This window comes from Myxocyprinus asiaticus, chromosome 24 (genome assembly GCF_019703515.2).
Source record: "Myxocyprinus asiaticus isolate MX2 ecotype Aquarium Trade chromosome 24, UBuf_Myxa_2, whole genome shotgun sequence".
Lineage (NCBI taxonomy): Eukaryota > Metazoa > Chordata > Actinopteri > Cypriniformes > Catostomidae > Myxocyprinus > Myxocyprinus asiaticus.
Window position 1 is genome coordinate 39,219,286 of NC_059367.1, and position 144,179 is coordinate 39,363,464.

At 38.1% G+C, this 144,179-nt stretch overlaps 3 protein-coding genes and 2 pseudogenes across 5 annotated transcripts; 3 read left to right on the top strand and 2 right to left on the bottom strand.

Annotated features, from left to right (window-relative positions):
• Window positions 1–2,946: 2,946 nt before the first annotated feature.
• LOC127415113 (prickle planar cell polarity protein 3-B-like) lies at window positions 2,947–93,143 on the top strand. Of its 2 annotated transcripts, none has more exons than XM_051653674.1 (11): window positions 2,947–3,182; window positions 15,210–15,292; window positions 56,157–56,340; window positions 59,447–59,560; window positions 62,186–62,323; window positions 63,077–63,280; window positions 71,253–71,439; window positions 74,099–74,470; window positions 75,782–76,084; window positions 77,810–78,175; window positions 89,720–93,143. In XM_051653674.1, the coding sequence occupies exons 1-11, from the start codon at window positions 2,967–2,969 to the stop codon at window positions 90,142–90,144; spliced, it is 2,592 nt and encodes an 863-aa protein (XP_051509634.1). In that variant the 5' UTR covers window positions 2,947–2,966; the 3' UTR covers window positions 90,145–93,143. The 2 variants fall into 2 exon arrangements, with proteins under 2 accessions (XP_051509634.1, XP_051509635.1); XM_051653675.1 differs by lacking the exon at window positions 2,947–3,182 and adding an exon at window positions 13,126–13,264.
• A 3,423-nt stretch (window positions 93,144–96,566) lies between these two features.
• LOC127415125 (protein FAM110A-like) lies at window positions 96,567–100,940 on the top strand. 2 transcript variants are annotated; one of them, XM_051653695.1, is made up of 3 exons: window positions 96,567–96,852; window positions 97,028–97,075; window positions 98,245–100,940. In XM_051653695.1, the coding sequence occupies exon 3, from the start codon at window positions 98,394–98,396 to the stop codon at window positions 99,687–99,689; it is 1,296 nt and encodes a 431-aa protein (XP_051509655.1). In that variant the 5' UTR covers window positions 96,567–96,852; window positions 97,028–97,075; window positions 98,245–98,393; the 3' UTR covers window positions 99,690–100,940. The 2 variants fall into 2 exon arrangements, with proteins under 2 accessions (XP_051509655.1, XP_051509656.1); XM_051653696.1 differs by lacking the exon at window positions 96,567–96,852 and adding an exon at window positions 96,929–96,949.
• A 2,330-nt stretch (window positions 100,941–103,270) lies between these two features.
• LOC127414679 (sodium-dependent lysophosphatidylcholine symporter 1-like) lies at window positions 103,271–130,338 on the top strand (annotated as a pseudogene).
• A 303-nt stretch (window positions 130,339–130,641) lies between these two features.
• Window positions 130,642–140,320, bottom strand: LOC127415123 (syntaphilin-like). Its single transcript, XM_051653691.1, has 5 exons — window positions 140,175–140,320; window positions 138,421–138,548; window positions 137,408–137,536; window positions 134,847–134,996; window positions 130,642–133,887 (listed from the first exon to the last, which is right to left on the bottom strand). Exons 2-5 carry the CDS (start codon window positions 138,462–138,464, stop codon window positions 132,579–132,581), a joined length of 1,632 nt encoding a protein of 543 aa, XP_051509651.1. The 5' UTR covers window positions 138,465–138,548; window positions 140,175–140,320; the 3' UTR covers window positions 130,642–132,578.
• Window positions 140,321–142,260: 1,940 nt separating this feature from the next.
• The window catches only part of LOC127414681 (double-strand-break repair protein rad21 homolog), a 12,760-nt pseudogene continuing 10,841 nt past the window's right edge, over window positions 142,261–144,179 (bottom strand).

A 144,179-nucleotide genomic window follows, 5' to 3' on the forward strand; every position in this document is an offset into this window, starting at 1 on the left:
TAAAGTTTGTTTCACAAGAGATATTCAACAAAGTATGAAAAGTGTGCCAACCACTAAAAGTGTGCAGCATGTCACTGTCTATTTTTTAATATGTGTTGTTGGTATTTTGTTGAGCTGGCTGTTATAGCTTGTACAACTTTTACAAATGTGTCTAGGCACTTACACACCTACTATATATAAAGATAGGCAACAATATTAGTGCAGACAGGAAAGAATACTGAGTTTACAGTGCCACCCATTGGAATGTCGCAGAATGAATGCTAATAATCTGTTATTTTACATGAACGCAAAAGTACTACACATTAACAAATATTTTCATAATGACTTTCATAAAAGCCAAAGCAAAAAACTCTTACCCTAAAATTGAACTGACAGTTCTGATTTACAGGCGGTGGAGACAGGAAATGTTCTCTTTAATACTTCAGTGACATGAATATTTGTCACTAGATGGCGGCATCAACATTCATTCAAAATGACAATTCTGAAAACTAGAAATGTCCTTAAACTTATTACAGTCCTGTGTTTTGATTGGTCTTACCTAAAAGAATCCTATGTCCCTTAAAATATGTTACAACATAATGACAAGTTTATAAATAAAACATAGAATAAACAACGTGTGTGTGTGTGTGTGTGTGTGTGTGTGTGTGTGTGTGTGTGTGTGTGTGTGTGCGTGTGTGTGTGTGTATACACCTTTAATTTTTCAATGAATCTTGTTTATTGACACAAGCACCTACTGTGATATATTTCCTCTTACACTTCTGTAAACAAGAAAAAAATATTGTTAAAAATGGTTTCTGTGTAAGATGTATTCAAATATTCTGCTGTTTGTTTTAACTGATGCTCTCTCATTGTATTATCTTTAAATATGTAAACAAAAACAAAAAAATGTGTGAACAAAAACAGACAGACAGATAGATAGATAGATAGATAGATAGATAGATAGATAGATAGATAGATAACAGTGACAGACAGATAGATAGATAGACAGACAGACAATTAGATAGATACAGTTGTGCTCAAAAGTTTGCATACCCTTGGAGAATTGGTAATATATGTACCATTTTTAAAGAAAACATGAGTGAGCAGGCAAAACACATTTATTTTATTTCTTATGGGATTCATATTCAACTGTAGGTTATAACAGAATGGCACAATCATAAAACAAAACATGGCAACAAAGAAAAAGATTAAATGACCCCTGTTCAAAAGTCTGCATACCCTTAGTTCTTAATACTGTGTATTGCCCCCTTTACCATCAATGACAGCGTGCAGTCTTTTGTAATAGTTGTCTATGAGGCCCCAAATTCTTGCAGGTGGTATAGCTGCCCATTCGTCTTGGCAAATTGCCTCCAGGTCATGCAAAGTCTTTGGTCGTCTTGCATGAACCGCACATCTGAGATCTCCCCAGAGTGGCTCGATGATATTAAGGTCAGGAGACTGTGATGGCCACTCCAGAACCTTCACCTTTTTCTGCTGTAACCACTGGAGGGTCAACTTGACCTTGTGCTTAGGGTCATTGTCATGCTGGAAAGTCCAAGAGCGTCCCATGCGCAGCTTTCGTGCAGAAGAATGCAAATTGTCTGCCAGTATTTTCTGATAACATGCTGCATTCATCTTGCCATCAATTATCACAAGATTCCCCGTGCCTTTAGAGCTCACACACCCCCAAAACATCAGTGAGCCACCAACATGCTTCACAGTGGGGATGGTATTCTTTTCACTATAGGCTTTGTTGACCCCTCTCCATACATAGTGCTTATGGTTGTGACCATAAAGCTCTATTTTGGTCTCGTCACTCCAAATTACAGTGTGCCAGAAGCTGCGAGGCATGTCAAGGTGTTGTCGGGCATATTGTAACCGGGCTGTTTTGTGGCATTGGCGCAGTAACGGCTTCTTTCTGGCAACTCAACCATGCAGCTCATTTTTGTTCAAGTATCGTCGTATTGTGCTCCTTGAAACAACCACACCATCTTTTTCCAGAGCAGTCTGTATTTCTCCTGAGGTTACCTGTGGGTTTTCCTTTGTATCCTGAACAATTCTTCTGGCAGTTGTGGCTGAAATCTTTCTTGGTCTAACTGACCTTGGTTTGGTATCAAGAGATCCCCGAATGTTCCACTTCTTAATAAGTGATTGAACAGTGCTGACTGGCATTTTCAAGGCTTTGGATATCTTTTTATATCCTTTTCCATCTTTATATAGTTCCATTACCTTGTTACGCAGGTCTTTTGACAGTTATTTTCTGCTCCCCATGGCTCAGTATCTAGCCTGCTCAGTGCATCCACATGAGAGCTAACAAACTCATCGACTATTTATACACAGACACTAATTGCAATTTAAAAAGCCACAGGTGTGGGAAATTAACCTTTGATTGCCATTTAAACCTGTGTGTGTCACCTTGTGTGTCTGTAACAAGGCCAAACATTCAAGGGTATGTAAACTTTTGATCAGGGCCATCTGGGTGATTTCTGTTATCATTATGATTTAAAAAGGAGCCAAACAACTATGTGATAATAAATGGATTCATATGATCACTATCCTTAAATAAAAGACAGTTTTTTATTTGCACGATCAGTCATATTTTCAAAATCAGTGCCAAAATTTCACAATTTCTGCCAGGGTATGCAAACTTTTGAGCACAACTGTAGACAGACAGTTAGATAGACAGACAGACAGACAGACAGATAGATAGATAGATAGATAGATAGATAACAGTGACAGAGAGACAGACAAAAAAAGTTGTCAACAAACAGAAAACAAAGTTCACTGCCTTTGACAAAATGACCAGGGGAAATGTAGAAAGCTTCAAGAACATTTGGGATTTTTTATTTCACAAACACACGGAAGCTGATTTTAAGTATGGAATAGTAAAGAGCATCCAGGAGAGAATATAAGAGAGATCAGGGGGGTGGTCCTGATATCGGCTTCAGTTCAGAGACTCGTCCTGTAGGTGCAGCCTGTCCCTGCTTATGCTTTCTGACTCTGGCAACTTCTTGTGGAGTTGTTGCCAGCCCCGGAGATACACAGGCCAAAAACAAAACGTGCAGAAGTTACGTTGGATTTATCTTATGTTAAGAAACACCCCAACGGACACAAGAAAGAATTCGCGTGAATCAACGCACGAGGCATTTAAAGCGTCCAACATGTTCACGCGCGGGTCAAAGAAGCGACGCTCCAATCGCTCGGTAAGTCGATCTCAAGTTATGGCATCCCGCTTTTAACATCATTTACAGCTGTTTTAACCTATTCTATACACTCATTTGAATGAACGCATTGCGGTTTGAGGTCTTAAATATCATTTGAACCATATCGCGTGATGTTGGCGCTCACTTTTGTTTCTCAAACTTATTTTACCTGAGGTTTCACGACGTAGGTTTAATGTATGAAGTATTGATTTTATAACTTTCACTCTATCATTCCTTTTTTTCTTATGTAAAAAGTTGTTTTCGGTGCAGAAATGTACGCTTATCTATCATTATTTCGACCCTAACAACAAATGGGGCTTTTTTTTTTTTTTTTTTTTTTTGACAATATGAACGATTGTATTGAGGAGGCGTGGCTTATTCGTCGTCACACTTACCTGTGCAGGTGACGCCATCATTAAAGGACATTATGGCATATTTCGTGTGAAGTAAATAACATAGGTGACAATATAAGCGCAGAATACTAAAGTTTTTATATTTTCAGTTATCAAAAGTTAAAATATTATTATTAGCTATTTAAAATGTTAAATGTTAACTGTGTAGCCTATATAATATTATTAGTTAATATAAGTTACAGCCTATATAATATAAAACACTATTATCAGTTGATTTTTTTAAAAAAATGTGTTTATGCACAGTTTATTTCTGAGTGGTGTCTACTCAAATATATTGTTATAGGTATATAAACGCCTTTCTGTAAATATAACGCAGAATCTAATACAGGCTTGGAAATTTTCCAGTGACCCAATAATGTGTGTTGCACTGGAATTATTTTGGGTTTCGTCTTTGAGTCTTATAAAATCACTCCCTTCCATTGCAATATTCTGCAGTTCTCACTCATTGTTTTTAAATTATTATTGAAATGCTCTACGTGTACCTCATTAAGTTAGCATCCCAATTTAATGCTTCATATTAAAGGGATAGTTCAACCAAATTCTCTAATTCATTGACTTTCTTTCTTCTGCTGAGCACAAACAAAGATTTTTAGAAGAATATTTCAGCTCTGTATGTCCATACAGTGCAAGTGAATGGTGGCCAGAACTTTGAAGGTCCAAAAAGCCCATAAAGGCAGCATGAAAGTAATCCATATGACTCCAGTGGTTTAATCCATTTCTTTAAAAGCGATATGATAGGTGTGGGTGAGAAACGGATCAAAATTGAAGTCCTTTTTTAACTATAAATTCTCCTCCCTGCCCAGTAGGTGGGGATATACACATATAATGCAAATGGCCAAAAACAAAAGAAGAAGAATGTGAATGTGGTCTTTTATAGGGGAAAGTGGAGATTTATAGTGAAAAATATTTATCACATATGTGCCACACCTATCATGTCACTTATGAACAGTGTTGGGCAAGCTACTCAAAAAAATGTAACTAGCTAAACTACCAACTACTCAACAGAAAAATTAGTTAAGCTAAGCTAAAAGCTACACTTCAGAAAAAGTAGCAAGTTACACTACAAGCTACATGCCAAAAGTAGCTTGCTACAATTAAGCTACTTCAGATGCACAGACCATACTGTCATAGACAAAGAACCTAAAAGACGTATTTACATGATGTTTATCAAAGCTATGGTACAGTATATTACAGTTTAGTGCAATACAGTATACAAGTATACAGTAGGTGCAATACGTATGTGCATGTAAACAAACATGTAAATTCATATTTAGACATGCTACCTATACAATATGAAAAATCACTATTTTTGCAATTTATTATTCATATTTATACTACTACCTCTACAAACCCATACACATTTGAACATAATTTCATTTGCACATTTCTGTATAACAACTCAAACATACATACAGTATACTATTCATCTTATCCTGTAATTCTGTGTCTAGCTGTTGTATTTCTGTATGTACTGGAAGCTTTTGATAAGAGGCCAAATTCTGTGTGTGTGTGTGTGTGTGTGTGTGTGTGTGTGTGTGTGTAAGCACATCTGGGCAATAACAATGTGATTTCTGATGGTATCAGATGGTAATACCATGGCACTGTGATATACAACTATTTATGCACCATACTGTAGTTGCATGGTGCTTCAAAGTATTTCAAAGAATACCATGTTACTACCATGGTAATTTGATATATGACTACCATATTCATATACCATTGTATTAGCATGGTGCTCCCAGGTAATGGTACATGTCCAAAAAACATGGCAATGTCATGGTACTTTTTTAAGTGTTTTCATGTATTGCTAATAAGTGTTTTGTTACTCTTTTGGTTGGAAAATGTATTTACCGGCAGAAGTCATTCACAAGCTGCACACGTATTGAATGTAATAAAGACTTTCTTCATCACTGGCAAACGATAGGATGTATTTGCAGGTTTGGTTTCCATTGATTGACTGTACATCCACTGCAACCAGCGTTATCTTTATTTGCCGTGTTATAAAATATTCCATGAGCTTGTTGACAAGTGAGAGCGAGTGCCAAATGATTCAGCAGCGTGAGCGCAAGCTCACTGAGTCAATCAGATTGAATCGCAAACCGATTCAGACCGCTTTCCTGTCACGTGTGACCAATTCATTATAAAGAACCGACTCAAATGAGCGATTCATTTGTGATTCATTCATTCATTCGATTGATTTAGTTCTGATTCAAAATAGGGATGGGCACAAGTACTCGAGTACTCGGGTACTCGGACGTGGCAGCAATGAACGATCATGAAAACGATGATTGATAGTGATTACGCTTGATGTGACTTTTCACTTAATTCGAAATCCAGTGGCAATTACCTGACAACTAAACACAAACGTGTCAAAGAGGAAGATTATTTTTAATTTTGAGATTGATTACGTTGTGGTTTTGTGGGGTACATTGATTGTCAGAAACATCTCATAACAACCAAACTGATACAACACTGCAATGCTATCGTTACGATAATCAAAAGAGAGTGTAATTAACTGTGTTTTGAACACCTGTCTCTGCAAAATGTTTGCTAAACACGTTTTATTATCATTTCATGTAAGAACTTTGACTCGTTGATGGATATTATTTAATAAAAAGTAAATGTTTGTCACTGACCGTAAACCTCCCTGCCCTGGGTGGCGTCATGTTTGCGTGATGTAACACACACCTGCATCTCGACGAAATGAATGAAGATTTCCGCACAAGTTTCTAAGTTAGATGTCCGGTATAAAGTGCCATTCCATTGCACTTTCCCCAGTTGAAAGGTGGAAATTCCGACTCTCCGAGTAGAATGGAATGCTTCATGAATCACAGCAACAACAATATGGAGCATCGAGGTTTTACCCACAAGAGCGAACACCTGGAGGCACGTACACACACACACACACACACACCAGGCAGTATGGCAGTGGACTCAACGCACTGAAGCAATGCATATACAGCAGGCAAGTGTTTCAAACACTTTGACAGAGCGCAGCTAAATGGAACACAATGCAGCGTCTTCAAAACTGAACTTCAACTTAACACGCATATTAAAAACGCAATGGTTATGGCGTCTCCTGTTAAGCCAAATGCGATTTGAAAATAGACGGTTCAGACAGTCACTAAAAAAACTGGTGCGCACTTACTAAGATTACTACGGTAACCTGAAGGAAGAACAGACAGACGCACATTCTTTCTGAGCTGGGCAGTGAATCTTCACATAATGACAAAATATGATGCATTATATTTTGATTATGCAATCTTTTGTACATTTTGTAACATTTTATTTTATAACAGCCTATAATGATGAATAGACAATACACTGGAACAACAAGATGCAATGCAGCAGCTATAGACGTTTGTCAGACATGTTATTATATATAAAGTTATGAACATGTCATTGCCCCTCAAGTACTCGACGAGTACTCGAGTAATTAGTCCAAGTACTCGAGTAGACAAAATGACCAAAATGGCCATCTCTAATTCAAAACTGGCATTAGTAAACACCGGATACAAGGCATGATGTAGCAGTGTAGCTTTTGTCAACGCTATGCCGCTACCTTGTCAAAAATATAGCCTTGCTACTGAAAAGCTACTTGATTTAAAAACTAGCAAAGCTACTGTCTCACTACTCAGAAATGTAGTTAAGATGCCCATCACTGCTTATGAAGATATGGATTAAACCTCTGAAGACATATGGATTACTTTTAGGCTGTCTTTATGTAATTTTTGGAGCTTCAAAGGTCCTATCACCATTCACTTGCATTGTATGGACCAACAATTCTAAAAATCTTTGTTTGTGTTCTGCAGAAGAAAGAAAGTCATACACATCTGGGATGGCAAAAGGGTGATTAAATGATGAGAGAAGTTTTATTTTTGGGTGAAGTATCCCTTTAAGTCCTGTGAACGATTAACATTGCTTTTGTCTTTTATTTGTTTACTTTCATGGAGGAAGTGCTTTCCAGTGAGGAAATGTTCCTCAAATGCCTGGAAAGTGAAGCTAGGGAAGCAAGTGGACAAAAAGTAACACAACATCAAAAACATCAGGACATGCTCATGTCCATTGAATATTTTTATTGGATTAGATAGTTTTAAATGGATTAGAATACAACAGGAAACTCTTTGTTTCCTGAAGCTGCTCTCTCCATGTTGAGTAATTCAGATGTGCACCACATACTGAACTCCAGATGATAGCTGGTCTTCTTAACTGTGACATAAGTCTCTTTCCACAGTTATGTTATGTATACTAAAATAAAATGAACTGAGATAATTTGATATTGGCCTTTGATCAAATATCTTCAAAGCAAGATCAAAAACAGACCTGCCATGACCATTTTGACTTTTAGCCAGTAATACTGTAGCTATCTTCTCAATGAACCATATTAATTATTTGGGCAAGTCCTTTTTACGCAATACTCTGCTGTATCAGTGGTGGTCAGAGTATGAGGAAACGGTGATTGTGAGTCTCATTGAACTATTTTAAAAAGTGTTTTTTTAGCTTTTGATTTCTTGTAACTGTTGTCATGGTCACAATCAAGAGGAAATTTCCCTCAAGGGTGTGGACAGGAAGACACCCTGAGGGCATCCTGTCTCACCGCGAGACAGGAGACAAAAGTTATTTAGAGACCAACGTTTCAGCATTAAACCTTCAGGAGACTGTTTATCAACGTACACTGTAGATGTCTCAGGTCCTTTACGTGCTAACCTTTCTCTGCAAAAAAAATGATCATCTCAAAGCACAATTACCTTTGAGAGAGAACTCTGCAAATATGATATCTTGCCATTTATTAAATAATTTTCTTGCAGAAAGTTAAGTTCTAAATTTTTATATAAACGTTTTTGTTACTTTTTTTGCTTTCCTTGCGTTACTTACATTTTTCCGTACTTTCTGTACTTGTCTTACTTTCCATAATTGCGCTACTTTCGTTGCTTTCTTTACTTACATTTCTTTTTGTTTCTAACTTGAATTACTTGCATTACTCTCCTTTCTTACATTTCTTTCAGTTCTTTTGTTACTTTCCTTAATTGCGCAACTTTCATTACTTTCCTTACGTTTCTTTATTTTGTTACTTTCCTTACACTGCTTTCATTACTTTTCTTACATTTTATTTCTATTGTTACTTTCCTTACTTATGCTACTTACATTTCTCTCTTACTTTTTTTTGCTATTTTTGTTACTTTCTTTGCTTTCACTACTTTCAGTACTTTCCTTACTAATGTTTCTTTCTTTTGTTACTTTCCTTGCTTACATTACTTAAATTACTCTCCTTTCTTACATTTCTTTGGTACTTTTGTTACGTACTGTAATTGCTCACTTTCCCTACTTTTCTTACTTATGTTACTTACATTACTTTCATACATTTCTTTTGGTACTTTTGGTACGTTCTGTAATTGTGCTTTTGATACTTACATTTCTTTTGTTACTTTCCTTAATTACGTTACTTATATTACTCTCCTTTCTTACTTTTCTTTCTTTTGTTACTCTCTTTCGCAACTTACATTTCTCTCTTTTCTTTTGTTTATTTAGCTACTTTTGTTAATTTCCTTGCTTTCGCTACTTTACTTACGTTTCATTATTTTGTTACTTTCCTTATTTATGTTACTTACTTTACTCTCCTTTCTTACATTTCTTTCGGTACTTTTGTTACTTTCCTTGCTTTCACTACTTTCATTACTTTCCTTATGTTTCTTTCTTTTATCATTGTCCTTACTTATGTTACTTACATTACTCTCCTTTCTTACTTTTCTTTTGGTACTTATGTTACTTAACATAATTATGCTACTTTTGTTACTTTCCTTACCTTTCTTTTTTTATCCCCTTTTCCCCAATTTGGCATGCCCAATTCCCAATGCACTCCTCATGGTGGCGCAGTGACTCGCCTCGATCCGGGTGGCGGTGGACAAAGTTGCCTCCACTTCTGAGACAGTCAGCCCACGCATCTTATCACATGGCTTGCTGAGCACGTTACCGTGGAGACCTAACGCGTGTGGAGGCTCACGCTATTCACTGCGTCATCTATCAGATAATGTTGACTAATCGTTTCAGCCCTAATTTCCTTACTTTTCTTTTTTGTTTCTCTTCTTATTTACAATATTGTCATTAATCTCCTTTCTTACGTTGCTTTCGGTACTTCTGTTACTTTCCTTACGCCACTTTGGTAACTTGCGCTACGATCTTTACCTTTGTTACTTTCCTTATGTTATTAATGTTACTGTCAGTACTTTGGTTACTTTTTGCTAATTTCCCTACTTTTGCCACTTACTTTACAACTTCCAAACTTTAAATTTTGTCTGAAGGAATTTGTGTAAGGTGTTATTCCATGTAGCACAGATTCCTGCTTTGATAAAACAGAAAATATTTGGTACTGCATGAACAACTCTAAAAAACAAATATATACACTGGCGACCAAATTTTTGGAATAATGTACAGATTTTGCTCTTATGGAAAGAAATTGGTACTTTTATTCACCAAAGTGGCATTCAACTGATCACAATGTATAGTCAGGACATTAATAACGTGAAGAATTACTATTACAATTTGAAAAAAAATTCCTTCTTAAACTACTTCAAAGATTTCTCATCAAAAAATCCTCCACGTGCAGCAATGACAGCTTTGCAGATTCTTGGCATTCTAGCTGTCAGTTTGTCCAGATACTCAGGTGACATTTCACCCCACACTTCCTGTAGCACTTGCCATAGATGTGGCTGTCTTGTCGGGCACTTCTCACGCACCTTACAGTCTAGCTGATCCCACAAAAGCTCAGTGGGGTTAAGATCCATAACGCTCTTTTCCAAGTATCCGTTGTCCAATGTCTGTGTTTCTTTGCCCACTCTAACCTTTTCTTTTTGTTTTTCTGTTTCAAAAGTGGCTTTTTCTTTGCAATTCTTCCCATGAGGCCTGCACCCCTGAGTCTTCTCTTTACTGTTGTACATGAAACTGGTGTTGAGCAGGTAGAATTCAATGAAGCTGTCATCTGAGGACATGTGAGGTGTCTATTTCTCAAACTAGAGTCTCTGATGTACTTATCCTCTTGTTTAGTTGTACATCTGGCCTTCCACATCTCTTTCTGTCCTTGTTAGAGCCAGTTGTCCTTTGTCTTTGAAGACTGTAGTGTACACTTTTGTATGAAATCTTCAGTTTTTTAGTAATTTCAAGCATTGTATAGCCTTCATTCCTCAAAACAATGATTGACTGATGAGTTTCTAGAGAAAACTGTTTCTTTTTGCCATTTTAAACCTAATATTGACCTTAAGACATGCCAGTCTATTACATACTGTGGCAACAAAAAACAAAGACAATGTTAAGCTTAATTTAATGAACCAAATAGCTTTCAACTGTGTTTGATATAATGGCAAGTGATTTTCTAGTACCAAATGATCAATTTAGCATGATTACTCAAGGATAAGGTGTTGGAGTGATGGCTGCTGGAAATGGGGCCTGTCTAGGTTTGATCAAAAATTACTTTGTGATGGTGCTGTTTTTTTACATCAGTACTCTCTTGACTATTCTTTGTGATCAGTTGAATGCCACTTTGGTGAATTAAAGTACCAATTTCTTTCCGAAACAGCAAAATCTGAACATTATTCCAAACTTTTGGCCGCCAGTGTGATTTAATAAACAAATCCACAAAACCCCAAAATGGCAAATATAATGTGGTTTTCTCATTCAAACTCTCTTGTTATCCTATGTACCACTATATGACAGACTTGAGCCTTCATTTCTTTACTAGTACTGGTAGTATATTAAATCAAATCTATGAACATGTAAAGCTTTGAACCTGTTTGTCAGGATTTCCTGTGTGTAACCACATAAATTTGATGCCAGATTTTAATTTGTGAATGTGACAGCCAATTAAGTTTCTAATTTTGCTTCTTCCTCCGTGCCTTCCCCTTTTCCTTCTCTCCTATTCATTATTCAAAACAGGCTAATGCGATTAACCATTTAGCAAAGAAAAAACCCCTCAAAGATCTCACTCTCCGTCTGCCTCTCTCTTTCTCTCTGTCTCTCCCTTTCTCTCTTTAGCTGTCTCCCTCACACACACACACACACTAGTGAATAGAAGTGCTCTGGTCTCGGTTCAGTGAAGTGTTAAGAGTTCAATGATCTTACAGGTTCTGTTTGTTTTAGCACGTATGTTTCCATAGATCTCTCGTTCCTGGCGACAAGAGACTGCCATCCGGCTGCAGTCTTTCTCTCAGTTTCTCTCATCATGACTGGGTCTTTTACACACATGCCATCACAGTACCTACAAGAGCACACTGAACTTATTTGTGTTTCCTGTTTGCATTAATCTTGACTAATTTTTATATTTATTGATAACAAAAGCCTGTCCTTGCACTTCATTGTCATCAAGTACATGGTCCCACTTTATATTATGTCTTTAACTACTATGTACTTGTATCTGAGTTGTGTACATGGATGTTGATCTGCGAAACTCTCACAAGATTCACATTTGCTGCTACTGAGGTTAAGGTTTGGGTAGGGTTGGTGTAGCGTTTAAGGTTAGAGTTAGGGCCAACAATGTAATTACAGATTCCATCAGAAATATGAGAACATGAAAAACATGATAAAATGTATATTTTTGAGTTCTTGGCATATTGAATTATAAGCCATTTAGGAGCATACGTTCCAAAAACACTGTGGAAGTATCATGGTACAGTCGTGGTATCAGATGCCAAGGTGTTTTGTTATATGTGCCATTGTACTAAAAGATAACCATATTTATGTACCATGGTATTTGCCGTGGTACTTTAAAGAATACCATGGTAAACATGGTACATGTCAAAAGACATGAGAATACTATGGTATGTTTTGTTTATATAGCATGAAGTTATGTGTGAAAACACAGCCTACTTCAAATGAACATAAAATCCACCATGCAAAATATATTATATCAAGATTTTCTTGCAAGATCTTAACATATAAAATACTAATTCCCATTATCATGTTACCTAGCTGAAGGACAAGAGGCAGCTAATATACTAAGACTCTTGATCAATGTTTTTCCTCTGCCTTGTTTTCAAAATGAATTCTCACACTTTGTGTTTGCGAGAGGAAATCAGGTTTTTTAGTTGTATGGCCATTGTCTTACTGTTTACAGGCATATCAAAGATTTCAAGAACCCTCAACATGTCACATGTAAGTGTAGGAGAACAAGATCTCAGATTTATAGCTATATTTGTTCCCACAGACAAGCAGAAGACCTTAAGGCAAAACTAGGCCTGAGATTTGGGTAACAGACTACATTTGTAATTAGCTTATTGAAAAACACATGGATGTGCAATATAAATATGTCCATCTATTTTCATATGAAACTGTTTGGTGGCAAACGGTGACAGGAGGTGGAATTTTTATCTGCTAAAATTGATTTGTTTTCTGAATTCCCGAACAGCACCCCAGAAATTAATCGCACTGGGTCACGTCGTGACCTGCTTTTCCAGAGTGGGAAGCTACAGTCATAACGTCAGAGCTTCTTGGCCATAACACAGAAATAGTTCAAAACAAAAGATGATGCTGTGACACACCGCCCCAGACCATGACGGACCCTCCACCTCCAAAACGATCCCACTCCAGAGAACAGGCCTCGGTGTAACGCTCATTCCTTCGACGATAAACACGAGTCCGACCATCACCAAGCACTTTTTGCCAGTCCTGTCTGGTCCGAAGGTGGGTTTGTGCTCATAGGCGACATTGTTGCCGGTGATATCTGGTAAGACCTGCCTTACAACAGATCTACAAGCCCTCAGTCCAGCCGCTTGCGGACAGTCTGAGCACTGATGGAGGGATTGTGCATTCCTGGTGTAACTCGGGCAGTTGTTGTTGCCATCCTGTACCTGTCCTGTAGGTGTGATATTCAGATGTACCAATCCTGTGCAGGTGTTGTTACACGTGGTCTGCCACTGCGAGGACAATCAGCTGTCCTTCCTGTCTCCCTGTAGTGCTGTCTTAGGCGTCTCACAGTACGGACATTGAAATTTATTGCCCTGGCCACATCTGCAGTCCTCATGCCTCCATGCAGCATGCCTAAGGCACGTTCACACAGATGAGCAGGGACCCTGGGCATCTTTCTTTTGGTGTTTCTGGAGTCAGTAGAAAGGTCTCTTTAGTGTCCTATGTTTTTATAACTGTGACCTTAATTGCCTACCGTCTGTAAGCTGTTAGTGTCTTAACGACCGTTCCACAGGTGCATGTTTATTGATTGTTTATGGTTCATTGAACAAGCATGGAAAACATTGTTTAAACACTTTACAGTAAAGATCTGTTTTTTTTACAAAATTATCTATAAAATACAGTGTCCTGAAAAAGGGATTTCTTTTTTTTTGCTGCGTTTACTACTACTACTACTACTAATAATTATAAATATTACTTTTATTATATTTAAGTAATATCTCACATCTGTGATGCTCTGTTATGCTGCATTTTATTTGACAAAAATATCTCCAATGTTGTATTTAGGATCGTGCTGTGAGGTTCTGTATAAAATCACTTCATTTGATAAAAATAATACAATTTCATATTGAAAATTAATTTCATTTGATTAAAGTTTAAAGGAATTAATTTATATAAACACCATTTTGCTGATAAATTTGAAATTAATTGTTGATATGGAATTTATAAAAAAAAAAAAATGGTATCAGGACATCTCTAGTACAGATCATGCCCTACGTGATATTACCATCAAATTACCTCTCTGTTGTTTCTTTAATTAAACTCTCTGTTAAATTTTAACCGATAGTATTAATCAAAGAAATTGTTAATGCCAGTCAATCGGTTAACCGGTTAACCGTCTACATCTCTACATGAAATAGATCTAGCGCACACAAGTGAAATTTACAACTCATATCCGTCCGAGTGACAGATAACGTTTATTTCTAATACAATGTCTAAGTGAAATGTGTGTTCAGGACCATGCGGTGACATTTTGCATAACTGCTATATAACAACTTGAACTGGTTGGCACATTTCTAACAATAAATTGTTTTAACTGGTATATTGGTATATGAGCTAAATGCACAAACATTTTGACCAGTAAGTGGACAGTTTGCTCACATTTAGTCCAGAGAAAGTGCAACATTGAAACAATTTTATCCCGTTTCGGAACAAATCAAAAAAGCTATAAACTTTCACCAATAATATTTGCAGATGTAGAAGCTCGCTAGGCATATCAGGGCTGATTTTCGGGACACGAACATTTGCCAAATGGTGGCAATTGTGAGAAATTCTGCACAGCAGGGCTGAATTTGGAAGCATAGAAATTCGTAACAAACACGCCAATTTCATCATGAGATCATGATGTCTGAAAAAAAAAAAGATTTCATTTTTGGGTCATTTGTATTGTGTAGCATTTGAGCCAAGGGATGGCAACCTCTTTGACTTGGAGTGCCATGTTTCATTTTTCTTTGTTAATAGCCTACTCTCGTTGTTGCTTGCGTGCCAGTGATTGCCCCTCCACGTGCCGTAGGTTGCCGAGCCCTGCACTAAATGCTCAGCCATACTCTGACAATAGGACATTATGTCAATGCTATATACACATGCTATCATTTATTTTACCATTCATTTTGTCTTGAAATGATGTTTAAAATGTTACTAACTTTCTTTCTCTCTTACTCAGACTGAGGCAGAGGATCCAGACAGAGGGCAGCCATGTATGCGCTGTGGAGAACAGTGTCCTGGCTTTCACATGCACGGATGGAGGTATGAACTGGGACAATAAAACGCTGTTCATCCTTGATTTCACAGTTCGGAAAAAAGGCTAGGCCTCAAAAACCCATTTTAACTCCTGCGTGAGCCAGATTCAATCTCATGTCTCCTGTATGAGCATGAACACTAACTACTAGGCCACAGCTACAACAGTTTGACTAACTTTTGAAGGACATTTGTCCCACGGAAACATGACATCATTAGACACTGTAGGGTTTTACTGGTTGTTTAGATCAGTATTAATATCAGAAATAATTAATAATTATTTATTTAGTTATTAATTAATATTTAAATTAAATAATAGGATCTAACTCGTTAAAACCTCATATGGGGCTCCAGTAAAATGTAGTGCGCTACGTTTAGGAGCGGGTTTGGTTATTAGCAATAATTAATAATTATCAAAGGTAATTATTAAAATCAATAGAACATTGATTTGAATCAATGTTATCTTTTTCCTAATCCTTTAAATCCTTTAAATCAACAATTATCAAAGATAATCGTTAATTGTTAACATCGATGAAACATTGATTAAAATTAACACTAGCTTATTGTTCCTTCAAATTCAGCAATCATCAAAGATAATTATCAATTATCAAAAATCAATAGAATATTAATAAGGATTAATATTGCCGGGGCACCACCCTGGAATCAGGGACTAATAACCAGATAGTATAACAGTCTCAATATTAGATTGTTCTCTTAGGAAAATTGACATCCGAATATCGATTTTCAAAAAGGAACAATGAAGGCTTGAATCCGAGCACTGACATCCCCTGTCAGCATCTGACACAGGTATATGCAAAACAAACCAAAACACTTCTCTTTGAAATATAACAAAGTTTATGCAGTAATATCAATTAATAATTAATACAGTGCAGTCAATAAAGTTCTGACTTACAACTACAAACTAAACAGTGATATGATTATATGTGGAAACCAAAGTAATCCTATAACACATGAGGGTGTGTGTGTGCGAGAGAGAGTGTGTGTGTGTGTGTAAGGAGGTGTGCGCACAAAATGGCGGACGTGACTCTCGTGGAGAGTATGTCACGTGAGACTTCCGGCCAGAGAATATGGCTGCGAATGTAGGCGGAGAGAAACCAGTCAATGGCGTCTGCCAGTTTACCACGTGTATCCGCTTTTACGATAGCTGAGGGACAAAGCTGAGCTTTATCACGAAGCTATCTACTAGCCAAAAATGTGTGCGAGAATGTTTGTGAGGGGTCGTGTGTGTGTGTGTGGTTAGTATGAGAGAGAGAGAGAATAAAGTGACGACCCCAAAGCCGATTTCGCGATCGTGGGAGAGAAAGCAGCTGTTAGTTTATCACTCAGAGACGCGGTGGACGGCTCGTAAACCGTCCCGCGGTCTTTGATTCTTTAATGGATAAACTCAGTGTGCTGGTCTCACCCGCGATGGAATAATCTTGATACACAAGAATAACACACTATAATATTCTATCTCTGCCCAGACGTAAACCTCTTACTTGAATCGCATGAGGATGCAGAATGTGTGTTCATCCGTCCTTTAACTCCGACTCGGTTCCTCGAGGCTCGGGTGATGACGGGAGGCCGTTTCCTTGCTCTGTCGGCGGGCGGTACGGCTGCTGATTCTCGGCAGGCTGGCGGAGAAATCAGCGACGTTGACTTGATTGAAGATGGAAGAGAAATCTTTTCTCTCTTCACTTCTGCAGGCAAACAAATGAAGATGCGCATTGCTCGGCGGTCTCCTTCGGATCCGTTAGAGTGTTCGGTGGAACACTGAGTCTCCAACGAGATGGAGATTGTATGGCCACAGTTTCAAGTCGGATGTTACTTCCTTGTGCTACGAGGCTACACCTGAGAGCAGCGATGAACTGCGTCTACACACGGCGAGCAAAGTTGCTGGAAGCAAATCCCGGAAGCATTTCAGAGGTATTTCTACTCCTGATGACCTCGTGGTTGAGGGGCATTCTGTCGTGTGCCTCATCCAATAGGAGTTGAGAGTTCGATCCTTTAGTGAGCATGGCTTCATGGGATTTGTAGTCTGTTTTGGACTCCCTTTGTTTGATTTTGGTGTGGTTTTTAAGATTTATGACTGTGGGCCTGAGTCAGGCTTTTCCGACTGTGTTAGGCCTGCCTTTGTCTTCTATCTGAATTCATGAGGCCCAACAACATAATAATCTGGTACTATTGTTTTGGTTATACTGTGGTTTTGAAATCACGTTGTTTGAGACTGAGGATAAAGGAAAGATGGAAGACGGTGCTGATAAACTAGAGAGTGGCAGCTATGTGTGTTACGCATGTGCGTTGAGTGAGACCTGGAATTGCTGTGTGTAACCTGAGATGTTTAATCATATTTCCAGAGCAGGTAATGAAAGCCAGTGTTTACAATGTCCATACTAGACTGAAACACTTGCAGATGCCATTAGAAAAGCCATCAGTGGATTTCCTTTATCTGTCTTAAGGTCTTAAATGTCGTAAGAATAAACCAAATAACACGGGTAGATTTTTGCCCATTACACCGATTTCGTGTTGCATCTAAACACCTTAACCAGCGTTCTTACTGGCTTATCCAATGTACTCGCACAGTATTGTGCACATGCCTCATCACGGGTTGAGTCAAAAGCGGATATTAACACTATTATTACAAATGTCATGTAAAAGCGGATTTCCTACTTTGTCTCATTTTTAAAAGAGCAGATTTTTGGGAGTTATCAGCGTATTCAGGAGATGCAATGCAGAGTCTGTGGGAAAACATGTACCAGTTAATGCTGAGATGGAATCAATAGCTTTCACCAAAAACGTGGACCCCTCTGAGATTATGCACCTTTTTTGTTTCCAAATATTTTTTGTGAATTTTGATTCACCTTTTAGTGAATTGTGATTATAAAATGGTTACTCCAACATTAACCAAACCCATTAAGTGCTATCCTTCTACTACAAGATATAGTCCCTGACAAGTAAACTAAGGTTATTGACCACATTTACATGCACTGAAGAAAACGGTTTATTCCAAGGTTTTTGCAGAAAGCGGCATTCTGAAATGTAATGTTAATGAGAATGCTGATTTCTTTACGCCAGTTAAGGGAATAAGAGAAAGTGGTTAAACACACCTAGGTTTCTCCTTGAAAACACGGCTTAATGTAGCCATGTAAACACACGAAGAGTGCGCATGTGCGTGAACAGACTGGATAACTAACATCATAGGATGGATCCCAACAACAAGTCAACAAAGCGGAAAGAATTCAGCATTTCTGAAAGTACAATGGGAAAAGCACATACACTATAAACTATACCCATTTATGCACACCAATGTAAAATATCGACTGTCCCTCACATTCGCTTATATGCACTGTACATTGGGGAAATCCCAGAGTTTTAAGTAAAAGGAAATCCCTCTATTGAAGCGCAATTCCACTGCAGGTCGGGATGCAAAGTTAAGGAAAAAAACCAGCACCAACTCTGGAATATCTGCAAATAAAGCAAAGCAACAGATAATAAAATAGCAAAGTGTTCCTTGGATGCATTTGTTGTTTACACAAACATCGGGGGTATATTACGTTGCTGTGGAGAAAACTATTTACTGACCGAGCCGCATGTATACGGGAGTAAAGAGTACGACGTTTATATGCTGCGTGTTAATGGGAACGCCACTTCCTCGCAATAAGCTGCTTTGTGGTGTCCATGTAAATGTAGTCAATGCTTCTATCGTGGGTGCTGTGCAGTGATGTACAAAGTAGATTGGTGAACAGGTGTTGTGCTTCATACTGTAGCTGTTACTATGTTTAGTGTTTTAGCATGGCTTAAACATTGTATTGGCCAATCAGCATCCAGGACCGAACCAATCCATTTTTATAAATCTGTATTATATTGGCCATCAGCCACCCTTCTTTTTAGATATTAGCATCAGCCTTTGAAAAACCCATCAGCCACTAACTACAGTATTTCAACTGATGACAATAGCACACCAAAATAAAGATATTTAGATATAGAGGTATAGCTCTTTAGATTATATTCCCATTAGATTAAGTTTATATGTCAGAAATCTGAATCCAAAAAGCGGTTTGTGATGTTAATACATGCCAGCTGTTGATGTGTCTTTCAATGTGCATTTTTCTAAATCATCATAAATGGACCACGTGACTGCTGTAGCTCAGCTTTCTTGGAGCTGTCTCTCTCTTTTAGAAAGTGACAGAATGTATAGATTGAATGGATTGTTCGATTGTTGATCAGTCACATGGTAATTTGTTCATCTGCTCTTGCTGTTGTTTAAAGGTGCTTAAAGTAACTTTTTCACAATAAAATTTAACTTTTGCATAAATGATGTACACACATGATATGAAGACTACAGTCAAATCAGTGGCCTGGAAAAGCTGTTTAATTTTACATAAAGTTCCCCCTCATGGTGGCTGCCATGTTGAGATCACATAACCCACGATTTAGGGCCAGTACTAGGATTCAATCTTTGAACCTGTTAACACCTGGTATTATGATGTGTCTCGGGTGATCCAGTAATATGTGGTCAGGTGAGACACATGGCTGTTTACACCTGGTTGCTTAAAAGCATCTCCTGTGACCACTTGTGTTTGGATTTGGAGGGTCTCTGTTTCATGACGACATACATCAGTCACTATGTCAATGTGTTACTGCTTGATATTAAAGCGCAACAAAGTCAGAAAAGACAAAGAATGTGCGGAAAAAACGATGCACTGTTTCTCCCAGATGCGGTTGAAATTTAATCTAAGCACAAATGCAACATATCAAGCAGAATGATCTGTTATTTTAGTGTATTACCTGTAATAAAGGAGCTTCATGTATACGTGCTTGTCATTTGTGGTGATTTTAGACACACTAAAGAAGATCCGTGAAGCTTTCGTGATTGTGTATGTATTCGCTTTTTTACGTTTTCCGATCGGACGGTTATTTCCTTTCAAAGCCGCTCGTAAACGGCAAAGTTGAAACTCTTGTTTTAGCGGAGTGGTTGATTGACAGATGAGAAGTGTTGCTTCATTGCTGCCAGGACGCACACAGGACGGATTAGCATTTGCACCTCAAATGTGATGTGGTCACTTGCAGAGGTGGGTAGTAATGCGCTACATTTACACTGTTACATTTACTTGAGTAACGTTTTGAAAAAATTTTACTTTTATGAGTTTTATGGTGGATACTTTTCACTCTTGCTCAAGTAAATGTCTGATGAAAACAAGTAACTTTTACTTCCTTACAATGGGTAGCGTTCCTGTTGTTACATTACTGGTTTTAATTTAATAAGTGTTAATAAATGCGTAATTTGAGATTTTTGAACGGGACTCTATGACAGTGGAACTTCACAGCTGCACGCTGTCACTCGAGTTGCATTCAACACTACAACAAACATTTCTTCACTCCACACAATGCCTTCATATTACACCAATCCAAGAATATATTTCAAGATTAAAATTGCAGCTCCAACTAAAGAAAACAGGGTGAGGTAAGCTTTAGGGATTGTGACAATGTGGGCTTGTCTGTGTCATGGTGATACTCATTCATTTTCAGCATGAATCTGTAACTATGGGCTTTTATGGCCTCAGATTAAATTTTTATATCAGCGCTGCAATATATCAGTGCCAACTGTATAAATCTTTGAAAACATCCACATTAAGTGCAAATATTTTGCCCTGCCTATCACGAGTGTGAGCATTTTTGCACGTGCAAGGTTGGCGCGTGCACAGCGTTTAACAGATGCGGGCGGCTTTGTCTTATGGAAAACAAGCTTCAAACACAGAGATAAGGTGCCATGTACCCTTAGTGTACAGATTAATTATCTAAATTCTTTCAACACTAAAAATGCTGGAATTATACTGAACTAAATTTATGCAGGATGTAAAATCTGTGAAAAAAATGACAGAAGGCATGAATAAAGCATGATCTTGCTTCAGTGTATAATTAAACATTATATATAATTTGGGACTGTGTGACATTGTTCACGTTTTACACCGTAATAATTGCTAGAAAAAAGTTTCCAAACTTCTCTTCTAACTGACAGATTTGTCCAAATCTGAGAAGCATCCTTGAAGTGACTGTTCAGCCTTTAATTCATATTATATCATAATTTCCCCACCCTCATGTTCTTCCAACCCCGTGAAACATTCTGTATACTGTGGAACCCAAAAGATGTTAGACAGAATGTTAGAGACTGACAGACTCAGTCACCATTTCCTTTCAAAACATGCAGTGAAAGTAAATGATGATTAATGTTAGCATTCTGTCTAACATATCCATAAAGGTATGATTTCCCCAAAATTGAAAATTCTCGCAGTTAATCACACTAATGCCATCCCAGATATGTATGTTTCTTCTTCTGCTGAACACAAAGATTTTTAGAAGAATATCTCAGCTCTGTTGGTTCATAGAATGTAAGTGAATGGTAAATGAAGCTTTGACGCTCAGAAAGCACATAAAGGCAGCATTAAAGGAATTCAAATGACACTGGTTCAATCTATGTCTTCAGGGATCTGATAAGTGTGGGTGAGAAACAGATCAATATTTAAATCCTTTTTTACTAATAAATCTCCACTTTCACATTCTTCTTGTGTTTGGTGATTCAATTCTTTGTGCATATCGCCACCTACTGGGCAGGGAGGAGAATTAATAGTAAAAAAGGACTTTATATATTATAAAGTTATAGATATTTATCTGTATCTCTCCCACAGCTATCATATTGCTTCTGAAAATCGCTGGAGTCGTATGAATTACTTTTATGCTGCCTTTCTGTGCTTTTTGGAGCTTCAAAGTTCTGGTCACCATTCACTTGCATTGAATGGACCAACAGATCTGAAATATTCTTCTAAAAATCTTCATTTGTGTTCTGCAGAAGAAACAAAGTCACACATCTGGGATGGCATGAGGGTGAGAAAATAAGAGTATTTTAATTTTTTGGTGAAATTTCCCTTTAATTTGATGCATGGAAGAAAGTCATGGGTTTGGAACAACATGTTGGTGAATGATGACAATTTCCATTATTAACAATAATATTAATAATAGTTTTATTATTTATTATTATTATTATTATTATTAATAATAATAATAATTCTGTAATACATGTTAAATGTGTATCATTTACTGAAATATAGGAGAGCAAACATCCATTACGTTATGTGATATTAACTAGTTACTCACTACTTGAGTATTCTTTTTATTGGATACTTTTACCAGGTGTTATTGGATTACTCTTACTCAAGTAATTTTTAGCATTATTACTTCTACTTGAGAAAGTAATTGTACTTTTACTTCAATAAAGTTTTTGGCTACTCTACCCACCTCTGGTCACGTGTTTTTGACCACATTTGAATGTGTTTTTTGTGATCTGATCATAAAATATTTTAGACCCCATTTAGACATGCATTTAGGGCTGACCACATGTGATCGGATCACCCGAAACACATCTTAATATAGTTCCACTGTCAGTCAGAGCGGAGTCCACCCCAAGCAAACGGGTGAGCAAAAATTAAATTTGCTCACTATTTCAAAAGTATAACCACAAGACATAAACAATATGTGTGTTAACATGATTTTAGTGTGATAAAATCACTTACTAACCTTTTCTGTGTAAAGTTATAGCCAATTTTACAACTTTGTTGCCATGACGATGTAATGTCAACAAATCCTAAAAAGACTGTAAAAATTACGATTTAAACAACTTTGCAGCTCAAATACCTCACTGCAACTTAAATGTTTTGCTTTTTTGAAGAAAAGGGACAAGTCGTAATAATTTTTTGTGGTAATCAACATTATGCCACAAATGCTGTCGAGTGAGCTTAACTTGAATTGAACAAAGAATATTCATTTAATGATGGGTAAATAAAATTTTGTTGCTTAACAAATTAACCATTATAGTTTTTTTAAACACACACACACACACACACACACACACACACACACACACACACACACACACACACAGTCTCAGAAACCACTGCCAGTGGTTGTGAAGTGTGTGAAGAAGCCAGGCTATGACCTGGAACAAATGCCAAAAGACACAAGGCATTCCAATGAGATCAGAGGCATGTGTGCATTTGTGTGTGTGTGTGTGTGTGTGAGAGAGAGAGAGTGTGGGCAGGTTTGAGTGGTTTACGAGTGGTTTATTTTTTTTTTAGGTTACAAACTTGTAATTACAAGTGTATTATGCTATAAATGTGGTTTATGAGGACATTTCTAGTGTCCCCATAATTCAAATCGCTTAAAAAAATAGTAAATTATGTTTTATTGAAATTGTAAAAATGCAGAAAGTTTTTTGTGAGGGTTAGTGTAACACTTCTCAATGGAAGGAGGAGGCAAGAAGCAAGGTTTCTTGGTTCAGGTAGGCATTTAATTGTGCACCCTGTCGCTTACAGTTCCACACACACTCATCAGTTTCACAAGCAAATAGTTACTTAAAGAGTCCCACTTCATTACATCATCAGCATAACAATATATAACACAGTGGCCTTCCTTGCGCCAATCTCTCTCCCCCGACTGCTGGCGGTGTGGCTCTTTTAAGCCGCTCTCCCCGTGCTCACTGAAATTAGAGACAGGTGTTAGACATAATTTAGCTCAGGTGTAAGTGCCCTTACTGCTTTCTCTCTCTCCGGAGAGATGCTTGACCACGCCCCCGCTGCCACAGTTAGGTTTAGGGTTAGGGTTAGGGGATAGAATCTATAGTTCGTACAGTATAAAAATCATTATGTCTATGGAGAGTCCTCATAATGATAGCTGCACCAACGTGTGTGTGTGTGTGTGTGTGTGAGAATTAACAGACCAGAAATTTACCATAAATCTGCACTCTTCACTCCCACACCTTTATTTGGATAGTTGACATATAACATTGATTTTAGAGTAAAATGTGTATGAATGTGTGAGGGAATGTATATTTAAAGTGAGGTGACTGGTATCTTCATTGTTTCTTTTCATTTCAGTCAACATTTTTTATTCACCATTTCGCCTTCATTTATATAGAAGTGGTATGACACATTAATTTTTAAAAGTATGTAAACTGGGGTCCAAATATCTGATACACATTGATTTTATTATTTTAATCTGGAATAAAGAGAAATTTTTAGGAACATTTAAACAGAAAAGTTATGATGTAAAATGTAAAGAAATATTGAGTCTCTGCAACCATCTAATAAAATAAGCAAAAGTGTGACATTGACCATGTTAACTTCTTTGTAAAAGGTCAGATTTCTTTGTTTCCTTTGAAGCACACAAGATCTCTTTGGAACATTCTCAGATTATTTTGGATGACATGATCATCAGATTTTGAACTATCTTGTGGAGTCCATATCAACTCGAGTGCATGCTGTCATTAAAGCAAAAGGAGGACATACCAAATACTTAAACATTCTGAAATTGATATACATTTTTATGCTGGTATGCTGACAATAAATTAAATTAGGAAATGCAAAACAAAACAAAATTTCAGCAGATGTTTCACACTTTTGGACCCTTCATTAGTCTCTCAATTAATCTAGAAAACAAAACATGAAAAACAATTAAAAAACGACATGCATAATAATTATAAAAGGTTTTAAAAAATATTATTTAAAGAACTTTTAATGGAGTATAACATGTCACACTGCAAGACACCGCTGTCATCCAATGACATTTCATGTCAACTAGCAATTTCAGTCCAAAGTCATTCATCAGTGTCTGTCTAAATCTAATCTGCCAAGCACTTTAAGTGAGTACTACACTTCAGTCACTATTCACATACAACATACTAATCCAGTGTGCATAAATACGCACATCTATATCTGCACCATCAGTTTAATCTGAGAATCTGTAATGCTTTAACCCTGCTTTGTGATTCTACACAACCCTCAAATGTAAAAGTTCAGCAAGCTCTTAAGTGCTGGGCAAAAAAGTTTTCTTTTTTTAGATTAAGCCCATTCTGCTTCATTTCTTTTCTTCACAGACTCTCACTCTTATGTCCAACCGTCTGGCCCCTTATTTTGTGTCCTAATCTGGCCTGCCAGACTAATAAAATTAGTCTTTTCAAGTCCTTCTGCTGCAGCTGCTGCCAAGACTGTGGAAATGGAGCCATCAAACTCCCACGCTTACAATCTTTTCACATCGCAAGCATGAGCATTGCTTGAGCAGAGCGCATTTTTTTACATCCATTATAACATGTTAGAACATTCACATCACACCTTATTTTAAAGCTCGTTTTATTTGCATTTTAAAGAAATGCTGTAACAGAATGTACTGTTAGGTCTGAATAATTTTAGCAAATTGCTTGATTTGGACATTATTTTTCAATAAAGTGATTGAAATAAATTATTTTTTTTAAGTTTGAGTCAAAAAGCTTTTATATGCTTTATATATAACTCAAAAGTTTGTGTTCTTTGTAGTTAAATTCATATTTAGTTAAACCTTTAAGCTCGGATCGGCCCGCCAGACTCACCAAGAAAAATATAGCTATCAAAATATAAATAACCACAGTCTTGACCAACACAAAATAAGTATGGTTTTAAAGCTTAGAAGTTGTACTTTACAATGCAAGAAAGCATTATGACCCAAACTGAACAAGTACATTGAAATTTGCTGACAAATCAGAAGTGTTCCGTTTTGATAATTTATTAATAATGTTGCACTGCACATATTTTTGTAATCGTAAAAACATCAAACTGATCAAATAGCCATGTGTCAAATGTCATTGGAAAGTTCACAAGAGTAGATTACAACCAGCCTATTTGTTTTACTCACAGACAAAATAAAGTGATTAATAGCTAAGTATGTGTCTTTGACATACATGTTACTTGTAAACAGGTGTTGCTTATAAGCTGTGTTTTCACTTATAACTTAATGAGAATATAAACATAAAATATCACATACCATTACTTAGAGTAGGGGATTCCTGCTAAAACGAGCTACCACACAATTTAATCGGATGCATAGATCATTAGATAATCCACACGAAGCACATTGTGCACACAACACATAATGTGCTATCTGGCTTAAAACGTATTAGGATTCAGATCGGTGCAACCAGAGGTGGAAGTCATCCAAATATGGGCATAGAGGATCATTCACTCTAATTACATATGGCCACAAGAAGATGACGCCAAGTTCTTGACAGACTCAATGATGGCTCAAATGACACAGAATGAAACTGAATGAGATCTTGTTACTCATGCTTACATGCTTTGGAATGAGAGCATACCCTTAGTAATTGTTGTATTTGCATGTGTAATTAGAGCTTATGTACAATTATTATGTTTTATTTGTTTAGAGAGGCTTTTGGACACTAGGAGACGTTTTTGGACACTAGATCAATTATTTTTGCTATAACTATAATGCTATAAGTTTTGATTGCTTTGTCATATCAACACAAAGTTACAGGTGACATGATTGGGAACAAAAGTTCCCTGAGTTGTTTTGTGATTTTTCAGAAGTTTCTTAGGCTGAGAGTCCCATAATCTATATCATTAAAGTAATTGAAAAGTTTTCTTTAAAATGATACCAAACAATTGACACTCTTTGTTTTTTGTGGAGTTATAAGCCTTTAATTTTGTGCATGCCTCTGAAACAGGAAATCTTTAAAAACACCTTCAGAGATTAAAGGGTTAAATACAGCATTTTATGATGATATTGTCCACTGCAGTTGTCATGGAGGTTGTGAAGCTCTTGTGGGTATTTGATTAAATTACCAGCGATCTGCTGGAGCTGATAAAAGAGTCTAGTGGAATGGTAGACCCTGGAGACCCTGAGAGTCATTACTCAACCACTAATTGCTGCCACCAAAGTTCATCTGTTCTCGAGACTGTACCCCTCCATGACTGTTACTTGCATTGCAACTCTGTAGCACAGCAAGGTTTTTGCTGCCACAAACAACATGTTGTTGTTTCTGGTGGACGGACACTTTTTGATTGATTGATAAGCTTATTAAAACATACTTGCAACTCAGTACCTTAAGGTTTTTGAACATCAGAGGTGACGTGATAATGCAAAACAAATCGCAGATGAATTACACTTTCACAATAAAAGCGAGACTAATGATCGCTGCTAGCACATTCAAGACTTTACAATAGGTGGCGCTAATCGACATGCAATTTTACCCTGTTACGGTAGGTGGCGCAAAGCACCTTTTAGCTGGTCTGCCTTCTGCCCATCACGGATGAGAATAAGAACTAACATGGAATCACAATATGAAAGACAAGCAAGCGAGTTCTCTAACGAGATGATCGATAAAATAAAACATATCTCTCTACAAGCTGCAGCAGCGATGATGAGTTTGTTGTTGATTTGCTCAACGAGAAAGAAAACATTCAAAACTCTTTCACAATCTATTGCAATTCACCTTCAGGACAAGCTGACTGATAGTATTATCATGTATACACAGTCTGAGGGTTTAAAATCACTGCATAATGCACACAGATAATAACTGTTAAAACAAATGTTGTCAATTGGAAAAATACTGATTTTATCTTATTTCCATGTATTATTACCTACTTGTTATACATTTGCTCAAAACCTTGCATGTTACTAATTAAACGTGACATCTAAACACAAAACCCATCTTCAGTCTGACCCATATACTTTACTGCTAACGACAGTAGAGCTGTTTACGACATTTTAAAACACAGCAATAACGATTATGTAGTTTTGTGGAGAAACCACCACGTTTTTTTCAAAGGTACACAGAGTGCACTGCAAGTCATATTTACTGAAGAAAAACACTTAAGATCCTTAAAAATGTTTATTAAAAAGAGTCATTTCAAAGGCAAAGATGCCGCAATATTTATTATATTAGAGATATAACAGAGCTTGCATAATATTAAATGCAAATGAAACAATATTTGCAATATGGAATACATAATGAAGACAATACAGGTAAGATCAGATCATTTTTAAAGGTGATGCAATGCAGTGATGCAGCAATATCATTTACATGTTAAGTCAAGTCAAGTCATTTTTATTTGTATAGCGCCTTTCATAGCACACATCGTTTCAAAGCAGCTTTACAGAGAATCATGCATTAACAGAAAATGAAACCGTAATATATATAAAAGTCTTAGAGTCATCATTGTGCAGTTTGATTAAATACAATTATGAAATGTGTATAAAAATAAGTAATTAAATAATAATTGTATTTAGAAACCCAGTGAGCAAGCCGAAGGCGACTGTGGCATGGAACACAAAACTCCATAAGATGTTGGTTAATGGAGAAAAATAACCTTGGGAGAAACCAGACTCACTGTGGGGGCCAGTTCCCCTCTGGCTAAAAGCATGAATATAATGCCAATATTACTTATGTATAGTGCAAGTCATGGTTTAAAATTATTAAACTGTGTTTAAACAAAGATTTTGTAAGAACTGTAAGATTAATGACTAATGTCTTTGAAGTTCATCCTGGATTAACTGCAGAAGTTCACATAGATGCATTGTCCTTTGTTAGTTGGCTGATGAAGGCTTTTGTTGGCAATTTATTGATAGTCTATGTATTCCATTTTAAGAGTGTAGTCCATCATTAGACCAAGGTGATGCAGGCCGAGATCAGTGAGGTGCTTCGCAGTTCAACTGGCCGGTCATTTCGGTGAGGTCTGTCCAAGGTTCAGGCAATAGCATATGAAGTATCCCATGTCTTATGGTTGGAGTTGGCATCAGTTCATCTCCTGAAGTCCATCGTAATAGACTGAAGTGATGTCTGACTGGCACTGGCTGCATTTAAGACATGTAGCATTGGAGTCTGATACCAAGCAGGAATGGAGCTGGATCCAGCCGGTTCTGGTGACCTCGGGATAGGAGTACCGAGGTTGAGACATGGAAACAAACAGAATAATATTAGTGTAGATGCCATTACATTTTTTGCAGAGTTATAGATCATGATCAAAGTTTCAGGTTCCGGCTGACCTAACTAAAGCAGCCTAATTGTGTGGTGAAGATTAAATGAGGTGTATGCCTGGCTAAATAGATGAGTCTTTAGTCTAGACTTAAACTCAGTGAGTGTGTCTGCATCTCGAACAGTGTTAGGGAGACTATTCCATAGTTTAGGAGCCAAATAGGAAAAGGATCTACCTCCTTTTGTGGATTTTGATATCCTAGGAACTATTAACATGCCAGAGTTTTACGATCATAATGAACGTGATGGAATATAGCGTGAAGGTCACTTGAGTACTGTGGAGCTAGACCATTCAAAGCTTTGTATGTAGTTAACAGAATTTTAAAATTGATACGAAATTTAGCTAATATGATCATATTTCTTGGTTCTAGTCAGCACTCTGGCTGCTGCATTTTGAACCAATTGAAGTTTATTTATTGAAATTGCTGGACATCCTCCCAGTAATGCATTACAATAATCTAGTCTTGAGGTCATGAACGCATGAATTAGTTTTTCGGCATCAGCAACAGAGAGCATGTGTCGTAAATTTGCAATACTTCAAATGATATATTGGTATCAAATATAACAACTAAGTTCTTCGCTGTTGAAGACGATGTAACAGTACATCCATCGAGAGTCAAATTATATTTTAGCGGCTTATTTTTTTAGAGGTTTTTGGTCCAATATCCTGGTACCTCTGTTTTGTCGGAATTGAGTAGAAGGACATTTCTGGCCATCCAATCTTTGATTTCATTGATACACTCTGCTAATTTGGAGAAATGTGAAATTTTGTTGGGTTTCGAAGAAACATAAAGTTGGGTATCGTCGGCATAACAGCGGAAACTTATTACATGATTCGTGATAATATCTCCCAGGGGATGCATATATAAGGAGAAAAGCAGAGGCCCTAAAACTGATCCCTGTGGCACTCCATACTTTACTTTTGTTTGATTTGACAATTGCTCATTTACACAGGCAAAGTGGTAGCGGTCTGCTAAATAGGACCTAAATCATGATAATGCAAGTCCACAAATGCCAACATAATTCTCTAGCCTATTCAAGAGAATATCGTGATCTATCATGTTGAAGGCAGCACTAAGATCTAAAAGCAATAGTGTAGAAATGCAGCCGCAATCAGATGATAAGAGAAAGTCATTAGTAACTCTGATTAGTGAAGTCTCTGTACTGTGGTGTGGCCTAAATCCTCACTGAAATTGTTCATATATACTATTTCTCTGTAGAAATTAACATAATTGGGAAGACACTACCTTTTCTAGTATTTTCAGCATAAACAGGAAATTTGAAATCAGTCTATAAGTAGCCAGTTCTCCTGGATCAAGCTGTGGCTTCTTAATAAGCAGTTTGATAACTGACATTTTAGAGTTTCTTTGGGCATGTCCTAAGGATAGTGAGGAGTTAATAATATTAAGAAGAGGTTCCGAGATTACAGGGAATACCTCTTTTAAGAACCCATATGAGAAAAAAAGTTTCAGTTTTTAAGGCATTTGATGCAAATGAAAAACACATCCTCACTGCTGGTTCAGGATTTCTTCCTTGAGCTGCTTCAGAGTTTAATGGTGCACTCAGTAATTTTATCCTCATTAAAAAGTTTAAATCTTAAAGACATGAATTGTTATTTTGCGATATGTGTAGGAAATCATGACCACTCACATTAAACTGAAGACTCCAGTCATATCAGTAACCTTATAAATGCTGTTTTATTCTACATGGAGAGGGTCCGCACATGGAGGCTGCCATGTTACAATCACATGACCAGCAAGTAGTTGTGAGATTAAGCAACTACTTGCTTAATCTCACTAACCATCCTATTATTTGACACTTTCACTCACTGATTAAAGTAATCATGGCTGACTGTGAATACTACATTTCTACAATGGCATCTGAAACTGAAAACTATTGATTTTAAATGATGCTGCATCCAAGCCGCTAGGTGTCATCATAAGTCCAAGATGGAACAAAGACAAAAGTAACTGAGTGCACCGTTAATGACGGTGGACAAAACAGCTTTCTGTGCTTTAGCGCCACCAGATGCGCTGGTTCTGGTAACTGCAGTTGCTCTGATCATGTGATCCAAAAGCTCATATTTTATTGGTCAGGGCCTTTCATTGACGATGAAATGCACCTCGCTTTTTGGTGCACAAATGTTCGATCTAGGTGTGAATTGGCTTCATAAAAATCCATGGTTTCTATTCAAAATGTTAATCATGGTGAGAAAGTTTGGCGAAATTTTGCATTTGGTGTGCAGATACCTTTTTGACTGGTACTCGCAATTGTAAATCAGACTGGGTTTTGAAATTTTCTGAAGAAATTTAAGTGGTGCTTTCCCATGCAAAACTCACCCTCATGATGCTATGTTGTTGGTTGTTGCCAGTGTGTTGCTAGGTGGTTGCTGTGTTGTTCTGAGTGGGTTTTAGCTTGTCACTATATGGTTGTTAGTGTGTTGTTTGTGGTTGATTACTGGCCCAAGTCAAATTACACCAACCCCGAAGACTCTGTGATATTCTTGTTCCAAGTTAGAGCTCTGCTTCTTCCATCAATGTAAGTCTATTGGGTTTTTTCTAGTGGTCAACTGATATATCGACAAATTTTTAGATTATCAGCATCAGCCGATAAATTTCCCCTTTGGCCAATTTGTTTCTTGAGGGTGCTGAGAATCGCCTGCTTGCATGAAAAGTGACTGAGACATGTAAACGACCATGTTGTTAAGTGCCATCGTGTTACTACAACACAGTGTTCTTTAAAACGGTCCGAATATCAGAGCCGCTGCAGACACGTTTGAGCTCATAATTTTCAACTGCTCGCCTGTTTCATTCTCCTTCTCTCTCCTCAACAGTTCCCTGTAACTTTTAACTGTCTTGTCTAATGATAAAAAGGCAAATATCAATCAAACTAATATCATATACCATCTGCAAATATGCTCATATCTTGTTTAAACAGATGTAACAAACCAACCTCAAACAACTTCAGCAGATCCAGCATCCTGTGGAACGCTCATATATCTTCATCTGAAGCACATATTCTAACAGTCTCTTCTCAACAGTTCCCTGTAACTTTTCTAATGATAAAAGGCAAATATCAATAAAACTTCTATTATATACCATGTGCAAATATGCAGATATCTCGTTAAAAAAATATGTAATTCACGAACCTCACGAAAATCCAGTGTTTTCTTCCTGTCAAGCGCTCTGAAGTGCGTATTCCATCAGCCAGAATCAAAAACTTCAGGATCGAAAGTTCCTCTGGTTCACAAATAACGACAGTCAGTCCATGACGATCCAAGCATGCGATCCAGGCCATATAAACTGTCAGGAGATTGCTACTTGCGCTGGATCCGCACGAGCGTGTGAGTGCAACTTCAAAATAAAAGTGCTTCACGTGTGCTATAAGTAAATATCTTATTCACTAAGCACTGTATGTGCAGTTGGTTTGATTTGGTATTTTTTGAGAAAATGCAATTGCTAACATGGACCAGAATGCTGATTTCTTTATGGCATTTAAGGGATTAAGAGAAAGCTGTTTAACACACCTGGGTTTCTCCTTGAGAATGCGGTTTTAATTTGACCATGTAAACACATTAGCGGCGTTCTTACAGGTTTTTGAAGAGTCTGCATGTGCGTGAACAGACCGGATAACAAACATCAAAGGATGGAGCCTAACAACAAGTCAACACAGTGGAAAGAATTCAACATTTCTGTGACTACAGTGGGAAAAACACATACACTATAAACTATACATATTTATACACACCGGTGTAAAATATCGACGGTCCCTCACGTTCACGTATACGCGCTCAAGTACATTGAGTTTTACGGAAGAGGAAAACCCCACTATTGCAGCGCAATTCGGCTGCAGGTCGAGATAGAAAGTTAAGGAAACAAACACAGCAACAACTCGGATGCCATGTTTGTTATTTACACAAGCGTTGCTGCGAAATTACGTTGCTGTGGAGAAAGCTGCTTACTCACTGAGCTGCATGCATATGGGAGGATGACGCTTATACAGTGCATGTAAACGGGAATGCTACTTTCTCGCAATAAGCCACTTTCTGGTGTCCATGTAAACATATTCATTGTTTAACACCTAAGTTTACTTCTTAGGGTTACTTAGCACTTTGTTTAAATAACTTTAAGTATGAGCTTTAGTAATACCTTAGCAAGCACCACTAATAATCTTTTTCTTTACAGGTCAAAATTTGAAATTGCATCCAAACATAATGAATCAAATATGACAAGATAAAAGCAGCAAAAGAAAAGCTGCTCCATACTGTAAATAATCACAGAACCTGTTACGTATGAATTCAAGTAAAAAAGGAAATATGAAACATGGTCTTAGTGAGGGAGAGGCAGAGGGGAGGGTTTGCGAAGGAAGCCACCTATTGTTTGGCCACTGTGCTTGTTACAGTGGCCTGAGGGGGTAGAATCAAGCGAACGAGGCAGAACGAGAGAGAGAGAAGGACTGTCATTTGATTCAGCACAGGCAGGTATGATGTTTTGTTCACTACAAGGTCAATGCTTGGGTAAAGAATTCAACATTAAAACTCTTAAAAATCATGTTTGGAAAATGGACTTAGACATTGGTAGCATCATGACGACTGTGTGATATACGGTAATACACTCTTATTACTGGGTACTCAGGGTCCAGTTACTTAGAATATGAAATAAGAAATACAATAATTTCAGATTTTGGACTAAACAGATATAACAGTTCAGAAATAAATATAATACACATCACTGTTTACACCTGACCACTTGTGTTCAGATTTGGAGGGGAGGGTCTCAGTTTCACGACGACACATCAGTCACTATGTCAGTGTGTTACTGCATGATATTAAAGTGCAACAAAGTCAGAAAAGACAAAGTGCAGAAAAAATGGTGCGCTGTTTAATCTAAACACAAACTCAACATTCAGAGCAGAATTATACTTTATTTTAGTGGATTTCCTGTATTAACCTGTTTGTGCTTCTCATCTGTCTCGCTGCATGTGATATCAGACAAACTGAAGAAGATCTGTAAAATTTCATTTTAAAGCTGCACGTAACCAGCAAAGTTTAAACTTTTGTTTTAGCGCAGCAATTGATTGATTGGAGAGGGGTGGCATTTTGCTTCTGTCCGTGACATATACAAGATGGATAGTTTTTACACCTCAAATGTGATCTGATCACATGCATTTTTAACCACATTTGTATGTGGTTTTTGTGATCCGACCACAAAACGTTGACCCCGTTTAGACCTGTATTTTGGGCTGACCACATGTGATCAGATCACCCAAAACTAATTTTAATACCAGGTGTAAACAGGGTAAAAATAGATCCAACTCATGAGAGTCAATTGTTCAGTAATTGGATTATAGTGGGTGTGCTGTATGTTTTGTTTGGTCATCGGGAGAAGAATCTGCATTCGAGAGCTGTTAAAGGGATCCAAAAGTGATGAAAATCATTGGGTTCTGTTATTTAAAAAAAGGTTGAAAGCCAGTGAATCATGGGATTGGCAGCTGTTTGTGACATGACCGTATGCAGCTATACCATCTGCACATGTACGATACCTTAAGGATGCAGCTGGTAGCAGATTATGTGTGTTGATCTTGGGTCAGGAGTACTAGTGCCAGCAAAGCTTAACCAACACAGCCGAACCTGTTGACCGGTGCTTATACTCAAGCCTGAACATTTCCAAACCATTTCAGTGCATTTTAATAATCTTTGTTTGTCCTGTTCAGGGAAAAATAAGACAAAAAGACCCATTTATATAAGCTCTCTTTTCACTCTGAACAGATTATAAGAGGAAGTGTGTGAATGTCCATTATTATACTGGAAGATTTCTGTGTACAGAAATAGTTTTAAAACTGATATGTGTAATGTTAAAATGCTTTCTTGCATTCCAGCTTAAGATACAAAGACAACTGTAGTAAACCATTAGTAGGTTGATAGCGTTGCCCTATAGCCTTGCCCTAAAATCTGCCCTTAATACGATGCCCTGGTGCCAACGTCACACACCCCGCCCATTTCACAAGTAAGAGGGAAGCTCATGCTGAGGTATCAGACTCTGGAGAGACCCGGAAGTGACAGTGGGAACGCAACTGGCCCTAGCACACCGTCATTTGGCCCGACAGTGGAAATGCAGCTAATGGCTTGAGTTTGGGGCAGGGCTATTTGTTTGTTTCACCAATGGAAAAAGGAGGGTGTATTTGAAAGTCTGTTTGAAAGCAATGTTTACTTTATACAATTTAATTTGGTGAACATTCAGATTTAAGTATATGGCAATTTATCACTGAGAAACCAACATACTTTTTATTTAGATCCAGCAGCCTGACTTTCTTTCGAATTTTGCTTGATATTAAAGGGGTATAAAACAGTTGTAATTTAGTTTTCCATGACCATTTTCCACCCTCTCTCTGACCCTTAGAAATCAATAGGCTGTTTTCGCTACTGTAACTTCTATATATTAGGAATGTCCCGATACTATTTTTTTTGAGAATGAGTACGAGTACCTATACTTTCTTTCTGATACTCGCTGATACCGAGTCTGATACTTTTTTCTGAACTCCATATCAACAGATTATTTAATCAGATGGTGTTTAATAAATTAATGAATTAAAACTTTAATCAAATTAAAATATAATAAATTTTCAACATAATATTGTATTATTTTTTTATCAAATGAAGTGCTTATATACAGAACCTCACAGCACAATCCAAAATACAGCATTGGAGTTATATTAGAAGGTATTTGTGCTCTGTTTGCTGTAATCTGCAACAAACATAGCGCTCGATGCTCATGATGGTGTTTTCCCTGTATGAGCCAAGGAGGAGCTTTAAAAGGTATGTGCAGCCGGCTTTGGCACAATTCTCCACACATTCATTAGTGCTCTGCTCACATTAGAAGCACACTGCACATGCAATGTAAACTATATATTTATCTCATTAAATTGCAGTTTTTGCAGTTAAATAATCTGACTAGGACATGACACAATTAGAATTTGTGCGCTGATTGTTTACGTAATGACATTCGTACATCAGGTTGTATCGGTTTTTGGTATCTGAGCATTTTTACGAGCACGAGTATGAGTAAATGAGTCTGGTATCGGACTCGAGTCCGATAACAGTATCGGTATTGGGACATCCCTACTATATGTAAATGAAGTCTATTATAATTGGTTCATGTCATGTGAAAATGAGTAACCGCACATACTTCAGCGTTACAGCGGTACGTCTGGTGGATGACATGACATGTTCTAAAATTCAAAACAATTGTTTTCTATAAATGGATGCAGACTTGCTACGATTCCGGAGGCTGCTTAAAATTCTGCTGCGCCACGGAATGCCACTCGCATAGTTTTCCATTTAATTTGACCCAAATCGCCATTAAATGACATATATTATTTACTTTAGCAATGGCTAAAAGGTACATTGTGTATATGCAGGGGTGTAGATTCCGGGGGGATAAGGGGGGAGTAATCAAAACAAGCAAGTACAACCCCCCCCCCCCCCCCCACCAATTATTTATACAATGATCAATGGAAACATGTAAATGCTAAACGCTCAGACCCCCGCAATGTTCAAGCCAAATCTACACCCTTGTGTATATATATCTTTCAAATTACCTACAATATATTTTCAGTTACAAGTATGTGTTTTTGTGGTTCGAGTGCTTGGGGATAGGAGAAAGTATTGTAACATCAAAAATGCACACATCGAAAGGAGGGCTGTGAAAATCATTTTGTATGCATGTTGGTTTTATGATAGAGAGTTTAGCTTAGGACAGGTATTGGACTGGCAGCAGAGAAGAAGGGATTGATGGAATGGAGGATAGGTGGAAGAAGAGAGTAAAATCAGGGGGAAAGCAGCTTTTGTTTTTCATCTGTGCCTGTGAATGCCCATGCTGCCTTTGTACCACTCGAGCCTAGTCTGAGGCGTTTGCTATAGAAAAACACATACAAACTCACACATATAGAGATGTTTTTCTTTCTAAATGCACTTGTCTCTTTTTCACTGCTGTCTCTTGTGCTATTAAACAATCTTAATAGCTCATACTGTCAGAATTTAAGAGAACAGTAGAGCTCATGCCATAACTGCACTGACAGGGATTATACCCCCACCCCTACCACACACACACACACACACACACACACACACACACAGAATGCCATAATATTCCGGTTTCACACCATGTGGACGTGAAGACCTCATTTTCAGAATAATAAAGATTCAGAGCTGATCACTGGTGTCATGTCATCTCTGCCCCACCCAATGTCCAGCTCTTCAAATAATGACACGACTCTCTCTCTCATCGGTTTATGACTGGGCTCATTTAGAGTAGGATGTTTATTTTGTTGCGGGTCAAAGACAGAGGATTAGTTCTTTGGAAAAGTCTGTCGCACCTGGCTGTTTTCTGGCTCATTGTGGAACCTTATTTAGTATGTATTTGGTTATTCTTTTTTACTTTGATCTTTGGAGGATACAATTAAATTAATATTGATTATTCAAGCAATAAATAGGCCACAACATTTACATTTATCTATGATTGGGAAGGTTAATGTTATTAAAATTAATTGTATTCCAAAATTTAACTACCTGCTACAGTCTCTCCCTGTAGATGTCCCCCTCTCTTATTTCATGGCATAGCGAAGTCCTTCATTTGGAATGGTAAGCATCCTAGATTACATTTTAATAAGTTACATAGGCCGATTGACAAAGGTGGGCTAGGCCTACCCAAGATTTTGTTTTATTATTATGCATTCGGTCTAAGACATTTGGCTCATTGGTTGCTTCCACCTGAGAGAGCCCCTCCCTGGTTTTGTATTGAACAGGAAGTTCTTGCCCCTATTTTGCCATTGCAAAGCCTTTCTAACAAACTAACCGGAGAAGTTAAATTACACCCCGTTATCTTGCATATGCACTCGGTATGGACAAAAGTGTCCAGAGTGTTTAATTCTGACATTTATTTAAATGTTGCCTCAAGCATATGGCTGAACCCAAAATTATGTATTAATAAGTCCCTTTTTTGCTGGTCAGAGTGGATTGTAAGGGGGGTTACTACACATGGGACCTATATGAGAGTGGAGTGCTGAGATCTTTTGAAAATTTGGTTCAGCATTTTGGGACTCCCAGATCTCAGTTCTATAGGTATTTACAGCTGTGCCACCTGCTCTGTATAGTTTGGGAGTAGCGCACCCCCCCCCCCCACCCCAAAGCGGCAGATACTCAGGGAGAGGTGATTACTGCTTTTGGAAAAGGTCATGAGGCATCAGTGTATTACTCTCTGCTAATTCAGAGTCTGGGGGATGGAGCTTTAACTTCTATCAAGAGACTATGGGAGAAAGATTTAAACTTGGTGTTGGAGGAGGGAGTGTGGGCTAGGATTCAAAGAAATTTCAAGTCTGGATCTAGAGATGCAAGGGTGCATCTTACGCAATTCAAGATTTTACATCAATTCTATTGGACCCCCTCTAGATTGTATAGGCTTGGTCTTAAAGACACACCCACCTGCTGGCGATGCCAATCAGAGGATGGAGACACAACACATGTCTTTTGGTGGCGTGTTAAGATCCAAGAATTTTGGTTGAAGGTTCAGAGTTTTGTGTGTGACGTATTGTGCACTCAGGTTTCATTTTGCCCCAGACTCTATATTTTGGGTGATGGGTCATCGATATAGAGAATAGAGTTGGGTCCTAACCAGTTTCATGATCTCCACACAGATAGTTTTAAGGGGTTGGAGGTCGGCTGGAGCGCCCTCATTCCAGGAGTGGTGCTCGGAGATGGGGAGTGTGGCGACCTTTGAAGAAGGGTCATTTAGAAGACTGGGGAAATTGGACCTGTTTGTGGGAAAATTGGGTGGATATCTGGTGTTTCTGGAGGGCTCTCGGTGTGGGGCAGTGTAGAGAGAGGTGTGGTTGTCAATATGTGTTATTATTATGTATTTTTTTGTTGTTTTGTGTTTGTTGTTTTGTTTTTTGTTTTTTTATAGTTTTTTTTTTCTTGTGTGTGTGTGTGTGTGTGTGTGTGTCTATAATTATGTATGACCACTGGGATGTTGTTGGGGGCCAGGGTGGGGTTGGGATTGTGAGGGGTAATAGTGGGGGTTAATTGTTGATTTTGTGTATATATGTTTTGTTTTTCTGTGTTTAACATGTGAATCAATAAAAAAATTGTTAATCAGAAATAAGTAAAATGTAAGTTTACTTAATCCATTTCAGTTGGGACTACATGTATACTTTTTGTGGTGTTAATGAAGCATTGATGAAACTGGACAGGGGATTTCCATTTCTCAGCTTGCTTTGCATAGGACTCGATAGGGAGAGTAACTGTTAAAATTGAGTGTTATTTTATGTTTTTATGCAAGATGAATTTAAAGGGGGATACTTGTTAGTGTTTAATGTTTTGTTATGTTCAGATTTAGAAGAGTTTCTGTTATGTTGGGGTATTGGGGGTTACCATTAAGGTGAAAAGTGGAGCGTGAGCTAACGATGACGACAGGTAGATGTCGCACATGAAATTGATTGCTCGCTTCTTTGAGCAACTGCTGTTTTTACCATAGCATAGCCTGTATTTTGCATGCTAACATTCACTTTCATTAGTTGGTACATAAGAAATAAAATAAATAAAAGACAATACAAGAAATTAAAGAGATTTATTTGAGTTACATTGACATGTCTAATTTTGTTGGGTTTACCCAATTCAGCTATGTTCTGTCAACACAAAGTGTCTGTGTTGAGATTACATAGTAATTTTAAGAAAAATTAAGCTAAGAAAAGTTAAGAACTCATTTCAAACATGAGGAACCATTGTACATGACTGAATCAATTTCTGCCAAATAGCTTTTTTTGAATGTAGTCACAGCTAAAGAGTGTTGTGAGGTACAGCCGCGGTCTGGTTAATTTGGGCCCGCACCTGCCCATGACCCAAGTGAAATCCTAGTTACCGAACTTCCACCCGCCCAGTTGCGCACTTCTTCGGGTTGGCAGTGAGCCCCGCCCGTTGCAACGACCTCAGGATGGCCCTCAGATGTTGCATGTGCCACCGCCAGTCATTACTATAGATAATGATCGTCCAAATAGGTGGCATGTGGCCTGAGAAAGTTGTCCATGAGATGCTGGAACATAGCGGGGGCCCTGAACAAACCGAATAGAGTGACGAATTGGTGTAATCCAAACGGTGTGGAGAACAGCGTTTTTTTGTTGGGAGATTGATGTTAAGGGGATCTGCCAATAACCCTTTGTCAAATCCAGTGTCGAATAAAATTGAGCCATTCCTAACCAATCGAGCAATTCGTCAATCTGGGACTTTGGGTACGCATCAAATTTGGAAACCACATTGACTTTCCGATAGTCCACACAGAATCGAACCGTCCCGTCGCACTTAGGTACCAGAACCACTGGGCTGGCCCAATCATTGTGCAACTCTTCTATTATTCCCATCTTGAGCATTGCTTCCAATTCTTCCTGAACAACCTTTTTTTGTGCTCAGGAAGACAGTACAGGCTACGAACCACCACCACCGGGGTGGTCTCGATATGGTGCTCTATGAGGTTCGTATGACTGGGGAGAGGTGAGAACATGTCTGCAAATTCTGCTTGCATTTTGGCAACCTCTGTGAGCTGCGACGGTGAGAGGTGTTCTCCACAGGGGACCAGAGTGAACTGATTAGATTTGCGATTTCACCTCCGGGACAAGCTCCACCCTTTCCGGAACCACCATCGCCAAGGACACGGGGACTGCCTTCCTCCAAGGTTTTAGGAGGTTGAGGTGGTAAATGTTACATTCTCCACCACTATCTGTTTGTTTAACCTCATAATTGAGATCTCTGCCTTACCGTATGACCTCAAAGGGCCCTTGCCACTTCACGAGTAATTTAGAGCTCAAGGTGGACAGTAATACAAAGACTTTATCTCCCTGTGCAAACGAGCGCAATTGTGTACCCCTGTTATAGAGCTGGCTCTGTCTTTCTTGAGCTTGGAGCAAATTCTTTTGTGTTAACTGCCCCAATGTATATAGTTTTGCTCTAAAGTCAAGAACATATTGAATTTCATTTTTGCTCTGTGAAGGTCCCTCCTCCCAAGCCTCCCGTATGATGTCAAGCACGCCACGCGGCTTACGCCCATACAGGAGCTCGAAGAGGAAAACCCTATGGAGGCTTGCAGGACTTCCCGGACCGCAAATAACAGGGGTTCCAACCACTTATCCCAATCCCTAGCACCCTCGTGCAAGAACTTAAGAATCATATTCTTTAGGGTTTGATTAAATCGTTCAAGCAACCCATTGGTTTGAGGGTGATAAGCACTGATGCGGATCGATTTAATCCCTAATAATTCATATAGTTTGCATAGTGTACGTGACATGAAGTTGTGCCTTGATCGGTGAGGATTTCCCTCGGAATCCCCACACAGGAGATCATTTTGAAGAGTGCCTATGCAACACTACATGCTGAGATGTTGCGCAGAGGCACGGCTTCCGGATATCACGTTGCATAATCCGCCAGGACTAATACAAAGTGATATCCGCGTGCTGACCGCTCTAATGGCCCGACGAGGTCCATGCAAATTCTTTCGAAGGGAACCTTGATTAATGGCAGGGGGTGCAAGGGCACTTTTGGGGTGGCCGGTGGATTCACCAGCTGACATTCACGGCACGCTGCACACCATCTGTGAACATCCCCGTGAATGCCCGGCCAATAGAAATGAGCCATTATTCGGTTCAGTGTTTCTCCTGCCCTAAGTGACCCGCCATAGGATTATGATGAGTCACCTGGAAAAGCATTTCCCGATGGCTCTTTGGGATTAATAACTGGGTTGTATTCTCTTTTGTTTGAGCGTCCCATGCCACTCAGTACAATCATTCTTTAATAATTGAAAAATAGGGATATGCGAGCATGAGGTTAGGCTGGAGCTGTTGACCAATGATTATTCTCACTTAGTCAAAGTCATGCTTAAGCGATTTGTCACGTGACTGCTCCAGAATGAAATCCCCCTCAGGGACTCGCCTCTCTTGCGTCATTCTGACGCAGAGCGGCCATAGACGGCCCTGCTACCGCCTCTCCAGCCAACGCATCACACGTCACACAACGAGATATTTATTTGCAGGACCCATCCACACATATTCCCTTTAACAAACTCTGAAACTCAGGGCAATTCGTTCCCAAAATTTGTATATAGGTGAGGCAGGAGCTAACCGCAGCCTCCACTCAATGCTTTTCCCCTGAATTGAATCTCAGTGGTCACCAAAGGATACATGTGAATATCCCCATGCACACACCGCACCCTCACCTGTCTGTTTGTGCCCAATGCCCCGTCTTGCACCAATCGTTGGTGTATAGAGATTTGAGAACAACCCGAATCCACCAAAGCTTGTTATGTATCCCCCTTTACACTCACCAGTATCTGATACGCCCCCGCCCAATGGGGGGGGGGTTCTGCGGAGCTTCAGGGATCTGGACCAGAGTCCCCACCTCCATCGCTGGAACTGGAAGTGCCCGGCTTCCCTGCAGCTCCAACAGACCAGCCCAGGCTTTCCTACCACACCTGTGGGAACAGTCTCATCAACTTTGGGTGGGTGGGGGGGAGTGCGGAGGAAGACAGGGGAAGCAGGAGGTACGGACGAGGGAATGACCCCCTGAGCCAGGGAAGTGGTTTGAGTGGGGTTCCTCCCCATTTCCGTGGAGCCGGGATGGGATGAAAATGAGATTGGCGAGAGGGGAGGGGTTGAGACATGGGAGAGAGAGAGAGAGAGAGAGAGAGAGAGAGAGAGACTCTGGATCGCTGCTTCTCAGAAATGCTGTCATGTTATCCTCTGCCAGCTAGACTGCATCCTCCAGCGATGCCGGATGGTGGCACTGGACCCACTCGGCCATGCCCTGAGGGAGCTGGGAGATGAACTGTTTCAGTACAACCAGGTCTATGATGTCCTAAGCGCCGCGGGTCCCCTCAGTTAGCAACCATTTCCGGCAGGCGTCCCAGAGCTGTTGCGCAAAGGCAAACGGGCGGCCGTGCCTTCCCAATCTCGGAACAGAAATGTTGGCGACTCTGTTCCAGGCTACGACTGACCCATTGCACGATTGCTCTCTTCAGGTCATTGTACATGAGGAGGTTAGCGGCGGGGAGTTGCTGGGCCACAAGTTGTGGTTCCCTGGAGAGCAGTGGCAGCAACCGGGCCGCCCACTAGTCAGGTGGCCATATCCACAGGTCGAGGTGAGCTCCGGGGTCACAGCAGCAGCCCCCTCGTGGGTGATCAGGCTCCAGAACGCCTGCCGGTCTTCCACTTGGGCCTGGAGCAGGAGTTGAAAATGCTGTTCCTGCTCCAGCCACAGCTCGACGAGGGCTTGATGCTGGTTCTGTTGGATGCCGGTGAGGTTCTTTTTGTAATTAACATTTTTTATTGATTCAAAGAAAATAACACAACAGAGAAAAACACAACACATACACACCGAATCAACATTTAACTTTTAATCCTCACTAATATCCCTCCCCAAACACCAGCCCCACCCAACCCCAAAGAACACCCCTGTGGTCACATAAAATAATACACACACACACACACACACACACACACACCAAAAAAATATATATATATAATAAACATGCATAATTAAACTAAACTACTCTCTCTTCATCCCTTCCCCGAGAGTCCCCCAAAACTGCCAAATACCTACCCCACTTCCTGAAGAACAAGTCCCCCAACCCCAGCCTTCTACCTGTCATCTCCTCAAAAGCCTCCACCCTCCCCATCTCCGCACACCACTCCGGAAATGGTGGCGCTCCATCCGACTTCCAACCACTTAAAATAATTTGTCTGCCAATCATCATGCTAGTCAGAACCCAATTTTTTATATATTTGTCCCTCATATTTATAACTGCCCCATCGCCCAAAATGCAAAGTCTGGGGCAAAGTGAAATTTGAGTGCCCAAAACGTCACACAAATAATTCTGAACCTTTAACCAAAAATCTTGGATCTTAACACATCCCCAAAAGATATGGGTTGTGTCTCGCAGCTGTAAATACCTATAAAACTGTGATCTGGGAATCCCAAAATGATGACCCAAATTCTCAAAAGATCTCAACAATCCACTTTCATACAGGTCGCCGAGTGTAGTAACCCCCCTCACAATCCACTCTGATCAACAGAAAGGTGACTTGTTGATACATAATTTGGGGTTCAGCCATTTGCTTGAGGCAACATTTAAAAAAATATCCGAATTAAATCCTCTGGACATTCTTGTCCAAATCATGTGCAAATGTGAGATAACTGGGTGTGACTTAACTTCTCCGGTTAGTTTGATAGAAAGTCTTTGCAATGGCAAAGTAGGGGCAAGGACTTCCTGTTTCCAATAGAAAACCAGGTAGGGGCTCTTTCAGGTGGAAGCGACCAATGAGCCAAATGCCTGAGACCGAACGCATAATAATAAAACAAAGTCTTGGGTAGGCCTAGCCCACCTTTGTCAATCGGCCTATGAAATTTGTTGAAATATAGTCTGGGACGTTTACCATTCCAAATGAAGGACTTCGATATGCTATCAAATTGCTTGAAATAAGAGAGGGGGACATCTATAGGGAGTGACTGTAGCAGGTAGTTGAATTTTGGAATACAGTTCATTTTAATAACATTAACCTTCCCAATCATCGATAAATGTAATGATGCCCACCTGTCCACATCGCTCGAAAACCTTTAATAAAAAGGGTCAAAATTAAATCAGGCAAATTTGCTGGGAATAAAATACCCAAATAATTAATGCCCTGTTTTGGCCACTGGAAGGCTTCCGGCTGGAAGGCCGTTACTGGACAGTAAGCTGTCAGAGACAAAGCTTCGGATTTAGACCAATTGACTTTGTATCCTGAGAACTTGGAAAATGAATTAATTATTCTGTGGAGGCAAGGCATAGATCTAGTGGGTTCAAAGACAAATAATAAAATACCATCTGTGTAAAGCAGAAGCTTATGCGCCACACCTCCCGCCATCACCCCTGGAAAATCATCCTCCTTTCTTATCGTGGCTGCTAGTGGTTCCAGGGCAAGACAGAACAATAATGGTGAAAGAGGGCAACCCTGCCGAGTGCCCCTGTTCAGAGTAAAATAATCTGAAATGAATCCATTTGTTTGTACCACTGCTACAGGGTGTCTATATAGTAACTTAATCCAGCCAATAAATGTACTCGCAAACCCACACATTTCCAAAATCTTAAAAAGATAATCCCATTCTACCATATCAAACTTTTTCGGCTTTTTCAGCGTCAAGTGAGATGGCAGCGACCGGAGACTGATCATTCACTACTGACCACACGATATCGATGAAACGCCTAATGTTATCAGAAGAGCTATGGCCCCGAATAAACCCCACCTGATCTATATGTATAAGAGATGTCTTAACTTTACTTAATCAGTTAGCCAAAATATTTGACAAATGTTTACATCTAGCTGGATCAAGGAAATTGGACGGTAACTTTTACACTCGCTTGGATCTTTGTCCTTTTTAAGAATCAGACTGATCCGGGCTTGTGTCATGGTTGGGGGAAGCTTTCCATTCTTTAATGATTCCGTATAAACTTCTAACAAAAGTGGAGCCAATTCTGTAGCATAATATCTAAAAAATTAAGCTGCAAAACCATCTGGCCCCGGAGCCTTTCCTGCAGGTAAGGCCTTAATTGCCTCATCAAGCTCCTCCAAGATTATCTCAGAATCAAGATTTAGGTAGTTCTAATGGTTCCACAAATTTTCTAATATCTTCATCAGTAGACGAAGATGTGGAACTATAAAGATCAAGATAGAATTCTTTAAAGGCATTATTAATATCAATGGCTGAGGTAAAAATTTCACCACCAGCAGATTTCACTGAGGGAATGGTAGAAAAAGACTCTCTCTGTTTTATATATCTAGCCAAAAGCTTCCCTGCTTTGTCCCCCGACTCAAAATATGACTGTCTTGCCCTGAATAACCAAAACTCCACTTTCCGTGACAAAATAGTATTATATCTGTATTCAATCGGGTCAATTCTCTGAGGCCATCAGTTGACATTCGGCGCTTCAGCTCAGCCTCTGCACTTTTAATATTCCCTTCCAACTCCACGAGTTCTCTTGCTTTGGATTTTTTGGTAAATGAGGCATACTGTATGATCCGACCCCTAAGAACCACCTTAAGTGCCTCCCAAGCCACGCCCACAGAAGATACTGAGGACCAGTTGGTCTCCATATAAACATTGATTTCAGTCTTTAATATTTGTTGAAAATCAGGATTTTGCAAAAGGGATACATTAGAGCGGCAACTATATGATTTCTTTTTCTCCGTATGTGGCAACATCTCTAAACTCACCAGGGCGTGATCTGAGACTAAGATGTTTCCAATTGATCAATCCACAACAGATGGAAATGAGGGACTTAGATATAAAAAAAAACAAAATAATCTATTCTAGAATAAATCTTATGGACTGATTTAAAAAAATTTATAGTCCCTACCAGATGGGTTCAGAAGTCGCCAAATATCTGCAAGACCAAGATATTTACACATCCTGTGCAGCGTCAATGTTGCTCTAGGGGGCTTACACACTTTGCTTCACTATGATCAAGGACTGAGTCCATCAAAAGATTAAAGTCTCCTCCCAATATTGTATCATGAGGGGTGCCAGCAGCTTGCAACATCCCTTCAAGATCAATAAAAAAGCCATTCATTCCAAAATCATTCCAGTGTCCTGCAAAAATGCTCCACAAAACAAACTCCAGCTGCTTGGCGGAACCAGCACAAAAAGAAACAAAACAGGCATCCCAGTACCTTGGATGGTCGAGCGTATTGAGCGAGTCAAATTCACTCGGAGGCCGTGTAAAAAAATACACCATGACTTAGTCCGTCAACTTTATAAAAGACATCCTTTGTGTGGGCATGTAGATATTTTGCGGCTATCCTTAGTATCCATTCTCGATCTGGCCGGGAACTTCAGTGTAAAAGCGATCTTCCGTCCATGCAAAAGTTTCTTGGAGTGTTACTACGCAAAACAAACTCCAGCCGCTAAGCGAAACCAACACAAACGGAAACAATAATGGCGCCCAGCTTCCTCAGACAGCCAAGAGTAAGTACAGCGAGTTAATCCACTCTGGAGCTACATGAGAAACACCAAATGGCTTACTCGCCCATTGTTTCTATGAAGGACAGTGCTTGCTTGGGACATGTAAATACTTTGCGGCCATCCTTAGTATCTGTTCTCAGTTTGGCCGGAAAAATCAGTGCAAAAGTGATCTTCCATTGATGTAAGAGTTTCTTACATTCCTTGAATCAATCGCATTTCACTCTTGTCAAATTCGCAAATTTCGTTGGCTCCTATTTTCCAAATCTTCCAGTTTTTCCAAAATGCTTTCCACGTCTATTTTGGTCGCTAGCGGATTAGCGGATAATTCCCTTTCCGATGTCTCCAGATAATCTATTAGTTTCCACTTGTAACCAACTCAGAGAATTTTGTTTCCATCACCGTAATCGATTGACGTATTACAGCGAGATTTTCCAAGTCAGCAACAACCTTCGTCAGCATCACAGACATGTTGGACAGTTGATGCTGGATTTCTCCTGCCACACCGTTCAAATCGCATCCCTGGTCCACAGGCCCATCAGAGGTTTCAGCTTGAGCACGTAAGTGTCTTTTAATGTCTCCAGAGCCTGAGGATTTTGAATTCTTTGCCATGTTTACCTCAAAGAACAAATATGTAGCTGGGTGTATCGAATCTCACCGGATTATAACAAGAAAATAATAAAAAAAACTAGCAAAGTGTGTAGAGCTCGCCGTTTACATGTCTGCTCCTCGCATGGCATCACGTGACCTCCGCCGGTGAGGGTCTTGATCACTTCGCCCGGTGGTGAAGACTCCATGATGACGTATCTCCTTCCAAGATGTTCCTGGGTTTCAGCACCAATGTGATACGGTAAGAGTTCCTTCAAAGAATGGAGGAGGCGGGAGGCAGTGCAACAGTCTCTGTCTGGGTTTTATTTTCCCTTTTTCTCACAAAAATAACAGAAAATGGCCTCTTCTGGGCCACTACCACAAACACACAGTTCTTTTAACATAAAGACAAAACGGCGCTTCTCAATTCGCTCTATTCTCTCCCCTATGGCGTTTTTTTTGGGTGTTTTAAAGTCTCCCATAATTTTAGTCATTATGCCAGCCAGATGACGATCCCTCACCACTCTCTCTCTCCCACAGACAGACACATGACCACGCCCCCATCCCCACAGTCCTTTATTCATGTCATATTCATTAATTATAGTCAATTTTACTCTGACTAAAATGGCATACACATAATTGTAGTTGACAGAAATAAAATATTAGTTTGACAATAATGTGCAAAATGACAAAAACATGTATCAAACTAACAGCCCAAATATTAATCATATATTAAAATATTTTGAAGATATAAACTACTTATAATTACTTAATTATGTAAACACAACTTTTGTAAGAATCTGTTCTATTAAAATTTGAAATGATCTCAGCATTTGGTAACATACTGCTGAGGGTGGCAATACAATAAGAATTCTTATTTTTTTATAACAGTATTTTTTAAGAAAACAGCCAAATGTTCAAGAGTGTAGATTTTTGTTCTATTGTTTGTGATCTTAATGAAATAGAGGAAAAAGTGTTGACCTGGCTAGATGCAGTTTGCATGGTCTTGGTTTCTTATTTTAATAATGCGAGGATTACTTTGTTTGTGATTTTAGCTGTGTTTGAGGTCTAATTTTGTTTAGAGCATTTTCATGTGCTTGTGTTTTGCTATGTGATGCAGAGAACATGTTGACATTGTTACTTTGTACCCCTGCTGGGGTTGTCTTCGTAGAAACCGTAGAAATAGGAGATGATGTTTTAATGGCATTAATCGATTGTGGTAATGAGAGCTGGTTAATTACATCAGGGTGAGCTGTCAAACCAAAGCAGCAAGACCAGCCGGTCTGCATGCACAAAGAACGAGACGCCTCATTCCTATTATTAGCAGATATTATTAAAGGAATAGTTCACCCAGATATAGATATTCTGTCATCATTTACTCACCCTCATGTTGTTCCCACCCTGTATTATATTCTTTCTTCCGTGAAACACAAAAGATATAAGGTGGAATGTCCAAGTATCTGCTTTCCATACAATGAAAATGGATGTGGACAGGCGCTGTCAAGCTTCTAAAAGCACCACATAAGTGGTCCAAACAACTCATGTACTATATTAAAAGTCTTTTGAAGCCATATAGAAGAGCTTTGTGTGAGAAACAGACTGAAATTTCATTGCAACCCTCTACGGACACATTGGAAAAAATATTGCCATTGTCTAGTAAATTTTGTATTTTTCTTGTCAGACTTTTGACGACATGTAAGCATAATGCAACTGAAAAAGATATTCAGCAAACCGAGAAGGGGGCATCTTTACATATAGTATTCATATACTTACTGCATGACTTCACGTGCTATAATATGTGGAAAAAGTATATTTTATTTCATATTTCGATTTTCATCATTTTAATCGCATTTAAAAAAAAATTTAAATGATAAATTTCACATTTTATCCATTTATATTAGGGCTGCATGATTTGGACAAAAAGTAATATTGCGATTATTTAGAAAAATATTGCAATTGCGATTTGAACTGCGATTATTATAGACCAAAAACATGTTCAACTGCCAAAAGGCTACTGGGGTTTTCAAACTTGAGTCCTCTTAAAAAGAACCAAACTGAAAAAAAAATTTCAATTCACCCACAAACAAACAAATATATAAACAGTGAAACAAAGAAAATAACACTTTCTTCATCGTTTCAAATTATACCATCCACCGTGTACCTGTTTATGTCCATTTTGTGATAGGGTCTCAGCCCACTAATCATCATCATTAATTTTTGAAACACATTCAACTTGAATATTAGCGATGCTCCAATCAAGATTTTAACATCGATAAAATCTCCAATTTTCTTTTCATCGAATCGTCCGATGCTGATCATTTAACTTTTTATCAGCAGCTCTGTCAAAACTGGTTATATGTAAACTTTCTGCTCAATGTCAGTTTTTGCTGTCAAAAATACTGTTGGTACAGTTGAAGTCAGAAGTTAACATACACTTAAGTTGAAGTCATTAAAACTAATTTTTTTACCACTCCACAGATTTAATATTAGCAAACTATAGTTTTGGCAAGTCGTTTATAACATCTGCTTTGTGCATGACATGAGTAATTTTTCCAACAATTGTTTACAGACAGATTGTTTCACTTTTAATTGACTATATCACAATTCCAGTGGGTCAGAAGTTTACATACACTAAGTTAACTGTGCATTTAAGCAGCTTGGAAAATTCCAGAAAATGATGTCAAGCCTTTAGACAATTAGCCAGTTAGCTTTTGATAGGAGGTGTGCTGAATTGGAGGTGTACCTGTGGATGCATTTTAAGGCCTACCTTCAAACTCAGTGCCTTTTTGCTTGAAATCATGGGAAAATCTAAAGAAATCAGCCAAGACCTCAGAAAAAAAAAATGTGGACTTCCACATGTCTGGTTCATTCATGGTCCGAAGGCAACATTTTTAATTGAAATCAGTTGCAAATAAAATTAGTTTTGCTCCAGATGAAGGGACGATATTTAGTGAATAGCAACGTTTTTGTCTGTTCCTCACATAAAGCTATCATATGGCTTCCAAAGACTTGACATATAGTTCACGAGTCATGTGAAGTAGCGCTGGGTGATATGACGATATCTATCTTGTAGATGATATAAAGTGTCAATCAATAGAAATTTTGCTATATCGCGTATATTGCGATATGCAAATATCTATGTGCACGTGTGTGCGTATCTATCAGTGGGCAGGGTTGGAAGCTCTTTCCACCACAGTGGAACAGAGAAAGTGAACAGTCGTGAAATAGACTTGAGTCTTTTTGTGATGGGACCACTAGGTGCCACTCATTCATAGATCGCAGAGAGCAAGTTGGTGCATAGACCTGGAGAAGTGAACTGAGGTAAGAGGGTGCGGTTCCATTGGCTGTCCTGAAGGCCAGAGTCAAAGCCTTGAATTTGATGCAGGTAGCTACAGGTAGCCAGTGAAGTGAAATCAAGAGTGGGGTGACATGAGCCCTTTTTGGCTGATTGAAGACCAGACGCGCTGCTGCATTCTGGATCATCTGCAGTGGCTTGATTTTGTTAGCTGGGAGGCCAGCCAACAAAACATTACAGTAGTCAAGTCTTGAAATAAACAGAGCTTGGACCAGGAGCTGTGCAGCATATTAATAATGAAAAGGTCTGATTTTCCTGATGTTGTAGAAGGCGAATCTGCAAGACCGGGTGGTTGATGAGATGTGGGAGGTAAAATAAGCTGGTCATCTACCACCACTCCCAGATTCTGAGCTGTTTTGGTTGGTGTTAGTGTAGTTGAACCAAGATGAATAGTGAGGTTGTGGTCAACAGATGGGTTGGCTGGGATCACGAGGTCTTGTCTTGGCAAGGTTGAGCTGAAGGTGGCATTACTTCATCCAGTCCAAAATGACAGAGAGGCAGGCAAAGATACGAGTTGAGAAAGTAGGGTCATCAGGCTGGGACGACAGGTAGAGCTGCGTGTCATCTACGTAGCAGTGGTAGGAAAAGCCATGTGCCTCATTGATCGGTCTGAGTGATGTGTATATCAAGACAAGATGTTGTGTCTCCAGGAGACCATGAAAGATCTTCCCATGAGGAATGACTCAACCCATCCAAGCACAGTTCCTGTGATGCCCAGGTCAGAGAGGGTGGACAGGAGAATCTTGTTGTTCACTGTGTCGAAAGCAGCAGACAAGTCAAGGAAGATGAGGATGGATGATTTGAGTTAGCTCTCGCCAGTTGAAGGGTTTCAGCTACTGATAAGAGGGCAGTCTCTGTTGAGTGTGCTTTTTTGAAGCCAGTCGAATAGGTTGTTTTGTGAGAGAAAAGCAGACAACTGGTTGAATATGATCCTCTCAACAGTTTTAGACAGGAGAGAGACTGGTCTGTACAGTAGTTGTCAATTACTGTAGGGTTATGTGTTGTTTTTGAGTAGTGGGGTAACTCGAGCCAGCTTTAATGTATTGGGAAAGTTTCCAGTTGTGAGAGATGTGTTAATGTGTGTGAGTGTGGGTAAGATCGATGGAGAGGCTGCTTGCATAAGGTGGGAGGGGATAGGGCCAAGTGGACAGGTGGTAGGATGGTTAGAAAGAAGCACTTTGGAGACTTCAGTCTCGGTGAGAGGGGAGAATGAGGAGAACAGAGGATGGGATGTTGGATGAGAGTGGCTGAGGGTGTTAGGTGTAGAGACCTGGCTGCTGATGCTCGCTACTTTGTCAGTAAAAACTTGGCAAAGTCATCAGCAGTCAGAGAAGTATTAGGATGTGGTGGAGGAGGATAGAGAAGAGATGAGAAAGTTGAAAATAGTTTATGTGAATCTGAAGTGTTACTGATCTTATTCTGGTAATAATCAATTTTAGCACTAGAAACACTGGTGGAAAAAGAGGAGAGAAGTGATTGATACTTGCTCAGGTCAGCAGGGTCTATTGCCACTTTCTCTCCACAGCCAAAACTGATCCTGCATCACCACAAGCATGTGTGCTTCCGCTGCACCACAGCTTCAACTCAACTTTGTTAGAGGAGCAGAGGGATGTCAATGTAATAAGTTGATGTTGATGATAAGAAACCTGGTGTGAGAGATTGTAGTTTTAGTTATGAATCACCTGCCTGAAATCAGTGAATGTATGTGCGTGTGTTTGGGCAGTAATAATAGGTTGTCAGCAAGTGTTTAGGAATGTCGTGATATCATGGCTCGACTGTAAAGTCAACATTGAATTATGACAATAATAATAATAATCACAGATATAATTATAATAATGATGATGTCTTTGCATAAGTGATAAATGTTATTTCTTTATGCCTTTGGTTTTCTTTCTTCTTCACCTTCCTGATATCTTTTCTGTTTTCTTACTGTACCTTTTTTGCACACTGAATTATGATTAGTGAGATCTCGTCAGTGAGCAAAAGATGTGCACCAAACACAATAGCGAAATATAGCTGCAAGCAGCAATTATGGGGTCAAGCACTCCAACAACATGTAAGGAAGTATGATTGGACATCACTGATTATGTTTTTTATACCACTTTTCTTGAAATCATAAGTATAATTGAGTATTACAAAACAATTCATTATAACTTTTGACCAACAGGTGGAGCTGTCACCTTATTTGTATAGTACAGTCAGGGTGTGGTGACAATGGAACATGCAAAGTTTTATGTCAGTATGGCAAAGCATTGCCGAGATACAGCCTCAGATGCTTTTTGGTGTCTTGCTATCGTCTTGCTGGTCTATCGAAAGCTTTTGATACATTTTTGTCATGAGTGTCCCTAGATGATGCATGACAAATTTCGTAAATAAAGTAGGCTTTATTGGAAATTCAAAATAGCGGACTGAAAGTATGGGGGACCATGGAAAATTGGGATTCAGCGTATTCGGCATGACCCAAGGAATCTAAACAGAACAGTGACAGGACAATAGACCAAACAAGTCAAACGTTATAAGCATTGTTATTCATTTTGTTATATCTTTTGACCACAAGGTGGCCCTGGCCCCAAACTGTATAGGAAACCCTGAAGGCATGGTGTTGACTATGACATATACCAAGTTTCGTGTCAATATGTTAAAGCGTTGCGAAGATACAGCCTCTTGTAAATTTTGGCATGCTCGCCATCAAATTGGTCTTATGGTTTAGGAGCACTTTGAAAAACTAGATTTTTCAGAAAATTCAAGATGGTGGAAAATCTAGTCGAGCGGAAATTTAAACCATGGTATGCTTTCGACTCTGCATGAGCCAAGGAATCAGAGAATTTTTTTTTTTTTTTTTTTGCACAGCCCTACTTAGAAGGCTAATCCGTTAGCTTTCTAACTGAAAACACAAAGATGTGACTATTTGTAGCATCAAATTATGTTATAATTTTAAAAGAAATTAAATGGCATGTATGGTTAGTTTACATAGATCAGAAATCTATATTCTATCATGTCAGAATAATATAATTTTTAATCAGGCATGAATAGAATTTATTAACTACATATTAGGCTAATTCAAGTATATGTAACTTTTGGCAGTCCAATCAAATAATAAGTCAAGAAAGTGTTAATATTACAGTTGATATTGCTTCCAATTTTTTCATCACACTGGAAATGAAAGGTCAAGTTGTTTTTTATTTGTTTTGTTTTTTATTGTGGGAAACAGTATTCGACGCAGTGTACTGGTTTTATACTGTACATTTTGGAAAATGTAAATCTGGGTATTCCATACATACAGAAAACATGCATTCAATTATGTATTTTCTTGGTTAAGACTACATAGCTATGTAGTAGGATTCTAATCAGGCACTGAATAGAATAAGCCCATCCAAAAAACATGTATATATATTTTGGCGAATGGAATCATTTAGGGATTCAAGGGGGGATAGGATTTGACAGGGGAATAGAATTTGCTGTAATACCTGCCGGCTTTCTTTTCTAGCTGTAACCTCTGCACTTTTGTCTTTCTATTTACATTAGGAATCTCTGTCTGTAATGAGCCCTGTATCTAAAGCAGTGGAGATTTAATCATTCAGTATTAACTGGCAGGATAAACTGAGCCCAGTCGGTAATGAAACCAGTAATGGAGGCTGGTCACCATAATTATTATTAACGATAGTTTCACATTTGCTAGTGACTTGTTTGCAACTTAAAGCTTAAATTTGTAATTTCTGCAGCACTAGCGCCACTAAACGGAATTGCAAAAATAAACATTGTTTTCAAAACAGCTTTCCGAATCAATCCTCGTCTGCCACTGATCAAATAAACAGATGGTCTCGCCTCTACTCACGCCATTGGTCGAGTCAGTGATTTTGTATAGAGCTAGACAGGTCACTCAAAACAAACAGGGGAATTTTTATAGGGCCACAGAGACTCAGTGTTCACAGTTTTTGAGAAAATTAAATTAAATGACTTACAGTTGTCATTGCATATTAAGCTGGGATAAGAGAAAGTATTTTAAAACTAAAAAAATTACACTCCACACCCTCCTCTCCAGATGGTAAAAAAATAAAAATTCTTTCATATCTTACTCTAAAATATACTTGGGTTTTGACACGAACACTTAGCATCTACGTACAGTTGAACGCGAGCCTGTCAAAGTATACTTAATTTTTCTGTGCGCGCATACACAGGCATGTGTTGGGCCTCATGTATTCAGATAGAAGATAAAGTCATAAAAAACATTCCTCAAGCCCCCTCCTTCTAAGTCGTAAATTTTACTGATAAAAATCGCGCCAAAATCAAACAAAGGGAGTCCAAAACAGACTACAAATCCATGAAGCCTTGCCCTCTAAAGGATCGAGCTCTCAACTCCTATTGGATGAGGCACACCACAGAACGTCCCCCGAGTGGAATAATTATTAATTATTTCTGATAGTAACACTGATCTAAACAACCAGTAAAGCCCTACACATGCGCGGTACGACTGCTCTGAGATACCGGACTATTTCTCTTCAGGAGTTTAGACTCATAAAGATGTCTTTATATTCTTTGGACTCGAGTTATAAAAATGCAGGTATCTCCTGGCCTCCTCACACATGCACTCTTGACGTGCACATCATTGTTGTTGTTGTTTACACATTCGTCTGTTTAGTGGCGATTACATCTTGTAACGCTTCTTCGTGACCGCAACAGCTCAAATGTGAATGTTGCCACCTTGTGGACCCACTAATTAGTGCAAATAATTCCAGGCGTATGTGCATCCTGCGTTTTCAAAGACGCGTGGTTAGAGTAATCGTGCTGCGCATGTTCAGTGCTCGAGCTCTCTGCTGATGATAAAATTTGCATCACGTGGTGCCGTCCTGTTCACGTCTGACCGAAGTATACTTTGGGCTTATTGTCTCTTGAAACATTGTTTTTTCCCCTGAGTGGAACAGTTTTTGTTTGTTTCACTTTTTATTTTTCATTTCACATTTTTTCATCCAAATCACTTTAGTTACGGTGTGAGTTGTGATTAGTCACTATGTCCAGTCAAAACCTTTGTGCTGACCTGTTTCCACAGGAAGATCTGTGTGCACTGTAAGTGTGTGCGCGAAGAGCATGTGGTGCGCTCGGTGCCCGGCCAGCTGGAGAGAATGATGATGAAGCTGGTGTCTGACTTTCAAAGGCACTCCATATCCGACGATGACTCGGGCTGTGCCTCGGAAGAATACGCATGGGTACCGCCCGGACTCAAGCCTGAACAGGTGAGGGAGGCAGTTTTCAGGAGATTTTACCTTCCACAGTGTGAGACTGACAAAAATGTACTCTGACCTTTTGTGTAAATATGTTTGTGGGATCAGTGATTGGCGCATGTGATCTGAATAAACCAATCACAGCCACTCTCTCACACTCGCTCAGACAGAGCGGCTTGTGTGTATGAATGCATTCATAAATCAAGCCCTGACAAGTGAAGCAGGTTTTTGTATAATTAGGCACTACTTTCACATTTGTTGTTAGTAAGCAGACTAATTCATCCAAAAATGAAAAATAATTTATTTTGTGGAAAACTGCTTCTAATAGTATCTTAAAAGTAGTCCATATGATACATGCACTATATTCCAAGTCTTCTGAAGACATATGATGGCTTTGTGTGAGGAACAAACTGACATTGAAGTTGTTATTTGTTATCAGCATAAAGTCTGGTCCATATTTCAGCTTATTTTGGCCAATAACTCCCTACTAAGACCAGAAGAAACCACCTGACAGACATGTAAAATGATGTTTAGTACTGATATATTGTATATACATTATATATTAATATATATTGTAGTATACTGATATATATATATACACTGGCAGCCAAAAGTTTGGAATAATGTATAGGTTTTGCTGTTTCGGAAGGAAATTGGTACTTTAATTCACCAAATTGGCATTCAATTGATCACAAAGTATAGTCAGGACATTACTGATGTAAAAAATAGCACCATCACTATTTGAAAAAAGTCATTTTTGATCAAATCTAGACAGGCCCCATTTCCAGCAGCCATAACTCCAACACCTTATCCTTGAGTAATCATGCCAAATTGCTAATTTGGTTCTATAAAATCACCTGCCTTTATATCAAACACTCCTGAAAGCTATTTGGTTCGTTAAATGAAGTTTAAGATTGTCTTTGTGTTTGTTTTTAAGTCACATGTCCTCAGCTGACAGCTTCATTGAATTCTACCCGCTCAACACCAGTTTCATGTACAACAGTAAAGAGAAGACTCAGGGGTGCAGGCCTTATGGGAAGAATTGCAAAGCAAAAGCCACTTTTGAAAAAGAAAAACAAAAAGAAAAGGTTAGAGTGGGCAAAGAAACACAGACATTGGACAACAGATAATTGAAAAAGAGTTTTATGGATCTTAACCCCATTGAGCTTTTGTGGGATCAGCTAGACTGTAAGGTGTGTGAGAAGTGCCTGACAAGTCAGCCATATGGCAAGTGCTACAGGAAGCGTGGGGTGAAATGTCACCTGAGTATCTGACAAACCTACAGCTAGAATGCCAAGAATCTGCAAAGCTGTCATTGCTGCATGTGAAGGATTTTTTTGATGAGAACACTCTCATAATTGAAGAAGTTCTAAACATTTTTTTTTCAAATTGTAATAGTAATTTTTCATGTTAATAATGTCCTGTCTATACATTGTGATCAGTTGAATGCCACTTTGGTGAATAAAAGTACCAATTTCTTTCCATAAGAGCAAAATCTGTACATTATTCCAAACTTTTGGCCGCTAGTGTATATTCACCAGATGAAGCATTTTTATATACTTTTTATATACTTTTTTACTTTTTTGATTATTATTCACCAGAGATGAAGTTGGAGATGCAATTTGTGTGCCGATGGGGCACGTTTTTGTATACTCAAATGTTTCCGTGAATGCATGTCATTATCAGCATTAATTTCTGCCGATAACCAAGAGTTCCAAAAGTAGCTATCGGCAACGATTAATCGACAAAACCTTTAAATTCGTCAACCTCTAATTTTTACTGGAAAAAAAAGAGATAAATATACTGAGTACGACAATTATTTTTTGCAAAGTTTGTCGTCAAGAGAATATTCGCTCCTGATGTGAAAGACTCCATAGGAATCCGTTGTTTCTTCGCAGTTAGCATTCATGCTGAAGTTTGAGTTTGATGTGAAAGGGCATTAAGGCTAAGACTGTGTATTTGGCAACAAGACAAAATCCGTAGTGTTCATTGTTTACTGGGTAGGTAGTTGACATTTTTGCTCCAAGATCTGCTCACTGTGAAGTATCATCCTCATACATACACAAGAGCTCACACAGTCTCCACTTAACTGCTCTTTAATAATGCATTTCTATTATAAACCGATCAGTCACAACATTAAAACCACTGACAGGTGAAGTGAATAACATTTATTATCTCATTACAATGGCACCTGTCAAGGGTTGGGATATATTAGGTGCAAGTGAACAGTCAGTTCTTGAATTTGATGTGTTGGAAGCAGGAAAAATGGGCAAGCATAAGGATCTGAGCGGCTTTGACAAGGGCTAAATTGTGTGGCTAGACAACTGGGTCAGAGCGTCTCCAAAACAGCAGGTCTTGTGGGGTGTTCTCGGTATGCAGTGGTTAGTACCTACCAAAAGTGGTCCAAGGAAGGACAACCGGTGAACCGGCTACAGGGTCATGGGCAAGGCTCATTGATGCGTGTGGGAAGCGAAGGCTATCCCGTCTGGTCCGATCCCACAGAAGAGCTACTGTAGCACAAATTGCTGAAAACTTAATGCTGGCTATGATAGAAAGGCCGGCAGAGGCAGTGTGATGCTCTGGGCAAAGTTCTGCTGGGAAACTTTGGGTTCTGGCATTCATGTTACTTTGACTCACACCACCTACCTAAAGATTGTTGCAGACCACGTACACCCCTTCATGGCAACGATATTCCCTGATGGCAGTGGCCTCATTCAGAAAGATAATGTGCCCTGCCACACTGCAAAAATTGTTCAGGAATGGTTTGAGGAACATGACAAAGAGTTCAAGGTGTTGACTTGGCCTCCAGATTCCCCAGAACTCAATCCAATTGAGCATCTATGGGATGTGCTGGACCAACAAGTCCGATTCATGGAGTCCCCACCTGGCAACTTACAGGACTTAAAGGGTCTGCTGCTAACATCTTTGTGCCAGATACCACAGGACGCCTTCAGACGCCTGTGGAGTCCATGGCTCGATGGGTTAGAGCTGTTTTGGTGGCACGAGGGGGACCTATATGATTTTAGGCAGGTGGTTTTAATGTTGTGGCTCATCAGTGTATATGTGTATTTCTTAAGTGTGTCTATGTTGAATGATTTCTGTGTGTATATATCTGCAGGTTTATCAATACTTCAGCTGTATTCCAGATGATAAGGTTCCATACGTGAACAGTCCAGGAGAACGATATCGCATTAAACAGCTCTTACACCAACTCCCAGCCCATGACAGCGAGGTAAGACTCCTTGAACCTGTACACTAGTCTCTGGAACTTCAATAATCCAAAACCCTTTTTCAAATTTTCTAGCCCTAAATCCTTAAACTGTACACTATGAACCATACAGTCTGCTCTTAAACAGTGATTCAAGAGGCATATTCGGAATGGGACACTAACATAATACTTGCAGCATATTGTGTAGTATGTACTGCATATTATTTTTTTAAAACAGTATGTAACAGTAAACTGTGGGCAACAATGGACATTTTAAACAGTGCTATGCTACATTATTTTTGCATGCCCTGTGACCATGTTGCTTGTTTAATCCAGTGGGTGACATCCTGTTATCATCTTGAAAAAACATGACTTGAATTTCAGTCATGAAACTCTACATGGCGCAAACTGATTGGTTCTTTGAACTTGTTGTCTGTAAGCCAATTACATAGAATCATGTTTTAACAAGGTAAACCGTATCTGGCACTGGCTCACATACTGTAGCTATCTTAGTTTGCAATTTCAAATAAATCCACAAATAGCTAGACTATGTCTCTAGTTAAATACACTCTGGGCTTTCCTGGTCCAGATACACATTATGAGTCAGGTCACTATTCATTTAAGCCATTCGGCCAAGCAGGCCAAGACACACTTATACAGCTAGTATACACTCAATGCACATGTCTCTTTAGAGCAGCAGCAGTACACAAGTCTTGGCGGTAGATCTGTATTGTTGGGGGGTTTATGTTTTATGTTATGCATTTGTGCAGCTTATTTGCTTTGTTTGGGGATTGAATGTACTGAATGTCTAATTGTGCAGAAACATGTTCACATGCTTAACTCAGTATGTTTTTGTACATTCTAGCAGTAGCAAGTCTTTGTACGTGCTCTGCAGCAGCAGCAGCGTAGCAGATCTAGTCCGCCAAGACGAAACCACATCAATATGTCATACCCAAATCATCATGCTTAATCATTCCGAGAGTTGTTATGACTGAAATTACTTGAAGATCAGTCATGAACTCTAAATGGCGCAAGCTGCTAGGTTCTTTGAACTTTTATCTGTTAGCCATTTGGCTCATTCACATGTGATGAGGTAAGCCAATCGGCCCGCATGGTGTAAGCAGATAGGTCCTTTGACATGTAATCATTTAGCCAATCAACTTGCATACTCTTTCTAACATTTAAATTGCTCAGCTTTGCAGATAAACCGGTTTCATTGCAGAGCGCTGCAAGTTTTTTTTTTTTCTGAAACCCTCCTCCTCAACAGCTCCACAGGGCTAGATCTGCTACAAAGGGATTATATATATGTCTTATTGTGCAGTAGTATGTTCTACATGATCGATACACCATGTCTTGTATTTCTCTAATTGTACAGCAGAAGCAGATTGTCCATGTGCTAACACAGAATATCTGTGTATGTTCTAGCAGTAGCAAGTCTTTGTACTTGCTCTGCAGCAGCAGCTTAGCAGTTCTAGCCCCCAAGACCAAATCCTATCAATATGTCATACATTAAAATGCTGAATCATTCTGAGAGTTGTCATGACTGAAATATGGTTATTTGGCATTTTTGGCAGTCTGATCACATTATAAGTTAAGAAAGATGTTGTCAGAGCCATAGCCTTTTGGTCAGTGCTCTGACAAATGGTGCGGTAACATCCCCTGACACCCTGCTTGAGATCCTTTCCCAATCCTGATACCCCTTTTTCTCTCCAGTCATTTCCTGTCTCTCTCTCCACTTTGCTATCTAAAAAATAAAAAGAACTTGCAAAGAAAATGAAAGAAAGAAAGAGATTGCAGTTGATATCGCTTCTGGTTTTTCACACTGGAAATGGAAGGTCAAGACGAGCGCATTGCATTTTCACATTCTAACAAATGTAAAAATAATTTCTAAAAACATTCTCCATACATTTTTTTGTATTGTCGTGGCAACAGTAATGTTTGAAAAAACACGAAAATGTTCAATTTTATTTATGTGAGAAGATTATTTAAAGGTTAGCATCACATTCCTGAAAATGTCTTAATTTCATTTGTAGACTTCACTATCAGCTTAAAAAATTTAATGTTTAAGGGCGCCTGTCCTACACACTGAGCTCTGACAGAGCCTTTGACGGATAGCATGAATATATCAAATTTAATTTCAAAAAAGCAACTGAACCTGCATACCTAAAATTCTCATTGGTCAATAGATGTCTGTGTCAGAGTGCGTTGCGGCAAAAGTTTAAATGTTCTCAACTTTTGGTTGCATGATGGAGCGTTACTTTCACAAACCCTTGCATTTTCCCTCTCTGTCCTTCCGACGCACCAACCCTAGTGATATCAATGCATTCACACATTTCTGTATGCTGTGTAAACTCTTGTGTGTAGGCACACAAAAGGACATTCAAGCAATGTTGTGCTAACAAAGTTTTCTCCTAACATTATGAGAACTTGCATAATGTTGTACATAAAGTTGTTGGAACATTCCCTGTAAGATGGGAATGCTTCTTTAAGGTATTCCATTAGTACAGAAAATTTGCATAGCATGACTAGTATACAAATGTACCCAGAGTCATAATTGTGTAAATACAATAGTGACATCCTAACAATCACCAGCGCTGAAGTTTTGTGAGTAGTAATATTGTGTGTGCATGTGTGTTTGTGTGTGTGCAGCCTCAGTACTGTAACTCTCTGGATGAAGAAGAGAAGAAGGAACTGAGGTTATTCAGCCAGCAGAGGAAGAGAGAGAATCTGGGTCGTGGCATCGTACGACTTTTCCCGGTTACCATGACCGGAGCCATCTGCCAACAGGTAGAGAACTGTCTACTTGTAGAGTGTGGCGTCAGCAATGCTGAGGTCATGGGTTCGATTCCCAGGCAACAAACAAATCTGCAAGTTGCTTTGGAAAAAAGTGTAAAAATTATGCCAAATGTAAAATGCTTGTTTTTATTGTAACATCACTTTGAAATGACGAATGACTGCTGCCTTGCCCCAGAAATTGAGCATAATTTTGTGAGTGTAAGCAAAGGAACTTAAGCTGAAGTATGCAGTGTAGATAGAACTGCTTGAGCCGAAGAAGCACTCATCTGGCTTGTGGCTTCAGATAACATTTTGATATGCAGTGATCAATTCAAACTCCAGCCTGACCAGTGTTAAGGCAGATATCGTATGTAATAGTTACAACCGCATACTTTCCATACACCCCTCTCCATATTTCAAGTGTTTTGCCATGTTTCAACACCAATAATTCACTCCAGCTGATGAGTATCTGCCAAGAGGGTGTGACTTCGTTGAGGAGAGGCAGTTTGTGTTAAATACAGCTTAGACCTTGCATCAAAAGTGGCGTAAAATAGGATGTTTCTTTCTCATTCCTACTTAAAGGAATAGTTCACCCCAAAATAAAAATTCTGTCAAGATTTACTCACCGTCATGTCGTTCCAAACCCTTTTGACTTTCTTTCTCAAGACTAATTTATGCAATGGAAAAAGCCAAACCTTTTACTCATAAACAAACTAAAGCACTCTCTTTCTCTCTCTCACTCTCTCATTCTCTATCTGGTGTCAGTGTGGCAGGCAGATCTATGGTGGTGATATGGCGGTGTTTGCGTCTCGGGCGGGTCACGGCTCCTGCTGGCATCCTCAGTGTTTCCAGTGTGCTTTCTGTAGTGAGCTTCTGGTGGATCTCATTTACTTCTATCAGGACGGACACATCTACTGCGGCCGACACCACGCTGAACGCATCAAACCCCGCTGCCAGGCTTGCGATGAGGTGACTGCTCAAGTCTCTCTCATATCTCTGTTGTTTCATTTGTTTACTGTTACCTAAAATTCTAAATTGGTGTTGGACCTGTGGGCCTAGTGGTTTGAGCAAATGCTCAAGGCACATTGAGCCTTGGAGCTGAAATGGAGACACAGGGTTGAAGTCAGCCTGCAACACGTCCTGATCCCACAAAGAGTTTCCTGTTCACTTTGTCTCAATCAGTAAAAATGCCAAAAAGCCCCTGGACCTGTGGACTAGTGGTTTGAGCACATCTGTGTGTCTGTATTTCTGTCCAACCTTCCATAATTAATTATTAATTGATTAAAAAAAATCATATTATATATACAGCTCTGGAAAAAATTAAGAGACCACTGCAAAATTATCAGTTTCTCTGTCTTTACTATCTATAGGTATGTGTTTGAGTAAAATTTACATTTTTGTTTCTTGCGTCCTTCACAAAGACAAATCTGCCCGATTCCAGCCTTGCTGAAGCACCTCCAGATTATCACAGATCCTCCACCTGGTCATCTAATGGTTAGATGGAGACCTGGAGAGGCCTTCAAACCACAGCGTCTCGCACCCACTGTGAGATTTGGTGGAGGATCGGTGATGATCTGGGGGTGCTTCAGCAAGGCTGGAATCAGGCAGATTCGTCTTGGTGAAGGACGCATGAATCAAGCCACATACATGGTAATCCTGGAAGAAAACATGCTTTATTCTGCTCTGACAATGTTCCCCAACTCTGAGGATTGGTTTTTCCAGCAGGACAATGCTCCATGCCACACAGCCAGGTCAATCAAGGTGTGGATGGAGGACCATCGGATCAAGACCCTGTCATGGCCAGCCCAATCCCCAGACCTGAACCCTATTGAAAACCTCTGGAATACGATCAAGAGGATGATGGATCAAACAAAAGCCAAGCTGCTTGAATTTTTGCACCAGGAGTGGCATAAAGTCACCCAGCAGCAATGTGAAAGACTGGTAGAAAGCTTGCCAAGACGCATGAAAGCTGCGAAAATCAGGGTTATTCCACCTACTAATCAGCCACAACATTAAAACCACTGACAGGTGAAGTGAATAACATTTATTATCTCGTTACAATGGCACCTGTCAAGGGGTGGGCTATATTAGGCAGCAAGTGAACAGTCAGTTCTTGAATTTCATGTGTTGGAAGCAGGAAAAATGGGCAAGCGTAAGGATCTGAGTGACTGGACCGTGGAGCAATGGAAGAAGGTGGCCAGGTATTATGAATCACATTTTCTTTTAGATCATGTGGATGGCTGGGTGCATGTGCTTCGTTTACCTGGGGAAGAGATGGCTGCAGGATGCACCATGGGAAGAAGACAGGCCGGCGGAGGCAGCGTGATGCTCTGGGCAATGTTCTGCTGGGAAAACTTCGGTCCTGGCATTCATGTGGATGTTACTTTGACACGTACCACCTACCTAAAGATTCTTGCAGACCACGTACACCTCTTCATGGCAATGGTATTCCCTGATGGCAGTGACCTCATTCAGCAGAATAATGCGCCCTGCCACACTGCAAAAGAATTTCAGGAATGGTTTGAGGAACATGACAAAGAGTTCCAGGTGTTGACTTGGCCTCCAAATTCCCCAGATTGCAATCCGATTGAGCATCTATGGGATCTGGACCAACAAGTCCGATCCATGGATGCCCCACCTGGCAACTTAGACTTAAAGGATCTGCTGCTAACGTCTTGGTGCCAGATACCACAGGACACCTTCAGTGTTGTTTTGGCAGCATGAGGGGGACCTACATGATATTAGGCAGGTGGTTTTTGGTTGTTGTGGCTGATCGGTGTATATATATATATATATATATATATACTGTATGGGCTGTTGATTTAATGCGTTAATTCAGTGCGATTAATTCTACAAAAAATAATGCATTATAAAAATTTACGCAATTAATCATGTCCCCGGACCGTAATAAGGAAGATTGCTGAGCAATTCAAGCTTGAAATACCACCTGTTTTCTCTAGGGTGCAGTTAGCAAAACTTCAGCAGTATAGGCAACGAGCAGCTTATACAGAGAACAAACCACACTTACTGACAGCAGACAGCACAACATGAGGACACATTCTTGCGTTCAAAACACAGCTTGATGCAGCGCAAATCCGAACTTAGGGATAAGACGTGTCTTTCTTACTATTACACAACATTTAACTTTACACTGCAACCTAAAAATTGTATGTTTATGATGCAACGCAACAAAGTGAGATGCTCAAAAAGCATCCATCTGATGCAGGTGTACATTGACGCATCCTTAGACAAGCCCTCATAATAAATCTCAAACTGACTGACAAATTCAATTGCAAAATGGATTGCTGTGAACTGTAGGCCAATTATAGGCTTATGTTCAATAATAAACAATACTTTGGATTCTAAAGCCACTTTTTGTATTGTCTTATCAATGCTTAACTCCTCTGCCACAATAATGTAATGCATTTAAATTATCTGAATACAATTTTTTAAAATTATATATATATATATATATATATATATATATATATATATATATATATATATATATATATATATATATACATACACTGGCAGCCAAAAGTTTGGAATAATGTACAGATTTTGCTCTTATGGAAGGAAATTGGTACTTTAATTCACCAAAGTGGCCTTCAACTGATCACAAAGTATAGTCAGGACATTACTGATGTAAAAAAACAGCACCATCACTATTTGAAAAAAGTCATTTTTGATCAAATAGTAAAAAGTATATATATAAAATAGCAAATAGTATATAAAATAGTATTCAGATATATACTGTATATATATTAGTGCTGTCAGTCAATTAAAAATTGTAATCATGATAAATCACAATTTTTGTAGTTAATCATGATTAATCGCAGATTTTGAAAGTGCTGAAATTTGACACTATATATACTTATTTTCTTGTCAAAATATATTTATTTCCATCCTAGGAACAAAACAAAACAATATATATATATATTTGTATTTATTTAAATATAACTATTTATAATCAGTTCATCATTATATATTGAATTATTGTCATTTGAGGGGCTTACTCAGTGAATAAATATTAAATGCAGTTATTTGCAATTAATTTGTTAAAGTAATCGGCATACAATGTAATTAATTCTATAAAATAAAATTATTGATTGACAGCCCTAATATATATATATATATAGTTGAAGTCAGAAGTTTACATACACTTAGGTTGAAGTCATTAAAACTCATTTTTTTTTAACCACTCCACAGATTTCATATTAGCGAACTAGTTTTGACAAGTCATTTAGGACATCTACTTTGTGCATGACACGAGTAATTTTTCCAACAACTGTTTACAGACAGATTGTTTCACTTTTAATTGACTATATCACAATTCCAGTGGGTCAGAAGTTTACATACACTAAGGGTGCTTTCACACTGGCAGTTTAGTTCGAAACAGAGCACGGTTCGCATGGAAATTTGGTAATGTGAAAGCTGTCGTGCGGACCGGGGAGCGCACCGCGGTACCGAACCCGAGACTACCTGTAGGAGGTGGTCTGAGTTCGGTTGCAATGGAACTGTAACGCGATTTCACGTGAATGTGAAAGCAACTCGGACTCAGGTGCGCACTCGTTCATGAAGTAAAGTAATCTGCGCATGCGTTTTAGCCGATGATGACATCATTAGTTTCGACAACACACAAGGATCCACACATTCCTGAAAGTCCCAAAAAAAGAATGACACCACAATGACATACAAGTACAATCAACACTATAAATACTGTCTTTCTATCTATACACCTTATAAATACTATATATAAATACTATTATAGGTTATAAATATAGGGTATAATAGGAGATGACAGTGGCTTTACCTTCACCTTGGACACGAGCGTTAGTAAGCATGCAGTGTAAACAAAGATGCAAATGAATTCCTTGCAATCAGCTGTCTCCTCAAAAAACGCTGTTTGCGAGCAGCAGCAAGCCACCTTCCCCTGGACATCTGATGAGTTACGCCATGAAGCGCACATATACGCAGTTGTCGTTCACTCTGCTGTGCATAATGGCACCAAAATAACAAAAAAACAAAAAGTACGATGAGTCGCGTTGTGTTCTCCATGCGTGTTTGTGATGACGTAAAATGAACGCAAATGGACCGGGGTTCGATAGAATCAAGTGAGTGTGAAACCAGACTAATGCTGTGGGGGGCACCGGGAACACTCGCACTCGGAATCGGACCGCAGCAAACGTGCCCAGTGTGAAAGACCCCTAAGTTAACTGTGCCTTTAAGTAGCTTGGAAAATTCCAGAAAATGATGTCAAGCCTTTAGGCAATTGGCCAATTAGCTTCTAATTGGCTAATTGGAGTCAATTGTAGGTGTACCTGTGGATCAATTTTAAGGCCTACCTTCAAACTCGGTGCCTCTTAGCTTGACATCATGGGAAAATCAAAATAAATCAGCCAAGACCTCAGAAAAAAAATTGTGGACCTCCACAAATCTGGTTCATCCTTGGGATCAATTTCCAAATGCCTGAAGGCACCAAGTTCATCTGTACAAACAATAAAACACCAATTGGAAGTATAAACACCAAGTGACCACGCAGCCATCATACCACTCAGGAAGGAGTGTAGTTTGATGTGAAAAGTGCAAATCAATCCCAGAATAACAGCAAAGGACCTTGTGAAGATGCTGGAGGAAACAGGTAGACAAGTATCTATATCCACAGTAAAACGAGTCCTATATCGACATAACTTGAAAGGCTGCTCAGCAAGGAAGAAACCACTGCTTCAAAACTGCCATAAAAAGCCAGACTACAGTTTGCAAGTGCAAATGAGGACAAAGATCTTACTTTTTAGAGAAATATCCTCTGGTCTGATGAAACAAAAATTGAACTGTTTGGCCATAATGACCATTATTATGTTTAGAGGAAAAAGGGTGAGGATTGCAAGCCGAAGAACACCATCCCAACTGTGAAGCATGGGGGTGGCAGCATCATCTTGTGGAGGTGCTTTGATGCAGGAGGGACTGGTGCACTTCACAAAATAGATGGCATCATGAGGAAGATTATGTGGATATATTGAAGCAACATCTCAAGACATCATCCAGGAAGTTAAAACTCGGTTGCAAATGGGTCTTCCAAATGGACAATGACTCCAAGCATACCTCCAAAGTTGTGGCAAAATGGTCAAGGTATTGGAGTGGCCATCACAAAGCCCTGACCTCAATCCAATAGAAAATTTGTGGGCAGAACTGAAAAAGCATGTGTGAGCAAGGAGGCCTACAAACCTGACTCAGTTACACCAGTTCTGTCTGGAGGAATGGGCCAAAATTCCAGCAACTTATTTTGAGAAGCTTGTGGAAGGCTACCGAAATGTGAATGTGATGAAAGAGATAAAAGCTGAAATAAATAACTCTCTCTACTATTATTCTGACATTTCACATTCTTAATATAGTGATCCTAACTGACCTAAGACAGGGAATGTTTTCTATGATTAAACGTCAGGAATTGTGAAAAACTGAGTTTAAATGTATTTGGCTAAGATGTATGTAAACTTCTGACTTCAACTGTATGTATATGTGTATATACAGCAGGAAAAAATTTAGAGACCACTGCAAAATTATCAGTTTCTCTGGATTTACCATTTATAGGTATGTGTTTGAGTAAAATGAAAATTTTAGTTTTATTCTATAAAGTACTGACAAAATTTCTCACAAATTCCAAATAAAAATATTGTCATTTAGAGCATTTATTTGCAGAAAATGTCAACTGGTCAAAATAACAAAAAAGATGCTGTGTTTTCAGACCTCGAATAATGCAAAGAAAACAAGTTCATATTAATTTTTAAACAACACATGCATCTTGGCATGCTCTCTACCAGTCTTTCACATTGCTGTTTGGTGACTTTATGCCACTCCTGGCGCAAACATTCAAGCAACTTGGCTTTGTTTGATGGCTTGTGGCCACCCATCTTCCTCTTGATCACATTCCAGAGGTTTTCAATGGGGTTCAGGGCTGGAGATTGGGCTGGCCACGACAGGGTCTTGATCCGGTTGTCCTCCATCCACACCTTGATTGACCTGGCTGTGTGGCATTGTCCGCTGGTAAAACCAATCCTTAGAGTTGGGGAACATTGTCAGAGCAGAAGGAAGCAAGTTTTCTTCCAGGATACTCTTGAACGTGGCTTGATTCATGCGTCCTTCTCCAAGACGAATCTGCCCGATTTCAGCCTTGCTGAAGCACTCCCAGATCATTAGCGATCCTCCACCAATTTTCACAGTGGGTGCGAGACACTGTGGCTTGAAGGCCTCTCCAGGTCTCTGTCTAACCATTAACGACCAGGTGGAGGATCGGAGATGATGTACAGGTGATTCAGCAAGGCTGAAATTGGGCAGATTATATATATATATATATATATATATATATATATATATATATATATATATATATACACGTATATATATCAGGACCACTTCTGTCAAATGAATACTTGAATACTTTATTCACTTATAGACAAGTGAAGCATCTCTTGGTGTTAGGGGGTATGGTTCTGTTCTGGGCAATTTCTCCACCCATCCATGCAGTCATGCATGGACAGAGCAGAGTGCAGCATATAAAACCCCACCAGGGGTAACAGAACAGACCCAGCATAATTATTACAACATTGTTCCATATTTTTAACATTCTGACAGCGCTACATGATACAATTGTTCACTTGCATAACACTTTAGATACTGTATATCAAGTTGGCAATCCAAAACAATGCAGAATAACACATTGAAGATAGGAATTCCAAACTGGTGTTCAACTGTATTCTTAGAGCACAAAACGATAAGACAGATGTAGAGAAACTAAAGGCAAGGTGCCATACAGAGGTGAAGCTGGGGATGGAGGAGGGTGTCAAGTGCAGCCAGCATCCATGCAGTGGAAAGACAGCTAAACAATGAATGAACGATGGAATGAAGGACTTAAATAGAACCGCTCTGATAAACCTTTGAATTGTATTGGTAGACGTCATGATCAGCTGAGCGTCAGCTGATTGCGAGATTGACTCGCATGACCTGACAGAACTGACGCTATGCTTGATATATATAACACAATTATATATGTATATATATTATAATATATATAATAATTAATATTATAAATAATATTTGCATTAATAAAATATTATAATTATGTTTTTAATCAATGAATAAATAATTATTGAATTATTATATAAATATTAATTATTAATGTTATAACAATAATAATGAACAAAATGTGTATGTGTGTGTGTATGTATATATATATATATATATATATATATATATATATATATATATATATATATATATATATATATACTATATATTAACATAAAATTTAAAATATATAAATGATATATTATATCATTTTAAATTACAATATTTTATTAATGATATATTATAATATTATATATGTATATAGGGCTTGGTGGTATGGCGATATACCGTATATTATGCTGCTGGTATAAAGTGTCAACCATTAGAGATAATTAACCATTATAAATCAATTAACACTTATAGAATTATAATAATAACATTTTAGTAATTAACTATTTATTATTAATTTTATAATAATAATAAACAAAATAGTGTATAAATGAACAAATTTAGTATATAAGTACTAAAATATTTCATATTATTGTAATTATTACTTTTATATGAATAATTAAAAATATTAAGTATAATATAAAATTAATCAATAACTAATCAAGAAAACAGGTATGATTCATTCTAGAAAATATGTATCAATGTAAATTGATTTGCGGTTAACTAAAATAGAATTTGAGCCCAACCTGATTTACATTAGCATCTTATTATAGTTTAGTTTTCTCATATTCATCTTTTTACATAATTAATCTCCCACCGCACACGTTGCATCAGATACTTTGAGAGTTTGCAGGAATTAATCTTATGAATAACATTTTTCACACCACTACACATTGAGCACTGTCTTCCTCCTCTTTTTGCTCATCAGATCATCTTTGCGGATGAATGTACGGAGGCAGAGGGCCGTCACTGGCACATGAAACATTTCTGTTGTTTTGAGTGCGAGACAGCGCTCGGAGGTCAGCGCTACATCATGAGAGAGAGTCGGCCCTACTGCTGCTGCTGTTATGAGTCACTGTACGCTGAGTACTGTGACACCTGCGGAGAACATATTGGTGAGTTTGCTAAAAAAAAAAAAAAAATGGCTGTATACCACAGTTTTTCTTAAAGGGGTCATATATAAATATATATATTTTTTGTGTGTGTGTCTAGGTGTGTGGCTGTGTGTGTGTCTGTGTGTGAGCGTGTGTGTTTCATATTTAAGTTTCCATGACCCTTTTCGACACTCTCTTTAACACAGGGGTGCTCAAATTTGGAAAACCAGGGGGCTGGAAATCAGATTCCCTTTAAGCCTCAAAGGCGCGCACTTTTTTCTTTTCTTTTTTTTTTCTTAACATTTTTTTAAATAACTTTTTTATTAAAGAAGGCGAGTCTGTGCTAAATATGCTATTTAATACCTCATTGATATATGTAATTATCAAGAATAAATTAAAATATTATATATAGATATATAGCTTAATTCTTTTAAAATTATGGTTCATTGAAAAATAAAAACTGTGATATACATTATTATAATGCTCATATATAGGCCTATTGTGTGTGTTTTTTTTTTTGTTTTTTTTTTCAGATCTACACTTTTACAAGTAGGCCAAATAAATGTAATTGTTCCATGTCAGTGATAAAACGATTTGGAGAAAGGAGCTCTTAATGATATTTGATGTACAAAACAAACCCAGATTGGACTTGTGATAGAAATCAAGTGTTGTTCAGCATTTTAATTACCTCAGAAGCATACCAAATCTTAACTATCACCAAAATGCTGAATGAGACATTTTTGTCTGCAGGCGCTTTTCATGGTATGTTAAAAGTGGTGCTCTGATGCGAATCATGAGCGCAGCTTCACGATTGCTGTAGTAAAGTGGATAGCTACAGTCTACCGGCAGTTTAATATTGTGGAGGATGAGAGTTTAAGAGATTTAATGCCCATTAAAATGAATATGCAACCAATGGGGAAACTAGTTTTTGCAATTAGTCAAACTCCCACTTAGACTTTGGGAAGCATTTAATGTGACTTGAATTGCTGCTATTTTAGTGCATTTCTATCTTTATACTGTGGAAGCTTTGTTTGGAAAATAGGAATAAAGAATTATATTGTTAAATATTGTTTTGTTTTCTTTCCAAAGATGGAAATAAATGCATTTTGACAGGAAAATATGTATATTTAGTGTCAAATTTTAGCACTTTCAAAATATGCGATTAATCGCAATTAACTACAACAAATTATGCAATTAATCGTGATTAAAACATTTAATTGAATGACAGCACTAATAGAAAGATGATATGATCTGTTCTGTTGTCTCTGTCAAAGATTTTCATGACACACTGGCTACAAGGAGTGTATACACACACACACACACACACACACACACACACAAAAGATACAGTACCCTCAAAACAAGGCAGATTTAAACAATACTAGCTCCAAAAGTGCTTCAATGAGAAATCTTTACCATCTTTTAAGTTAGTAACACAAATCACAAAAATTGTTATGTGATAACATTACAAGAGCCACAAAAAGATTGTTTGCGGGCCGGATGTTGAGTACCAGGGCTCTAGCAACTTAGAATTAAACTATCCATTTTTCGCTCCTGCGCCTTAAGAAACCCTCTTCCCATGTGAAATGAGCAACAGTGATGTTTGCTGTGCTCCGGTTCTCATATATGTGCTGTTGGTTTGCTGTTGTGTCCAATATAGTTTTTACAATAACTGCCCCATCCTTCAGTAACAGGCCCTTTGCAAAGCCTGAATTACATTTTGACAGGATCACAAAACGATCTGCGCTGAAATGTGCTGGACAAACTGTTAAGATCAAACATTTCTGTGATGTCACAGAAGTTGCAGAGGTTTTCAGTTCTGAAAATTACAGTGTTTTAATAGAACATTAAGCTCTTTTATCTCAAATAATCATGGATAATTTGATATGATATCCTCATGATGTGTGGTATGCTGTTTATTACCACAGACAAGTACTTTTGCACTTACATGAATTCTTCGTGTTTGTTATTTAAGCTATAATGTTGTAACTGTCTTTTTGAGATGGGTCATGTGTCACACAATGTAATGCCAGTGGGTGGAGTTTTCAGAACTTAGCCTGCTCAGCATGTAAACAATACTTTACTGATTATGTCACATACTTCACTTTTATGTCACATACTTTCTATGTCCCGTGTGATAGGTGTGATAGTTGCATTTTTTAATGTTTATTTCAAGAGCTGTCCTCTTGCCCATGAGACTTCCTTTCTAAATGTATTATTGCAACTGTGAAACTGAATCAAAGAGAATCAGGAAATCTGTATCAATACCCAGTAAACATTCTAATTTAAAAAATTACTATTTTACCCAATATTTGTATGTTATGTATGTTACTATGTATGTTATGCCAATTCAAGTATCACGTTGTTAATTGATCAGCATGCTAATGTAAAACTCTATTGGAATCAACTGTGAGCTAGAGCGTCTATGTAGAGCATCGCAAATCAGTCGCTTATGAGGTTGCATTTCAGTTAGGATGGTAACCTATTTATGGAGTTGACAGAGGCAGTCTAGGTTTTGGAGTTAAATAACAACCCAGGATATTTCTTTCAATTATGCCAGAAAATGCGAGTAGTTACAGAGAAATGCAGTGGTTCATAATTGAGATGTCTTATGATTAAAGGGTATGATAGAGTGCTGTTTGCATTTTTCTCACTTCTCTCTCTCACTTTCTTTCTGTAGGTATAGACCAGGGTCAGATGACATATGAGGGCCAACACTGGCATGCCTCTGAAGCATGTTTCTGCTGTGCCTGTTGTCAGCTCCCTCTGCTGGGCAGACCCTTCCTGCCACGCAGTGGGCTCATTTTCTGCTCTCGCTCCTGCTCGCTGGGTGAAGACCCAGATAATTCAGACTCCTGTGATTCTGCCCTACAGTGTAATTCTGCAACACATAAAACCACTCAAAATAAGCAGCATAGTTCCACACCCCGGCCACAGGGGGGAACCAATCCCACTGCTGTCAACTCTAAAGCCAGTTCTCGGAAGAATGCAGTCATAGCGACCAGTACAACAACAGTGAATGGGTGTAGTCATTTTCCACTGGAGAGCAGAGGTACAGTTGTTATTATGCATCCTTTGTTTTACTTTTATTTTTTATTTTTTTATTTTGCTTTACACAGCGTAGTCACTTAGTCATTAAAGAAATAGTTGACCAAAAATCATGTATTCAACCTCATGTCGTTTCAAACCCGTATGATGTTCTTTCTCCAGTGAAACACAAAAGAGAAACTTTGAAGAATGTTCACACTGCTCTTTTCCATACAATAAAAGAATATAATGACAGCCACTTTTTTCAATTCCAAAAAGGTAGTGCCATAAATGTAGGACGCTGTATTCCAAGACTTTTAAGATATACGATAGCTTTGTGTAGGGAACAGACCCAAATTTAAGTCCTTATTCACTGATAATCTTCCCCTCCACAACTCTAAAATCTCAGTTGCACTTCAAACTGCATATTCAACTTTGGCATGTCACTAGGGCTGTCATGATTATGAAATTTGGCTGATAATTAATTGTCATACAAATAATTGCGATTAACTATTTAATTGTCTGTTTTAGGGCTGATTATGATGATTAATTGTCATACAATTTGTCACTTTTTATGGTGTATGTGTGCTTTAATTTTCATATTTAACTTGGAATCTTATAACACAGTAGGAATATATGATTTCCTTTAAGGCTATCAAAACTTGGTAAATATTGCACTGGGGTAGAATGACATGACAAACATTTTTTTTAAAATATCAAAATATTACCAAATCCTTAAAATGTCTCTCTTTTTTTAGTCAATTTTATATTTACACTGTTGTTTTTGGAACCCACTCAACCTGAATATTGTATGATATGGTGTGGTATGATTTGGTATGGTATCGTAACATATATCATATCATACCATACCATGCAATAGTAATGTATTTCCTTACCAAATATTTCACTTTCACACATTATTTTAAGGCTTTCCGATTAAACTCACAAACACTTATTTTCCATTAAGGAAGACCTTTGAGATTATGTGTGTATTTGAAAATATGTTTACTCATCCTGTCATCTCCACAGAAATAGAGAAAGTGAGTGTCTCATAATGTAAACGTTAAATTAGAGATAAACCAGAGCGTGCTTATGATTAAATAATCACGATCAGACGATTATATGCATGTCACGATCAGCTACAAGACATGTGATAACCATTGCCATTTGGCATCAAACCTTTTATTTTTTGGTTTAGCTATTCCTGAAAACATAACATGATAAAAATCAAACAAATGTGGAAAATGTCTTTATCAAATGCATTTTATAACAGTGTTTGTTTGCATGCACTCAGAAGCTTTACAAATTCCTAATTTACTCCTTGATAATTTTGTAGGTGTTTACACCTCATTCACTGCCATACCAAAGGGTGAACCTCCACCGTATGGACAAAGACACTCCTATTCACCATCTCAGCTCTGTCCTGTAGCCAATGACAGGGCAGAATTACCGTGCAGGGACCAATCAAACATCAACATGCACCAAGTGAATAATAAGTCAGACAGTTCGTGCAGTGGTTTGGAGTTTACAGTGGAGCTGAATGGATATGCTGAATTTGGCCCATTCCCACCAAGCTGCACATCCAGGGGGACTTCCACAGCAAAGGATTGTGGGGACATCATCGAGAGCAGTTGTACAGGTATGCTTGATTTCACATAGCATGATCATTTGAATGAATAGTTAACCCAAAACTGAAGTTGTCTGCCTCATGCCGTTCCAGAACCGTATGACTTTCTTCCTTCCTTGGAACACAAAAGGTACATTTTTTTAAGTATATCCTGGCCATTTCTTTCCATATAATAAAAGTGAATGAGGACTGGGGCTGTCAAGCTACAAAATGACAAAAAAAAAAAAAACCCACCATAAAAGTATCATAAAAGTGATCCATGTGGTATATTCTAAATCTTATGAAGCCATATGATAGCTTTGTGTGAGGAACAGATCTAAATTTAATTGTTAATCTGTTGTTAAACTGATAATCATCCCTACAGAGAGCTGTTAACTGCTGCATCCGGATCATTGAATAAGTGAATTGAACTCATGAACTGGATCAGTCTGATTTGTGAACGAATCATTCAGACATATAGTGAACTGGATAAGCAGATTCATTGAAAAGATCTGACTCAAAAGATTGATTTTTTTCACAGATGACGCCTGATTTACACATGCTCCGTGAGTTGAACATGTGCAGCGCGTTTGTGTTTCAGTGCACATATTAAAAGATTACAGCCTTTACATTGCGAGCATGAGCTAATACAAAAGCTTTACAAAATAACTAAATAAATGAAAAAATAAATAAATAAACTGCAGGACTTTTGCATGTGTTGTGTATAGAATAGTCTTAACAACATTTACCAATCACGTTCAAGTACGCTAATAATTAAGTGCACGTGACTGCCCGCAGATGTCAAGATTTTCAGTAAATAATGACTTAAATATCAGTCTGTTCCTCACACAAATCCAACAAGTTCAGAAGGCTTGGAATATTGCGCTCAAGTCATATGGACCACTTTTATGATTCTTTTCTTGGCATTTAGGAGCTTGACTATGGAGGACCAAAGCACTCGACATGAAATTCTTAAATTAATAATAATAATAATAATAATAATAATAATAATAATAATACAATTAGTAAATGTACCAAAACATTTTTAAATAATTAAATAAACCAATAATTAAAATATACCCATTTATTTTGTAATAATCCATGAAAAAAAAAACACACCATTTTTTGTTTAAAACATTTTATAATATCCACTTTCAAAATCTTTCTTATTAGGCTGAATTTCCAAATGACACCTAGTGGACAAATTAAAGTCTGACGTCTCCAAAGTGCTTTTCATAATAAACGTAAATCAATAATATCTCAATAGTATCGTTTAAATAAATAAATAAATAAAAGAGAACGAATTTTAATGGAGTAGTAGTTTTTTGAAAGCGGATATTATGAAATGTTTTAAATGATAAATCCTGTTTTTTAATGGATTATTTAAAAATAAATGGGTACATTTTAATAATTGATTTATTTAATTATTCAAATATTTCAAAATAAATTGGTTCATTTAATTATTGGTTAAATTATTTTATTTTGAGTACTTTGGCCCTCCATACTTGACAACCCCAGTACTCATTCACTTTTATTATATGGAAAAAGTGGCTAGGATATTATTCAGAAATTCACCTTTTTGTGTTCCACAGAAGAAAGAAAGTCATACAGGCTTAAAATGACATGAGGGTGAGTAAATAATGACAGAATTTCAGTCTTGGTTGACCCATCCCTTTACAGCAATTAGTCACAAGATTTTGCAATGTTCTAAGCCATATTTTCCGGAACCATTTTTTCTCTTTTCTTCCTCCATCATAGAAATTCCCCCTCAACCTCCGCCTTCAGATGAATTTGACAATCTAGATGACTCCTTTCCACCCCCTCCATCCCCTGTTTTCTTCGAGCCATCTGATTCGCCGACCCCTTCAGTTTCCCCGCCTACTGTTACTGAAGCGGAAGACCCTCCCACCACACCTGTCCGCGGCAGCACGGCCCGGGTCAGCTTCAGAGAGCCAATCAGCTGCAGTTATTCAGTGGAAGAGGAAGAGTGGGAGGAGCAGGAGGAAGTAGGAGTGGAGAGAAAAGAGGGAGAGGAGGAGGAGCAGGAGGAAGATGAAGTTGAGGGCAGTTTGGGACACAGGTTGCGGATGTGCAGTGGAGTACCTTCACAAATGGACCTGTTGGGTAAGATCACACTGCTCCCTACTAAAATAATGTGAAGAAAATGTTTCATTCTGTGTTGTTTAAGAAATTAAACCTTTTGAATTTGATGCATAATTGAACAAATAGTTTTTTTAAATGATCACTAATTTATGTCAAGGTATCCTGTCATTGTAACCGGCTCCATCATTTTTCAGTCACTTCGACCCAGAAACATATTTTGTGCACTACAATATAAAACTTTATAACTTTATTTTTAAAAGAGCTGTCAATTTAACACGTGAATTTTGTGCGATTAATTATATTTAAAAAAATTACGTGTTAAAAAAATTAACCCAATTAATCATGCCTCCTGACCCATATGTAAATTCTGTAACAAAATAACATATTTTCCTACCATCTGAGCAATTCATTCTTGAACTAGGCCTACGTGTAACTTCGAGTTTTACGAACCACGTCAGCAGGGGGCAGTCATTGCACCTCGAAAAAACTCAAAAGCAGCTCAGCCACAGAATGAGGCTATGTCCACATTAATATATATATATGTGTAATATATACAGGTGCATCTCAATAAATTAGAATGTCGTGGAAAAGTTCATTTATTTCAGTAATTCAACTCAAATTGTGAAACTCGTGTATTAAATAAATTCATTGCACACAGACTGAAGTAGTTTAAGTCTTTGGTTCTTTTAATTGTGATGATTTTGGCTCACATTTAACAAAAACCCACCAATTCACTATCTCAAAAAATTTGAATACATCATAAGACCAATAAAAAAATTTTTTTAGTGAATTGTTGGCCTTCTGGAAAGTATGTTCATTTACTGTATATGTACTCAATACTTGGTAGGGGCTCCTTTTGCTTTAATTACTGCCTCAATTCGGCGTGGCATGGAGGTGATCAGTTTGTGGCACTGCTGAGGTGGTATGGAAGCCCAGGTTTCTTTGACAGTGGCCTTCAGCTCATCTGCATTTTTTGGTCTCTTGTTTCTCATTTTCCTCTTGACAATACCCCATAGATTCTCTATGGGGTTCAGGTCTGGTGAGTGTGCTGGCCAGTCAAGCACACCAACACCATGGTCATTTAACCAACTTTTGGTGCTTTTGGCAGTGTGGGCAGGTGCCAAATCCTGCTGGAAAATGAAATCAGCATCTTTAAAAAGCTGGTCAGCAGAAGGAAGCATGAAGTGCTCCAAATTGTCTTGGTAAACGGGTGCAGTGACTTGGAAAAACACAATGGACCAACACCAGCAGATGACATTGCACCCCAAATCATCACAGACTGTGGAAGCTTACCACTGGACTTCAAGCAACTTGGGCTATGAGCTTCTCCACCCTTCCTCCAGACTCTAGGACCTTGGTTTCCAAATGAAATACAAAACTTGCTCTCATCTGAAAAGAGGACTTTGGACCATTGGGCAACAGTCCAGTTCTTCTTCTCCTTAGCCCAGGTAAGACGCCTCTGATGTCGTCTGTGGTTCAGGAGTGGCTTAACAAGAGGAATACGACAACTGTAGCCAAATTCCTTGACACGTCTGTGTGTGGTGACTCTTGATGCCTTGACCCCAGCCTCAGTCCATTCCTTGTGAAGTTCACCCAAATTCTTGAATCGATTTTGCTTGACAATCCTCATAAGGCTGCGGTTCTCTCGGTTGGTTGTGCATCTTTTTCTTCCACACTTTTTCCTTCCACTCAACTTTCTGTTAACATGCTTGGATACAGCACTCTGTGGCAATGAATGTTTGTGGCTTACCCTCCTTGTGAAGGGTGTCAATGATTGTCTTCTGGACAACTGTCAGATCAGCAGTCTTCCCCATGATTGTGTAGCCTAGTGAACCAAACTGAGAGACCATTTTGAAGGCTCAGGAAACCTTTGCAGGTGTTTTGAGTTGATTAGCTGATTGGCATGTCACCATATTCTAATTTTTGAGATAGTGAATTGGTGGGTTTTTGTTAAATGTGAGCCAAAATCATCACAATTAAAAGAACCAAAGACTTAAACTACTTCGGTCTGTGTGCATTGAATTTATTTAATACACGAGTTTCACAATTTGAGTTGAATTACTGAAATAAATGAACTTTTCCACGACATTCTAATTTATTGAGATGCACCTGTATATATATAGGTGTTCTGTCGCCGAACAGCAATTCGAAGTAAACTTCCCGTCGCCTTTGAAGGAATGCAATGTGAAGATCAAACAAAGTAACATTTATCTTTAACAACTCTATCAAAGTGGATAGCAGGCACAACTATGCCGCTACAACATGGTCATCTTGATTGTTTTGAGTTGAAAGGATCAACACTACAACGCAAAGGTGGCATTTTCACATTTATCCACTTGGGAAAAATATGCATTTTCAAACTAAAATGTATTAGTGGGACATGGCCTGAAAGTCACTCACACAGGTTGCATTCTTGACAGCTGGACAAAGCACAACAGAATGCAAGGATCTTGAGATATGATTTTTAAAGTTTCAACTACTTTTAACTTGACACAGCGTCCTAAACAAGCGTTTTTTATGCTAAAAACCGTTGAGATGCTCCAAAAGCATCCATCTGACATATACACTATATTGCCAAAAGTATTCGCTCACCCATCCAAATAATTGAATTCAGGTGTTCCAATCACTTCCATGGCCACAGGTGTATAAAATGAAGCACCTAGGCATGCAGACTGCTTCTACAAACATTTGTGAAAGAACAGGCTGCTCTCAGGAGCTCAGTGAATTCCAGCATGGTACTGTGATAGGATGCCACCTGTGCAAAAAGTCCAGTCGTGAAATTTCCTCGCTACTAAATATTCCACAGTCAACTGTCAGTGGTATTATAACAAAGTGGAAGCGATTGGGAATGACAGCAACTCAGCCATGAAGTGGTAGGCCACGTAAAATGACAGAGCGGGGTCAGCGGATGCTGAGGCGCATAGTGCGCAGAGGTCGCCAACTTTCTGCAGAGTCAATCGATACAGACCTCCAAAGTTCATGTGGCCTTCAGATTAGCTCAAGAACAGTGCGTAGAGAGCTTCATAGAATGGGTTTCCATGGCCGAGCAGCTGCATCCAAGCCATACATCACCAAGTGCAATGCAAAGTGTCGGATGCAGTGGTGTAAAGCACGCCGCCACTGGACTCTAGAACAGTGGAGACGCGTTCTCTGGAGTGACGAATCATGCTTCTCCATCTGGCAATCTGATGGACGAGTCTGGGTTTGGCGGTTGCCAGGAGAACGGTACTTGTCTGACTGCATTGTGCCAACTGTGAAGTTTGGTGGAGGGGGGATTATGGTGTGGGGTTGTTTTTCAGGAGCTGGGCTTGGCCCCTTAGTTCCAGTGAAAGGAACTCTGAATGCTTCAGCATACCAAGAGATTTTGGACAATTCCATGCTCCCAACTTTGTGGGAACAGTTTGGGGATGGCCCCTTCCTGTTCCAACATGACTGCGCACCAGTGCACAAAGCAAGGTCCATAAAGACATGGATGAGCGAGTTTGGTGTGGAAGAACTTGACTGGCCTGCACAGAGTCCTGACCTCAACCAGATAGAGCACCTTTGGGATGAATTAGAGCGAAGACTGCGAGCCAGGCCTTCTCGTCCAACATCAGTGTCTGACCTCACGAATGCGCTTCTGGAAGAATGGTCAAAAATTCCCATAAACACACTCCTAAACCTTGTGGAAAGCCTTCCCAGAAGAGTTGAAACTGTTATAGCTGCAAAGGGTGGGCCGACATCATATTAAACCCTATGGATTAAGAATGGGATGTCACTTAAGTTCATATGCGTCTAAAGGCAGATGAGCGAATACTTTTGGCAATATCATGTATGTACATAGACAGAAAATATAATTAAAAATAGCTCAGACGAAACGCAAGATTGCGCAACACATTGACAAACTGAATTGCAAAATGGATTGCTGTCGACTGTAGGCTTATATTCAATTATATGGGAATTAAACAAACAACATATTGACTATATATTTATAGATAGTAATAAATAAATCATATTCTGTGTATATAAATATATATCAGGGTTTACTGGTAATAAGCATTTTTTGACCATTAAAATATCCTAATGTCCGCAATAAATTCAAGCATTGTTGGACACAATGTCCTGTGAAAATATAAGGACGATGCGTCAGCAACCCCTTTTATTAATGCCACAATTAATAACAGTGCTTCGCTGCCACGGAGGTTTAAACTTTCTCTAAGCTTGCGGAGTCCTAATCCGCGACTATCCCGCACACTAACATAAGCAGCCTGAGTTATTCCCGTCTTGCTTACCCACAGTGAAGCTTCTCACGATTCAGAATCGCATTAAAACTTTGCGTTGCTGTCTTCTGGGGAGAAGGACACCAGAATTATGTGAATCTCAAGTTGTAGAGAAACACTGGACACATTTGACTTCACTTTGGCAGCAAAACACTTAGTGCTATGAAAAACTGGACAAATTTTTTGCAAAAATAAAGAGCCATGGTAATCAGCCAAAAGAAATTATATGACATAACCTAACGATTTGTTATTTTAATATTTATTTATAAACAAAAAGATATGTGGCAAATTGGTGTTTAGTTTAGTTTTGCCCCCATGTTTTTTTAAATTAGATGCTAATTCCATGATGGACGTTTTTTTTTTTTATTATTATTATTATTTTTTAATGAAAATGCAGTTATAATGAACATATGTTTAATGTTCATTTGACTTGAATGTGCCATAAATTAGCCTGTATCTCATTATTATGCATAGTCCATCGTGTTTACATTGCAAAATAAACAACGAAATGAGATGACCGGATTGTTTCTAAACTGTCCAGCAAACTTTTTCAATCCCAGAAACGTTGGTCGGCACCAAAATTGCTTAGCGGAAACTCTGATATATACTGTATATATATATATATATATATATATATATATATATATATATATATATATATATATATATATATCTCACACACACACACACACACACACACACACACACACACACACACTGATCAGCCACAACATTAAAACCACCTGCCTAAAATTGTGTAGGTCCCCCTCGTGCCGCCAAAACAGCGCCAACCCGCATCTCAGAATAGCATTCTGAGATGCTATTTAACTCACCACAATTGTACAGAGCGGTTATCTGAGTTACCGTAGACTTAATCAGTTCTTACCAGTCTGGCCATTCTCTGTTGACCTCTCTCATCCACTCAAATTTCCGTCCACAGAACTGCCGCTCACTGGATGTTTTTTGTTTCTGTCATCATTCTGAGTAAATTCTAGAGACTGTTGTGTGTGAAAATACCAGGAGATCAGCAGTTGCAGAAATACTCAAACCAGCCCATCTGACAAAGTCTACGGTAACTTGGATAACCGCTCTGTACAATTGTGGTGAGAAGAATAGCATCTCAGAATGGGGATGTAGGAAATTTAGTAGTATAAATGTACACGGGATGGGTTAAAGTGCCCACGTACCCCCACCATTATATGTAGGAAACCGTATGTGAGCTAGGAATTAAATTAAACTGTCCTTATTCTACATCATTATTATGTATGGACATTTATAATGGAATTAGTCACGTTCGACAACCATTATAAGAATGATAAATGACAAATAACTAGATTATTTGTCTGAATAAAATTCTCCACCATTAAAATCGTAATACAACGTCTCGTTGTATACACTCACAATTTCTATTGTAAGGAATTAGCTTTAATAAGGGAATTATGATTAATTCACTGATTGGAGTGATATTATTCTCATGCCTTATTGAAAATAATATTATACATATTTAGGTATAGCTTTGAAGCGAAATCTTTTAAAAACAGGGATGATATTATTTATCAAAATATACCACAGTCAAATTATCTTTGAATACAAACAAACTTTATTGCTATTCTAAACATAAAACTAATCTAACACATACAACATGAAACAGGTTGGTGGGTAAAGTGACAGAATGTGAAATAAATGATCAATACAGAGAAAATGAACTTTATGGAGTCTGTTGACAGTGCCTTAAGAACCATTTATCCTTCTTTGAGTCTAAATCAATTTGCAGTCGGATTACCCAAAATATTTAAATAATACACCAGCACTTTGAGCAAAAGTCTGGAGATGTACTTGCGTGTCATTGCATTTCCTTGTGTTGCTTGGTTCTTTGGTGTTTGAAGAAAGTTCGTTCCGTCGATGTCTTGGACTCTGTTATGATCGTGGATAGTTATTGTCTGGATGGCTGATAATGTGGGCTTTGAAGCGAGGCCTTCCGCAAGGAAGACTCGCGACTCCCGTTGGGTGTGTGAACCGTAGAGCAGAGAGTGAGAGGCTTGCTCGGGACTTTTGTGTCCCGAGCTTTCCTTGGACTCTGCATGGCACAGAGGATTAGGAAGAAGCAAGAGAGCGGAAGAGAGGAGACCAAACGACGGTTCCAAGAGAATGTTGCAAGAGAGAAGGGCGTTCTTCCTGTTTTGGAAACATTTGAACTGAAATTGGCTGCATCCCAAAGGTGTATTTAGCCAATCAGAAGAGACTTTTCACAGTCACATGGTCGACTGGTCTGTCCTTTTCAAAGTTGATTTACGATCTTTTGTGTGAAGGATCCTTTCAACTCCCGCTCAAAAATGGTGCATGTTTACTCATGAATTTTTATATCTTGAAAACAGTGCAAGAGACATGACATCCGTTGTCATCAACATTCTCTATGTAAACAAGCAAGCATTTACATATTAAATGTGACATGCTTTCATGAATATTACACGTGTAAGTAACAAAACATGAAATTCCCTGGTTACAAATCATACTGGTTAATTCATTGGTTTTACAACTTGGATAATACATTACACGTTATGAGAAACCTGATTGTCGGGGTTTATTATCAGGTTAAGCCTTGAATAGTTAACATTCTTAGTAGAATAAGATGAATCATACAAGATTAAAGATTATAATCATCAATTTGTCAGTTATAAGTGATTACAAATCACTACACATATTTTAAAAGGTACATCAGGCTATAAGCATTAATTTGTCAGTTATAAAAGTGATCTCAGGTCATAAAGTCATTTTCAGGATAATCTAGCAAGGCTAGGATTTGTATACATTGTGGGTCCATGCGGTCTCTGCTGAGCTAAGAGAGAATGTCTTTGGAATGTGCAGATGGGGAGAGGAGGTGTCCCGGGGGAGGAACGAATGTCACTGTGTTAGGTCTATGTTGATTTCGGGCCTTGGGACTGTCTTCACGAGTCTCCGTTTCCTGATATGGCCGCAGATTTATGCATTAAGGTCACAAGGTGTTACTTGGCCATTTGGTCTTACAGAGGGTTTAAGTTTGTGGAACAAAGAAGGGTTTTCTTTATTGGTCAGCTCTGTCATTACAAATCCTAGTTTGAGATTAAGCAGGCATGGGAGAGACTGTCTTCTTCAGCAATTTAGGCGCCATGGATTTGTTTTTATGACTCTCTAATGGCTCGGTGGGTGATCTCTCTGATCTGTGGAATATGGTGTTGTGTTCATTTGATGGCTTTGTTCATGGATAATCCTACAGGGACCTACACAATATTAGGCAGGTGGTTTTATATATATATATATATATATATATATATATACACAGTCAAAGTCAGAAGTTTACATACACTTAGGTTGAAGTCATTAAAACTCATTATTTAACCACTCCACAGACTTAATATTAGCAAACTATTTCATTTAGGACATCTACTTTGTGCATGACATGAGTAATTTAATAATTCCAGTGGGTCAGAAATTTACATACACCAAGTTAACTGTGCCTTTAAACAAATTGGAAAATTCCAGAAAATGATGTCAAGCCTTTAGACAATTAGCTTCTGAGAGGTGTACTGAATTGGAGGTGTACCTCTGGATGTATTTTAAGGCCTACCTTCAAACTCCGTGCCTCTTTGCTTGACATCATGGGAAAATCAAAAGAAATCAGCCAAGATCTTTTAAGAAAAACTGTGGACCTCCACAAGTTTGGGTCATCCTTGAGAGCAATTTCCAAACACCTGAAGGTACCACATTCATCTGTACAAACAATAGTACGCAAGTATAAACACCATGGGAAAACACAGCCATCATACTGCTCAGGAAGCAGACGCATTCTTTCTCCTAGAGATGAACATGGTTTGGTGCGAAAAAGTGCAATCAATCCCAGAACAACAGTAAAGGACCTTGTGAAGATGCTGGAGGAAACAGGTAGACAAGTATCTATATCCACAGTAAAACGAGTTCTATATCGACATAACCTGAAAGGCTGCTCAGCAAAGAAGAAGCCACTGCTCCAAAATCGCCATAAAAAAGCCAGACTAAAGTTTGCAAGTGCACATGGGGACAAAGATCTTACTTTTTGGAGAAATGTCCTCTGGTCTGATGAAACAAAATTTGAACTGTTTGGCCATAATGACCATTGTTATGTTTGGAGGAAAAAGGGTGAGGTTTGCAAGCCGAAGATCACCATCCTAACCATGAATCATGGGGGTGACAGCATCATGTTGTGGAGGTGCTTTGATGCAGGAGGGACTGGTGCACTTCACAAAATAGATGGCATCATGAGGAAGATTATGTGGATATACTGAAGCAACATCTCAAGACATCAGCCAGGAAGTTAAAGCTCGGTCGCAAATGGGTCTTCCAAATGGACAATGACCCCTAGCATACCTCCAAAGTTGTGGCAAAATGGCTTAAGGACAACAAAGTCAAGGTACTGGAGTGGCCATCACAAAGTCCTGACCTCAATCCGATAGAAAATTTATGGGCAGAACTGAAAAAGCGTGTGCGAGCAAGGGGGCCTACAAACCTGACTCAATTACACCAGTTCTGTCTGGAGGAATGGGCAACTTTCCAGCAACTTATTGTGAGAAGCTTGTGGAAGGCTACCCAAAACGTTTGACCCAATTAAACAATTTAAAGGCAATGCTACCAAATACTAACAAAGTGTATGTAAACATCTGATCCACTGGGAATGTGATTAAAGAAATAAAAGCTGAAATAATTCTCTCTGCTGTTATTTCACATTCTTAAAATAAAGTAGTGATCCTAACTGACCTAAGACAGTGAATGTTTTCTACCATTAAATGTCATAAACTGAGTTTAAATGTATTTGGCTATGGTGTATGTAAACTTCTGACTTCAACTGTATATATATATATATATATATATATATATATATATATATATATATATATATATATATATATATATTATCATCATTAATTGTTTATATTGAATTCTCCTTATTGATATATGCAATTCTGATAAATTCAATAAATTAATTGGCATGTCAAATAATTGATTAACAGCCCTAATTTTTAAGTGTATTATTTGTATGGCTAAACAATGTCAGTCTGATGTCACAGAAAACACATTTGAGGCATGTCTTAAAACCAGGTGTAAACAGAATCTATGATTCTATTCCCTGAATATGGCTTGGGTTCCTATTCAGTGTAAGTCTGTGAGAATTTGTTTATTTATTTGTGCTTATTTTATCATCCACTAGGTAAAAATCAAAAGTCTGATCCCTTAGAAAAGTATTAGTGATGCTTGCCGTAGTAAACGGCACTAAAAATGTCCTGAGATTTCAATGCAGTCCAGGGGAGTATTCAGCTTTCTGTGCCTCTAAGCGCCCCCTGGAGGAAGATAACATGTGGTCACCCAACTTCTTTGTTTGAACAAAATAAGTCACCTAGCAGAGAGATTGGTCTCCTTTCAGCCTCTCAGGAAATAACAAGTATAATGAGTTTAAAGAGCAAACTTTATCTGCTAGTAATGATTCAGGTATACATTACTGTAGAAGAGACACCTTTGTCTAACATCATTGCCAAGAGACTGTTGACCTAAAATCTTATATTTTATATAACCATGTATTAATGCCTATTTTGGGTATTTCAGTGAATTAAATAGTTTACAAATGAAAGGTAATTTCTCATTTTAAATATTTCTCTTTTCATTTGGAACTTTGCAAAGCAAAAGATAATACGATAACACTTAACAATAAGATTGTATTCGTTAACATTAGTTAACATGAGCTAAGAATGAACAATACTTTTACAGCATTTATCAATATTGGTTAATGTTATTTTCAACATATACAAATCCATTTTTAAAACGTAAAGTTGTATACGTTAAAACTAGTTGATGCATTACGAACTAACAATGAACAATTGTATTTTCATAAATTAACATTAACCATTATTAATAAATGCTTCACTAAATTTAACTAAAATTCTTCACATGTTGTATACCATCATACCGTCCAGCCCTATTCCTGCTGCTAATTTCCCATTGTTTCATTACAATTTACAGAAATGTTCAGGGGTATTGAGGCCAGATTGAAACCAAGGAGCAAAAACTGGAAATTCAAGATGTTTATCATGATTGCTTGAGGCAAACTGATCATATTAAAGGAATAGATCATCCAAAAATAAAAAAATCTTTAATCATTTATTCACCCTCATGTTGATCCTAGGGATGGGCATTCATCAATAATTTGGTATTCGTTACTCGAATATTCTATTATTTAAATGAAGGTAATTAATGAGCAAGAGATGTTGTAAAATAATTTCTTTAGTCATAAAGGTTGCATCACCATTTAAAAAAACAAGCTTCTAATTACATCCAAAACAAGCTTATATTACGTCCTGTGTTTGTTTTGTTTTTTTTTTGGTTGAAAACATTTAAACAAGCAATGCATGAAAACAAAAAATTACAGAATGAAAGCATTTAAGCTCATGCAAAGTGAAGAAACAGAAACTGCTAATAAAGTAGACTGATGCAATTAATGTACAGGACGACTCGGCATATGATAGTTGTTTATATTGTATCTCATTTCATGTTTTTGTTGAGAAAAACAAGCAAATCTACATGCTCAGTAAACTACTTATTTATACACACCAGTTTAAATGATGGAATGTCCCTCTGCTAGCAAAGTCTTTTTCGGCTGCCATGTTTGTTGTTTACAGAAGCGTCGCGGGGATTACATTGCAACGGGGACGCTGCTTTCTGACGAGTTGCACATATACGGGAGTAAAGAGTACACCGCTTATACAGTACATTTAAACAGGAACCCACATTCTGGCATGCTTTTTGGTGTCCATCTAAACGTACTGACAGAACGGTGATCAAATGTGATCAACTTGTGTCCACATTTAACAGCGCCACCTAGTGCATTCTGTTACAACTGTGAGTTTTAGTTTGTGTGTTCAGGATTTAACATGCGTCTCACTGCATATATAGCCAGCAAAGCAAAACTTTTTCAAATACTTATTGCAAAACGAATACTCGAGTATTCGACTACTCGTGCACATCCCTAGTTGATCCAAACCGTATGACTTTATTTCTTCCATGGAACGCAAAATGAGATGTTGGGCAGTATGTTTAGTTTCAATCGATTCATTTTCATTTCACCTTTTTCTCCATACAATGAAAGTGAATGGTGACTGAGGCTGTCATTCTGCCTAACATCTCACCTAACAAGTCATACAGGTTTGGAACAACATGAGGGTGAGTAAATGACAGAATTTTTATTTTTGGGCAAACTTTCCCTTTAAATTAAATGAAAATCTCCCTCAATCATGTTTCCTTTCAGATGGATCGTACCACCGTGGTTTCCGGCGGGGCCACCTTGCCACAGAGAAGCGCTTGCGGCGTTCCAGAGGCTCGCGGAGAGACAGACCTCGTCTGGACACCCTGGACTACTGGGATGGTGACCATAGGTGTCGCTCCAACAGCATCCTGGACGGCAGCAGGAATGGCAATCTGAAACTGCACTTCACCCGCTACAGACACGAAGAATCCTGCTCAACCTGCTCCTCTTCCTCAGACTCAGAGGAGGAAGGCTTTTTCTTGGGCCAGCGTATTCCTTTGCCACCGCAGCTGACGTGTGGTGAGAGGGTGGGGGAAGGACAGAGAGAGAAAGAGGACAAGGAGAAGAGACAAACAGGAAGTTTTAGGAGGAAAAGGACACAGAGTCTCAGTAGAGGAGACAAGGATAAGAACTGCATACTGTCCTGAGACAAAGAGAATGAGGCTGTGTTCAGAATAGTATACTACCATACTACTCTTATTATTGTTGCAGTATAACGTGTGTATACCAGGGCTCAAGAGTCAGAAATTGTTCTGCTTGCCCAGCCACAAAAAAGTATGCATTTGATTTTTAGAAATGTATTTTATATATCCTATTAAATGTCAAGATGATAACCAAATTTCAAGACATTTTTACACAATATTGGATTAAAACGCGAAATAAACCGTCTTTATTTCCCAAGATAATAACCACTAAAATGGATGCCATTTGCTGAATTAACATGAAACGTGATGAAGTTATGCGACAAACATAGTGAGTTCTTGTGACAACAATATAGTATGCTGCTGTTTGAAATTTTTATCATGGAAAAATGTCTACTTTTTAAAAATAATAGGTACTTAAGCAGTATTCAGTAACAGTGATTGATGTAATCCAATCACAAAGTAATTTGCTATCATTTAAAGTAGAAAAGTAGTGTAATGTTTTACATTTTACATTCTTGTAATCAGATTACAGTTTCTGACTTTCAATTAAAGTAATTGCTTTAAGTACATTACTTGGGTTAAACATGTTTCTAAAATAATATTATGTATAATACATTTAAAACATGAATTAATATGTCCATATGTACGTCTGTTTACGTTAAGGAAAAATAGACCTTTTTTTGAATTTGTTGAGCAGAACAAAAAACCTCTTCAATGAAAAGTATTTTTGAAAGTAACTTAAAAGTGAACTAATTAGTAATGTGATTTCAGTCATGACAACTCTCTGAAAGAATTGGCATGTTAATGTGTGTATGACATATTGGTAGGGTAGTGGTCTTGGCAGACTAGATCTGCTGATGCTGCTGCTTCTACAGCAGAGCAAGTATGGAGACTTGCTACTGCTAGAACTTACACAGACATACTAGAACATATGACATACAATCCCCGTATAGCAGCACTAGACCCGTGGAGCTGGGGTGGAGGTGGGTTTCAGAAAAAAAACTCATGCAGTACGCTGCAGAGAAACCAGCTTATCTTCAAAACTGAGCTATTTAAATGTTAGACAAAGAGAGAGAAGCAAGTTGATTGGTTAGCAGATTACAAGTCAAAGGACCAATCAGCTTACACCATATGAGCCTACTGGCTTAACATGTCACATGTGAGTGAGCCAAATGGCTAACAGATAACAAGCTTGCGCCACATTTTGCGAGTTGCATGGCTGAACTTTTTTGATTAAGTAACTGGTAAAGTAATCATCAATTTTAGAAAAGTAATTAGTAATTTGCATTACAGTTACTTGTTTTGAGGTATTTACCCAACACTGTTCAGTAAGTAGTAAGCAGCATTCTGTTCTGAACATATGACACAGAAAATGCAAGAATAACTCTAAAAAATGTTAGTGATTTTTTCTTGTGTAGGATTTTAAAAGACCTTGTCGTGAACTTATATCACATTACAAGATCTATCAACCCTGTTCAATAAACTCAACCAAATCAAGAAACTGCTTTGTCATGAACAAAGATCACATTATCTGACAGTCTGTGCAACTGTGTACCAATATTTATTTATTTTTTTACAGATGATAACATATATTCATCCAATAAGTAGTTACTTAAAGGTGCCTAGTCAAATATACTGGCATTATTTGATCTGACAGGGCTGAGGAACATTTCTAAATCAAATTGGGCTTGGAAAAAGTACAAGACAGCTTCCAATTTTCTGTAAAAGTACTCCATTATCTACTGTATATTGAATATATTTCATTTTACATTTCTTTAGAGCTAAGTAAGAGACTCTATGCTATGTTGCGAATCGAATACTAGCATAGTATAATACAGTGCAGTAAACAATGCATGCTGCCGATATTTGTATGTATTTTTTAAACATTATGTGAAACACTGCCAGAGACTGTTTAGCCCCGAGATGAAGCACGTATATTAAAATGAATGGGAGAAAATTAAGAAAAATTTGTAGAAAAAGAAGTCCCGCCTTACAGGTAAAAGAGCCAATCACCTTTCAGATACAGACCTCGTATGTCATATAACTCAAAAACGTGAATTTCCAATTCAAGTAGGCTATCCATGGAAAATAGCTGCCAGGGAGCGTCCCCAAGATGGCCGCCGTGTGCACTGACTTGCCTTGAAAGGGACTTTGGCAGTATGCATTATGTAACGATAAACATTTTGCACAATAGTATGCTACATTGTTTGGGTCACATGAACTCACTAGATTGAACGATTCATTGAGTAAGTGGTGTCCAGATCTAGGAAATGAAAGCAGGTTTTTTTTTATTTTTGTGTATCCATACTATATACTGAAGAATGTAGTATGGTAGTATGCTATTCCAAACAACCCTGTGTCTAGGTGAAAGGTAATTCCAATAATTCTATAAAACCAGAGATTATCTGATTTTAAAAGATTCTTTTAAAATTACAGAAATGAGTGTTGTTGAGGTGCTTCAATAAAGGTTACATCTAATCCCATAGTATCTAAAATCAACTTCTTAAAATGGCTACTTGTGATCAGTTGTAGCTTGTTTGACTAGTTTTGAAAGGGTTGTGTAATTTGCACTTTAACTAAGTGTAACTAAGTGAAACTTATTGAAATGTAAACACAATGTTATTGGGTTGCTGCATTTGAGCATGCATTGTCATAAATGTTGTTTGAGAAACATAAGTCAACCAACAGAATGTTCCATAATGTTTTCATGGTATTTCTAACATACAGAATAGCATACATGAGGCTATTGCGGGCTGTATATTAATTAAAACATGACAAAATGTACTCTTTCTCTCTTCATGAGCTGTATGATATGTAAATATTTACATTTCAAACCTGTAAAACGAGAATTTTAATACAGACATATGGCTTTCTCTTTGTGTTTTATGAATGAAATGGTGATTGTTTTATATTCTCATGAAGATTCTTGCTTTCAGCTGTGACTATAATTTTTAGGACGTTTTTCCTTTATTGGAGGAAAAAATAAAATACACTTATACCTATGTATGATGGACATATATATTTTAATATCTATCTGTGTGTGTGTGTGTGTGTGTGTGTATACAGAATATATATATATATATATATATATATATATATATATATATATATATATATTTATATATTTAAAATGAATGCATGTCAACACCCAAAACAGCTACTTTTACTGTATTACAAAAAGGATCATAAGGTATATGTATCCTCTTTTTATATATAAATATACAGTGTGTGTGTGTGTGTGTGTGTATATATATATATATATATATATATATATATATATATATATATATATATATATATATATATACACACACACACTGTATATATACAGGTGCATCTCAATAAATTAGAATGTCGTGGAAAAGTTCATTTATTTCAGTAATTCAACTCAAATTGTGAAACTCGTGTATTAAATAAATTCAGTGCACACAGACTGAAGTAGTTTAAGTCTTTGGTTCTTTTTAATTGTGATGATTTTGGCTCACATTTAACAAAAACCCACCAATTCACTATCTCAAAAAATTAGAATATGGTGACATGCCAATCAGCTAATCAACTCAAAACACCCGCAAAGGTTTCCTGAGCCTTCAAAATGGTCTCTCAGTTTGGTTCACTAGGCTACACAATCTGCTGATCTGACAGTTGGCCAGAAGACAATCATTGACACCCTTCACAAGGAGGGTAAGCCACAAACATTCATTGCCAAAGAAGCTGGCTGTTCACAGAGTGCTGTATCCAAGCATGTTAACAGAAAGTTGAGTGGAAGGAAAAAGTGTGGAAGAAAAAGATGCACAACCAACCGAGTGAACCGCAGCCTTATGAGGATTGTCAAGGAATGGACTGAGGCTGGGGTCAAGGCATCAAGAGCCACCACACACAGACGTGTCAAGGAATTTGGCTACAGTTGTCGTATTCCTCTTGTTAAGCCACTCCCGAACCACAGACAACGTCAGAGGCGTCTTACCTGGGCTAAGGAGAAGAAGAACTGGACTGTTGCCCAGTGGTCCAAAGTCCTATTTTCAGATGAGAGCAAGTTTTGTATTTCATTTGGAAACCAAGGTCCTAGAGTCTGGAGGAAGGGTGGAGAAGCTCATAACCCAAGTTGCTTGAAGTCCAGTGTTAAGTTTCCACAGTCTGTGATGATTTGGGGTGCAATGTCATCTGCTGGTGTTGGTCCATTGTGTTTTTTGAAAACCAAAGTCACTGCACCCGTTTACCAAGAAAGTTTGGAGCACTTCATGCTTCCTTCTGCTGACCAGCTTTTTAAAGATGCTGATTTCATTTTCCAGCAGGATTTGGCACCTGCCCACACTGCCAAAAGCACCAAAAGTTGGTTAAATGACCATGGTGTTGGTGTGCTTGACGGGCCAGCAAACTCACCAGACCTGAACCCCATAGAGAATCTATGGGGTATTGTCAAGAGGAAAATGAGAAACAAGAGACCAAAAAAATGCAGATGAGCTGAAGACCACTGTCAAAGAAACCTGGGCTTCCATACCACCTCAGCAGTGCCACAAACTGATCACCTCCATGCCACGCCGAATTGAGGCAGTAATTAAAGCAAAAGGAGCCCCTACCAAGTATTGAGTACATATACAGTAAATGAACATACTTTCCAGAAGGCCAACAATTCACTAATTTTTTTTTTTTATTGGTCTTATGATGTATTCTAATTTTTTGAGATAGTGAATTGGTGGGTTTTTGTTAAATGTGAGCCAAAATCATCACAATTAAAAGAACCAAAGACTTAAACTACTTCAGTCTGTGTGCACTGAATTTATTTAATACACGAGTTTCACAATTTGAGTTGAATTACTGAAATAAATGAACTTTTCCATGACATTCTAATTTATTGAGATGCACCTGTATGTATATATACACTGTGGGCCAAAAGTTTGGAATAATGTACAGATTTTGCTCTTATGGAAAGAAATTGGTACTTTTATTCACCAAAGTGGCATTCAACTGATCACAATGTATAGTCAGGACATTAATAACATGAAACATTACTATTACAATTTGAAAAAAACTACTTCAAAGTGTTCTCATCAAAAAATCCTCCACATGCAGCAATGACAGCTTTGCAGATTCTTGGCATTCTAGCTGTCAGTTTGTCAGATACTCAGGTGACATTTCACCCCACACTTCCTGTAGCACTTGCCATAGATGTGGCTGTCTTGTCGGGCACTTCTCACACACCTTACAGTCTAGCTGATCCCACAAAAGCTCAATGGGGTTAAGATCCATAACACTCTTTTCCAATTATCCGTTGTCCAATGTCTGTGTTTCTTTGCCCACTCAACTTTCTTTTTGTTTTTCTTTTTCAAAAGTGGCTTTTTCTTTGCAATTCTTCCCATAAGGCCTAAAGAGTCTTCTCTTTACTGTTGTACATGAAACTGGTGTTGAGCAGGTAGAATTCAATGAAGCTGTCAGCTGAGGACATGTGAGGTGTCTATTTCTCAAATTAGAGTCTCTGATGTACTTATCCTCTTGTTTAGTTGTACATCTGACCTTTTACATCTCTTTCTGTCCTTGTTAGAGCCAGTTGTCCTTTGTCTTTCAAGACTGTAGTGTACACCTTTGTATGAAATCTTCAGTTTTTTGGCAATTTCAAGTATTGTATAGCCTTCATTCCTCAAAACAATGACTGACTGACAAGTTTCTAGAGAAAGCGGTTTCTTTTTTGCCATTTTTGACCTAATATTGACCTTAAGACATGCCAGTCTATTGCATACTGTGGCAACTCAAAAACAAACACAAAGACAATGTTAAGCTTCATTTAACGAACCAAATAGCTTTCAACTGTGTTTGATATAATGGCAAGTGATTTTCTAGTACCAAATTAGCAATTTGGCATGATTACTCTAGGATAAGGAGTTGGAGTGATGGCTGCTGAAAATGGGGCCTGTCTAGATTTGATCAAAAAATGACTTTTTTCAAATAGTGATGGTGCTGTTTTTTACATCAGTAATGTCCTGACTATACTTTGTGATCAGTTGAATGCCACTTTGGTGAATTAAAGTACCATTTCCTTCTGAAACAGCAAAATCTGTACATTATTCCAAACTTTTGGCCCCCAGTGTACATATATATATATATATATATATATATGTATGTATGTATATTATTATTATTATTATTATTATTATATACTGTATATTCAGTATATATTATCTTCCTTACACATACTGTATATTCCCAGTCCAAAACAATAAGTTCTATCAAGGAAGTCTAACTGGCATCTCATTTTATGTAAAACCATGATACATGATAGTTTTTAATTATCTTTTCCCCTGTAAATACAGCAACAGAGAGATAGATTACATACATGAGACAGCATGGGAATACTCTCAAGGCCAAGATTGCTCCTTCCTTTTGTGATCAGGTGACTCAAGGGACAAATGGGGGATACTTCCTAGTAGGAGGAATGAGTTTCTGATTGGACAGGAGAAGTAAAAAGGGGCAGGAGGAGTGCTTGAGAACAAAGTCAAACTGGCCTGGCAAGTTTTGCTTTCTCCTCAATACAAACACATGCATGCACCATCTCTGTGGCTTTCTTTTTGTGACTCTCAAACACACTTGTCTTACGAAGACATTGCTCACTTAATTCTTGCTGTATCAGAATAAATATACAGCCTGACTCACTGGAGATATCTATATTTAGTGTTAAAGGGGAAGCCAGATTTGTTGAGTTTCAAGAGGCAGTCACAGGTATGTGTTGGATGTATGTGTATATTGTCTGCGTATGTGTGTTAATGCTATCTATAACTTTAAACATGTAATTCGTATTTATCGCATGCTAGTCCAGGTACCTACACTTTACTGTTACATGTTGACATCTGTTTACATCTTAACCTTATTCCTGTAACTTTTGGTTTGATTCTAGATTATTCTGGATCCTGTAGAGACATGCCTTATCCTTTTCCTGGAATCTGTAAGAGAAGTCTTGTGTTACATTATTTTTTGTTTAGCTTATCTTTTCTTGCCTTAAGAGATTGGTTTCTTATTTAGGAATTTATTTGAATGTTAACCTCATTGTTGTGTGTTATAGCAGGATAAATATATGGAAAAGGAGGCAATGGAAGTACAGTAAGAGCAGAGAGAATGAAAGAAAAGGAATAACAGATTGTAAGCGACAAGACAGGAGAAAGCAAGTGTACTTTAACCTTAGGTGGAGTTCCGATCCTTTTGTTAAAGGAATGATAAACATTTAAACAATAAGTTGGTGCATCTGTGGTGGCACTTTACCTCAAAGCAAATGTCCATAGTCCATTGATAATGCAGGAATGCTGTCATTTATTAATATTAAACAAAAATCCAGTCTGAAACAGCAAAAAGCCCCTTCAGTTAACCAGTGACTTCAGTCTATCAGTGTAGTGGTTCTCCCTTAGGTCACATTCCTAAACAAGCACGTAACATGTCACAACCTTGGGGAAAATATGTTTCTAACAGTCATGTTGGATTGCTTAGTGGAGAATAGTGTATATTAATAGTGGCATTGAAAAGGTTTTCAAGGTACAAACAGATTTTATAGAGGTTATTTTAGCACATATTATGTATAAAATAGTGAAGTTGAAATTAATCAATATCTAGAAGAATGTGGTAGCCTTTTAGCCATTGCTAATGGGTCCATAATGGTCTTGACCAAACCTGGAACATACATCAACACACTGCAGAGCTCATTAGTGGTGTCAGCTAAGGCAATCATCAATGTTTCTATTGATCATACATAGGGTAATCCCTAACTCTAAATATGAGCTATAGTAATAGCGATGTAAGGATTACATTTAAGAAAAAATTGATTTTCACATTGTGGATGATAAAAGGCAAAAGGAGGAATCTGAGCCATATCTAAGGACCAGCATGTCATTGAGACTTTGGCTAGTAAGCAACCATGCAGAACACCCTAGCAAGAAATACCCTGGCGAACACACACAACACCTTAGTATCTTAGCAGTGCAAGCACTCTGGTTAAAATTCGAGTTTATAATAACTATTACAAAAAATTAAAGTTGTATGTGCATTGAAGAGTACACTCTCTAGTTTGATATCTAGCTGAACTTTAGTATTGTCTGTGTTTGATTATCATTTTTGTACCCTCAGGTATCAAGAAATGATTCCAGTGCCTTAAATGTGTTGAGTCAATGTGGATGTTTACTGGCTGTAAGTCCCATTCATCTACTTCTGAGCAAACTAGTGCAGGAAAGCGAGTAAGGAACATACATAGCAGCTGAAGTTTTCCGTTGCCAAGGATGTCAACTGACACTCTACAGCCGTCTCGGCGATTAATGAGGTTGGTCGGACCTCCTGGCACACAAAGTCGCAACCCAGAGATCCGTTGTCCAGTCCAGTTATCTCCAGGGATACGCAAACCGAGTGCTGTAGAACGCCTGGAAGCAGACAAGACCAAGTATGTCAAGAGCCAACAGGTGGCTTTCAAGAAGCAGCAGCCAGTCACTTGTCCCTCCAACAACAGCCAGAGTGGATCAAGTGCTCAACAGCCAACAAGAAAGGTCCCTTCCAGACCCAATATATCTGAGACTCCCCCCCTTAATCTGGAACACCTTTGCAAACTAATCGATGGTGTTGGTGATACAACCGTGCCAGTTGTTTCTACGCATCCCAACAGTGCAGAGAAAATTCAAGATTATCCTGACCCATGCAAGCCACTCTCCCCAACTCTAAATATGACGGAAGAAGCTTCTGTTGGGTCGACTTCAACAATTCAAGGAAAAGCTGCGGTAGAGGCCTTAGGAACTAACGGATGTCCTTCCATGACAGTGCGGAGAGTTGATGTCAGGCCACAGCTACCTCAAATGAGAATGGCCGGTAGACCACAGCTGCAGAGCCATCCACCGATGCAGGTGCCCACGCCGCAGTTTCCAACGCAACTTCTGCGCTTGCTTAGACCCTATACGCAGCCAAATCATCACTCAATTGCTTTCAAACGGCTTCATAATGTCACAACTGTCCCCCGAGGACCTATTAAACCACCAAGCAATCCTGCCCAAAGTTCACCTTCCTCTGAATCTCCATCAAGGTCATTCAATTCTTTGCCTCTTCCTATAAAACCAAATGCTGAACCAGCACCATGTGCCTCTCCTGCCCCTCTTACTCCGAGCTCAGTAGCTTCGTTCCTGGCCAAAAATGACTTCCAATCACCACCATCTCCAGCCATCACTCGCCATTCCTCAACAAGCTCCAGGAAGCGTCCTTCATTGACACGTTCGAAATCGGATGTCAGCGACTGCTTTTCGCGAGCTGGGGCAGAGCTTGAACGCTTTTTTAATTATTGTGGCTTAGACCCATCGGATTTAAAGGAGCTAGCAAGACCAGGATCTGACATTGTTTCCGTTTCACATCTCCGTAGTGCCAGTGCCCCGGCATCTGAGCGTACAGCTGATGGCGACGAGGATGAGGAGGAAGAGGCAGCAAAAGATGAACATCCTGGTTATGGTATTTCCATAATTGAGAGAAATGCACGAGTGATCAAGTGGCTTTATGGAATGCGCCAAGCCAAAGAAAGTCCTAAGGTAGCCAACATGTAACAACAAGGAACAAACAACCACTATTCTGACTGAAATCAAATATATCAATTGTGGGCTTCAATGCGCAGTATGGCTACATGTTGTACAAAGAGTTTGCTTTGCTTTTCTCATTCAGTGTTTGTCTCTGTTATTTGTAATCACTAGATGTAATTAAATCTACTGTGCATTCACTACAATTTATCATGGCTAAAGCTTGGTGGTCATCCAGTGTTCTCAAACAGTAACAATGCATTATTTTGTGGTGACCTCCAATAAGCCATTTATTGCAGTTCAAGCATCTTTTTCTGCCATGTTGTACTTCTAAGGCCAATTTAAAAGGTGGCAGAAATATCTCAAATTGATGGTATTTCTGTCATGGCATGAAACAAAAATTGCATTTAGTGAAGCCCTTTGTTGCAGCTAATAATTAATATTTAATGCTTGTTTTACTATCTTTTACATGTGACAATTAATTTATGTGAATATTGCTATTGTTTATCGCTGTGTTAAAACTCACAAGTTTACATATTCACCCCAAATCTTTATCAAAAAATAGATGTTTTTTTTTGTTGTTTTTTTTTGGGATGGTGAACCCAGTGTTTGCACACACTAGTCTTTATGTATATGTAACTATGTATATGTAACAGTAGCCAGCTGGTATGTGATAGCTGTGTAGTATGTAAACCTAGAGGCCATAGCATTTTTAGCCTCCTTGCCAGCGTGTCCGACTCCCATGCTGGGGATCGCCGGTTCGAATCCCACACGGGGTGGGTCGAGTAGGATTACATCTTCACTGGTGCCATGACCCGGATGGGAGTGAGGTTTAGAGGGGTGAGTGTAACAGTAGCCAGCTGGTACGTGATAGCTGTGCAGTGTGTAAACCTCACACTTCTGGCCTTAAGAGACGCATTAGCGACCGAGGCTAGAGGCCATGGCTTTTATAGCCTCCTTGCTAGCGTGCCAGACTCCCATGCCAAGGATTGCCAGTTCGAATCCTGACCGGGGCGGGTCGAGTAGGACCGGTGACATAGAGTCCTGTACAAAAAAGCAGATTTGATCTGTCCAAGGGTTGGTCATCAAATGACAGTCCAAATCCACAGAGGATGTTGACAGTATTGCAATGACAAAATAGTGTTGACAAATATACCAAACTGATCGTAGAATTAGACTTGCATGATTAAAATCAATAAAAATGAATTTACACTACAGTACTTCTGTATTGTCATTTTGTTTTATTCCAAATTTCACTGTAAAGACATACAGTTGTTTTTATTGGGGTGGTGTCCACACTGGTGTTTCCTCTGGTAATAAATATCGTTTTTAAAAGAATACAACATATGAAGGTCAATCTTTTTCTGTTACGTTTTCACTTTATCATCATTTCCTGTTATTTTTGACAGGAAAACCTTGATGCAGATACTTTTTTAGAGAGCAATTCTGACCTTACTCTATTTTCATCAAACTTCAGGAAATATGACTTCTCTTGTGGCCACTCTATGTCTCTCTAAATAGTTTTTGTATACTTTGTCATTAATAAGACTCTTTGAGCATCTTGCAGGACAGTCTGCCAGGAACAACTGGATTTATGTGTCTTGCTCAAGGACACAGTGATGAAATGGGATCCCTGAAACTCTCCAGTTCATGGGTTACGTTTTCATAGGAGTGAAACCGAGCTTTGGCCTGCTAGATTCACAACAGTTCACTTCCATCACCCGCATATATAATATTTCCCAGTCAAAACATTCTAAAGGAATGCAATAACAAATCTGAACAGGATTCCAACTGTAATTTCTATCATAATTGGGAACAAATCCCAAAGGTTCCTAAAAGGCATTATCTTATAGGATTACAACATAAAAGCAAAAACTGAATCTTCTTAAACACACAGTTCCCAATAGAGTGCAACAGTCTGGTTCCATTATTAAAAATCTCATTCATCTTTTTCATAGACTAATTGATTTTCAACGCTAACTTATAAACCATGAGCTCTGAGGTTGTTCATCGATGCAAAGCTACCATTGAATAAATTGTTTAAAAATAGTCTTTAATAGCAGAAGTCCTGTTGAATAACTACATTACCCATGGTCCAGTAGTGAAAGCTTCACCAATCAGAGAACTGTGGCCAGCAAAGCCCATAAAATAAGCCCGGTAGCGACCGCCCACTCCACTCTGAATGACGCAAATGAGTCGGTCTCCCTGCACTCTCAAACTACTTATATATTTGTGTATATCTGAATATTTTGCAATAAATGTAAAATATATTGTTTCTATATTTACAATCACCAACATAAAATCGATAGCTTCATATATTTCCATAGATTTGTATTCGATTACGTCATTCGCAATGCTTCATGGGATTGTCGTCTGTGCCCTCATGAAAGATGGTAAGTACACAGACTTGTAACTTTGTCTTTTTGTCTGATTTTCTAATACTTTTTTTGCCTTAAAAAAAGTCTCTAATGTTGTTGTTCACCTCGGAGCTGGTTGGTTTGGCTCATGTTTTACAATTCTTTAATGGAGGATTTTATGAAAAGTCTAAGGAAGAAATTAATGGGAAAAATACTTCCGGAACCCAGACGGCAGCAAAAGTTGACGGGCACTGTTGCGCTCTACAGGACTACTATCAGTGTCAAAAGGAAGGTTAATGATACAGAAATAAACTCAAACATCAATGCAAATAACATAATCTTTCCAAACATTGGCTTCACTGTTGGCCATCATGAGAAATGAATCATTTACTCAATATCATGCCATCCCATGTGTGTCCGACTTTCTTTCTTCTGCTGAACATAAACAAAGATTTTCAGAAGAATATCTCAGCTCTGTAGCTCCTTATAATAAATTCTCCTTCCTGCCCAGTAGGTAGCGATATGCACAAAGAACACAAATCGCCAAAAACAAAAGAAGAAGAATGTGAAAGTAGAGATTTATAGTAAAAAAGGACTTAATTATTGATCCATTTCTCACCCATACCTATCATATAGCTTCTGAAGATTTGGATTTAACCACTGGAGTCATGTGGATTACTTTTATGCTGCCTTGATGTCCTTTTGGATCTTCAAATGTCTGGTAACCATTCACTTGGATTGTGTGGTCTTACAAAGCTGAGATATTCTTCTAAATATCTTCATGTGTGTTCAGCAGAAGAAAGAAAGTCATACATATCTGGGATGACATGATGGTGAGTAAATGATGAGAAAATTTTCATTGGGTGAACTATCCATTTAAAGTTGACTGTGCAAATAGTTGTCAGAAAAAAAAATCAGGTGCATAGATTTTACTTTTCTGTAAATCAGGTTTACTTGGTAAAAGCAGCATTTGTATGATGGCTCTTGTTACAGTATGCTGTTCCTGTGGGAGGATCAGTGAAATAAGGTGCACTTAGCTTCAGGATTCCTAGACTTGTTTCACTGGTTTCACTCCTCTGAGGAATAAACAGGCACTAGTGAAACCAACAGAATGAGTGAATTAGGGTACGTTCATTATGATTAAAGGCTAAAAACAAAAGATCACCAAAACTCACAATGCTGGAAGCATTATGGCGACTGCTGAAACATGGTCGAATAAAGATCAGACTCTTTTCTCATGTATTAGTGATGAACATGGCAAAAGAAAAGGAGAAGAAACCACTGTAAGTTGTTTATAACTGACACATTCATAGAGGGGAACTAGTATACAATATAGTTGTTATAGAGTTTACACTTAGATTTAAACCTATGTGAGTTTTTGAGTTCTTGGGAAAAGAGTCATTTAGATGATCTCTCTCTCTCTCTCTCTCTCTCTCTCTCTCTCCTCTCATTCATATTCTTCACAAAGGTGAGACTTTCTTTTTTCAGAAAGCTGTGTTATGCAGTTGGGGGTGTACCATATCAAATGACCAACATCACCATGGGACTTTCTCTCCAGATCTTTCTCTTGGATGTAGTACAGGTAAGGGTGACATCAGCATTTTCTCACCTTTGGTTGAATAACAGTCTAAAAATGGCATTTCATAGAGTCAAATACACCCTCATCAGAAATTATCACTGCCTACATATTCCATCTGTCTCACTTCAGTCACCCAATGTGCTTTGGATTTGCTTTTGATCTAATAACACCATTTTCTTTCTGTTAAAGCACTCCCATTAGTTTTTGTTTAAAGTCATCATGAAAAGGCATTCACAAATCATTATACTTCTATAATGTAACGTATTTTCAAGTTAAACATGATATCCAACGTGAATTTTTATTTTTATTTTGCTTTTTTGCTTTTGTATAGGACTTGATTTTTTTACATTGGGAATTTATTGGATGGTAAAAAATGGTCGTTCCATACCAGATAGGAGTTTGATACAAAAAAAAAAAAAAAAAAAAAAAAACATGCCTAAATTGTTGGGATGCACTGATGCCTCGGCTGCCAATATTTATCGGCCAATTATTGACGAGATTTAAACCATCGGCATAACAGTTATAAGCATAAAAATGCAAATATATATATATATTAAAAAAGATGGTTGATTTATAATTTATTAGTAATAAACTTTGTAAAAACACTGTGAATTCAATTGCACACTTCAGAAATAATAATAGCCATAATATGTAGAAGGGTTGGCACTCCTAAGAACATGTAATATATAATTTTTATTCTTTCTCGTTCTCATGTTAATGTGGAAAAAATGCTATAAACAGACATGACAGTTGTGAAAGCGTCATTTACCTATAGGTTACATGAGGAAAACCATCGAAAATGCTTTGAAACCAGAAGAATTTGACTTCTGAGATATTGGGATGATATCCATTAATGCTGCATGATTGATTGAATTAATCAATCGCAATAAGGTCTTGCGCGATTACTAATTCTTAAAAGGCTGCTTTTTAAAATCTGTATTCAACACTACAGTCAGCACTCTGTGAGCAAGTGGCACCCTCTAGCGGTCTGGATGGCAATATCCATTATACAACTATAGTACAGAATTTAAAGGGGGGTTTTGTTCCTTTGGTTAAAACTTTTTATTTTTCCATGATGTGGTTTACATTTCCCTGGAATTGCCCAACATATGCATAATATGAAGTTGTAGTGTTCTATCATATACAGTACGTACATGATAAATGGGAGTTCTGTTGTTTTGAAAACAGAAGTGAAAAATGTTTTAGAAGTACAAAATAACCTTTTTTTATTCATATCAATCATCATGTTTTCATATTTGTTATTTTTTGTATCTTTTTATTTTCTATTTATCTTTCACAGTGGCTGTCTTTAAAATGTTGGCCTGTCATGTGATGTCTACCAAAAAGTATTTCAGAGGAGAGGCAGTTATTATTTTTTGATGAAAGATTAACAAAGACAAACATTTTTATTTCTGTGGAATAGCATGGACTGATGAATCGTGCGCAATGAGACCAGGAATGTGCATTTAGAAAATAAATAGGGCCAATTTTGATTTCATGTTTACTGTCTCAATTGGAGATTGCATTTTGCATTGAAGCATTCAATCTCGGCAGAGATACCTTATCTCTAAGGTGGAAAATATTCCATATCCTTTAATGTATTTATCATCATCCCTCATTCTTTGTATGATTGTTTTGTTCCTGTGTTTTGGTGTATAGATGGAGGCTTCTTTTGTGTCTTTGATTCTGTTCATCAGTCATGCCAGGGATGCCATCACTGACCCTCTTGTGGGGTATCTAGTGAGCAGGAATAGGCGGACCCCAATCGGCAAGCTCCTCCCATGGTGGGTGAAGTAAGACAAGAGGCTGTGTTTGTGACAGGATGGAAATATCGTGGGTTACTTTCACCGTAAATCTGTGGGATGCTGTTAACCACAGACAATATTTTTACTGGGGCTGTCAATTTAATGAGTTCATTTAGTGCAATTAATTATATAAAAATGAAATGTAAAAAAATGAATCATGCCTCCTGACCCGGCACTATGTAAATTCCATAACTAAAGTACTAATTTTGCTGCCATTGGAGAAATCCAAGCTCGAAGAACATGTAACTTCATGTTTTTACGTGCCGCCTCAGTGGGGGGCTGTCAGCACACATCAACAAACCTCACAAGCAGCGCAGCCACAGAATGAGAGCCGGTCACACAGGATGCATTCTTGACAGCTGAACAATGCATAAGAGAATGCAGGAATCTTAAAGCGGAAGTGTGTAATTTCTGCGACTCTAGCGCCACTGAATGGAATTCCATATTTTATGGAAAATAAACAAAGTTGTCAAAATAGTTTTCTGAGTGCTGTTGTTCAAACAGTCAGATAGTCCCGCCCACAACTCTTGGTTGAGTAAAGTTGTTGGGGCAGATCTAAACGGGTCTCTCAAAACAAGCAAAAAAATGTGTGATGCTTCAGCTTCGCCATCATTGTAGGTGTTAGCGCAACACACACACACACACACACAAATTCTGAGTCCACACAAGCAAAATAAGTTGTTGGAATATTTGGAGGATACACTTGGTAAGGTAGGCCACTGTAATGCTTCTTTACTTGATGATTTGTTCATAATGTGTTATACGCCATTAAGTTGTTAATTCTGTGACCATGATTGATTTTATGAGCCATTATTTGCCTTATTAGGTGACAGATTGTATTTATAGTTCAATATATATTTGTTCAGTAGGCTAAATGCTCCCATTAGATGATATACAAGAAAATAGTTTACGTATAAACAATGGCCTTACATACCATCTGTTTGTTGGATTGCATCGTCAGACATTGTTATCCTTCATTCATATTGGCTCAGTGATTAATGTAAAATAAGTGTTATTTTTTCTGTTCATTTTTGTAGTCACACATAAACCAAATGTCCCTGTGCTCCCTAAATTTAAAGAATGTTTGATAAAGATTTCAATTCTTCTGACTGCTGTTCTTCTGTTCCACAATGCATCACACATAAAAAAAAATGTATCCAAAATTAAGTGAGCAAGTCAATGTAAAAAATATATATTTTTAATATATTATGGCTGTCAATCGATTACAAATTTTCATCGAATTACATGGTGTGCCAATTAATCGCATATATAAATATTTGCTGAGAAAGACCCTCAAATAACAATAATTCAATATATAATGATGAAATAGTTATAAATAGTTATATTTAAATAATTACAAATTATATATATTATAAAAAATAGTATTCAGGTAATTAAAATAACATTATTGTGTCAGTGTGCTGCCTTCACATGCTATCGGAATTATCGTAAATAAGAGTTTCCCATTAGGAAGTTGAACATGAACGTCGTAATTACGACTGGGAAACTCTGAGATAATTTTGATACCCGAGTTTCCGAGATGGGAGGAGTCTAAACTTTGAACATGGTGCAGGAGAGTACGGTTTTCGAAATGTGAGGGCCGAAGACACCAGTTCGAGAGCGAGAGAGAGATGCACGTGGCCACTGTGTGTGTGTGTGTGTGTGTGTGTGTGTGTGTGTGCTTATATTTTATGTTATTTTAAGTTGAGTTTGTCATTAAAGTTTAAATAGTTAACCATGGTTTTACTAAAGTAATATTGTAGTGACCGTGTTTGTTTGTTTTTTTTTTTTGGCCTGAAACAGTAGTTTTACTACAGTAATGTTTAAATTCAAGCTTGAATTGCTCAGGAATCTTCCTTATTATGGTTCGGGGACATGATTAAATGCGCAAATATTTTTAATCAATTTTTTATATATAATTAAGCACACTGAATTAACATGTTAAATCGACAGCCCTAATATATACATATATATATATATATATATATAGTACTGTGCAAAACATTTGTCTTAAGATGGTTATTTATATCTTCAGCTTTAGTGTGTCAATAGGAAATATAAATGTTAGACTCCCAAACATTACTTTTGCAAATAGAAAAGATTAGAATAGAAGAACAGGGATCCCTGCAACAGATGTCATGGCCCCCACAAAGCCCCCCACTGAACATCGTGTCAGTCTGGGATTACATAAAGAGACAGAAGCAAATGAGATAGTAGGTATAGTAGCTTGATTCTAGACAACCAGGTTGTGTTTATGAGGATGCTTTAAACTGCTTTTGTTAATTTCATATGACTAATCTGGTTATTCTTGTTTTAGGGCAGTACTGTCAATGCCACTGTCCATTCTCTCTTACATCTTCCTCTGGTTCACACCACACGATGCAGTGAGCTCAGCGTTCAGCGTGTCCTGGTACCTGATCATCAACTGTCTGTTTGAGACCTTCATGAGTGTACGACATTGATCATTCTTCTATCAATCACTAAACCCCCCCCCCCCCCCCATTTCTTTACCCCCTGTAATGCTTACCAGCTGAGCATAAGCTTTTTATGTAATAGTCAAATTAGCTGACTTCCATTAGTAGCATTCTTATGTTCATTATTGAGGTCAAAGTGCTATTACATCACATTGCTTCCCCCACACGTCTTTAATGTGCTGTACTCTGCTCCCTGTAGTGTTACAGTGTTCCTTATACATCCCTCAACATGTTTCTGGGAGGAGATCAACAAGACAGAGATTCAGCCATAGCTCACAGTAAGATCATCTCTTACATTCATGTCAACGTTCTGCTTCACTGCAGAATTATACACCACTATTACACTGCCAAGACTGAAAAAACAACTAATTTACAACAGGATATGTGCGATGGTGTTTCAATAAACATATTTGGCAGTTGTTATGCTGGCTTGACAACATGGTGTTTCATGCTGTTATTGTACAAACTGGGGGAAAAACCTAACCTGACTGCGTCTGCTTAGCACATGGTGTAACGCTTTATAGATCTTAAAGGAATAATTCACCCAAAAAAGAAAATTCTCTCATCATTTACTCACTCTCATGCCATCCCAGATGTGTATGACTTTATTTCTTCTGCAAAAAAAACAAATGAAGATTTTTAGAAGAATATTTCAGCTCTGTAGGTCCATACAATGCATGTGAAAGGTGACCAGAACTTTGAAGCTGAAAAAACACGTAAAGGCAGCATAAAAGTAATCCATATGACTCCAGTGGTTAAATCCATGTCTTCAGAAGCGATATGATAGGTGTGGGTCAGAAACAAATTCATATTTAAGTCCTTTTTTTTACTATAAATCTCCTCTTCCACTTTCACATTCTTCTTTTTTTTTTTTGGTGATTCACATTCTTCATGCATATCACCACCTACTGGGCAGGGAGGAGAATTTGATTGATTTTCATGCACTTTTAAGCCTCACTAATGATTTCAGAGTACAAAGTAACAAGAAAGATTTAAAAACTGTCCAACTTTATTAAGCTACGTATATTGAATGTCTCAATTTTTTTTTTCATAAATATTTACCTTGGTTTCAGAGCAGAGTACTGAACTAATTTAAATTCACCATGGACATCCTAAGACCTTAACGTAAATGAGTCCTCTTATTATTTTTTTAAATGAATTCATGTATTAAAGCAAATGCCAGGATCTTTTCTCTTATAATTCCAAATAGATGTTTTCAATGTTTACTTTGCCAGCCTCCCGCTTTCTTTCCTGGCAAACTCGTATAATTGCCCCTCCTTGGCACTCTCTGCCATGCTTGATGTGGAGGTCAAAGCGGAGCTTGACCCTGGTGTTGAGAGGAGCATTGACCCCCCGACGCAGGCCATGTGGAAGCCTCTTGAGAGTATTTATATGAGAGCATATGTACATCAGATTTAAACATCAAAACTTTTTAAACTATTTAAACTTTTATCCAGACAACATTTGGATGAAATTTCCATTTCTAGTTTATTATAGCAATTGCTCAGAATGTTTCCTATATGATTGCGTGCACATCTGCCTTGCCCTCTTTTCTCTCTGTGAGGGATGAGTGTGGAGACGTTCGCTATGCTGATTGCAGCTGTTATTCAGTGTCAGGTGCTGTGGGTGTATAACGGAGACAGAGATCAGTCCTGTCTGAACGTGGACCAAACACAGCAGCTCCCACACAGCAAACCTTCACCACACAGCACGGTGCTGCAACAAACAGTAACACTATAACTCCTACACACCAATACAACCCTCCACACTCAGTGACTGTAAATACTATGTAGTGCAACTGTTTGGATGTTTTTACAGGCAGCAATTTAACCATTTATAATTATTGATGGTTGCAAAGGCAAGCATCACTATTACTATTTCTCATACTTAGGGTTAAGAATTTCAACAACCCACAAACCTTATTAAACTTTGTTACTCATCATCACACACCGTTTGTGCAGTTTGTTAAAGGTGCACTCAGTAATTTTTTTCCTCATTTAAAAAGTTTTACTTCAACAGAAATTATTTGTCATTTTGAAACCTACATTTAAAATCTTGACTACTTACATGAGATGAAGACTCAAAATCGGTTTTATTCTACATGGAGAGGGTCCCCTCATGGGGGCTGCTATGTTAGGATCACATGACCAGCCGAATACTACTCACTTAATCTCAGTAACCGCCCTGTTATTGGACACTTTCACTCAGGGATTTAATTAATCATGGCTGGCTGTGAATAGAACATTTCTACATTGACATCAGTAACTAAAACTATTGATTTTAAATTATGCTGCATCCATGCCACTAGGTGTCAGTGTAAGTCCAAGACAACGTCAACAAAAACTTACTGAGTGCACCTTTAAGGAGAGGTCTGCTTTTACTTTTCTAAGCGATCAGACTTATGATTTTTACTTAACGAACAATAAAATAGGTGAAAAATAAAATAAAAAAGTCTATAGACAAATTTAAGTTTAACTCTTTAAAAGTTTAATTGAAACATTTATGTTAAAAAGTTCACTATTAAAATGTTATGCAATTGTTTGCACCATAAGTCTATTTGCATATATACGTAAACATAAATATTGTGTCTGTGTTTCATCAGAGAAGTGCCTTCATGACGTCAGCACTAGTCATTAGTGCTCTATTCTTTGTTTGCTGTATGGTGCTGTTACTGGGGGTAAAAGAACATAGAGGTTTGTCTTACTCTTTAGTACAAATGATTTATTCATGTTTTTTTATTACATATTTAATATTGCCAGATTTCAGAATATATAATTGAGCATGAGGGTTTGTTTGCGACCTAATATTATAGTATGTTGCACACGTTTCTCAGCAAAACCTGGGTTTAAAAACCGTATAGAATGGATGTTTATAAATGAAATCCCAACAAACCAGCTCTTGATTCTTCACCCAGTTCAGTGTCTCAATTTATTGCTTTTGATGTATTGTTGATGTATTGTTGTTTCTCCCTTTTGGCCTTAAAGTGCCCGTCAGTGATCAGAGCCAGATGCACATTACATACCTGAATGCTTTGAAGAAACTGATTTGCCATGTATCGTACCAACGTCTGGTTCTCGGCTTCCTCTTCTCCACTTTGGCTTTTCAGGTTGGACATCAACTCTGGAAACTGATTTATTAAAGTACAAGTATTTAATTGAAATAGCACTGTAAAAATTGGTTAAAGGAATATTCCGGATTCAATATGTTTAGTTAAGCTCGGTCGACAGCATTTGTGGCAAAATGTTGATTACCACAAAAAAAAATTTCGACTTGTCCCACCTTTTCTAAATAAAAAGGCACAAATCGAAGTTACTGAAGGCACATACAATGAAAGCGAATGAGGCCAGCTTTTGGAGGGTTTAAAGCAGGGTTCCTCAATTAGTTTTCACCAATTTCTGCCAACAATATAAATCCAAGGGCCACCGACCACAATGTTATGACCACAATATTTGCTCTGCTATTATTAATATTATTGTTATTATTGTTGTTGTTGCTGTTGTTTTTGTTGTTGTTTTGTTAAAAGTCACAATATACAGGTGCATCTCAATAAATTAGAATGTCGTGGAAAAGTTCATTTATTTCAGTAATTCAACTCAAATTGTGAAACTCATGTATTAAATAAATTCAGTGCACACAGACTGAAGTAGTTTAAGTCTTTGGTTCTTTTAATTGTGATGATTTTGGCTCACATTTAACAAAAACCCACCAATTCACTGTCTCAAAAAATTAGAATACATCATAAGACCAATAAAAAAAAAATTTTTTAGTGAATTGTTGGCCTTCTGGAAAGTATGTTCATTTACTGTATATGTACTCAATACTTGGTAGGGGCTCCTTTTGCTTTAATTACTGCCTCAATTCAGCGTGGCATGGAGGTGATCAGTTTGTGGCACTGCTGAGGTGGTATGGAAGCCCAGGTTTCTTTGACAGTGGCCTTCAGCTCATCTGCATTTTTTGGTCTCTTGTTTCTCATTTTCCTCTTGACAATACCCCATAGATTCTCTATGGGGTTCAGGTCTGGTGAGTTTGCTGGCCCGTCAAGCACACCAACACCATGGTCATTTAACCAACTTTTGGTGCTTTTGGCAGTGTGGGCAGGTGCCAAATCCTGCTGGAAAATGAAATCAGCATCTTTAAAAAGCTGGTCAGCAGAAGGAAGCATGAAGTGCTCCAAAATTTCTTGGTAAACGGGTGCAGTGACTTTAGTTTTCAAAAAACACAATGGACCAACACCAGCAGATGACATTGCACCCCAAATCATCACAGACTGTGGAAACTTAACACTGGACTTCAAGCAACTTGGGCTATGAGCTTCTCCACCCTTCCTCCAGACTCTAGGACCTTGGTTTCCAAATGAAATACAAAACTTGCTCTCATCTGAAAAGAGGACTTTGGAACACTGGGCAACAGTCCAGTTTTTCTTCTCCTTAGCCCAGGTAAGACACCTCTGACATTGTCTGTGGTTCAGGAGTGGCTTAACAAGAGGAATACGACAACTGTAGCCAAATTCCTTGACATGTCTGTGTGTGGTGGCTATTGATGCCTTGACCCCAGCCTCAGTCCATTCCTTGTGAAGTTCACCCAAATTCTTAATCGATTTTGCTTGACAATCATAAGGCTGCGGTTCTCTTGGTTGGTTGTGCATCTTTTTGTTCCACACTTTTTCCTTCCACTCAACTTCCTGTTAACATGCTTGGATACAGCACTCTGTGAACAGCCAGCTTCTTTGGCAATGAATGTTTGTGGCTTACCCTCCTTGTGAAGGGTGTCAATGATTGTCTTCTGGACAACTGTCAGATCAGCAGTCTTCCCCATGATTGTGTAGCCTAGTGAACCAAACTGAGAGACCATTTTGAAGGCTCAGGAAACCTTTGCAGGTGTTTTGAGTTGATTAGCTGATTGGCATGTCACCATATTCTAATTTGTTGAGATAGTGAATTGGTGGGTTTTTGTTAAATGTGAGCCAAAATCATCACAATTAAAAGAACCAAAGACTTAAACTACTTCAGTCTGTGTGCATTGAATTTATTTAATACACGAGTTTCACAATTTGAGTTGAATTACTGAAATAAATGAACTTTTCCACAACATTCTAATTTATTGAGATGCACCTGTACATATTCTGATTTTTTTTTTGTTTTTGTTTTTTTACATTTCTCAGTAGTCTTTTGTTCAAACAATTATGAACAGAAAACTAAAGAACTTTGCCTGTTGAATATTAAAAACAAATGAACAAACAAAAAATCTGGATCTCCATGTCTGCCATGCGAGTCAACTGCTCCTACTCATCTCCAGACTGGATCTCTTCTCTTCATTTTCCCTAATTGAAGATATAATTATTAGACCTTTCAGCATTAATATTTTTATTGTTCTTACTTAGATTTTATGGGGCTCAAACTGTAACAGTATTAACTGACATGTACTCATCATTCAATGAGAGAAGTAACAGCAACAGGCTGAAGCAATACCTCTGATGTTGGAGCTATATTCTGTTGTACCAATCCTGAGACACTGATCAAGATGCACACTGGACAGTCTGTTTCTATCCTGGTTCTTGATGATGTCCATTATAGAAAACGATGACTCACAGATGTAAGTGGAGGGGAACATTTAAAGTAGGAACATTGCAATGATTCTGCTGTTCTTGAATTTATCTTGAGAAACCACTTTTGTCCAAAAGCTGCTCACGCTAGCCTCCTTGTGTTGCTCTCTGAGCAAATCAGACTTTGACATTTCCAAAATCTCCAGCTGCAAAGATGCTTCATCTAAGGATGAAACCAGCCGTTTGGCCTCAGCAGTCCATTGCCCATCTGCTGGGACTGAAAATGTCTTAGGAAGAGAAGTAGTTCACTTGACAGGTTAAAGCTCTCAAATCGCTCCTTGAAATTCTCTGCCAGTCTCGTCACGAAGTCACGCATTAGCGGGTCCTCTCGCATCTGGTGTTTCTCACAATGCTGTTGCAAATGCGGAAAGTGTAGCTTTCTCCCTTGAAGATCCCGTTCAAAAAGTGTCAGCTTTAAACGAAAAGCTTCAACAGCTTCATACATGTCTGCAATGGTGTGGTTCTTGCCTTGCAGTTGCAAATTAAGCTGATTTAGGTGAGACATGATATCGCACAAAAAATGCACATATGCCATCTCTGCACTGTCGTTCAAAAACCTCAGAAATTTGTCTGCCTTTTGGCTTTGAAGGCTGCTTATTTGAAGTTCACACACTCTCTCCAGCAAACGGCCCTTGCTCAGCCATCGGACATCATTGTGCAGCAAAAGATCATGCCGTTCTACTGACATTTCCTCCAGCAAGGCTCGGAAAAGGCGATGTTGCAGACCAGAACTTGCGCGAATAAAGTTTACCAGCCTCATCACAGTATCCACTGTCTCTTTCATTTTTCCAGACAGTTTAGCGCACAACACCGATTTATGAATTATGCAGTGAAATGCTGTGAGTGTTGGGTTAACAGCAGCTAGCCTGCTTATCAGGCCTCTGTCATGTCCAACCATTGACGGAGCCCCGTCAGTGACAACTGACACAACTTTGCTTAAATCCAATCCGTTCTTTTCAAAGAACTGCATCAGTTCATTAAAAATTATTTCTCCGGTTGCTCGCCCCTGTATTGGCAGCAAACAAAGCAGCTCTTCACGGAAAACCTTCCCATAAAAAAATCTGACGAACACTGACAGCTGTTCAATGTCGGTTCGGTCGCAAGATGAGTCTATTACAAGTGACATGACTTCTGCTTTCTTTATGTCGGATAAAAGATTGGACAGACACTCACCCGCCAATGCCTCTACTCTTCTTGTTGTCATGCAATCGGATAATGGCACCTTCTGTAATAGCTCCATGACCATTTTCTTCGTTTTGTCATTGTGATTTAAAACTTCCTCCACCATGTCAATTAAACAGGTTTTAATTAATTCAGCATCCTTTGCCAGGTTCCAAGCCACACGTAAGGATGCTGCGGTGGCATTCACCTGTATGGATGTGGTTTTGTGAATAACAGCAACTGATTGCTTTTAAGCTGCCACCAATTATGTTACCTTCTGTTTGCGGCTCTCAGAATGTTCTGGATAATTGCAGTTAAAATTGCTGTGCAATGCATTGAAATGGCATTTGATGTTATCAGCCTTACAGACCGCCATGGTCTGCGTGCATAACAAACACTTTGGCTTTGTGTTGTGGTGGTCAGGCAAAATAAAACAAAATTGTTCAGTCCATTCACATTTGAATCGTCTATTTTCCGTGTCCACTTTTCTTTTCTTCACACTCGCCATGTTTTCACTGTCAGACTAAGCTGTCAATGATGCTGCGTTTGAATTTTAGTGACAGCGACATGCTTACGCTGACGTTACCTTGACAACTCTATTTGAAACACGGGCCAAACATTTTTCTCTCGTGGGCCGGATGTGGCCCGTGGGCTGCCTATTGAGGAACTTCTGTTAAAATGTGTGTATAATTTGAGCTTTAAAGTTATTTAAATCATAAATTTTACAGTCATTTTAGGGTTTCAGTGTTTGTTGACATTACATCATCATGGCAACGAAATTGTAAAATTGGCTATTACTTTACACAAAAAGGTTAGTAAGCGATTTTATCACATTATTCCATCAGGATCGTGAAAAGTCTGCTTTCTATACCAGAGTGGAGCCAGGTGGTTGGAGTGCATAGATGAACAAAAAGAGGGTTTGGTATTGTCAACCAAAAAGGAACATTGTTGAAGAGGTGGAGCAAGTTATTATATTTTAATGAAAGATTACAAAGACAAACCTTTTTCCTTTGGAATACCGTGCACCATTGAATTGTGCACAATAAGACCAGGAATGTGTATTAAGAAAGTAAATGGAGTCAGTTTGGATATGTTGACTTTGGACTCTTCCTGTCCATTCCCATGTCTTTGGGGAACTTCACACTTTTTTGCACTCATGTTGCTGGTTTAGGGGCACAGTTCCAGTATCTCATGTTAGCAATAATGGTGAGTATGTCTGAACAAGTGCTGTAAGTTCATACTGGACATTATTATCTTTGTTTTGTTATAATCATTTGTTTTGTTCCATGGATGTTGTAATGTGTGCATAGGTGGCCACTACTCATCCCATCTCTGGTGGTTCTAGTCACTGTGTCAGAGAACTTCCAAGTCTACATGGTCATGTGTGTTTTGGTTGGAGCAAGATTAGCTATGCTGTTTTTGTTACCATGGTGAGAAATGCTGACAGCGAGATGATCTGTCCTCTTCACGCTGTCATCTGGTAATCAGGATAGCATTCTCCTCAATAGAGAATTTATTGCTATGTGATCTATCAGTAAATATTCAAATGGTTTTTGTTGGGGAGCATTTCAGTTATGTTAACTATCAATTAAAATATTATTAATCTTCATTGTACCCAATGGAGAGTCTAAAGTAATGATATTAGTGCTAATTATCATTAGTGGTGCAATTACTATGGCTTATACATTGGGATAGGGATTTGTTTTGTATTCCAAAACATGGCTGAATCTAGTATTCCTTCTGCCCCCCCCCCCCCCCCCCGAATCTTCTGACACCCCCTGGACCAACACTAAAACACGATCAAAGTGAATAACCCACCGGTTCGACAAAGACATCAACAGTTGCCCACACTAAAGACCAAAATATCCCACCCCTGCCCCTAAAGTATTTAAATTCACTGCATAACTCGTCCTGCACTTCAGTGCCATTGTATGAAATATTTTAGCCAAGTTGTGAGTTTGCAGTCTGAATTGAATGTTATGATATTAAAAAAAGCATGTACCACGAAACAACACCATTCTGTCCGGTTGTGTTCCCTGGGCCAAGGTGCACTCAAAACAAACATACAGTGCTGTTTCTGAACAAATGACTCTGTCCCACTTTATATTAGGCGTCTTTATCTACAATGTACTAACATTAAAATATACAGTGGAAAGAAAAATTATGTGAACCCTTTGGAATTAGCTGGTTTTCTGCATTAATAGGTCATAAAATGTGATTTCATCTTCATCAAAGTCACAAGTATAGACAAACACGATGGTGCTTATCAACACACAAACAATAATAATATTTCATGTATTTATTGTACACATCCCATTATACATTCACAGTGCTGTGGAAAAAGTATGTGAACCCTTGAATTTAATAAATGGTAGATTCTCCTTCGGCGGCAATAACTTGAATCAAGCATTTCCGGTAACTGGATTAGACCTGCACAACGTTCAGAAGGAATTTTGGACCATTCTTCCTTACAGAACTGCTTCAGCTCAGCCATATTCTTATGATGTCTGGTGTGAACGGCTCTCTTGAAGTCGTTCCACAGCATCTCTGTTGGGTTACGGTCTGGGCTCTGACTGGGCCATTCCAAAAGGAGGATTTTCTTTTTTTGAAGCCATTCTGTAGTGGATTTACTCTGATGTTTAGGGTCATTGTCCTGCTGCATCACCCAACTTCTACTGAACTTCAGCTGGCGCACAGCCACCCTGACATTATCCTGTAGGATATCTTGATAAACTTAGGAATTAATTTTCCCTACGATTATGGCAAGCCCCCCAAATCATGATACTCCCTCCACCATACATTCACTGTTGGGATTATGTTTTCATGCTGGTATTGGGTGCCCCTTTTAACGCCATACATAGTGCTGTGTGTTCATCCCACAACCACAACCTTAGTTTCATCAGTACACAAAATATTTTCCAGTAGAGTTGTGGAGTGGCAAGGGGGTCTTTGGCAAACTTCAGGCACGCAGCAAAGTTTTTGTTGGAAAGCAGTGGCTCCCTTCGTGGTGTCCTGCCATGCAGTGGTGGTTCTAGAGGACAGAAGCCTGGCCCCCCCATGTGCACACCCACTCACAGAACCCCCCTCCCCGGTCAGACAATATAACACTCACACTACTCTCCAGGTCAGACAACACTCCACTCACTTTTTCCAACCTATGCTGTGAATGTTTGAATGGTGTATTCAGTATGTACAAGAACAATACAATAATTTGTGTGTTATTAGTTAAAACAGATTGTGTTTGTTCATTATTGTAAGTTATATGAAGATCAAACCAGATTTTAAGACAAATTTATACATAAATGCAGGTAATTCCAAAGGGTTCACATACCTTGTCTTGCCACTGTATATAATACAATGTATTAATTGTGTATCTATATGTTGTTCTGCAAAATTATCACAAATTCATAGGTAGGGGTAGACGGTTTGTTTGTAGGGTTAGGGTTTAAATTACATATATGCTTTATTTTGCTCAGGTCAGTGCTTCCAGGTGTTGTAGATGAGTTTGCATTTCAGAACCCCACCTGCAAGGGCCTGGAGCCCCTGTTCTTTTCCTGCTCTAGTTTTTGCAATAAGCTTGGAGGAGGTCTGGCTGCTGGCATCTCCACTATGACACTGTAGTGAGTCAGCACTCTCTCTCTCCCTCTCTTTCTTGTGCCTTGGAATTTTTGAGCCAATGTAATGCCTGATTAAAAGTGACAGTCTAGCAATTTTAAGAAATATCATAGACAATAGCACATAAATTTAGTTCACTCTCATGTCTTGCAAGTTTCGCAAATGTTAGCCTGAAACAAAACCATACTTCTGTTTGCAACAGTACATCCCTTGCTTATATTGATATGTTTACATCGAGTAATGTGTTTTGTTGAAGCTTCACAGGTTACAAAGCAGGTGCATGTAGTCATACAGATGGTGTTGTATTGGCACTGAAATTGCTTTTGGCCCCTGTACCCATCATGTTGTTGCTGGTGGGTTTAGCGTTTTTCTATCTGTATCCAATAAATGAAACACGCCGGAAGCAGATTACAAGATCTCGAACACACAAGGTAAGATGGAGTGGTGTCAGCCAATGTCTAAATCACTAAGAATTTCATTTTTCTGTTTGCTTATTGTTCTATTTTGCTTTTCTAGACATGACAGTATCACACTCCCCAATTCAGAAGAGGAAAAGTTACCCTTCATTCAACAAATCTATGTGTCCAGTCAGAGTTTCATGTTAAAATCAAAGACTAGAATAATATCTCACCTTAATGCAAGACAAACTGATGATCAAGCAAAAAATTCTACAGAACTGTAGAATTGTACACTGTAACACAAGTGCAAATCAACATGTCAGTGGGTCAAATGCAATTTCATAAATCTAAACTTCACTCAACATCATTACAACAGCCTAAACCAAGCATGAAAAGTAATGAATTAAGGTTGAGTCACTGTAGACATGAACATGCTCTGTGGTGTCAAGACATTACCAATGAGAGGTCAAAAGTTTTATGGGTGTAGATGTAAAGTTGGAAACATCATTACATTTAATACAAATTGTAAAAGGGCTCATTTAAAACACAAAATACTCTTGTGTGTTTTTTTACTGTATTCCTCAAATATTCAATGCACACTTTCTGCATTGTTTGGATCCAAAGCCAATGAACTCATCTGTGGTTCTTTTTGTAAATCCAGAGGTTTGGACTGGGGTGAGAACAATTTTGCATACACATGATGATAATTCTATGTATTCAGGTTGTGATGGTTTTTGAATTCAAGTGCTTTCTACATTAATATGTAGTGTAATACTGAATTTGTGTTTAGAAAGAAAGGTTAAACAGATTTGCAGCTTGTATGAAATGTGTTTAAAAATGTGTCTTTCTTTTACTAAATGGTGTCAGGGTTAAGGGTATTTGGCTAATAGAATGGATTATTATGTCAAAGTAATTGAGAAAAGCCATAAATGTTTGTGTGTGTGTGGGTGGGTGGGTTTGGGTGGTTTACGAGGACTTTTTTTTAGGTTACAAACTGGTAATTACAAGGGTATTATGCTATAAATGTGGTTTATGAGGACGTTTCTAGTGTCCCCATAATTCAAATCTCTTAAAAAACATACTAAACGATGTTTTATTGAAAATGTAAAAATGCAGAAAGTTTTTTGTGAGGGTTAGGTTTTGGGGTAGGGTTAGGGTTAGGGGATAGAATCTATAGTTTGTACAGTATAAAAATCATTATATCTATGGAGAGTCCTCATAATGATAGCTGCACCAACCCCCAGAGGTAATGGGGTAGAAATATTTATATGAAAATAAAAGTCCTTCACATAGCACATAAATGTACAAGACATATATTAAATGAAAGCTCTCATTCTCAGGCATGCAGTTAATTTTGTTGCCCCAGTACCACAGTTCAAAAGATTTTCAGAATAATCACAAAGTGAAATATGATTTTTGTCATCAAATACAAACTTCTCTAATGTTATATCTTAGATGTCCAGAACAAAATATGCCATCCAGCAGGAAAGCATGCTAAATAAATCATCGTAAAAAATATTTTTTAGACTACTGATGATAAAATTAGAGTTAGGTTAAATATCATCAAAAGGAAGGATCTCAGCTTTCTAATGTCACCTAGATTGAGCTTCTAGTCCACTCAGAGGCCGAGATATTCGATGAAACAATAGTAGTGGTACATGAACTGAAAATTAGACTGAATGTCTTTGGAAGAGCACATCTTTTAGGGCTAAAATGCGTTAGAGCGCCACCTACAATTCAGATCTGTGCATTCTGATGGAATGTGATCGAGAAAAAAAATATTTTTTCTAGTGCTTGCTGACATCTAGTGGAATAAAATAAAGTGAGGAAGAGTGAACAGAACCAGAATTACATGTTTACAAAGATAGGACAACAACAACAACAAAAATATTTTGTTTCATAAAAACTTTCTTTTTATCATAAGATTATAAACACATACATTATTAGTTATGAATAATTGGAGTATTTTTTTTTTTTTCTGAAAAACATTTTACCTATTTTTTATTTTTTATTTTATTGGTCCACAGTGTGAATGGAGAGCTTTTAAATGTGAGTGTGACAAATTGCGGACGGCAGCCCAAAAATGCATCAGAGTTAAGAAGTGTCATTAGAGACCCTAGGTATGTAAGAGTGTCGTTTTCTTTTCTTTTCTTTTTTTTTTTTTTTTTTTTTTGCACTTACATAAATTATATTTTTGATTATTTCATATCTATATAAGTTTACTATCACAGGATATATATTTCTTTGTTTATTACAAGACAAATGAGCACTATATTCATACAAATATCTACTATATCACGTTAATTTTCTGTGCAACAATAGTGATTTATCAGTATTCCATATACGTGTGCACATACATATTATACATGTAATTTTTTTACTCAAGGTGGCATTGATGTTTCAGTGATTGACTTGATTTACATTTGATATTGTTATGCGATGAAGAAACAACATGGAAGTAAACTATAGCAAGTGTAACACATGAACAGTATGATGACTATTGTCATTTGGGTGTACTACTGAAATTATGAAAGTTGAGTGTCTGTTTAGACTCAGTAAGTGCCTGAGAAAATACTTATGTGTAGCATATGTGTTTCTTATGTGTAAAATGTAATATTTATTACATGTCATATAATTATTAAAATATGCAGTAAATAGTTTATTACAAACAGTGTAAGATTATTTAAGAATCTTTTTGTTATTTATTCATTTCTTTTTCCTTTTTTTATGACAGTGGTAGGAAAGTTACCAGAGTTTTAATGTAGTAACATTTTAGTAACAATCTGTACTGTGTCGTTTTGACAGAAACTATGGTTGCCGTGGTAACATCTGTGGACTTGACGTTGAAGTGTTTTTCTCTGTTTGTCCGCTGGGGGCGGTAGATGCTCGTGTATGGCGCAAACAGGCGCTCTCTGCCTGTATCACAATTACCGAATCGAGCCGCATTTTGTGTGCAGAGATTCAGGAGTACGAACAAGCTGACAGGATGGGAGTCGAGGTCGAAACCATTTCTCCTGGAGACGGTACAGTACTTTTCATATCAACCCATATCAACATTTCATAAACCAGTGTACTTAAATATATCAAATTAATCGCTATTTTAATCGATATATTTTGCCTGTTAATATTTCTTCACGGACTTTAGCCTGCTAGCAAACACTAGCTTCGAAACCACAGGATTTGACATCCATTTTTAACATGTTTCTCTCCTTGAATTGGATTTTTAGGAAGTACTTTCCCTAAAAAAGGACAGACCTGTGTCGTGCACTACGTGGGTAAGTTGAGAAGTGATCGTGTTGATGAGTCTCGTGAAGGGTGTTAGCCAGTGGGTTAGCATTAGCTGATTAGACACTCACATCCGCGATATGCTCATTAAATGTTTTATATGTTAATTCATCTTCACATTTACCCCTTCTTTGATCTGTCGCTTTAGACACAACTCTCAAACTAGCTGATGCGAAAGGGTTTTGTAAACCTATGGCCTGTTCAAAATATCGGTGAGCTGCTTATGCTTACAGTATTTTATAGGCGCGCGGTTATGGTGCCCAAATCGCGATGTTTAGACAAATTCTTCAATTTCAGACGTTTGTATGATGCTCAGGGGCGTAGCACCTAATTTTGGGACCCAGGCACAGAACTATGTTAGGGCCCCCTGACCAATTTGGGTTTGTGGTGGGAATAATACCCAGTATCAACATTTTAGATGGATATTTAACCGTGCTAATTCTGAACTTTTTATGTTCAAATGCAAATATTATTTGGATCAAGCAATACTTTATTAACCCTTGTGCGACCTTCTGGACATTTTTGTCTTTTTCATTTTTTTTCTCTATCATTCTGGCTGTGTTAATGCCAACAGTTTAAATTTGGCCAAAGGTGTGTATTTTTGGGGGAATTTTGATATTTCAACCTCAGTTCCTTTAATACATCTATAATACACTGTGTACACAAAATAGTTACACTTAATATTTTCCACCAGATGGCACCATTTTTCTCATGTTTAGCCTATGGAGCAAATACATACTTTTTTCCTATTTTCTGTTTACTGTATTATAGAGCACTGCTGGCCAATTGAATAAATTATGCAGCTAAAATTGTGTGGGTGTGTGTATTGAGAAATTTGTGTGTGTATGTAAAAAACAACAGTGGCATTATATAAACACTGGCATGTAAAGGGTTAAAATCCTGAAAATGAATGAGTATTTGGTTGTTATGATCAGGACTGATGTTGGTTAAAAAAAGTAACTAATCGAAGTGGAAAATAACATGAAATATATTTATGGCAGTTTTTTGACGTGGACATTTTTGTCCTCTAAGGATCTCTGAGTAACTTTTTTTCAGTTGACGCACAAGGGTTAAAAAAAATATACTAAGCCTACTAACAAAATAAATTATGCATGTATACATTTATGAGTGTTTTTGTTGGCAAAGTCACCATAACATTTCTGAAATGAGAAGAGTGCCAGATTGTTCAGTCTATCCTGAGACATTTCTGCTCTCAGATAGTTTTAAAAAGTCTTAACTTGCTAGCTGATATTGACCATTGTTTGATTACAATGACCACTTACTTAAATATAAAACAAATGATTTCTTAGGCCATGCTGATAATTATGAAGGGACCTTGTAACCTTCTAAGTAACCCTTCTAGATACAATTTGAAAACATTAATTTTACAAATGATACTTTTGTCAGTTTTTCATCATATTGGCTGCATTTTAGCTTTTGAAAATGGTAAAATTAATTATATTCCATCAATAAATGTCTTTAAAACTTAATTTATTATTTTGCATATATTTGTTACATGTTTATAGTTTACATGCATAAATTGTTCTATTTGCAATGATTTACATTGATACTCAGAACACATGCTAAATTGGTACTGTCTCTTTAAATAGACAACAGCATCTCAGCGCATCTACAGTCGATTTTGTTCCTCACATATTATTTTGAGGATTAATGTGAGGAATATTTCCCATGTATCTTATGGAGTTCTGGAATAAAATAACATTTGGGCATCATAGATAAACATCTGATGGTAAATTTTGCACTGAAGTAAAACATGTTTATACAGTAGATGCATGAGGGAGATGTTGACAGTTTGATTTAATTTGGGAGAAGGCAGATTATAGGGGAACTCCCCATTTTTTACAGGTGGAAAACAGTGTCTTGCGTTGTTTTATTCCAACCAATAGCATGTTTTATATAAACAAATGATAATATTAGCGGTCGACCTGTAGTGGATTTTACCAATACCTAAGTTGTGCAGTACCTGCCGATAACAAATTAATCAACCGATAGTTTTTAAAATTGATACTGAATGAAAAAATAACACTCAAAGTAAAATAGTGCTGAACTTTATTAAAAAAATAAACAGTACTGACTGAACCATGAAAATGTACTGTACTTTTTTAAATGAAATAAATATATAAATATTAATATATATGAACTAATATTCAAATTTTAAAGTCAGCTGATTTTTAAATTGATGTCGTTTCCTTAGTCCACAAGAGGGCGCAATACATAAACCATTCAGCACCGTTATATTATTGCATAGAACATTCCTATCGTGGCTGTTTAAAAAATATTTCATTTTCAACTAATGTGCATAAAATAAATAAATCAAAAGTTTTAGTCGGCCCATATTCTCAAATGTTAAATCAAAAGTAAAATGAGGGGGGGAAACTCTTAAATAGACAGTTCACGTGGTGTTACACTTGCACTGATTTCTACTACTCCAGACTCAAGCTTCATTATAACAGCGAAATACCACATTGTTTTTTTATTCAGTACAGTTGTATGTAGAGTAGCAATTTTCACAGACGGCAGTGGTATTTGACTGAACTCGGTGGTGAAGCGGCTCAGACTATGAGCACAGGCCAGGGGCTGTTCAAACAGACGGAACACAACAGACTGGAAACGAACGCGAGGATCTCGACACAGACACACATTTCCAAGTTGAACATCTTTCCTGACAAAGCATTTAAACAACTCATTGCTTAATCTGAGAAATGCTTATAAGAGAGCAAGACGCAACGGCCAGACCTCCACCAACTGTAAGGGGCTGTTCACACCGAATGCTTTTGCAATCATCCATTTGTTTTTCTATGTAAACGCGCGCTAGATGAACGTCTTTGTTTCCCTTTGTTTTTGTTTATTCAGCATCTCTTGCAGGAGCGCTGTTTTGTAGATGATGTGTCTAATTAAAAAGAACTTTAAAAGAATATTGAGACACCTGCTTTCTATTAAACTGTATTTGTTGTGCTGTGTCTAGCTTTTTTTAGAACAAAAATGTGATCAATCTGAAGTCATCGTATTACAATGAGGATAAAAAAAACTGAATTGAAAACAGATGCATTTCTGATTGTTAATACGTTTCTCTCGGCTGCATGAAGATATTCATTTGCTTTCTCACGTCACTAGCTTTAAATATGCAACTTAGCTGGCTAATGAGTACATAAACGTGACCAGCTGGATATAAACTAATGCAAACAGATGGTAACAATCGTGACATTTAAACATATGGGTAGGACTAGCATGTATTTTTGTCACATTGTTCTAACCGCTTGAGGTTTAGCTTTAATGTTAGCGGCCTCTCAGCCTTGTCTGCAAACATACTGCTGTTCTCTACTAATGCAGCATCTAGTCAACAAATTAATGACTTTATAATGATATGACAACGTGTACTGTATACATACCTTTTCCTTGTTGATGTTTTAAATCCGCATCTGAAGTGTTCTGCTCCATGCAGAGTGTAGTCTTACATGTCAAAACAAACACCACAAGGCATCAGTAAAGGGATCATTTTTATTTCACCTCTAGAGGCTGCTCTCGTACTGTATAATGACAGTGGACACTTCCCAGCCACTCCAGCACCGGACGCAATGGGGAAAACTATCGGTGTGGATTTTTGACGATAACCGATAGTTCCAGAAATCTGTTATTGTGCCGATTCATCAGCAAAACCGATATATCGGTTGACCTCTAGATAATATGATGAAAAATCAATGAAGCCTTTCTGTAGGCCCCCATCCAGTGAGGGCCCCTGTTACTCAGGTCCATCATTACCCCGGTCCGACGCCCCTGATGATGCTAAAACACTTAGATTTGAACGTTTCTTGGTCCTAAAAAATGCTTCTATTTTGAAAATTCAAAACGTGCCTATGATGTTCAAAATGCTACGTTTCGAATGTTTGAAATGGGCCAACGATGCTGAAACCGCTTCGAATCGATTTGAATGTTTGTGATGCTTACTGTTGTAATTCAAACATTTCTGTGATGCTGAAATTTTTTTCAGTTCGAACGTTCCTATGGTGCTGCAAAATGCTTCGATTTTGAATGTTCAGAACATGCCTATGATGCTAAAAATACTTCAGTTAAAAGATGAACGCATGTGTGATTTGATTCAAACGCACCTGTAATGTTTAGAATGCTACACATGGAACGTTTGAAACATGTCAACAAAACTGGAATTGTATTGATTCGACCGTTTATATAAACTTAATGTTATATTTTAAATGTTTTGATTCAAATGTTACTACTAAAATGTTTTTATTTGAACATTTGAATAATACTGCAGAATGCTTAGATTTGAAATGTTTGTGCCTAAGATGCTAAAATTGCTTCAGTTTGAACATTTGGAACGCGTGTTCAAAAATGATTTGATTAGAACCCGCCTATGATACCCAAATACTATAGTTAAAAGCATCAGTGATGCTAAAAATGCTTTGACTGGAATGTTTATATAATGCTGAAATGTATGCCGAAACTAATCCTATGATGCTAATTTTTTTTATTCAAATGTTCCTATAATTATAAAAACACTTAAATTTGAATGTTCCTTTGTTGCTGTAAAAGGCTTCGATTTTGAATGTTCAGAAAATGCGTCAATGATGCTAAAAATGCTTCATTCCGAACATTTGGAAGGCATGTGTTAAAAATTATTTGATTTGAACGCCCCTAAGATACCAAAAACGCTACAATTCGAACTTTCCTATGTTGCTATGAAAGGCTTCAAATTTGAATGTTCAGAAAACACATCTAGGATGCTAAAGATACTTCAACTCGAATGTTTGTATGAGGCTTAATAATGCTGAAATTTAAACGTTCCTATGATGCTGACATTTTTTTTTTTAATTCAAATGTTATAATAATAATAATAAAATTAAAAAATGCTTAAATGCGAACGTTCTTATGTTGCTGTAAAAGGCTTTGATTTTGAATGTTCAAAATTTGAACCAAAAATGCTTCAGTTCGAACATTTGGAACACATGTTAAAAACGATTTGATATGAATGTGTCTAATATACAAAAAATGCCACGATTCAAACGTTCGAAACGCATATACAGTTGAAGTCAGAAGTTTACATACACCTTAGCCAAATACATTTAAACTCAGTTTTTCACAATTCCTGACATTTAATCATAGAAGGATCTATATTAAGGATATATTAGGATCACTATATTAAGAATGTGAAATGTCAGAATAATAGTAGAGAGAATTCTTTATTTCAGCTTTTATTTCTTTCATCACATTCCCAGAGGGTCAGAAGTTTACATACACTTTGTTAGTATTTGGTAGCATTGCCTTTAAATTGTTTAACTTGGGTCAAATGTTTTGGGTAGCCTTCCACAAGCTTCTCAAAATAAGTTGCTGGAATTTTGGCCCATTCCTCCAGACAGAACTGGTGTAACTGAGTCAGGTTTGTAGGCCTCCTTGCTCGCACACACTTTTTCAGTTCTGCCTACAAATTTTCTATCGGATTGAGGTCAGGGCTTTGTGATGGCTGCTCCAATACCTTGACTTTGTTCTTCTTAAGCCATTTTGCCACAACTTTATGCTGGAAGTATGCTTGGGGTCATTGTCCATTTGGAAGACCCATTTGCAACTGAGCTTTAACTTCCTGGCTGATCTTGAGATGTTGCTTCAATATATCCACATAATTTTCCTTCCTCATGATGCCATCTATTTAGTGAAGTGCACCAGTTTCTCCTGCAGCAAAGCACCCCCACAACATGATGCTGCCACCCCCATACTTCATGGTTGGGATAGTGTTCTTTGGCTTGCAAGCCTCACCCTTTTTCCTCCAAACATAACGATGGTCATTATGGCCAACCAGTTAAACATTTGTTTCATTAGACCAGAGGACATTTCTCTAAAAAGTAAGATCTTTGTCCCCATGTGCACTCGCAAACTGTAGTCTGGCTTTTTTATGCCAGTTTTGGAGCAGTGGCTTCTTCCTTGCTGAGCAACCTTTCAGGTTATGTCGATATAGGACTCGTTTTACTGTGGATATAGATACTTGTCTACCAGTTTCCTCCAGCATCTTCACAAGGTCCTTTGCTGTTGATCTGGGATTGATTTGCACTTTTCGCACCAAACTACATTCATCTCTAGGAGACAGAATGCATCTCCTTCCTGAGAGGTATGATGGCTGCGTGGTCCCATGGTGTTTATACTTGTGTACTATTGTTTGTACAGATGAACGTGGTACCTTCAGGCATTTGGAAATTGCTCCCAAGGAAGTCCACAATATTTTTTCTGAGGTCTTGGCTGATTTTTTTTTTTATTTTCCCATGATGTCAAGCAAAGAGACACTGAGTTTGAAGGTAGGCCTTAAAATACATCCACATGTACACCTCCAATTACATACACCTCCTATCAGAAGCTAATTGTCTAAAGGCTTGACATCATTTTCTGGAATTTTCCAAGCTGCTTAAAGGCACAGTTAATGTAGTGTATGTAAACTTCTGACCCACTGGAATTGTGATATAGTCAATTAGAAGTTAAACAATCTGTATGAATTTTGGGAAAATTACTCGTGTCATGCATAAAGTAGATGTCCTAAATGACTTGCTAAAACTACAGTTTGCTAATATTAAATCTGTAGAGTGGTTAAAAAATTAGTTTTAATAACTGTAAGTGTATGTAAACTTCTGACTTCAACTGTATGATACCTAAAATTCTTCGATTAGAAAGTATCTATGTGGCAGAGAAATACTGTGATTGAAATTTTCCTTTGATGCTGAACAAAATGTTTAAATTCAAACGTTCCTATGTTGCTGGAAGACGCATCGATTCAAACGCACCCCATGTTGCCCAAAATACCACAATTTCAGTTGTTCGAAATGCCAACGATGCTGGAAAATGGTTTGATTCTAACGTACCTAATGATTAATAAAAATGCTGTGATTTGAACATTCGGAATGAGCCTACGATATTAAAAAATGCTTTGATTCAAACGCATCTATGATGCCCAAAAGTGTCTTGGTTTTAAGATCACTAGGTTTTTCACAGCCGTTCTAATGGATCTAAATTATCGGGAACCGCAGCCAAGGAAGGTTATGTAAAGTTTTTTTCTAAATTGGTTTAAATCGTGGTACATGGTGGTTATATTTTGTGTGACTGTGACATCATATATGTATGTATTTTAACACAGCAACATTGTTACACGTGTAAATAATTCCAATTTCTCTTAGGCTCTCTAACAGATGGACGCAAGTTCGACTCTTCCCGGGACCGGGGCAAGCCTTTCAAATTCAAGATCGGCAAGCAGGAAGTGATCCGTGGCTGGGATGAGGGAGTAGCCCAGGTATTGTAATAAAACACACAACCTTCCTTAACCATTTTTTGAGTTGATTTCTGAAATAAATTCTGATCTTGAACACTGTCTGTTCATGAATTAGGTCTCTGCCTACTTGGAAATTTCCCATACTGCTTCAACAGACTCAAACTGTCTTATTATCTTTGTGATACTTTTTTAACCTCCATTCATTGTTTCTTATGGAACATAATTTAGCAAAATGTCCTCTTCCCCTTGTAACAGATGAGTGTGGGGCAGCGTGCCAAGCTAACTTGCACTCCAGACTTTGCTTACGGGAGCAAGGGTCACCCGGGCATCATTCCTCCCAATGCCACCCTCATATTTGATGTGGAGCTGCTTGGCTTGGAATAAAGCCCCCACAATTGGACTCAGGTTATTCCCTATTCATTCTTTCAGGGTACGTGCAAGGTTCCCCCACATTTCTGTTTCAGGTCATTTGTTGTCATTTTTAAGTAATACTGTACTTCATGAATGTAGAATGATTTAGCCCATGTCAGCACTGATCTTATCTGTCAGAACACTTCTTAATCATTATAGATAGTTCCTGCACATCCATGGATATCTTTAATAACTTGCAGATAATCCTTACAAGGAGATTATTCTAGTCCTGGTCAAACCAGATCTTAAACATCCATTGGAGTTTATTTAATAGGCTTTTTGATTAAACACTGTAATCCCTATTGATGGATTTTAAGGAACACTGTACTGTTGTTTATTAAACCTCTCTCTTTTTCTTCTAGGTCAACCTTTTTAAGGAACATAGCTTCATGCATGTGATCCTCAAAAGGGGCTAGTGTTAATAGCGATACCACTTAGCTTAGCTCTGTTATACATTTGTATATTTTGTTGCCTTTTTGTTTCTTTCCTGCTTGCCATAATTACTGGTATACCCTCATTGGAAGTTCACCATGAAACAAGTTTCTTTTTATTTCCTTTCCTCCTGTCTTTTTATATTTGATTTCGGTGTTGTAAACGCGATCACAGCAACAGGGTTTTGGCTGAGCTGGTAATAAGAACTCTGGTGGGGAAATCTGGTTAAACATAAAACAATAAACTACTTGAAAATAAATTGTTTATAAAAACATGAAGCTGGTCTCTGATGTGTTGATTGATTATCTGGTTTAGCAAAACCAAACTGGAATAGTATGTTTGCAGGTATATCATTATAATTATGTGAACAAATTATTAAACCATGTCCTAAATCAGACATGACACATTGAAATGACAAGCAATAAAAGATACCTATTCCAAGTAGATCTTTTTCGTAGTGTTTTTGTCCAAACCAGCCAGGACCATGACCAGCGCCTACAGTGAAATCTTACGGGTCCCAATCCCGCACTGCATAATTGGCATGGTAAGGATGCTGTAAAAAAAACCATTGCATCCAAAGCTTTGTAATTTTGATGAAACACTTTATTTTCAAGGGGCAATTGAACAAAACAATCAAAATGAATGTGCCAAATGTTGACGAGCTCTGTCTAAAGACACAATCATATTTCGCAGTGATACTTCTCAAGATTGTTTATCTGAAAGTGTTTCTAAAATAAATATAACCTGTAAGTGTACTGTTGGTTAACTACTTGGAATTCTTGTGCTAACATGCATTCTAACCAGCCCTTACAATAATCTACTGGAATGCAATGATTATCATTTTTTGTTTTTTAATACCTTTGTGCTACCTCAAATAAACAAAAGCATAGCTTTACAAATGTACGAGTTAACTGCATAAGTATTTCACTAATAGTACACCGAACTTGGATGCATGCGTAGCTAGTACCCATCTGTTTAGAAGTGAAGTGTTGTAATGAATTTAATGAGATTAAAAACGGGAGGCCATTATGACAGTACGCATTTACAAGAGTTGTGTCTAACTTATAAAACCTTTGTGTTGTACCTAATGGGTCTTTTAGCATGAGTTTCCATTGATTTTGCATCCTCTATCTACTTTTCACCTGAGTTCCACCTGAGATAGTTCAAAAGAACTGAAAATAATCTTCCACTTAATAACATTAAATTACTGTCCAGTAGAATTTTGTCACTGGAATTTGAAATTTTTTTAACAAACATAATCAACATTCTCCAAAAATCAAATAATTTCATAAATCTTATGCAAACAATGCAATTTAAAGCAGTTTGACAAATCTCTGCTCATATTTAGAAGCACAGTTGTTTAGAAGCACAGATATTATGCCAGTGACCCAAACAACACTCCACAGTTATGTTTCATGTAACACTACTTGATAAAAGTTGTATATTCTATGTACTGAGTGAGGTATAATAATTTTTAGGGGTCCAAGCAGGGGTCCCTATTGCTTGTACAGGTTATTCTCAGTATTAATCGTCCTTTCATAATCAGCTATAACTGTGTAAACCTATGATGAACATTTACCAGATTTTTCAATTAAATGGCATGGACTGGCACTGTGGTTGCATACATAACATTTGAAGAACAAATTGGCTTCCTACAACCATGTCTATGTGACACACCTAGTTACATGCAGAGAGATTACAGTAAATGTAAATAAATGTAATACCATTAAAATCCAGTAGGGGGAGTGCAACAAATTTACAGAAACTGACAATTCTCTACCCTTAGATTGCTCTCTGCAAAACATGATTGTTATTGGTTAATCAAAGCATTATGTGGTCAAATATAATATAAAAATGACCATTAATCTGTATAACTGACCGTTGTCCCAGGCAACAGATTTCCTACATAGCTGTGCTACATTCATGTCTTTCGTACAACTTTCGTACAACGATGTTTCTTCTCAAATAATGAAATAATTTAAGGTTCAAATGAAGGTTCCATTTATTTGGTAACCTTATAATAAGCCAAATAATGTACAGTCAGCTGGTCATAATCGCAAAAATAAACTCTGTCAGGGTGATACAATACCCCTATGAGGGCTTCACGGATCACTGTCAGGGTTTATTTGCAATAATGACTAGCTGAGTCTACATCCATATCCAATATAGTTGTGAGTTTTTCTGTTTCTCTGGTCAGCTTGGATTCTGCTCATGGCTGCTTACAGCTATATTTGTGTATGTACTGCCTGCTCAGTTTCAGCCTAGAATGGGAGGAAATTGAGCAGATAAGAGGGGCCTAAAAGGAAAAAGGAAAACAAAAGGTGGAAACGAGCAAGAGCCTTGAAACTGGTCAATGTCTGTGCAAATTAGGGCCACATTCCCAAGATCTTTGTCCCAAATGAGCATTGGTGTAACGGATGTAAGCCTCCTTGGTTATAAAATATTACCAAGCTGGGAGATCAAGGACAAAGAACCCACTCAAGATAATTGTTTTTGATGGTGCAGTAATGCTAAAGTTTTAGATAGGTGTCGCTCTTTCTGTTCCTGAGGGACCACGGCCCCTGCCGACTCGTCTTAAAGAGAGCAGCGCAACAGCACAGCAGCCGCGCAGCAGGGAGCCCATGTTGTACATGGGCATACCTTCATTCTGTGCTCCACGGCAAAGCCATGCTAGTGTCGGAACAACAGGAACAGCCACTGCTAACAGGTCAATCAGGAAGTAACGGCTCCAGTGACCCCTCTCAGGATGAGCTGATTCTGCCTCCTCATCCGCAGCACAAGTGCCACCCACTCCATCATCATCACTGACCTTTACTACCGTTGCCTCCTGTGGTGGCGACTGTAGAGGTGGTGACGCTCTGGGACAAGGTTGCTGAACCTGTGGCTTGGTCAACACCGTAGGTGTCGTTGTTGAAGAAGTAAATTCAATGGTGTTGTCTAGTGGTAATGGTTCTGTGATGTAAGACATCTGAGACAGGGAAGTAGCAATGGAAGATGGCGAAAACACCTGTGGCTCAGCTAGGGTAACATCTGGTGCGTAAGTTGTTGAAGTGATGATGCTCAGATCCTCGCCTCCACCCTCTTCAGAGATCCAAGTTATGGTGGGGCTGCAGGCCTGTGATCGGAAGCCTGGCCTGTCACTGACCTCTGATGCACCAGTTGGCGCTGTTGGTGGGGTCGGTTGAGGAGGTGGAGGAGGTGCTTCCTCCTGTGGGAGGTGCAAAAACAGATGGTGGTGAGGGAGGTAGGCGTGTGGACCACAGCTGCAGTTGTTCACAGCATGGCAAGATCGACTAACGGGCAACACCGTCTCTCCGCTACACAATCTCTCGCAGGTAGAGGAGCGTGACAAAGCAAAGCATAGCGGTGCATGTGGGACTTGCTCAGACAAAAGAGCTGCTTCTAAAAGTAGATGAGTATGCCCATCACCTCTTGGTAACTTCATCGCCTCTCTGTTGGGAGGAATGTACCGGTCAGAATGTATGTTTCCGTTGTGGTCAGTGGTGCCAGGTGACGTCTCACTTCTTAGTCTGGTGAAGGTGGCACTGCGACTCATGGTATGGGCCGGAGAGCAGCCACAAGACCTAGACGCCCCAAATCGTGGCCCCACCCTACCTACACCCAGACCTTCAGACTTACAGTCCTGTTGATCTGATTCATGGACCTCTAGATTGGACTGTACAGTTTCCACAGCCTGCTGAAGCTGCCGGATCTCCTTCCGGGCCACTTTTAAGGCCAGCTGGGCCTCAATGCGATGACATTCCTCTTCAATCCAGTCCTCTTGCATCTGAGTCAGCCGCATCCGTAACTCCTCAATCTCAGAGTCTCTGCCATGTTAAAAAAAACAAAAAAAAAAAACACAGATGCTGTGGAGTACATTTATGCTATGCTATGTTTACGAAGGGATGAAATGATATAAACATTTTCGGAGATACTGATAGCCAGTAATTATTTGTATTTTATATTATTTTAAAAGATTATTTTTTTCTCCCCAACTTGGAATGCCCATTTTCCAATGCGTCTAAGTCCTCGTGGTGGCGTAGTGACTCACCTCAATCCGGGTGGTGGAGGACAAATCTCAGTTGCCTCTGCGTCTGAGACCGTCAATCCGCACATCTTATCACGTGGCTTGTTGAGCACGTTACCGCGGAGATATAGCGCATGTGGAGGCTTCACGCTATTCTCCGCGGCATCCACACACAACTCACCACGCATTCCACCGAGAGCGAGAACCACATTATAGTGACCACGAGGAGGTTACCCCATGTGACTCTACCCTCCCTAGCAACCGGGCCAATTTGGTTGCTTAGGAGACCTGGCTGGCACTTCTTTTAGGGCTGGGTGGTATTACAGTGTATATCAGGTGACAAAAGTAACGTGTCAGCTGGTACGTTTTGTAAATATCTTCACAGCTATCAACGGGCAGGAATGCTTTACATTACTTATACAAGAAAGTGATAATGAAACATGTAGTAATATGAAAATACTGAGCAGGACGCATCCCAAACAAGTCAAAACGAGGAAGAATTTGTAATTAAGGGGTTTTGTAAATTTAAAAAAAGCTAATATTGCCCAATAACAATATGGACACCGATATATTATGCATTCCTAGTTTTATTTGCAAAACTATCGTTAATCGTTAAAGATTATACTGTTGATGAGAGGCTGGCATGTATGGTGAGCATATGTGTATTTGTGATATTCAGGATGTGATCTCAAGTCCTAAAATGGCAGGAAGCAATAAAACTGCACTTTAGCATTGCTGAGACACTAAAGCATTGCTGACCGGTCCTGAAGCCTCTCCACATTCTCTTTCAGCCGAGCTCTTAAGTGACGAATACACACTTCCTTCTGCTGCAGTGGGGTGAGATACTGTTCAGGGGCAGGCGGACGGATCCCGTGATTCTCACCACAGGCTGCATACTTCGCCTGTCGTCTGGGTCAGAAATAGAAGCAAGAAATAAAAGAGGCCCTAATGAACACAACATGAGCTGAAAAGGTGTTGTGACTGATAAGACCATGAGAGTAACATAAAAAACTGAGCATTAAAGAAATAAAGATCTGTCATCTTTTATTCAGCTATACAATATGTCGCCTAAAAATGAAAATTCTCTCATTTTCTCAACTTCATGCCATCCCAGATGTGTATGACATTCTTTCTTCTGCTGAAGACAAATGAAGACTATTTAGAAAAAATATCTCAGCTCTGTGGATGAGAGACAGATCAATTTTTAAGTCCTTTGCTTTTTTACTCTAAATCTCCACTTTCAGATGTAAAAAGTGAAACTAAACAGGCGCCGCATGTGGTTTACAGATGTGAAAGTGGACTTAAATATTGATCTGTTTCTCACTTACACCTATCATATTACTTCTGAAGACATAGATTAAACCACTGGAGTCATATAGATTACTTTTATGCTGCCTTTATGTGCCTTTTGGAGCTTCAAAGTTTTGGCCACCATTCACTTGGATTGTATGGACCTACAGAGCTGAGATATTCTTAAAATCTTTATTTGTGTTCTGCAGAAGAATGAAAGTCATACACATCTGGGATGGCATGAGGGTGAGTAAATTATGAAAGAATTTTCATTTTAGTGTGATTATCACTTTTAGTAATTATTTTAATCATAAGGGGTATAACAGTTAGATTGTCTGATATAGATATGATCTGTTGTCACTGTGATTGTCAACTAACAAACACCATGAGTGTTCAACATCACATACAGCAGTGATGTATGCCAAATAGTCTCATGTGAGCTAGGTGCGGACAGCTGAAAGAGCCAGGCGGCACAGTTGGACTTTTCCAGCCGCACAAACTGCAAGTAACAAAAAAGTACTGAAAACATGTAAAGTTTTAAAGGAACTAAAATGTATGTAATATATTGTGTCTGGCAATGTAACATATTATTATGGTGATTATGTATAAATACCACTTGTTCCTATGGCATTGAATGAAAAAAAAACAACAAAAAAAGCGTGTTGTGCGTTTTCGTTAAACAAGAGCAATATATCCAAAATTAGCACCAAAAGTCCTTCAGTGACAAGTTATAAAGATTTGATCACTAAAAGCATTTGCGTGAAGGCGTCTCAAAACTGTTATTTTTTCCTGTAAATACTGTTGTCATGACAAGTACATATCTCTAATGAGCTATTCAAGAGATTGAACATATTCACGCCGTGTTGAGTAAGTGAGATTGCGTGTTTGCACATGTACTGTTTATGAACGCGAGCGCAGACCGACCACCGCTCTCATAACATCAGCCATGCTCAGATATTATTGTTGGTTTTATTTATTTGTAACATCCTCTTGCAGTTGAATTCCCTCTCTAATGTGATTCAGCAATGTAGAGAACTAGCATAAGTCCTCATGAAAATGGCCACCTCACAATTCACACAGATTTGATAGTCTGCTGATAAATATATTTCTGATGATGATATCATAACGTGGGCCGCAAAAGATCGCTCGAGGGCCGCATGTGGCCCGCGTGCCGCGTGTTGAGTAGCACTGCTCTAGGGGGTCTAGATAAGGTCTAATGTGGTCTCTTATGGGTCTGATGAGGTCTAATGTGGTTTGATCTGGTCTCTAGTGGGTTTGATGAGGACTAATGGGGTCTAATGTGGTTCCTATGGGGTCTGATGAGGTCTAATGTGACCTGATGTGGTCTCAACGGGTCTCATGAGGTCTAACATGGTCTGATGTGGTCTAATGAGGTCTCTAAGGTGTCTGGTGAGGTCTTATGTGGTCTGATTAGGTCTAATGGGGTCATATGTGGTCTGATAAGGTCTAATGTGGTCTGATGAGGTCTAATGTGGTCACTAGCGGATCTGATGAGGTATATTGTGGTTTAATCTGGTCTCTAGTGTGTCTGATGTGATTTCTATGGGGTCTGATGAGATCTAATGTGACCTAATGTGGTCTCAATAGGTCTCATGAGGACTTACATGTGGACTTTAAGACATTACAGACATTACAGGTTCATTTTCTGTTACAGCATAATTGTCTGTAAAGCTGCTTTGATACGATGTGTGCTGTGAACAGCACTATATAAATAAAAAAATTAATTGACTTTTGTGTTACACATAAGTAGGCCATTAGATATCAGGGTGAGTAAATTTTCAATTTAAGGTGAAATAACCCTTTAAATGTAATCACATCAGCATTTCTGAACTTTTGAATATCAGATTAGGACACAAGAAAACCACACTTTGCTTATCAATGGACACATTGTCAAGTCTGTTCCATTTATTCTATTTTTATACTGTACTTTTTGCCACAGTACAAAATCTGGAACACAGCACTGATGGAAGACATAAATCTCATTGCCTTTGTGTGTGTGAGCTGCTCACCGTGGAGTGGCTGGGTTGGAGCGTGGTACAGTTTTGTTCTCTGTGCCCTTGCAGGATGTTGTTGAGTAACTGCTACGGACAGACAGGTCGACATGCGAGTGTCGAGTGCTGCTTGGGGCCGTCGGCTTTCTATGACACACACACAGTGACAGCTGAGCTCTGATGTTCATATCAAACATGCTGTCACAGTGAAACCTTGCAGACACAACTTATGCTGTAAAACTAGGTGCCTCTTACAATGACTCAAACTTACGACAATGAATATAATACAATGTTATAACTAGTACATCTTGGGTGGTTCTTTCCCATGCAAAACTCACCACCGCAATGTTAGGGTTCTCTAGCTGGTTTCTATGGCATTGCTAAGCAGTTGCTAAAGTGTTCTGGGTGGTTTCTAGTGTATTGCTGAGAGGTTGCTAGGGTGTTCTGGGTGGTTTCTAGGGTTTTGCTAAAAGGTTGCTTAGATGTTCTGTAGTAGTTACTAGGGCATTATTAAGAGGTTGCTATGGTGTTTTGGGCAGTTTCTAGGGCATTACTAAGAGTTTGCTAGGGTGTTCTGGTTAGTTTCTAGGGCATTGCTAAGCGGATTCAAGAGTGTTCTACATTTACATTTATGTGTTTGGCAGATGCTTTTATCTAAAAAGACTTACAGTGCATTCAAGACATACATTTTATCAGTTTGTGTGTTCTCTGGAAATCGAACCCATGATCTTAACTTTGCTCTAGTGATCTTGACATGCTCTACCAGTTGAGCTACAGGAGCCCCAAGGTCCTGGTCCCCAGATATGGCTCGGATTCCTCCTTCAATGTAAGTCTATGGGATGTTTTTCACCCTTTTTATCATCCCAAAGTATGAACATCAAAAGTCTGATTGTTTACAAAGAGTTTTATTCAAATCACTAACCTTAAGTATGAGCAACAATAATGACGAATCTTGCCTTGGCAAACAGCACTTATCATTTGAGAATTATGAATCTTGTTCACTCAGGCACGTTAGAAAATGGTAGCATTACCTGCGAGAACCAGCAGATGGCTTTCTGTTAGCTGGAAGGGACATGAGTAAAGACTGCCTTTCACCGTCTGTTTCCACAGTACCACCTTGTAACACCACAGTTACAATAATCCCTCAGGATAAATCACTCTAAGACACAGACATAAGATACTGAATACGAACAATGCCAGACAGACATGTATTGGAATAACAGGCCCTTAAAATGAAAGTTCAACCAAATATACTGTATGAAATAATGTCATAATTTACTCACCCTGTTGTTTCAAACCTGAAATATTTTGTAAATTGACTACTTTTATGGTGCTTTTTTTGGCCATTTTTGGAGTTTGTTAGTGTATGTCCCCATTCACTTTCATTGTATGGAAAAGAGTAGCGTGAACATTCTGCCAAACATCTTATTTGCTAAACAGAGCCACAAAGTCAAGTGTTTATTCTGAAACTCCGGTAGCCTTGCATCACATTACAATACCAAATCCAAAATGACATATGCCAGAAACTGTTAGTTGACCACAGATGCTAAGAAGGACAGGAACAATTATTTCAGAGAGCATTTCAATCTGGATGTCACATAAATGGGCTTCTGTCACATTGAGAATCATATATTAAGCAGTCAGAACAATAAACACTTGAACAAGACAAACACACACACAGCTGACAGATTCTTTCACACGTTTGCACTGAGCTATTCAAACACTCACAGAAACACGAATTGTCTCTCCAGTGCATGAGATGGTGACATAAGTGACAAGAGTGTGTGTGGGTGTGACTGATGTAATACATACGGCCAGTGTAGACTATGTGTTTCTAGATAATTTTCAATGCATATTTGCTAAAAGTGCTCAGAATATTTCATCCTAACTGTGTCCAAGACTCTCCTGTCTGTGCATATTATGCTTTTCACACCTGTTACGAAACCTGTTTTGCAGTTTACCCACTGGTAATTTCTGCCCACAGTGTGAAATTACCCACATTCTGTTTAATAATGTAACATTCTACCTCCATTCAAACTGATTTACATGAATAAACAAGGATTATGTGGATGATAGTGAGAGGGCATCACCAAGGGTTCAATTCAGGCTGGTATGCAACAAATTCTGTGGTACATTTAATATGAATAGAGACAGTAAATACACACATATAATATTTTTCTTACTACTCATGTATTCAACTTTTTCTTTGTTTTTTTAGTTCAGTCCTGTAACTTGTACCAACATATATAACTCTGCATACCATGTATTGTCATGAATCAAAACTGAATTCAAATTAAAAATGAATATTATGTTACTGCTGATGAAATTAACCACAAAATAATTATCATGTATTACAATACTTAATGAAACACTTCTAAATATACACCTATTGCTTGTATTGCAGTATAGCATAGGCTTTAAATGACATTTTGTAACATTACATTTGTTAAGAAAATCTTACATCCTACATTACTACATCCCCAGGTGCACAACTTGCATGGTTTCATGCTGGGAGCGGGTTATGACGTCACCACACTTCATATGTTGCAGGTAAATCGTCCCCATGTAGCAAAGGGCACAGACTGTCTTATGTAACAGCATCTGATATCAGCCAAAACACTGTTCCGCTTTCTTAGTGTTGACACACTTTGCTGATTATAAAACTGTATTATGTAATAAACACAGTATATAGGAACTGTACTACGCTGCAGGATAAATTCATTACTATAATTACTATGTACTTCAATCATAGAGATGTAATGCAACAGGGATGAGATTCACTTACAGCCTGTGTTTTGGCGTCGATGCTCCATTGCAGTATCCCAGTGAAGTTTGTTCATGGATGTTAGCTGTACCCTGCGCGCGGGCCTGTGATACGCGCGGCGTCAATTTGCGCACGTCGATAGACTGTCGGATGCTGCTGATGAGAGCGCGCACGAACCCCACAGAAACACAGATGATGCATCTGCTTGATGCTGCGACGGCAAGTCTTAAAGGGACAGAGACCACAAAAACAAGAAGGGAAAGAGTCACAAATCCGCGAGTTTTACAAAATCATGAGCGGGTCAATCTCACAAAATCAAGAACATGTCCAGGTCACATTTACCCTAAAATCACAAAAAAAAAAAAAAAAAAAAAAAAAAAAAATAAATAAATAAAAAAAAAGAAGAAGAAGAAAGAAATTATATTTTGCATAAAGAAAAGGAAGCCTGTTTAAAGGAATATTCCGGGTTCAATACAAGTTAAGTTCAGTCGGCAGCATTTTTGGCATAATGTTGATTACCAGAAAAAATCATTTAGACTGGTCCCTCCTTTTCTTTAAAAAAATATAAAAAAAAATCAGGGTTACAGTGAAGCACTTACAATGGAAGTAAATGGGGCCAATTTATGGAGGGTTTAAATACAGAAACGTGAAGCGTGTAATTTTATAAAAGCACTTACATTAATTCTTCTGTTAAAACTCATATTATTTGTGCTGTAAAGTTGTTTAAATCATAATTTTTACCATCATTTTAGGGTTTGTTGACATTACATCATCATGGCATCAAAGTTGTAAAATTGGATATAATCAAGTTGGATGAAAAAAAAAATCAAGTTTACACACATATTGTTCATGTCTCATGGTTCTGAAACAGTGAGTATTTTAACGATTACGGATTAGCCCCATTCACTTCCATTGTAAGTGCCTCACGCAGACCAGAATTTTGCTTTTTTTTAAAGGAGGGGCAATTCAAATGTAATTTTTGTGATAATCAATATTATGTCACAAATGCAGTCGACTGAGCGTAACTTGTATTGAACCCGGAATATTCCTTTTAGGACCTTTTTTTTTTTTTTTTTAGCATTTCAGCAATACAACTGCACCAAACACTACCAAGACATACTTTACCATTTATAAAGCCACAATTACGTGATATTAACTAGCAATTAAAATCCCAGTTTAAACCTCAGTTGCAGCTTTATTCCTTATAATTATGAGATATAAACTCACAATTGTGAGAAATAAAGTCAGAATTTCCCCTTTTGTTTTGTTTTTAATTCCGTGGCAAGATCCGACTTCATAAGAATGAGATTTATAGTAATGTGAAAAATCTCAATTGTTACACTTTTTTTTTTTTTGCCTAAAGTATTTAAATATGAACTGTAATATTATGAAAAAAATACAGAGATATGCAATCATTTTTATTCTATATATTTAAAGTAAATAATCACAACTTGTGTAACGTCACATACCACAAACTAATGGTGAAAACACATAAAACTGTTTTTTCAAATTACTTTTAAAACTTTGTAAACATGAGTTTCAGTCCATGCCAATTCAACTTTGCAAGTGATGGACTAAATTTACTGGTAGGATTTATTTTGCTCATCAACTGGCTAAACTGAAATAAACGTATTAATGATTATATAACTGATATACAGACAGAAATGCAGTGTTGCATACTGCTCTGCTGTACCTTTGTACCATTCGAAATAAGATTTGAATACACACACACTCACACACACACACACACACACACACACACACACACACACACACACACACACACACAGACAGTATATTATCTTTTTTTTGTTTCAAAAACAATATAACACTATACAGATGCACATAAAAAACACTCCAGGTGACAAAATTACTATTTCTGAACCAGTCTGGATTTAAGTTAATAATTTTTAGCTGGTCTGTATGGCGACTGATTACAAAAATATACATTTCACCAGAAAACCATCAACACAGGATAGCACTGCGCTTTGAACCAAGAACATGCAAAAATGCTCATTCAATCATGTGATAAGACATTGTAAACGTCGCAAAACGTTTTCCCTCTGTTAGTTTGTGGCTACTAAAGGTCAGTCAGAGATGGCCTGTCCTAGAAGGAGTGGAAGAGAGGCCCAGGTGTGGCGATGATGTCACTGTAAGGAGTGCTCTGGTGCAGGTTGAGGGCTTGTTGTTTCCTTAACACCAGCAGGCAGAAGAATAAAGCTGCTACATAGGAACGAGTGCTTCCCTCACACAGTGTGAAGACTATACGTGGCACTGGGCGAGCTGTCTTGGCTCTGATGGGAACAAAAACAAGAAATGTATGCATATACAGTGCATCTCAATAAATTATCATCACAATTAAAAGAACCAAAGACTTAAACTACTTCAGTCTGTGTGCATTGAATTTATTTAATACATGAGTTTCACAATTTGAGTTGAATTACTGAAATAAATGAACTTTTCCACGACATTCTAATTTATTGAGATGCACCTGTATGTGTACACACACAACAAACAGCTTTAGGCACTGCAACTCCTAAAAGTATGCTAACTTTCATATTCCCTCTAACACATATATTTTTGTCCTTATTCGGACTGCAAATTATTCAATGACTTTAAGAAGGGTAAACTGTTTTTAAAGGAACTTTTACAGCACATAGAGTTGAAGTCAGAAGTTTACATACACTTAGGTTGAAGTCATTAAACTAATTTTTTAACCACTCCACAGATTTAATATTAGCAAACTATAGTTTTGGCAAGTCGTTTAGGACATCTACTTTGTGCATGACACAAGTAATTTTTCCAACAATTGTTTACAGACAGATTGTTTCACTTTTAATTGACTATATCACAATTCCAGTGGGTCAGAACTTTACATACACTAAGTTAACTGTGCCTTAAAGCAGCTTGGAAAATTCCAGAAAATGATGTCAAGCCTTTAGGCAATTAGCCAATTAGCTTCTGATAGGCTAACTGGCATCAGTTGGAGGTGTACCTGTGGATGTATTTTAAGGCCTACCTTCAAACTTACTACCTCTTTGCTTGACATCATGAGAAAATCAAAAGAAATCAGCCAAGACCACAGAAAAAAAATTATGGACCTCCACAAGTCTGATTCATCCTTGGGAGCAATTTCCAAACACCTGAAGGTACCACGTTCATCTGTGCAAACAATAGTATGCAAGTATAAACACCATGGGACCACACAGCAATCATACCGCTCAGGAAGGAGACACATTCTGTCTCCTAGAGATGAGCGCAGTTTGGTGCAAAAAGTGCAAATCAATCCCAGATCAACAGCAAAAGACCTTGTGAAGATGCTGGAGGAAACAGGTAGACAAGTATCTATATCCACAGTAAAACGAGTCCTATATCGACATAACCTAAAATGCTGCTCAGCAAGGAAGAAGCCACTGCTCCAAATCCGCCATAAAAAAGCCAGACTACAGTTTGCAAGTGTACATGGGGTCAAAGATCTTACTTTTTGGAGAAATGTCCTCTGGTCTGATGAAACAAAAATTTAACTGTTTGGCCATAAAGACCATCATTATGTTTGGAGGAAAAAGGGTGAGGCTTGCAAGCCGAAGAACACCATCCCAACAGTGAAGCATGGGGTAGCAGCATCATGTTGTGGGGGTGCTTTGCTGCAGGAGGGACTGGATAGCATCATGAGGAAGGAAAATTATGTGGATACATTGAAGCAACATCTCAAGACCTCAGCCAGGAAGTAAAAGCTCAGTAGCAAATGGGTCTTCCAAATGGACAATTACCCCAAGCATACCTCCAAAGTTGTGGCCAAATCGCTTAAGGACAACAAAGTCAAGGTATTGGAGTGGCCATCACAAAGCCCTGACCTCAGTCCGACAGAAAATTTGTGGGCAGAACTGAAAAAGCATGTGCAAGCAAGGAGGCCTACAAACCTGACTCAGTTACAATGATGTTGTGGAGGAATGAGCTAAAATTCCAGCAACTTATTGTGAGAAGCTTGTGGAAGGCTACCCAAAATATTTGACCCAAGTTAAACAA

Coding starts and splice junctions, on each gene's coding strand:
- LOC127415113 (XM_051653674.1), top strand. CDS start 2,967: ATGCTTTCTGACTCTGGCAACTTCTTGTGGAGTTGTTGCCAGCCCCGG. Junction 59,561..62,185: donor TCCCAGCCCATGACAGCGAG/GTAAGACTCCTT, acceptor GTGTGTGTGCAG/CCTCAGTACTGTAACTCTCT. Junction 74,471..75,781: donor TTTTCCACTGGAGAGCAGAG/GTACAGTTGTTA, acceptor ATAATTTTGTAG/GTGTTTACACCTCATTCACT.
- LOC127415125 (XM_051653695.1), top strand. CDS start 98,394: ATGTCAACTGACACTCTACAGCCGTCTCGGCGATTAATGAGGTTGGTC.
- LOC127415123 (XM_051653691.1), bottom strand. CDS start 138,464: ATGTCCCTTCCAGCTAACAGAAAGCCATCTGCTGGTTCTCGCAG. Junction 137,537..138,420: donor CCATCTGCTGGTTCTCGCAG/GTAATGCTACCA, acceptor TGTGTGTCATAG/AAAGCCGACGGCCCCAAGCA. Junction 134,997..137,407: donor TCCAACCCAGCCACTCCACG/GTGAGCAGCTCA, acceptor TTTCTGACCCAG/ACGACAGGCGAAGTATGCAG.